Source organism: Misgurnus anguillicaudatus, chromosome 21, assembly GCF_027580225.2.
Source record: "Misgurnus anguillicaudatus chromosome 21, ASM2758022v2, whole genome shotgun sequence".
Classification (NCBI taxonomy): domain Eukaryota; kingdom Metazoa; phylum Chordata; class Actinopteri; order Cypriniformes; family Cobitidae; genus Misgurnus; species Misgurnus anguillicaudatus.
In genome coordinates, this window is record NC_073357.2 from 60,696,760 (window position 1) to 60,830,233 (window position 133,474).

General features: G+C 41.5%; 2 protein-coding genes across 5 annotated transcripts in view; both read left to right on the top strand.

Moving 5' to 3' along the window:
- The window catches only part of LOC129453335 (macrophage mannose receptor 1), a 53,651-nt gene extending 53,172 nt beyond the window's left edge, over nt 1-479 (top strand). The window contains exon 30 of the mRNA XM_073859582.1: nt 1-479. This exon is cut by the window's left edge and continues 310 nt beyond it. The gene's annotated coding sequence lies outside the window, so the exon portion shown is untranslated.
- A 25,793-nt stretch (nt 480-26,272) lies between these two features.
- On the top strand, nt 26,273-116,718 carry LOC141353110 (macrophage mannose receptor 1-like). Of its 4 annotated transcripts, XM_073859577.1 has the most exons (30): nt 26,277-26,427; nt 35,776-36,177; nt 43,913-44,086; nt 44,190-44,345; nt 44,428-44,541; nt 44,659-44,799; nt 51,470-51,652; nt 53,317-53,474; nt 56,109-56,222; nt 57,797-57,912; nt 57,990-58,138; nt 58,238-58,434; nt 58,569-58,687; nt 60,898-60,979; nt 61,075-61,216; nt 61,387-61,425; nt 70,930-71,090; nt 82,654-82,721; nt 82,860-82,960; nt 83,078-83,217; nt 83,419-83,521; nt 87,738-87,898; nt 91,117-91,222; nt 91,355-91,587; nt 102,615-102,780; nt 103,026-103,178; nt 105,217-105,333; nt 105,413-105,574; nt 105,658-105,690; nt 116,537-116,718. In XM_073859577.1, the coding sequence occupies exons 1-30, from the start codon at nt 26,361-26,363 to the stop codon at nt 116,575-116,577; spliced, it is 4,098 nt and encodes a 1,365-aa protein (XP_073715678.1). In that variant the 5' UTR covers nt 26,277-26,360; the 3' UTR covers nt 116,578-116,718. The 4 variants fall into 4 exon arrangements, 2 of the variants coding, with proteins under 2 accessions (XP_073715679.1, XP_073715678.1); XM_073859578.1 differs by lacking the exon at nt 51,470-51,652 and having other exon boundaries at nt 26,276-26,427; XR_012360139.1 differs by lacking the exons at nt 102,615-102,780; nt 103,026-103,178; nt 105,658-105,690; nt 116,537-116,718 and having other exon boundaries at nt 26,273-26,427; nt 105,413-105,550.
- Nucleotides 116,719-133,474: the final 16,756 nt, after the last annotated feature.

Sequence of the window (133,474 nt, forward strand, 5' to 3'; positions counted from 1 at the left end):
GATTTGTCTTTTATTGAAAGATCAAGTATACCAGCATGTCAGTATTTCAGTAAGTTGAGTGTCGTATATCTGGAAGGAGAATCAAAGGTTATGAGATCTTCTTATAAACTGGTTTGTGTCTGTGTTATAAGCCCTGTTTTGTATATAGCGTCATTTACCAATCTTTGAGTTTTACAGTTTCTCTGCAATTTTCTGAATTAAAAAAATTAATATTATGGGCAGTTTAGCTGGTAATTGACAGAATAATTTGTCTTGTAAAAATGTTAAGTCGCTAAGAATGTTTTTAGTGTGGTGGCGTTTTATTAAGCACTTTTTGGCATTATTTTAATATAAACATGAATTGGAATTGATTTATAAATGAATTATTTACATATGTTTAGTCATTTTATAAACAAAGAATATTGTTACATAAAGTAAAACTGAGAAAGTATTCTGAGAAAAATTGGTGGGAATTGTGATCATGTTAATGTGAATTAAACTGTGTTTGAGTAAATGCTCCCGAGTGTCTTGCATGAAGTCTTGTGTCTAGTTGATGTTTTGTTGAAAATTTATGTTTTACACATTGTATTAAAGTTTGATTCATTGATTCTACAGTAACTCATAACTGTGTGCTTTCCTCTATAGGATTGTGCTTTGTGGACAGCAGATCTCTGTGTGTTTGTGTGTATTTGTGAATTGTATGGTGCTTAGCCTGTCAACAAGTAAATAGCAAAAATCTGCATCCACTGTGAAAAATCTGTTGCCGTAACTTAAAATGAAGGTTGAATTAGCTTAAGTTATTTCAACGTTTTATTTTTAATATATAACATCTTATCATTAAGTTGAAATGGAGAGGCACAGTCATTGTGCTAAATATAATCTACAGACACTTGTCCAAGCCCGGATTACCACAATTTGGTGCCCTAGGGTAACTACATTTGAAGTGTCCCCCGACTAAATTTTTTTACTAGGAGCACTGTAGCCCCTGACTGAAATTTTAGGAGCACAAGCAGAAAATTTAGGGGCACACCTGAAATCGGCCTGCAATGCAATTATTCACATTTTCCCCAAATAAATGCTTTACTGACAAATACTTAGATAACAAATAGACTTAAATTGATAGTTCACCCAAAAAATGCAAATCCTGTCATCATTTGCTCACTCTCATGTAGTTACAAACCCTCATGTAGTTACAAACCTGTCAAAATTTATTTTTTCTGATGAACACAAAGATATTTTGAGAACATTTGGACACACACACCACATATCACCAGTGATGTTAAATGGTGTTATAAACTTGGTGATGATGGTGAACAAGCAACTCCAAATAAAAACACTACCGTCAGTCACAGAAATACAAAAGACACTTTCCTGATGTAAACAGTGGACGGTGATAATAAAAAGAGTTCATGGGAAGATGATGATAGAGAAAATCAGTTAGTTGCAACAGTACACTTTGATGAGATGTATTAACGAGACCGGACGGGGAATGAGTGAATGAGGAAGTCCTTTTATACTGTGAATGGTGATTGGAGATGACTTTGATTAAAAATCAGGGGCACGTTTAAGTTCAAAACGGTGCGCAACGTTTTTGCTACGGTTTCCGGATTGAACGACATGTGCCCTGATGTGCAACAGGGTTTGAGATATGTTTTCTTTTGTTTATGTGTCAGAATTGCAGTTGAATCAGCAGCAAAATGTAAATAAACCATGCAGTACTAAAGAGACAGCTCATATAATGTTTCAAGTTTCAAACACTTCATTCATCCCCAAGGGGCAATTCACAGAGCCACATAGAGTTACGCAAACAATACAAACTACATAAAAAATATCATACATTAATAAATAACACAATATACACAGAATACCTATGAATCAAAGTCCACTACGAGTAGATACCTAAAAAAACAATAATGGGTTTAAATTGGAATGTTGCCTTTCATTCTGGACAGCAAGGGCAGTGACTGTAACATTGAGAGTATTTTACAGTATTAACCATGTATTTATAATGATTTCATCAGGCTCTAAAACACATCAAAAACAAACACAAAGAGTGGCCTTCTCAGCTACCGTTGGAACTCTTGCATCATCAAAACAGGGTGTTCAACGCATCACCGTTTCTGTTTAAAAAACGTTGTGCAGCGATTTATCAGGGCTGAAGGCAGCCATGGTGAATCTGTAACACTGTGCACCCTTTAAAATATTTGGTGCATGATGCCCCTGAATATGATGATGTCTTGCTTTGCTGTAATTTGATGATTTTTTTAAGGTTGCAAATTATTGCACTTGAGTGACTGTTATTGTCATCTTAATGTAATGCAAGTACTGTTTATTGCAACATGATCTCACAGAGTTCCGTGGGATAGTCCGTGGCATTCTCACGGATCTCCGCATCTTTCCTTGGCCCTGCCACGGACTATCTTTATCCTTGGCATTCTCAAGGATTGGTTACTCAACTGCTTTTTCTATTTTCAAATCATTGTCGCTTCGGTTTAGGGTTAGATTTGGTGTTTGCATTAGTTTGTCACTTTAAGTATTGGTTTATACTATTTTTCTGCTTTATTCTTTTATATTTAACAAAGCATTCACATAAAATGTCAAGTAAATGTACCTATCCCGCAATAGTTAGTAAGTCCAGAACAAAGCATTGACATAACTCATCTGGGTAATATACTTATGCCGCAATAGGTAGCCTGTCTGGAACTGAGCGGATTTTAAACCACAATATTGTATGACACTAGCATTACATGCGAACTGCCTCTACGCTAATAGGATTCTGTTTCTCTCTCCCTGTCTTGTCTTCGACCCCGAGGACAATGAGACAAACAGACCGAGTTCCCGTTGCTGTGAAGGTCATCACAACTGATCTACTGGCCATCCTTCAACGTGATTCCCAGCTGATGCTTGACCAACAACCACTGGCTGAACCAGTTTAATCTGCTTACCCATTCACATACCCCAATAGTATTTATATATATAAATATATATGTATCTCACTCAGGGGTTTTTCTCCTCCTAGGAGTTTTCCCCATAGGGTTTTTCTCCTAGGGTTTTTTGTATCCCCTGGAGAGTAAGCCATCATTGACCTAACTTAGCACTTTCCTGTATACGTTACATTACTACGCTCGCTTGTACGGTTTATTCTTAGCTGCTGTATTCTGCTTCTTATGTTATCTATCGATTTTTCTGTGTTTTCCCCTACATCTATTCATGTAAAGCTGCTTTGAAACAATTAACAATTGTGAAAAGCGCTATATAAATAAAATTGAATTTAATTGAATATTTTCTAAACTTTAATCAGTTGTCGCCTGGCGTTGGGGTTAGAGTTGGGTTTGGGTAAGGATGTAATTTTATGTAAATCTAACCCTAAACCAAAGTGACAATGGTAAGAAAACAGGACAAAACAGTTGAGTAACAAATTTGTGACAATGCCACGGAAAAATGAGCAAAAAAATTGTGAGATCAGGGTGGTTTATTTACACCTAAGACCTATTTTCATTGGTTTGTTTGATTCACAGTTTTAAAAATGTTCTTCTCTCTTTGACAAAGTCAATAAAAACAGGATGTTAGAAAGTCTGTTAATTTCTTTCAAATATATTTTGTGTGTTAAGCAAACTCTCACGTGCTACATTTATAGTTTTTCCTTTTGTATGTGATTTTGTATGCGTGTCAGCGCTGTGAAGCTTGCACCTCTCATTTCCTTCTTGCTGAGATTCATCTTCTCCAGAACTGCTATTGTGTCTCCGATCCCACAGATCAGCAGTTTCTTCACAGTTAAAACTAAGATACGAGTAAAAATTTTTCTCTTCTTCTCTTTTAGACTCATCTTTTCCCTTCTCATCATCTATTCTCTTTTAAAAAAACTCATTAAAGTAGATGCAGAAGAAATGTTGGGAACTGTTAAAGCCTGGATAACAACACATGATCTGCGGCTGTACCAGACGCTAGATGGCCATTGTGAAATATCCATTATGATTTCTATGATTGTAGCTCCTAAACGTTGTTCTGAACAGTGAGAGAGATTCAAAGACGGTTGTTATCATGGTCTTGCCATCAAAGATAACGATAAGGTTACTCACATAACCCTGGTTCCCTGAAATAGCGGGAACGAGCATTGCATCAGTTGCTGATGCTATGGGGGAAACTCCTGTTTACTCCGTGATTGAAGCCTATTGGTTAACGTCTGTAAAAATTACAGACCTATGGTGTTCGAGCACGCGAAAGGGGCGGTACTACGCCCTATAATAGTCCGGGAAAGAGCGCCATGAACTCACTTGCATTCAACTGAAGTGCGTAGCCGGATGAAGCTCGCTGCGTAGGCGTTTGTAGCATGGCCAGCTACGCAATGCTCGTTCCCGTTATTTCAGGGAACCAGGGTTACGTGAGTAACCTTATCGTTCCCTTTCAATACGGTTCACTTCGCATGGGGGAACGTAATCCCATCACGCCGTGCATAGACAACGAACTAAGTGCCTTACCGGAGAGACACTGCATGTGGCCCTATATCCAGCATATTCACAGCTTTAAAAGCAAAAGTGTAAGCACCATAAAGAATGTTAATGCGCATACAGTGGGGTTTTAAATGCACCGGGAAGCACATAACATAGCACAAGAGGGCGAGATCACCGAGCGCGGTTAAGTTCAAAGTCACGTTGGTGATCTCACTGAGGCCCTAGCTTCCATCCACGTGTCTATCACTCGTTCTGAAAGGCATGGAGGTTGTCTCCAGATACCACGTGTGGAGGTTCCATAACTCCGGCTGCGGATGCCAAATCGTCCCTCTCGATTGAGAGAGGAGGTCTTTCCTCAGCGGTATCGGCCATGGAGCTGAAATCTTCAGCTGCCATAGGTCGGGGAGCCACGGTTGATTGTGCCAAAGCGGTGCGATCAGAATCACTGTGCGCTTTTCCTCTCTGATCCTCTGAAGGACTTGTGGTAACAACGCCACCAGAGGAAAGCGTACAGGAGACCATGTGAGAGACAGGGCATCGCGGTGTTTCGAGAAGAACGTCGGGCAGTGCGCGTTCTCGTCTGAGGCAAATAGATCGATTTTCACTCGGCCGAAGACGGTCCAAATTCTCTTGACCGTCTGAGGATGCGGCCTCCATTCTCCCGGTGGCGGGGTGTTGCGCGAGAGAATGTCTGCACCCGTGTTGGCTACACCCGGTACGTGAGTCACTTTTAACGAACGTACGTTCTCGTGAGCCCATAATAGGAGCTGTTTCGCTAGTTTGGATAACAAGCGAGACTTCAGCCCTCCCTGATGATTTATGAATGAAACCACTGTCATGTTGTCCGACCGTACTAGAACGTGATGATGTTGGAGTTTCGGTCGAAAGTGTCGTAGCGCTATGATTACTGCCCACATCTCGAGCTGGTTGATATGTAACTGAGACAGTTGATTGTTCCACGCGCCGAAGGCAAGTTCGCCGTCGCACTGCACGCCCCAACCCGTCACAGACGCATCCATCGTCACCACTTTCCTCCTGCTCACAGAGCCGAGTTCCGTGCCCGCGAGGAAAAGGTGAGAGGATGTCCATATTGATAGCGCTTCCACGCAGCTGTTTGTGACTTTGATCGTAAAGCGACCCGGCGTCCAGGCCCGGGACGGAACTCTCGCTTTCGACCAAAACTGAAGCGGTCTCATGTACAGCATTCCCAACGGTATGAGTGGGGATGCTGCTGCCATAAGACCCAGCATTTTCTGAAATCGTTTGAGGGGGATACATGTCCCCGCTTTGAACAATGACTCCGTGCATTTGACCATGAGCGTGCGTTCCAGTGTTAGCCACACTCTCGTCTGTATAGAGTTGAGTGTCATGCCTAAGAATGCAATCCGCTGTGTAGGGGTGAGCAAACTCTTTTGGAGTGTCTTCGCTCTATGTCATCAACCATTTAAAGTCCATTTTAATACTCAAGAACACATGTACAGAGAACACAGGGAAGAACACAGATGTGTTTTAATACCAAGGATGCAGCGAATGCAGACACATGCAATTACCGTCCTCGCGTCCTCCCGAGTTCGTTCTTCCAAGGATGCTTGGCAAGACCGATTTCCATGAGAACACAAATCTGTTCTTTGCATTCTTAGAATTGAAAAACGACCAATGAATTTTTGTTTCACTGTGTTTTCTGTCTGTTATGTGATCATGAGAAGTTATTGATGTTGTTTATTAAATGTTGTGTAAATACAAATATGTAAATTGTATTTAAGGGACATTTGTTGATATTTGGAATGTCTTTTCACAGGGTTGGTTTAGGTTTGGCTATTACTGTTTGATGCCAAACTGACGTGTAAGCAGACCGCAGCTAACCTGGTTGATGTTGCCAGCAGGTGAGTAGATGATATTTAGTAATACTTTACTAAATTACAGTGAAATGAATAATAAAATGTGGTATCTTTGCTATTAGATATGAGAGCGCGTTTCTTATCAGTCTGGTCGGTCTTCGACTTGAGAAATATTTCTGGATTGGTTTGTCTAATACTCATCAGAATGAGCGATTCCAGTGGATCAATGGTGATAAAGTCAAGTTTACACACTTTAATGTAGGCATGCCAGGTATGTTGATGAGTTTCATTGTGTTCGGTCTGTGTGACATCAATCAAAGTCAAATCTACAAGAGTTTATCTTCTCACGTCTTTGTATTTTCAAACTCAGATAAGCACCGAGGTTGTGTAGCAATGTTAACAGGAACTTCAGTAGGATTATACAATGTATTGGGCTGTAACACTAAACAGAAATACATCTGTAAGAAAATGGCAGGAGTCAGTACAACCCGAGAGCCTCCGACCACACAACCTCTCAGCTGCCCGGATAATTGGATTAAAAAAGATCCAGGAAGTTGTGTTCGGGTAAATGTGAAGACACACGATTCTCCTGAAACAGCTCGAACCAGAGGCATTATTATTGTCTTTATGTTGATGAGAGGGAAAATGTTAAATTCTGCTCACAGTTTTCATATGTATTTCTTAGGTATATGTCACAGGGTGACGTTTTGTTGGGGTGGAACCAAAAGTAGGGAAGTTGGGTTCCGCCCGACGATGGGTTCCGCCCGGAAGACTATCTGCAAACACCGAAACTTCCGGTGTTCCCCCGAAGGACAAATCAGGCCGCATTGAGTACAGGTGTGTGCAATAAACAAAGCGATTGCTTATAGGTCATTGAAGAGGAGGAGAAGAGTACAAAAGGAGCTCTGAAAACACAAACAGCGTGCTTTTCTCTGCTGTGAAGAACCGTGTGTGTTTGGTCGAAACCGATCCCTTGGGGAAGAAAGCGGAAGCTTGGCTGCGGTCCTAGTAGAAGAACAGAGGTTGAAGTCGACTGGGTGAAAGGAGTATCGATGATCTGCGTTACTGGGCTAAGTACGGGAGTAATACCAATATTGAATTACGGATGTGTTGACATGTGAGGATGTTCTGAGGATCACTCACCAGAGCTGGCATCTACGAAGATCGATGACGCCGGAGAAGCTGTAACAGGAAGGAAAGACCGGCAGAGTGTTAGCAGCAAAGTGTGAGTAACAGTTCGGTATATAATACGAAATATTAAGAAGAAAGAGTTACCTGACGTGTGTTGTGAGTTTATTGAACAGCTACGGCCCCACTGTGGAGGGAAGCGTGGGTGAGCCGGGGATTAACACTGGAGCACAAGCGGGAAAACCAACCCTGTAAAGCGTCCCCATCACATGTGAGTAGTTTGAATGCATCGTACTGAGCAATATTAAAGAGGGTCTATTTACCTAACCTATGTTGTGAGTCTAACACTCAGAGTTTTGGCCCCACTGGGGAGAGAAGCATGGGCGAGCTGAGAGCATAACTAGGAGTAAATGGGGGGTCTGATGGCCATACCTTAGTGCTTTTCCCTTTCTGCTGAGAACAACCCCCAACCAGCCACATGAGCAACCTGGGACGAGTTGGCCAAGTCCTTATTTCACATGAAGTGTGTGCGGAATGCTGTGGGTGAGTCTTGGTCTTTATTTTGTGTGTGTACACTAAAGCTTGCAGTGTGGTGCTGTGCTTGTGGTGACAGAAGCCGCTCCCAGTCCAGCGAAAACGTGAGGAGATAACAGCACGTTGAGGCCAGAAAAACACAAGGGAAGGCAACATAAATAGGATTTCCTGTGTGCCAGCGATAGCCCTTGCCGACCCTGAGAGAAGGCAGTGGTGAAACGTACCTGTGTATCAGTGTGAGTAAGCTATTGGTGTTTACCATTTGGACCAAGGGTCATTGTTATAAACATCTGCATATAATAATCATCTGTGTGCGGAGCCTCTTCAAGAGTTCGCCCCAGTTCAGTACCCCTGGAACCTTACAGGAGGGGGGAGCTAGGGAAGCGTCCGGCTTTGCGTGGCCAGACCCGATGTCCCCTCGATACCCAAGGGGCCCCAGGTAGACTGTGAATTACCTTTGTCTTCCAGAGGCCGGTTGAGTGAAGGTACACTGTGTACGGCTGTCGCCCTGAAAGTCAACTGCCCAGAGTAAGCGTTGGGTGAGATAACACTTGTGTATAACTTACCCCTGGTGAAATTAATTTGGGGCTGGGAGCAGTACTCGCCCAGCGACAGGATGGAGCCGAGAGGGTGATTGCGTATGCCAGTCGAAGCCTTCACCCCGCCGAACGAAAGGACGCCAACTACAGCTCGTTCAAATTGGAGTTATTGGCCTTGAAGTGGGCTTTGAGCGAGAAGTTTAAAGATTATTTGTGGGGTGCCAAGGTACAAGTGATAACGGATAATAACCCTCTTGTCCATTTACAGATGGTTAAACTGGGGGCTGTGGAACAACGGTGGGTGGCACAACTGGCCAACTATGATTACCAGCTACAGTATCGGCCAGGGAAAGAACATGTGAATGCTGACGTCCTGTCTCGACTGCCGGAAGGCCGGACCCCCGTGGAGGACCCCACTCAAGCAGCCCCAGTACCGGAGGATAAGTACTTGGTGGGCGTGGTGGAGGCACCAGGGAGCCGTAAGGAGGCGGTGCCGTCCAGGTGGGGATGGAACCCCGTCCGGTGGAAAGGCCGACAGCAGGAGGACGAGCTGATATGGGCCATAAGTGGCTGGTTGAAGCAGGGCCAAGAGCCGACGCCAGCAGAGAGAAGGGCCCAGGGCGAAAGGGGTTGTAAGTTGCTGGGACAGTGGGAATGACTGAAGCTGCGAGATGGGGTAGTGTGCAGAGTAATCTCCGAGCACGGGACCGGAGAAGAGGTCCACCAAGTGGTAGTACCCGCCCGGGAAGTACAGGCATTACTTACGGCCTACCATGACCAGCTGGGACATCAAGGGAAGGAGAAGACGAGGTCTTTGGTGCGTCGACACTTCTATTGGCCAGGATTAGAAGCCGCAGTGAGTACCTTTATTCAAGCATGTCCTCGTTGTACGTTGTTCAAAGCAAGGAGGGAGCCGAAGGCCCCGATGGTCCCCGTGAAAGCACGGGCCCCCTTACATATTGTGGCCATGGACTTTCTGACCCTAGAGCAGGGGTCTCAAACTCAAATTGGCTTGGGGCCATTTCTGAAATTGACATTTCATTGGAGGGCCGCAGAGCTATTTTAAGGTTAAAAAGTACAATATTTCTGTAAATGTACTGTTTAAATTCTATTATTTAATGTATAAAAATAGCAGTGGTTTTTATCTTTTAAAAATACATTTCATATAAGTAAATCATTTCTTAATGATTTAATACTTTAATACTAGGGCCTATTAAAACCTTGCACTAAACTAACAAATAAAATTTCTGTATACATTTATAAACTATTATAAAAAATTACCATCAGTAAGTGTTTGTGTTTTGATTTATTTTGGATTGTTTTCAGTCATAATATTGACTTTATTATGTTCCATCTTTGTTATTCCACAGTTTTAATGAATTTGCTATTATATGTGGAAAAATATGAATAAGTGAAAGTGATTCTAAAACTTTTAAATGGGTAGTCAATGTTACATAAGCTCGTTAAACAGAAAAAAAATATAATACTGCTCTGTGTAATTGCATGGTAAGCTACATAATAATATATTATACTTCATTATAGCAGTACATACTTTTATCCTCTGTATGTTTCTCCTCATCTTTCCTCTTTTCTTAACCTGGGCACTTTGATGGCTCTTTTTCTTATCTGTAGTTTATGTGTTGCAATACATCTACGGCTCTGCCTCATATATGCGGTGTCTCCAGAAGGTGACTTGTTGATGTAAACCCCACCGCGGCTCTTCTCTGAGTAACAGCTGATATCCACCCGGAAGTAATAAATACTCTCTGGACAAACACTGCAAAGTCCCGTCCAGATTAACTGATTGCATGATATGATTGACGCGAGGTTCACTTAAGATGAGGAATTAAAGTCCGATCACGCATTCCGCTATCCTCGCAGTCACGGAGCGCGCGCGCGGTTCATGGTTGCGTAGCAACGGGTGAGGCCACGCCACGGAGCGCAACTTCCGCTCCCGAGCACTTTAGAAAGTAAGAAACGCATTGACTCGTTTTAACACGCGTTGTTAGACGCGAGATGTGAACGAACCCTTAAACATTTAAATAAAAAATGAAACAAATATGAAACAAAGTGAATAAAAATCTTTCTGCGGGCCAGATTATGTTATAAGGATTGTACACCAACCGTGTGAGCAACTGAAATCGACGTCACGCTGAACAGGTCATGCATCGGAGCTCCGTCGAGTTCTTCATCTAAAAGCCTTTTTTACTATCTTATTCCTATTTATATATTAAGTTTTACCTAGGAATACTTTACCGTGAGGATTATTGGGCAGTACTACCACGTGAAACTATTTATCACTAATAAACACCCAGTGTTAGCATATAGCCCGCTAGCTTCAACAAACGCTGCCGACTGAAGCTAGCATTTTCCGATCTAATGGCGGATTCATCTGATATATGCTTTTCTGACCTGTCCTCGCCTGAGCGGGAAGCTGCGAAGGAGTTGATCGGTTTGAGCAGATCCAACGCGAGCTACAGCGCCCACTTCACCATGTCTCCGGACGTTCACAAGCGACCGAGGAATGCGACAAACGAGTGCTCCACGCGATGCAGCTTTACGGACCGTAAACGAGTGAACGGAGACGCCATTACCCAACATGAAAGCGATCGGGAAGCTGTGGAGGAGCCGCTGCCCGGCCTTCGCAGTCATGAGGCGTACCACAACCAAACCCCCAACGCGATGCAGCTCCGCGGAGCGCGTTCGGGTAAACAAAGACGCCATCGCCCAGCATGAAAGCGGTAAGACTCCGCTTGTTATTGTAACATGTACTACTTGCTACATGTATAGTTTAGCTTCTGCCGTTAGCATAGAGGGGTTTACATGCACTAAGTGTATTGAAGTATTAAGATTAACTGAGAAGGTTGCTGAACTAGAATCGCGCATCCGAACGCTAGTTGAGGATAGCAAAACCGCTAATGTTACTGTTGTAAATACTGTATCGAGGGAAAAGACTAATGGCTCGGTTCCGACATCAGATGCTAATGTAAACATTACAAACAATGTATCGAGCGCACATAGTGTTCCGACATCAGATGCTAATGTAAACATTACAAATACTGTATCGAGCGCGCATAGTGTTTATCATAATACACATGGCTCGGTTCCGACATCAGAGTCAAGTCGGCGGTCTAACTGGGTGACTGTCAGGCGGCATAGTCATATACAGCGTCCATCTAAGACCCATAACGTTACGGTACTTTCTAACAGATTCGATCCCCTAAGGAATACACTAGCTGAAACACCTGTTAAAAGTGCCCTGGTCATTGGAGATTCTATACTCAGGAACACTAACATTGAGGCACCAAACACCCTAGTCGACTGTATACCGGGAGCCAGAACGTCTGACATTAGATCCAAACTTAAAGTGCTGGCTAATGCTAAACGGAAGTTTTCTAAGATTGTTATTCACGCCGGAACAAATGACACCAGACTCCGACAGTCGGAAATCACCAAAGATAATATTAAGGAGATGTGTGAAATTGCAAAAACAATGTCAGACAATGTAATATGCTCTGGTCCCCTCCCCGCCTACCGGGGAGATGAAACACATAGTAGATTAGTGTCTCTCAATGGCTGGATGTCAAAGTGGTGCCCTCAGCATCATGTAGGGTTTATAGACAATTGGAAACATTTCTGGAGTAGACCATTTCTCCTAACCCGAGATGGCCTTCATCCGACATCAGAAGGAAGTGCTATACTCACCAGAAATCTGATTAATATTCTTAATTCTGATATAGTATGACTATCCAGGGCCCAGGTCAGGAAACAGACGGATCAGCTTAACTGTCCGTCTGTTAGCTGGCATGATAGGTCTAGAGCACATATATCCCAGCACTTCGAGTCGATCTTACCAGAATATCAACACATTTCAACTGTATCTGTTCCCCGAACAAGCAAATACAGAGCACCGCTTGCCACATCACGTACAAATTTGACCAACATAAAATTAGAAAACAATACATTACAAGATGAACCTCGAATGTAAAAATTCGGCCTTCTTAACATTAGATCGCTTACCAATAAAGAACCTATTGTTAAAGGAACACGCCCACATTTTGGGAATTTAGCTTATTCACCGTTTCCCCGAGAGTTAGATAAGTCCATACATACCTCTCTCATCTCCGTGCGTGCTGTAACTCTGTCTGACGCAGCCCCCGCTAGCTTAGCTTAGCACAAAGACTGGAAGTGGGTGGCTTTAGCTAGCATACTGCTCCCAATAAGTGACAAAATAACGCGATCATTTTCCTATTTATGTGTTGTGATTTGTATAGTCAAACCGTGTACAAATAACAAGGTGATATGAGACACAGCGATCTTTTAACAGTATACATACTGAGAACTATATTCTCTGAAGACGAAGGCGGAGTGATCTGCTCGCAGCACACGAGAAGCCCCTGGTGAGGAGCAGAGAGTTCGGTCAGAATTGTGCAAATCACTCCGCCCATGCGGCAGTGCTTCGTCTTCAGAGAATATAGTTCTCAGTATGTATACTGTTAAAAGATCGCTGTGTCTCATATCACCTTGTTATTTGTACACGGTTTGACTATACAAATCACAACACATAAATAGGAAAATGATTGCGTTATTTTGTCACTTATTGGGAGCAGTATGCTAGCTAAAGCCACCCACTTCCAGTCTTTGTGCTAAGCTAAGCTAGCGGGGGCTGCGTCAGACAGAGTTACAGCACGCACGGAGATGAGAGAGGTATGTATGGACTTATCTAACTCTGGGGGATACGGTGAATAAGCTAAATTCCCAAAATGTGGGCGTGTTCCTTTAATGAAATAATTAATGACCAAAACTTAGATGCACTCTGTTTAACAGAAACCTGGCTTAAAGCAGACGACTACATTAGTTTAAACGAATCCACCCCACAAGACTATTATTATAAACACGAACCTAGGTTAAAGGGGAGAGGGGGTGGTGTAGCTACAATATACAACAAAATTTTTAAAGTAAACCAAAAATCTGAACTAAAATGTAAATCATTTGAACTAATGTTGTTAAATATGGAAATAACTGATCGTAACCACAAACAGCTCTCTTTTGCCTTAGCTACAATCTATAGACCTCCGGGCCACCATACAGATTTCCTTAAAGAAATAGCAGATTTTCTGTCTGAGCTTGTAGTCACTGTAGATAAAGCTCTTATCGTTGGTGATTTTAATATTCATGTGGATAACCATAAAGATGCATTAGGACGTGCGTTTATGGATGTTCTAAATTCTCTCAATATTAGACAAAACGTGACAGGGCCAACGCATACTCGTAAGCACACATTAGACTTAATTCTGTCACTCGGGCTTAATATTAATGACATCAAAATATCACCTCAGAGTGATGCAGTTTCTGACCATTACCTTGTGTCATACACTGTACTTCTAGATAGGATCACTCAATCCACAACATGCTACAGATTAGCCAGAACAATAATTTCCACCACTAAAGATAGCTTTATTAGCACTCTTCCAGACCTGTCCCAAATTAAACATGCAGATAACTGTGATGATCTAGATCAGGGGTCGGCAAGTAACATTGGCCGCGGGCCAATATTTTTTTTAGCCAGTAGATGGCGGGCCAACTGTTGTTGGCACACTTACGTCTTATTTTGAATTAGCCTAGTATAGGCTATCTGATTTTTTGTCAAGAAACATTGTCTTTTTCCTATTTAAAAGACGAAAGACGGCATTAAAAATTGCTAAAAACATGGTAATGGGTCTGTGTATCATTCGTTCGATCGTTTTTTTTTTTCAAATTAAAAACAAAAATGAAAAAATCAACCACCACGGGTTTTCTGATTGTGTGCTCAGATAAAAAAATTAATTACTGGATTAGACATTTTTTTTATTGGTAACACTTTGCAATGGGGTTCATTAGTTAACATTAGTTAACTACATTGGTTAACATGATTTAATAATGAACTGCACTTATACAGCATTTCTTAATCTTTGTTCATGTTTATTTCAACAATTACTAATACTTTTTAAAAAATCTTGTTAACATTAGTTAATGCACCGTGAACTAACATAAACAATTAAAAGCTTTATTTCTATGAACTAACATTAACAACAATTAATAAATACTGTAACAAATGTATTGTTCATGGTTTGTTCATGTTGGTTAATACATTAACTAGTGTTAACTAATGAACCTTATTGTAAAGTGTTACCTTTTTATTTAACTCCTTTATAGGCATAATATATCAATGAAATCATTTTAAACAGATCAAGTACTATAGTGGTAATATTACAGGCATTTATGCTCTCATGAAATACTCTTACAGTCCGACTTTTGAACTATTCCTTTTTTTATTAATATTTATCCGGGACACATACACACCTAAGGTTTAAGGAGGTCTCCGCTGGACTGTTTTTTGTCCAGCTCCGACAAGGTTCTATTCATACATTCATACACTTTGTGTTCACCCGCTTTATTTCCCGACCTGACGGGTCCGCAAAACTTAACGTCACGTTTCGTTTCCAGAATCTCACATTCAAATGTCTCTAACGAAAAGAGACAGATAATTTTAAATGTTATACAAAAATTGTGTTCGTGCCAATAAAAATATTATTTTAACTTTGTATTCATTGTATTTATAATGAAATATAAATAATAAATTAAATAGGACAAAGCCTCTCACTCAAATTTCTCACCATCATAAACCGAGGTGGTTGCGGAGTTGCTGTTCAAATTGCTGAACATCCTCCTTTGCCAAATTTATAACGTTTTAAACGGAGGTAAAGATCAAAGAACTATGCGTTAGGAAAATTAATAATGGCTTTATTTTAATAGACATGTAAAACCATATTTTGGCGGATTACTTTCATTTTTTTAACAAATTTACCTGCCCATTTAGTCTTAATAATTAACGGTAAACGAACTTGACTAGCTGTTTTCGAAGGCAGGTCGAACCTTAGGTCGGGCTCGAGCCCCAAGTTCAAGTAGCAGAAAACAACAGTATTCCTTTCAAATCTACTTTAAAAGTGTATTAGTTAAAATATTATTGCAGTAAAAGAGTTTATTTTTATCATATTTTGTAGTGGTTTCTAAAAGCCAGCAATTACTTTTCAGTAATTTGCAATGTCACGGAGTTTAACGTCTTCATGCGTGATGAATTGACATAATTTACGAGGTAAATTTGCAAATGATTCATGAAGTCATACCTCTGCAATTATTTGATCGATTGTGTTTTAGAAGTATGCTCAAACTCTAATGACAGTTATGATCGCGGATGCGCTGGTAGAGAAAGAGAACGAGAAAAAGCGGCCCGTTAAGATAGCTATTATACGCATTTTTTTCAGGACATTCTTGCTATTTGTCAGTGTGTTATACCCGAATAAATAATAATGAAAAAAGTTCAAAAGTCGGACTGTAAGCGAATGAGACTTACAGGAAAGCATGCTATTCAAACCCTTATTAAAACCCTTATTAAAATGTAATCTGTTAGTACCTGATCTGTTTAAATTTATTTCATAGGTATATGTCTGCTAAGGTTATCAATTAAAATTTGTCCGAACCCGTTTTCATTCATTTTTTTATTTTTGATCTGAGCGCACATTCAGAAAACGAGTCGTTTGATTATAGTTCAGGAAATAAATAATAGAAAAACAAGTCGTTTTTCTTTATTTTCTTTTTGGTTTTGATTTGAAAAAACGAATGAAGGAATGATACACGGGGCCATTTTTGTAAACTGTTATTGTAAAATAAAAAAGTCTGATTAAAAAAAAAATAAAAAAAACGGACTTCAAATTAATCCGGCAGGCCAGAAAATATTGCTGGCGGGCCACTTTTGGCCCGCGGGCCGCCTGTTGCCGACCCCTGATCTAGATATTGTAACAGAAAACCTAAACAATGTCTGTTCTAACACATTGGATGCCGTTGCTCCCATTCGAAAAAAGATAATCAAAGAAAAACCGCCAGCTCCATGGTATGATCATCACACCGCAGCTCTTAAAAAGGCAACTAGGAAAATGGAAAGAAATTATAGAAGCACAAAATTAGAAGTTTGGCGTGCAGCATGGAAAGATAGTGTTAAACACTACAGACAGGCTATTAAAACCGCCAGATCTACCTACCTTAGCAAGCTTATAAATGAGAATCATAATAACCCTCGTTTCCTCTTTAGCACCGTTGCAAAACTGACTAGAAACAAAGAACAAACAGAAACCAATAGTAAACTCCAACACAATAGTAACGACTTCATGAACTTCTTTTCTAACAAAATTACGGCTATAAGGGAAAACATCGTAGCTACACAGGCAGCCACCACTCTACCCGTTAGTTCACTTAACACTAGACTACCACACGAACATCTTGATTCATTTAAACCTACTACAATAGAAGAGCTCTCTAAACTAGTAACGTCATCCAAATCATCGTCCTGTATATTAGACCCCGTTCCCACAAAACTACTTAAAGAGGTATTTCCTGTAGTGTCAACCCCGGTTCTAAATATCTTTAACTCATCGCTAGAAATAGGATACGTTCCAACATCTTTCAAACTAGCAGTTATTAAACCGCTGATTAAAAAACCACAGCTTGATCAGGGAGAGCTTAATAACTTTAGACCAATCTCAAATCTCCCTTTTCTTTCGAAAATATTAGAAAAGGTAGTGGCAAGCCAGTTACGCACATTTTTGACAAATAATAGTACATATGAAAAGTTCCAATCAGGATTCAGGCCCCACCATAGCACAGAGACAGCGTTGCTTAGAGTTACAAATGACCTCCTATTAACATCCGATCGTGGTGAAATCTCAATTCTTATATTATTAGACCTTAGTGCAGCCTTTGACACAATAGATCATACAATCTTACTCAATAGACTAGAAAACTATGTTGGTATCAGTGGTCAGGCGCTAGCATGGTTTAGGTCGTATCTAACCAATCGCTATCACTTTGTTTATGTAAACGAGGAAGAGTCATATCACTCCCTGGTTAAATACGGTGTACCGCAGGGATCGGTTTTAGGTCCTATCCTGTTCTCGTTATACATGTTACCTCTAGGAGACATTATCAGGAAACATAACATAAGTTTTCACTGCTATGCGGATGATACCCAGCTTTACATCTCCTCACATCCCAGCGAAACACACACGTTTTCTAAGCTAACAGACTGCCTTAGCGATGTTAGTGACTGGATGGCACATAACTTTCTTAAGCTGAACTCCAATAAGACAGAGATACTTATTATTGAACCGAATCGCTACAAACATAATATGTCAGATTACACGTTGCACATAGATGGCTGCACTGTGGTGCCATCTTCCACGGTAAGGAACTTAGGTGTGATGTTCGACAGCAACTTATCCTTCGATAGTCATATCGCCAACGTCTGCCGTACAGCTTTCTTCCACCTTAGAAATATCTCGAAAATACGCCATATACTGTCTACATCTGACGCAGAGAAGCTTATCCATGCTTTTATGACCTCTAGAATAGACTATTGTAACTCGCTACTCGGGGGATGCCATGCAAATCAAGTAAACAAGCTTCAGCTAGTTCAAAACGCTTCCGCAAGGGTACTTACTCGATCTAAAAAGTACGACCACATAAGCCCAATTCTGGCATCTTTACACTGGCTACCAGTTAAATATCGCATACAATTTAAAATATCACTACTCACCTACAAAGCTTTAAATGGCCTAGCACCCTCATATCTTAGAGAATTACTATCAGAATACAATCCATCACGCACACTACGGTCACAAAATTCTGGTCTCTTGATTATCCCTAGACTATCAAAAGTGTCTAAAAGTGGAAGGTCATTTTCCTACTTAGCCCCTAAGCTCTGGAATGATTTACCAACCGATGTCCGAGAATCAGACACATTCGATAATTTTAAATATAGACTTAAAACTTTTCTCTTCAACAAATCATTCGCATAATTTGTCTAGTAAAAGTACTTAACTCGAAATAGTTATTTGTACCGAACAAAGCACTCGCGGTCATAAAACAGACCTACCAAATAAATAAATAAAAACCTTATCTTAACGTATAGTCGGATTGCGATTTTGGAACTTTCGTGCTCTTGTGAATAGTATGCCATACAAACCCGTTTGCCACTGAACCTGCATTAACGACGACAGTGGGGCATCCGACCTTAGTCAAACGGGTTGGCACGTACGGTTGGGTTGGGCTTTTGGCGCTTTCTTTATATTGCGAATACTATGCCATACAGACCCGTTTGCCACTGAACCTGCATTAACGACGACAGTGGGGCTTCCAGCCTTAGTCAAACGGGTTGGCACGTATGGTCGGGTTGCGATTTTGGCGCTTTTTTGTGTCTTGTGAATAGTATGCCATACAGACCCGTTTGCCACTGAACCTGCATTAACGACGACAGTGGGGCCTCCAGCCTTAGTCAAACGGGTTGGCACGTATGGTCAGGTTGCGATGTTGGCGTTTTCTCGTGATCTTGTAAATAGCATGCAATATAGACCCGTTTGCCACTGAACCTGCATTAACGACGACAGTGGGGTTACAGGCCTTAGTCAAACGGGTCGACAGGTTTCATTTTCTCTTTCTCTTAAAAATCAGAAGGTGACCCTTAGTTACCATATATACCGTCGCAGTGGGCCCCCAATTTGCAAAATCCTCAACTGTGGATAATATAATTATGCCGCAATAGTTAGTCTGTCTGAAACTAAGCTGATTAAACCACATCACTGTGTGACACTTGCATTACATGTGAACAGCCCCTACGCTAATATGATTTTGTTTTCTCTCCCTGTCTTGTCCTCGACCCTGAGGACAATGGGACAAACAGACCCAGTTCCGGTAGATGTGAAAGTCGACTCACCTCTGATCTACTGGTCGTCCATCACTGTGATGCCCAGCTGATGCCTGACCAACGACCACCGGCAGAACCCGCTTAATCTCCGCTTAATCCCCGCTTAATCTCCTGATCCGTTTATATGTGTTTATATACATATATATCTCCCAAGGGTTTTTCCCTCCTAGGACTTTTTATTTTTTATTTCCTCGGCTAAACAACCCGGGGTTTTTGTTTTTTTTCTCCTAGGGGGTTTTTTACCCCGGGGAGGTAGCCTGCTTGGGCTTAATTTAGCTTCTTCTCCTAGACGTTACATTAGTAATACGCTCGTTCATAATGTCGAGTCATAGCCTCAGCAAATTTGACAGCTTATGCTATTGTGTATTATGTTGTGCTATCTGTCATTTTTCTGTGATTTTACTGCTTCTATTAATGGAAAGCTGCTTTGAAACAATTGAGTATTGTGAAAAGCGCTATATAAATAAAATTGAATTGAAATTGAATTGAATTGAAATTATATTGTTGAAAGGTGCCGCGGGCCGCAGAGAGGGGGAGGGCGGGCCGCAAATGGCCCGCGGGCCGGGAGTTTGAGACCACTGCCCTAGAGAGACCCGCAGACCGATATCAAAACATCTTGGTGGTGACCGACCTCTTTACCAAATATGCCTGGGCCATCCCCACGTTAGATCAGACGGCCCATACAACGACCACGGCCCTCTGGAGGACCGTTTTTCAACCATTCGGCTGCCCAGAGTTCCTGCACTCGGACCAGGGTCCGAATTTCGAGTCCCGGGTGGTGAAGGAGTTGTGTCAGCTTTACGGGTGCACTAAGACCCTTTCCACTTCCTACCACCCCCAAGGCAATGGGGGATGTGAGCGGTTCAACCAAACCCTTCTGGGCCTCCTGGGGATGTTGGACCGAGATCGTCAGGGAGACTGGGTGAGTGCTTTACCTGCATTAATACAGGCCTATAATAACAGCGTGAACAGCACTACGGGTTATGCCCCTGCCTTTTTGATGTTTGGCAGGCACGTGAGGCTACCGGTGGATCTGATGATGGGGGCGCCGGTGCTGGGAGGAGAAACAAGTGTAACCGAGTGGGTGGACCGCCACCATTGGAATCTGCGATTCGCTTATGAACAAGTCACGAAGCATATACAAGGAGCCGCGGAAAAGAGCAAAAGGCTGTACGATCGCACGGCCCGAGAGGCCCCCCTGTTGCCTGGAGAGAGGGTTCTAGTGCGAGACAATCCCCACCAGGGGAAGGGGAAGCCCTGCGACCGCTGGGAAGGTACCCCTTATGTTGTTATAGCCCAGCAGAGACCAGGGCAACCAGTGTACACCATCCGGGCAGAGGGAAAGGCCGGGCCAGAGCGCATTGTTCATCGGAACATGATCCGACCCTGCACAAATTTCCCTCGACCGAAGGAGGGCCCCCCAAAGCAGCCTGTATTGCCGACACCATGGGTGAGGGGATGGGCTGTGGTTCCTAGGAGACCAGCGCCCGCTCCTGTCTCCCCCAGTGAGATATGGGGAGTGGACCAACGGATGGTGTTCTAGGGACTAGAACTGATTGGTGGGGGAGGATGTCACGGAGTGACTTCGATGGGGCGAAACCAAAAGGAGGCGGAGAGGGGTTCCGCCCGGACCCATTCGTAGAAACACTGTCACTTCCGGGTTTCCCGGGGATCCCCGCAATCACGCAGAACAACATGCAGCTGCGCCGTTGGCGCGGCGAGCAGCGATTGGGTGAGTCACGCTGGGTAGAGAGTATATAAGTGAGAGTTAAAAGGGACCAGGGTGTGTTTGTTTTGCGTGGAAGAAGATCGCTGGGAGTAGTGACGGGCTGAGTCGTTGTGTGAGGAGACCACAGTAGGCGAGTTTTACAGACCTGTAAACAGGAAACCATCATTAGAGAGGATAACAGGGTGTATATTCCATCAGTTAAGCTGTCAATGAGCATTGGATTACCGCTACATGTGGACAACGTTGGGCAGACTGCATCCTTTGTGTTGACAACGGAGACTTCTCCGGTTGTTATATTAAAGGAGTGTGTGTTGCATCATCCTCTAGCGGCCCCACTGAGGAAGCAGGTGGCCGAGCCGGGACTTGCACGTAGCGATCTGAAACAACGAAAGTGTGAGTAACTCCAGCATTTGTATACGATAATTCGTAATGTATTAAGGAGTGTGTGTTGTATCATCCTTTAGCGGCCCCACTGAGTGAAGCAGGTGGGCGAGCCGGGAATTGCACGTAGCGATCTGAACCAACGAAAGTGTGAGTAACCCCAGCATTTGCATACGATAACTCGTAATGTTTTAAAGGAGTGTGTGTTGTATCATCCTTTAGCGGCCCCACTGAGGAAGCAGGTGGGCGAGCCGGGAATTGCATGTGGTGATCTGGAACAACAGGAGTGTGAGTAACCTCAGATTTGTGTGTACGATAATCCGAATATATTAAAGGGAGTGTGTGCCTTGTTATCTCGTTCGGCCCCACCCAGTGTGTAGTAGGTGCAACCTGATCTCACGAATTTCCGTGGCATAGTCACGGAATTTTTTGCTCATTTTTTCGTGACATTCTCACGGATCTCCGCATATTTCCGTGGCCCTGCCACGGACTTTCTTTTTTGTGGCATTCTCACGGATTGGTTACTCAACTGTTTTGTCCTATTTTCTTACCATTGTCGCTTCGGTTAAGGGTTAGATTTACATAAAATGACATCCCTACCCAAACCCAACTCTAACCCCAATGCCAGGTGACAATTGATTAAAGTTTAGAAAATATAAAAGAATACATCAGAAAAAATGGTATAAACCAATACTTACAGTGACAAAGTAACGCAAGCACCAAATCTAACCCTAAACCGAAGCGACAATGGTTTGAAAATAGGAAAAAGCAGTTGAGTAACCAATCCGTGAGAATGCCACGGAAAAGAAAGTCCGTGGCAGGGCCACGGAAATATGCGGAGATCCGTGAGAATGTCACGGAAAAATGAGCAAAAAATTCCGTGACTATCCCACGGAACTTTGTGAGATCATGTTGAGTAGGTGGGTGAGCCGGGGACCAAGTGTGTTCACAGGCGAAGGCCAGCGAAGTATCCGAGCTCGTTGGGGACCGCGTCGGCATCATTAGTAAGATCTTGGTGGTCTGCGCCCACGGAAGAATACAGACCCTATTCATTCACCGGAGTGTATGCTGTGTAGTGCCTGAGTGATCATCTGACGTGAGTACACTAAGTTTGAAGTGTGGTGTCGTGTCCTTGACGTCTGTAATCTTCTAGGAAAAGGGCCAGTGTCTGTAGACTCCATTGGGAGTTGTTACGCCGTCGTAGGCCCCAACCCAAACGTCCCATTTGTCGCTGGCCTTGCTTCATGCACCATCCTGACTGAGGTATTGGGGGGGGGGAGTAAGAGGTCATTCGGGCACCTGCTGGTGGGAGAACTGTAAGAAGGAAGCGAAGGGCCCGGCGCTGTGGGGGCATTGTGTGCGTTTTTGAATATATTCACGGCTGCTATTTCTGTCTAGATCTTCGCCTGCCCTAGGAGAACGGGAAGAGGACGTGTGGACCGTTAGGTGGATTCACTGATAGCAAGGTGTCATCGCGACCCCAGCGACTGGAGAGGCCCCGCCCCTGCGTTGCACTGCGTTGCATAGGAGTGGTGTCGGATGACCTCAGCCTTTACATCCCCTTGCCCCTCTTGTACCTAGTAACATTATCTGGGACACGATCCAAGCCATCACTTACCTAGCCCCACTCGTAAAGCCAGACACCCCGAAAAGTAGCATACCCATTGTGTTACGAGTTAAAACTTACCACTCCCCTAACCGACTCGAAGCCCTGACATCCTGTGAAATAAGATACTCACCAATGTACAAGTTAAACTTACCTCTTCTAACGCCAAGCCCTGACATCCTGTGAAATAAGATACTCACCAGTGTACAAGTTAAACTTACCTCTCCTAACGCCAAGCTGACGACCTGAAAAAGGAGATACTTACCGTTACGCACGTTGAACCCACTCTAGTGCAACCCCTAGCCCCGAGACCCGGTAAAGTAAGATACTCACAGTTGGATAAGTTGAAAAGGGAATATACTCACCGTTATGTCAGTCCAATCCATTGTCGAAGGGCAAGAAAGCCAATCTAGGAAGTGCAGAGTCGATTGGAAGTTTACGCATTACTTACGTCTGTTTGCTTTAACCTCAGGAGGAACCAAGGAGCCCCGGGAAGACTTCCCTTGCAGGAGGTGGGCCGAGGTTGAAGGAGCTCCGCCCGGCCCTTGCCCTGTCCCCCTTCCCGGATCCCCTGGAACCCGACTCCTCTCCCTCCAACGCCCCCTGGCCCGTAGTTCCCCCTAAGGGAGAGAGAGAAATTTTTAGATTCCCTTTCCCGTTCCCCTTTGCTATTTTAAATAAATTAAAACTTTAATAAAGATTATTTTTTCTATTTTACTTATCTCTTGTGTGCTTGGTCATTGGGGTGCTTTGGGGACCTCCTCGAGGTGGAACTGTTGTAGGAGCGTGACCCACATAGTCTGTGGTCCGCTCAGGCCGTGACAATTGCATGTGCTCGCTTAGTCTACGAGTCCATAGGGTGTCCCATCTGTTATTTTTACGCTTTGAAGTGCGCTCATCAGCGCCTCCTTTGCCCCCTTGATGCTGTCTTCAGCGAAGCTCGCACTGCAGCAGGCTTCATATACTTTACCAACGCTGAAGTCCTTGCGAAAGAGTAAGCAGACCAATCAGACGACAGAAGGGAGGAGTTCACACTGACAGGCAACTTCTCTACCTATTTCCGGTGTGACGCTCGAGTCTGTCCCAAAATACGACTCCGGTGCACCCACGTGGACTCGCATCAAGGGTCCCTAAAGTCTGGACTACATGATGTCATCAAAAGCACTATTCGGACAGGATTAGTTTTCCAAACAACGTTTGAGTTTCAACGTGTTCCCCAGGACGTCTGTGATTTTATGTACCGATTCGGACAGGATTAAAATGATGCAGGCTGTTCCAGAGATGGGAGTGTCTGTTTCATGCATTTGGGCGTTGCAGTAGCACATGCTCTGGATAAGCGTGTTTGTAATGTTTAATATTTTGCTTTAAATGTAAAATTATGACAGAACATGTAATTTATTAATTTAATTTTAACAAATCAAAATAAAATATACAAATTCTACTAAAGTAACGTTAGCCTAAGTGTTTTATATAACTGTCTGATTATAATAAAACCAAAGAAATGAAGAAATAATGATTAATAACAATTTATTATCTTTATTAATTAACATTACCATTCCGGAGTTGAACAACTTTGAACGGAGTTTCTTATAACGTTAATGATATTACAGTGGCCAGTCTTAACAGTGTTTGATATTCAGCTTGTCTTGATTTAATTATTTTATTTTGCCGAATGCGAAAAAACATTCAGGTCTGAATGAATGGGACTCAGGAAATACAATATACGCGCATTAGTAAGACCTTACGGCAGATCACGTTGGCCAAAACACGAAATGAACCGCGTTTTCAAAGGATATTGCGGGCAAACACAGACATTTGCATTCGGACGGGATTAAATTTCTCAGAGGACCTCTGAGTTCGGCGGAAAACAGTAGGTAAATTGCTCTGAAATTCTTACGGAGGTCGTCAGAGAAAAACACAGATATTGCCGATTCGGACGGGATTAAAAACACAGAGGACCACTGAGAAGCACGATTTTCTCAGAGGTCCCCCTGTAAAACTAATCCCGTCCGAATAGGGCTTGGACTCTGAGGAGGACCACAAGTCCGGAGTGTGCCATTTGGGACAGGGCCATTAACGCTGTTGATGTTTTTTGACTACTGTGTCCAAGATGCATTGCAAGCTACGTCGTGTCATTTATCGGGAAAAAAGAAACGCTATAATAAATATTAGTATCATTAATTAGTATTTTGCTGTTATTAACACAATTTAATGTAAAGTTATGTCTAAAACAAACTGCTTAAAAACAATGACAGCTAAAAGGACTTAAACTAAAACCCACTCACATACTTAAAAGATCTATTTAGTCATGAACCCTTTGCACCCTTTTTGATGAATGAAATTTACATTTGCTTTTATTTCATTATCCTTGTATACTTGAGGTTTAGTTGAAATGCTGTTACTGTGATGCTAGACGTGCTCCCATATTTTTGGAGTCTTATTTGAAAGATTCATGTTCTTGTTTTACTTAACATTTATATATTTCATTATTAAGAATTGTAGTTCTGAGTGCTGGACAGGACTTTTTTTGTATTGTTTGTCTTGAAATATTTTTTGTGTGAAACTTTGTGTGCTGCCATTTTTGCCAGGACTCCCTGGTAGAAGAGATTTTTTTATCTCAATGGGGTTATTCTTGTTAAAATAAAAGGATAAAAAACTGTAACTAACCCTGTGTACAACATTTTATTAAATTCCAGCTATCGGTCACTAGTTGTTGACATGTTTTAAAATGTTGCTGCATATTAGGTAACAAGTCAGTGATTAAGGATAAAATAAGGTTGGCTTTTAACACTCAACTCAGATATAAATAAAACAACATAGGATGAAGAAATTTACTTTTATGCCTGCAAAACACTTTTTGTTAATGTAAGACAAATCTCAATTAAAAATTTAGGCAACTATTTAGAGTTTTAAATTTACAGTGCTGTTAACTGACGAAAATCACACTTTCATGCAGTGCGTGGTTTGGTTAATCGTGCCCTGCATGGCCGACTTACAGATGTGGGCTGGAGCGCGGTTTACTTGGGCTCAGGCAGGTAGGGTTTAGGTTAGGAATAGTGTTTCAGAAGCAACAACAGATAAACACGTCTTCCTCAGCAAAATCACTGTGACTCTCACAGACCTCAAACAGGAAGTCAATCTCAGCAGAATTTGACATTTAACATAAGATTAATGACAGTTTCATCCTGTTCCCATGCTGATAAAATAGCATTGGGGTGTCATTAAGGTGACCGGACAACATTTATACCTTCAAAATATTCTTTCAACCAACTTCTGACCACATGACAGGATAGAAACTTTTAACATATATATACACATGTCTCACTCCTCGAACACACGCTGGATTTCTTCATGTGGGGATCACAAATGAAAGTCCAGATATGAAGATGCTTCAGCTGTTTGTTTTGATTTGTTTGTATGTTGCTGTACAGCCTTCCAGTCAAACAGGTATGTCATCGATTTAATATCTTTTTCAACATTTGTTTCATATGTTGTTATTAAAGCTAGAAGTGATGTTAATGAATATATATATATATATATATATATATATATATATATATATATATATATATATATATATATATATATATATATATATATATATATATATATATATATATATATATATTTTTTTTTTTTCTTCTTACTTTTCAACATTTTAATCACTTGACTCTACTGTTATGGGGTGCGTTCTCCGATAACGTTCTCTCTTAGCGCGCTACGAAGACTCAAAAGGTACACCTTAATTACAGGTATACCTTTCCTACGTGTGTTCTCAGAACTATACCTTAGGATGTTGCTTAAGGTAAACCTTCTTAAGTTCGACCTTAGCGGGTGCTGTCCATGGTGGAGGTGCTAAATAGGTTGATATCGATTGCTCGACAATCAATTATTCACTTTATGTAATAGGTTTCGCTGCGTTATGAGATAGCGGTGTTTTTTATTAAAGAAACATTTTAGAAATAGTTCAAGTTCAATTTATTAGGAATATCTGGTAAAAAATATTTCAAATTGCAAACAACTAAATTCAGCCTTCTGTATTTTATATCAAACCCGTGCAAAACCCGCAACTTTATTTCCAAACGTATCATGTTTAAACTGCTCCAATTCATCCGCTATGCCTTGAAAGGATCATTTATATTAGGGGTTCCCAATAAGTGCGTTGCACAGGGGAATAAGGTGGGTCGTGCAAGTCCTTGGCTGTACATTACATTTAAAATATATAAAATAAAACTGCTGTTGTTCATTATTTCACGCGTTTATTGTGCTTGGACACTGGATGCGCAAGCACCGTATTTACAATGCGGATAAAGCTTAATGGACGCATTTCTGGAGCCTGTCTGTCTGAATATAACATGTCAAATATTATATAACAGCCTATATAAATATATAGTATGATTGCTTTAGATTTTAGCTTTGATTAGTTTTAATGTGGAAATTTTGTTGACCTTAGACTATACAAGCAGTAATAAAGTGCGCAGTTTATTTTGAATGTTTATAAAGAATATGGCATGTAATTGCCTTAAAGTTATAAAACATTAAAAAACTTCGATGCAAAGTCAAATTAACATTAATAATAATAATTATTTTTTGTAATTTTACTCGATTTATTTATGCAGCTAAAATACTAGCCGGTAGACTAAGATTTAACGGATATGAAATGTACAAATGAAATAGTAGGATTCGCTGTATAGCTGCCAGTTTCACCAACTCCATCACCCAAAATATATTTTTAAATAGTTTCTTAATCATGTAGCATTTAATAGTTCGCAGTTGATTTCCCTTTGGAAAACATAATTAAAAATCTAACAACCATCAATGTAATGATGTCTAATTATGTGAATGTTTTATTCTTTAAATATAAAAATATTTGCCTAATTAAACACGGAGTGTTTTTTTTTTTTTTACAAATATTTAGTTATAGACTGCAGTGTAAGCTTTTATGAAAGTGATGGCCCCTAATGGAGATCATGTGGGATAAGGTATAGCTAAGAGCGCTCCAGACCAACCTTACGAACGAACAACTTACAGAAGTGATACGTAACTAAGAACGTTTCGGAAAACACGTATTAGCGATAAGGTACAGCTTAAGGTACAACTTAAGAACGACGTAGCGTTAAGGTAGTTTCGGAGAACGCAGCCCTGGTCTTAAAAATCATTTAATTTGAAGGAGTATGGTAAAATGATTGAAATTACTTTTGTAGACAAAAATATACCTGTGCCAAACAGATGAATTTATGTTATTGAAGGAAAGCAACCAATAAGAGCTCAGATTAAATATGAACTCCTTCGATATTTTTTAAATTCATCATAAGGTGAAACTTAAAAATAGCTTCTTGATAAAATGAGCACGGTTTTGTAATTTCTAGCAAAGGGTGACTGCACCTCAGACGAAAAAATATAACAGAGTTTTTATTAATTTAGGGTGTTTTTAGTCACCAACATTATTCCCACAATTACATTTGTGTTATACCATAGCTAGGACGAGTTTAGTATTATTATGTAATGTGGAAAAAATATAAATAATGAGAGAAAACTTTTTGACCAGTAGCGTGTGCGTATACACTCTAAAAAAACAAACGGTGCCATATAAAACCAAAACTGTTGCTTTGGATCGTAATCATAGAAGAACCGTTTTTAGTGCCATATAGCACCGGTGAAGCACCAGTGAAGCACCTGTGTAGAACCATATAGGGGCCATATAGAACCACTATAGCACCAAATATGGTTCTACATAGCACTATATGGTTCTACACAGGTGCTTCACTGGTGCTTCACAGGTGCTATATGGCACTAAAAACGGTTCTTCTATTATTATGAGCAAAGAACCACTTTTTGTTTTTAGAGTGATACTGTATATATTATACATAATAATTACATTACACACACACACACACACACACACACACACACACACACACACACACACACACACACACACACACACACACACACACACACACACACACCAGAAGCGGCCTTAGCTATGTTTCAACCGTTTCAATTGAAACGGCCTCGCCCTAAAGGAGGGCCCCAGCCTGGCGCAAGAATGTTTGAACGGGGGGCTATTAGTCCTGCACGGGAGAGCTCACAGTGTCAGTGCCAGTGGATGTTAAGCAATCGCAAATCTTTCATTTTAAATCAATTATTTTCTGCTCTTTATTTTCTCTCGGACGTTCATACGCGCTTTAGCCTATAGAAATCGGATTATTAATATGAAATGAATGTATTTTATAAAAAATTTAGAGCTGCATTAATATTTATTATATGTCATTTAAATTATTTTTAAAAGTCAATTCTTTCATTTTTATAAATCAATATAGAATCGTTTACAGCAGCATCACAGTACTTCATAAAAACTCTCAGAAAACGTGCACATGTGGATAATTCTAGAGGTTTAATTATTCTTTAGCATCGGGATCACTAGACGAGAGCTTAATAGCCTTATTTTTATGAAAACTGACATTTCTTAATTGTGTTACCTGTCGTAGTTAGCCCGTGCGCATTCATTCCGACAAATTTTTCTTCACAAATGGAGAGAATACCAATTGGAAGTACTCATCCCTATTCCCTATTTATTCCCTTCGAATATCAGAGCTGTGCATAGAGTTGCGTAATTGTGTTTCTCATCGGTGACTGTGACCGCTAAAAAAGCCTTTGGAGAATAGAGCAATGAAAACATTGTCATTTTAATTTGATCTGGAGTGAGTTTAAGTGGTGTTTCCTTCCCGAAGTGCCCTTCAAGGGCGCAAAAACGCAGTTTTGAATTCGACCATGCTCTCTCTCATCAGGCTTGGCTGTGCAAGTGCGATTCTATGTTTTTACAGTTCTTCTCGATTGCTAGACGACAGTGGGCGCAACTGGAGCTACGTGTGCAGAACTCTAACTACAGTCTGCAATACCAAAAGTCACGTAAGCTAAACTGTATATCACCTGCAAAACTCACTTCAAGCAACACAACTCTAAACACATGACTCAAAACAGCTCAGTGCAGCCAAACACTAAACACAACCCTCACTGAGATAACACACACTGTCACTCACAACACACTGAGAGTAAAAACACTAACATCAAACACCAATACACAAAATACTAACTTTTTATCTTTACAGATTGAACAATTTCAGTGACTTCATACAAAGTAATGTTTTCTTCAAATAATCATTTATTTATTGATTGATTTATCACATGATTTATTGAAATTTTTAGAACAGAACAATTCTTTAAGGTAGTCTGGAGTAATTTATGGAATTACAGTAATGAGAAAAAAAGGTAGAAACTAAAAGTACTTATTGTAATTCAAACAAATAAATGAGGGGCTAATTCTGCCTCTCTCTAGCATCAGGCCACTACCTGCCACCCTGCCCCCTCGCTCGAACTTATTTTGCCAAGTGGTTGATGTCCTCAGGGCAACGTTATGTTGACCCTGGAACAACATTTCAATCAACCAATCAGATTTCAGAAATAAGATTATAGTTTGTTTTACGTAAATTTAAGCTTACAACCAAGATTAGCTGTTTCTAGACCATTGTTTTTTAGTTATCATGTCCCTCTGATTTTAGGGTTTGGTTATGGTTAGGGTTGGGGTTTGGGGTAGGTTTAGGTTTTATGTAGAAAATGTTGTCCTTGGGTCAACACAATATGTTGCCCTGAGGACATCAACCACTTGGCAAAATCAGGAGAGCCCTTCTGCTTCCACAAACCCGTCATTTCCAAAATTTGTCTTTCTGAGCTATACCTATCATCATTTTTTATATATATATATATATATGAAATTGGAATTTATATTTATATGAAATTGCAATCAGCAGTGTTTGAAAGGCACAAGACTGAAATCAATTCTGTTTTGAATGTGTGGTTCACAGTTTTGACAGCAGTGTGTTAGCATTTGAACAAAGTGCTGTAAATCCACAGTGTTGTGCAGGTTGTGTTTAAAGTCATGAGATAGTGTGTAGAGTTTTGAAAACTGTGTTCAAGCAATGAAAAACGATCTAGAGTTTGGTCCACATGAACTGCTGCTGTGCAGACTGTAGTTAGAGTTTTGCACATGTGACTTCAGTTGTGCACACTGGCGTTTAGCAATCGAAAAAAACTGTAATAATAGTTTTTTTAGGGGCTGATTTCAATGGGTTTTTTTAATAATATGATTGGATTTTATACTAACCTTAATGCAGTATTTAATTGTATTAAAAAATATGTGTATAACATCTGTGTGCATTTACTGATTGCCTTTAATATATTTTGTGCATGACTGCATTTTCCTCTAACGCAACATCCACACAATGTTCCATTAAATGAACACAATGACCAACAACTTTAGATAAATGAGGGGTGATTTTTTTACTGTGGCTTGGAAATCATCTTTTTTTTGCAATTACAATAACAGTACACGAATAATACATTTTGGGCAATTTTTGTAACCAAAGTGTTTATGAGCACCATTGCCTTCTTGTCGGGATCACTTCACCAGCACTGTCCACCAGGGCCGGAAGGGGACTAATTTTCAGCCCTGGAGTTTTATCCCTTAGACCGGCCCACTGTAGTTCACGACTGACTATTAAAATAATATCATAAAATCCTCCGTAGTATATAAGTCTGAGGTAGTGCACTGTTCTCTGCAGCCTTGCAAATTCATTGTATTTTTCAAATATATCATTTTCAATTTAGTGCGAATACAGTAGCCTAAACAATTATGATTTTTGCCATATTTGTGCAGCCCTGCCATAAGACATTTTAATATTATTCAAGTAAACTTCTGAATTCTACTATTCAAAAACTACTGAAAGGGAACAAATGTGTTTGAGTGTTCCCCTATATTACTATTTCTAAAAAATGTGGGTCTTGAGATTACCTGTTGGGTTGATAAAGTTTGGAAACCCCTGATATCATATACAATAGCCTAAACAAGCAATATCAAGTATGCAGTGGAAACAAATGGAAAATATCTGTTTTATAAATTTTTAGTACTTAGATCATGTCTATTGCCAAATAATGTAGGCTAAGGTAGACATACATTGTGTCAAAAAAAGAAACCATCATATGGAACTTACTTTTAAAACTTAGCATTTTTCAAATAAACTAATGAGTTTTGCATCAAATAGATTTTTATTCCTCTTGCAATAAACAATGAATAATGACTATATAGAGTATTCATTGTTACATCTGTGACTTGGATAAAAATACGATTATTAGATCATTCTCCTTAGAGGCCGTTCGTATCAAGATGTGCTCAAGTTTATTTTAAATATAGACGCGCGGCAAGCGCACTCGAATGCAGACGCGTCTGAAACAAAACTCGCGTTCACAGGCGAGCACTTTGAAAAGCAGAAGAAGCGGCGCGTCCTGCGTTTTTCAAGTGTTTTAGATGTTATGAACCCTCCTGCATTAATTATTCCAATAAGTGGTCAGGACTCGGGACACAATCAACTTGGAAATAAAGCGGCGATGATATATCTCACCCGCAAATACGCGAATGGGGCTGCTGTGAGTGCTGGCAGCCTAGGGACAGCAACCTTCAACCCGGTGGCATGACAACAATGGCCCACGTGACCCACAAAAAACAGACCAGCCCACCGGGAATCCTCCCGGTTCTCCCTATGGCCAGTCCGGGTCTGCTGTCCACGTCCAGTGCTGGACTGTTAATCTGGCATACCGGGCAAATGCCCGGTGGGTCGACGTCCTTGGGGGCCGGTGAATATAATATGATTTTTTTATTGTCCAACGACCGGCCATAAAGCAGGGACAGCGGCCCATTGGTTCATTTTTCATACTGACACTGGGCTGGCCCAATCATCTCTTAACAAGCTCCACCCCTCTGTTTCTTGAGTCAGATGGACACAGCGATGATCTGACACAAGAAACAGAGTGCGAGTATCATACAGACTGTGACGGTTGTAATGAGGCAAATGCAGGCGGAGGATCCAAATGCAGTTTTAGTAAGAATTTAATGAATAATAAATGGTAACAAAACATAGCAGGTAAACACAGGAGAAAAACACAGGGTACATCCAACATTGACTGACAAACAGGAAATGAACTAACAGGGTATATATGTATGACAAGAACCAATCACAAGGCAGAGACAATGAATCACTAAGACAATAAACAAGAGGTAATGAGTGAAACAATGAATGTTCATGGTAACAAACAAGGGGGCGGAGCTACACTAATCAACACAGGGAGAATGGCATACATGAACACAACTGAAACACAGGTTGCACAAAGACATATGAATACACCAAAACACAAATGAACACAGGGACACAGGGGAACCACGTTACATAGCCCCCCCTCAAAGGGGCGGCTTCCAGACGCCCCCCAGAAAACCCCAAAGTCCAACAGTCTAGGTGGGCGGTGGCATGGAGGTGGACCCGGGGGAGGGATGGTGGGCCAGGGCCATGAAAGCCCAGGGGCAAGGGCCAAGGCGGAGCCGCGAGCGGAGGCAGGGACCAAGGCGGAGCCGCGGGCGAGGCTGGGACCAAGGCGGAGGCTGGGACCAAGGCGGAGCCGCGGGCGGAGGCTGGGACCAAGGTGGAGCCGCGGGCGGGATAGGTAGCCAGGGCGGAGCAAGTGGCCAGGGAGAAGCCGGCAGAACTGGCGGCCAGGGAGGAGCCGGCAGAGCAGGAGCCCAGGGAGGAGCCGGCAGAGCAGGAGCCGGCAGAGCAGGAGCCCAGGGAGGAGCCGGCAGAGCAGGAGCCAAGGGAGGAGCAGGAACCCAGGGCGGGGCCAGAGGCCAGAGAGGGACTGGATACCAGGGTGGTGCTGGTGGTATCAGGAACCTGGGTAAAAGAGAACAACAGAGAGAGGCCCTCTGGGCCAGGTTAGGCAGGGCAGAAAGTTCACATTTAGTCATCTTGGACCAGACAGTGAGGGCAAGGAGCTTGGGGACTGCCATCTTGGGACAGGCCGAGAGTTCAGTACTGGCCATAGTCTTAGTGACAATAACGAGTCTCTGGGGCATCGCGATGACCACACTAGCTGACCAATGTGGCTCAGATGACTCAGTGGGCTCAGATGACTTAGTCGGCACAGTGGGCTTAATTGGCACAGATGACTCAGTGGGCACAGGAGATTCACTCGGCTCAGGAGATTCACTCGGCTCAGGAGATTCACTCGGCTCAGGAGATTCACTCGGCTCAGGAGATTCACTCGGCTCAGGAGACTCAGGAGATTCACTCGGCTCAGGAGACTCAGGAGATTCACTCGGCTCAGGAGACTCAGGAGATTCACTCGGCTCAGGAGACTCAGGAGATTCACTCGGCTCAGGAGACTCAGGTAATTCACTCGACTCAGAAGACTCAGAAGATTCACTCGACTCAGAAGACTCAGAAGATTCACTCGACTCAGAAGACTCAGAAGATTCATTCGACTCAGAAGACTCAGAAGATTCATTCGACTCAGAAGACTCAGAAGATTCATTCGACTCAGAAGACTCAGAAGATTCATTCGACTCAGAAGATTCATTCGACTCAGAAGACTCAGAAGATTCATTCGACTCAGAAGATTCATTCGACTCAGAAGACTCAGAAGATTCATTCGACTCAGAAGACTCAGAGGAAAACACAGGGATGGGCTAGCTACATAAAACTTTTGATCACAGTTTTATCAAACATATTTTACTAATTCCAAACCAAATTAATCTTAATAACTACCATTCATTTTGTAAATAAGGCATTTATAAGTAATACATTATTGTTAATGATGTCTGGCTGGAGAAAAAACACCTTATATTCAAGTGTGCAGAATTATTAGGCACATTTTCTTTTACATTTAAAATGGGCCAAAAAAACGTTTAACACACACACTGGAAATTCATCATTTGATGTCTATAAGAAAGATGCCATGCATGGAAATTGCAAAATTGAGATATGACCATTATACAAGAAATCCTGATTCGGACAGCAAGGGCATTAAATAGGATGAAAGGAAAAAATATATAAAAAATGAATGTTGGTTATTAAAATTACTGTGTTTTGGAATTGGTAAAAGGTGTTCAGAAAAAAAGTGATCAAAATATTCTGCACACACTGTAATGGGACTCATTGTAACATTTATCAGGTCTTGGTGTTATCATAAGGTGTTCAAAATGGTAAGTTTAAACATTGTGCACTCACTGGCTAATACTATTATTTTTAAAACCTGCAAAGCCTTTTACAGCGCTTACATTTTTGTAATGTCAAGTGTCAGCTCTTATACTTTTCTACTTAATCATTATATGGAGTTGGTAGTCAAGTTTGCACAAAGATTTGTGATCCTATGTAGTGGGCCGGTCTGGGCCAAAATGCCAGGGACAATTTTATGTCCCAGTCCAGCCCTGTCCACGTCATTATTCACTCCTCCCTCTTGTTCACTCTACCCTGAATACTAATCCCCATCACCTGTGTCTCATCACTATACTCCTTTATAACCCTCACACTTCCTTTCACTCATTGTCTGGTATCATCGTAAATGGACACTCAGACTCACCTGTGCAACTCCCCTGAAACTTACCTGTTGTCGTCTTCTGTTCCATTCAAAGAATCTGCAAAGAGACATTATTAATAACCCAGCTAGGCTAAGTGTTTTGAAGAACTCTGTTACATCATATAGTCACCAGTTATTCATCTGTTTCAGTGTGTGCCTTAATAAAGTAATGTTACTCTTATCTTCAGTCTACTTCCTGGTTCTGAGCGTGACACTTCCATAGTGTTTGTTTTTTCTATACTATGGAAGTCACTCATGTTTTCTTTTTATGGCATCTGCTGTAGATGTAATATTAAATATCATTGACATTATCTGATATCTCTTTTTCTTTAGAGGACAGCTCTTTTCTCATCTACAATGAGGATCACAAGAGATGTGTGAATGTCATTAATGCCAATGTTATACAGACAGCACCATGTGATGTATCTTCTAACGCTCAGCGTTTCCGATGGATTTCCTCTTCAAGAGTTATCAGTGTCTCTCTTAAACTCTGTTTGGAAGCTCAAAACGTTAAAAACTGGCAGATAGTGATCCTTCTGCCCTGTAAAGAGCTCAGTCCTCTACAGACCTGGGAATGTAAGAATGAGACCTTGTTTGGCTTAAAGGGACAACCGTTACATCTGAACTACGGCAATCTAGGCGACCAAAATATGATGCTGTTTAAGGGAAATAGATCTTGGAGTCGCTGGCAGATTTATGGGACAAAAGATGATTTATGTTCTCTAGGATATCAAGGTACAAGTAAACATCTGCAATTTTGATAGATGCATAAACATTTTAGAAAGCTATAAAAAAAGAATCAAAATAATTTTGTGACGTCACATTACAAGTACAGTATGTGGACCCCTATTAATTAACTTCTTTTCTACAGTGATTTGCCATAAAATATGATCTGATCCTCATCTAGGTCACAACAATAGACAAGCACAATGTGTATAAGCTGACAAAACACAAATATTTCTAGTTTCTTGTGTCTTTTTTAAAACACTCATTAAACATTCACAGTGAGGAAGGAAAATGTAAGTGAACCCTTATATTTAATAGCTTGTTGAACCTCCTTTGGCAGCAGTTACTTCAAGCAAACGCTTTCAGTGGTTCTGAATTTATTTTCCCCTTGATGATGGCAAGTTGTCCAGGCCCTGAGGCAGCAAAGCATACCCAAATCATGATGTTCCCTCCACCATACTTCACAGTTGGGATGGTGTTTTGATGTTATTAAGCTGTGCCCTTTTTGTGCCATTGTATTCTTCCAGAACAATTTAACTTTTGTTTCATCAATCCATAAAATATTTTCCCAGTAGCCCTGGGGTTTGCCAAGGGGCTCTGTTGCAAACTTCAGGCTCACAGCAATGTTTTTCGGGAGAGCAGCGGCTTCCTCCGTGGTGTTCTGCCATAGACACCGTGTCTGGTCAAAGACTTACGTATGGTAGACTTATGAACAGAGATGTGTGCCAATTCCAATGATGTCTTCAAGCCTTTAGCTGTTACTCATGGGTTCTTCTTTATCTCAATGAGTATTCTGTGTTGTGCCTTAGAAGTCATCTTGGCTGTGTGCCCATTTCTAAGAAGGGTAGCTACAGTATTAAATAACAATAAAACAGACAGACAATGGACTTAAAATTTTAACAAATTGGTTCCCTTTTAGTCGGTCACTATGACGTCACGTCGTGACTGACGAATTGGGAACCGCTCCGCGGCAACCCATCTACTTCGAGAAACTAACAAAAAAACGCCAATGAACTTGGCATGCAGGTATTTGCATAATGCCGGCGCCGCCTCGCCAGGTGCGTATATAAGCCGCAGGTGCACAATACCAAAATTGCTTCGAAAGCCGGCAGATCATCTGCTCACGAGATGCTCTCTCCTGCTCGGAATTTCACTGCTTACCTGATGTTGGTTGGACAGACAGACAGCACTGCAGACAGCACTGCGGTTTTTCCACCTCTTTGATTTCTCAGTTTGAACTTGAGTTAAGTGTGTGCGTTGCCTGTCCCCTCTGTGCTTCATCAACTCAGCAGAGCGCAAAGAGTGATTTCCAGTAAAAGAGCAGCAGGGGTTGAATTTGTGTCTTTTTAAAGATGACTTGTTCTAGTTCTGAGTGTGACATGTCATGTCGGGTTGGCCGCGATCGTTGTGTCTCGTGCCTGTGTATTCAGCACGCTGATGCAGCGTTCGTGGAGGGCTCATGTTCCGCTTGCGTGAACACGACCCTCTTGGATTTGCAGAGACGGGTTTCGTACCTCCGGGAACGTCACCCCCCCTTTTCTGTTGCGGAGCCCCATTAAAGGTGCGGTGACAAAACTCAAGAAAATGTTTTCTCCGTATAAAGGTGCTGAATCGGTCTGCTGGTTTGTCCAGTGGCTCTCAGCACCCTGATCCATAGTCAGAGGTGCCGTTAGAGATGGGTGGCTCGTGTTCTACGACGCCTTCATTCTCTATCGGTTCTCACCAGGATTATGTGTCTGTCCCAGCATCGGAGGAGGGGCCGTTTATTTCGGACACCGACTCGGATCCGCTCCCTCCTGTGGGTAAGGTTGCGGAACCCGTGTTCAACCCATGCTCACTCGGGCGGCGGTGGCGCTTGGCTTGGGTGATCTGGAGTTGTAGAGGATCGCTCTTTAAGAGCTGGTGAAGGCTCCACTCCCCCCGGAGGAGGGCCGGGTGGGCAACCCTTGGTTTTCCTGTTCCACTGGCTTTCAGCCGGTACCCATGACCACGAACAGAGTGAATTCCTCCTTCATCCCCAGGTCTTCAGAAGATTTCCGGAGTTTTGAGTGGGCTCATAACCCTTCCTCGTCTTCCGGCTCTTCACAGGAGTGCTGGAGACGCACATGGGCTCATAACCCACCCTCCGTCTCCAGCTTTCCACGGGAGACGCGGAGCTATGAACGGGCTCATAACCCATCGTCCTCCCACTCCTCCATCGCCAGCGAGTGCTCAGATCAGCTTGAGACCTTCACAAAGTTTCACCTGTTTAGCCTCTCCTCAGCGGACTCGGGTGAGTGTTACATTACACAACAGTATTGTCGATGTGGCCGTAACGCGCGCACTGGCGATCACCTCCGCTCCGCTCGCCGCGGGTACACTGGTCGTGCCTTTAGTTCCTCTCACACGGTATCTTGGGGCATCGAAACAGCTTTCCAGCCCGTTGCATTGGCTTTTATGCACGATTCGTCTCGGCTATGCGATACAAATTCTGTACCCAAAAAAAGCGGTGGCTTGCGTCCGATCTTGGACCTGCGTATGCTGAACCGTGCACTTCACAGAATGCCGTTCAAGATGCTGACGCCCAAACGCATTTTCCATGCATTCGTCCAAATGATTGGTTCGCATCTATCGACCTGAAGGATGCGTACTTTCACATATATCGATTCTCCCCCGACACAGGCTGTTTCTCCGCTTTGCGTTCGAGGGGTAAGCATACCAGTACAAAGTCCTCCCATTCGGGCACTCTCTCTCTCCCCGTGTATTCACCAAAGTTGTGGAGGTTGCTTTAAAACCTCTGAGAGAGAGAGAGAGCTGTGCGCATTCTCGCGTATCTAGACGATTGACTTATAATAGCTCAATCACGTCGGATGCTGCACGCTCACAGAGATTTAACTCTCAAACACCTTGCTTGTTTGGGTCTTCGGGTCAACTGGGAAAGGAGCAAACTTTGCCCCGTGCAGAGGATCTCTTTTCTCGGTATGGAACTGGACTCGGTCGACTTGACAGCTCGTCTAACAGATGCGTGTGTACAGTCAATACTGATTTGCCTGAATACTTTCAAGAGCAAGAGCGTGGTCCGGCTAAAACAATTTCAGAAGCTTCTGGGGCATATGGCAGCGGCTGTGACACCGCTCGGGCTGCTCCATATGAGACCGCTTCAGCTTTGGCTTCACGACTGAAACCCGAGGAGAGCGTGGTTTCGCGGCGTTCACCGTGTTATCATTACACCTGCGTGTCATCACACGTTTACTCCGTAGCTAGACCCTTCGTTTCTTTGAGCCGGCATGCCTCTGAGACAGGTCTCCAGGCATGCAATAGTATGCACAGATGCCTCCAACACGGGGTGGGGGGCCACGTACGACAGGCTTGTGGCTTCGGGGGTCTAGACGACACCCCAGCTGCATTGGCACATAAACTGCCGAGAAATGTTGGCTTTATATCTTGCGCTCATCCGTTTCAGCAACGAGTTACATGGCAAAGATGTATTAGTTCGCACAGACAACACTGCGACTATGGCGTATATCAATCGCCAAGACGGTTTACGCTTTTGTCACCTCTCGCCTGTCATCTCCTTGTATGGAGTCAGAAGCATCTGAGGTCCCTTCGTGCCATTCACATTCCGGGCTCGCTCAACACAGCAGCAGACACGCTCTCTCGAGCTGCGCGCCCCAGCGAGTGGCGACTCCATCCCCTTTCGGTTCAGCTAATTTGGAAACGTTTGGCAGAGCACAGATAGATCTGTTTGCATCTCTAGAGACTTTCCATTGTCGCCTGTGTTATTCGTTAACCGAGGGAACACTCGGTGTGGATGCATTGGCACACAGCTGGCTGAGAGGTCTGCGCAAATACGCATTTCACCCAGGGAGCCTAATCGCAAAGATGCTGTGCAAAATCAGGAAGGACGAGGAGAGCGGACTTTTAGTTGCACCATACTGGACAACCAGGTCCTGGTTTCCAGAACTCTCTCTCCTCGCGACAGCCCCTCCTTGAAAAATTCCCCTGAGGAAGGACCTCCTTTCTCAACAAGGGGGCACATTATGGCACCCGCGCCCCGACCTCTGGAGCCTCCATGTGTGGTCTCTGGACGGAGCGCAGAGGTTCTGAGTGATTTACCGCAAGAGGTATCTAACACTATCGCTGCGGCACGAGCGCCGTCTATGAGACAGGCTTACGCGCTTAAATGGACGGTGGTTAACAGAAAGCGAAAGTTGTCACCAGGCAGAGGATGTCCCATTGGATTGTGGATACTATAGCCGTTGCATACCAAAAGCAAGATGTGCCTTGCCCATTTAATTTAAGTGCTCACTCTACACATAGTGTAGCATCATCTTGGGCACTGGCTCCCGGTTCCTCGCTAACAGACATTGTAGAGCTGCAGGCTGGGCGACACCTAATACGTTCACTAGATTCTATAGTGTTCATAACGAGCCGGTATCCACTTGGGTTCTCTCTTTTAACCAGTAAAGAACATCGAGGGTCGGCTCGTGTGTTGGCTTGGAGCCTCTATTTTGGTGTTGCACATTCGCACTATTATGTTAGGGCAAAAACGTCACAAAAACTGTTTTTGCCCTCCTCCACCGCTATGATGGTCGATGTTGTGGGCATCGGCTGTCAGCCTATCACTGATGTATTCTCTGTAAGCCTGTGTAGGCTAGGCGCCCACATTTTGTCCCCTACGTGGGGTTCATATGTTTAGGTTAAAATCGTCCAAGTTTTCCCTTAGCAGAGGCTGCTCTACATCTCTCTGCATACCATGTACTGTCCAGAGACTTCTATATGAGCAACCCGTCGGTTGTTTCATATTCTTATGTGATCCAGTCAACCTTCTTAGGGGATGGCTTCCGCAGTGCTCCTAGCTCCGCCCAGTTTAGGTCGCTTCCCAGTTCCCTGGTTCACTATCGTGGGTTAAGGAACAGGTAGTGACCGTCCTTCTGCACTTCGCCTCAGGTTCCGCCCCCTACGTGGAGGGCGGAGGGATTTTGCAGGCACTGGAAGGGTTCAGCTGCAGTGGCGTTTTGGTAGGGATTCCCAATTCGTCGGTTAGTGACCGACTGAAAGGGAACGTCTCGGTTACGTATGTAACCCTCGTTCCCTGAAGGAAGGGAATGGAGATGTCACGTCCTGTCGCCACAGTTTGCTGTTCCATTGCTGTTACTAGGCCAGGCACTGTTGCTCGGCTTTCTCAGCAAAGAATATAGCAATTCGGGTATGTTGCACCTGCGGCTTATATACGCACCTGGCGAGGCGGCACCGGCATTATGCAAATACCTGCAAGCCAAGTTCATTGCCGTTTTGTTAGTTTCTTGAATTCGTCAGTCATGATGTGACGTCTCCGTTCCCTTCCTTCAGGGAACGAGGGTTACCGTACGTAACCGAGACTTTTTATTAAGTAATTTAATAACACTCTAAAAGTCCTTCTCTCGGCCTCTCTCCTTCAGGCCAAACACGATGAATGGGAAGCAGGTAGCTTGCAGAAAGGGGCTTTCTTCTGCCGGCGGCAGCGGTGAGTATTCAGAAGGGACTTTCCTTTACGAGTAGCAGTGGTAAGTACTCCGAAGGGGCGTTCCTTTGAAAGTATGCAGCAGTATGTATTCCGAAAGGGCTTCCCTTCACCAGTATGCAGCGGTGAGTATTCAAAAGAGACTTTCCTTCACAAGTATGCAGCAGAGAGTATTCAGAAGGGGCCTTCCTTGGCAGGTATACAACAGTAAGTATCCAGAAAGAACTTTTCTCTATAGATGGGCGACAGTAGGTATGCAGAGAGGACTGACCTTTACAAGTCAGCGTATACAGGCTTTTTGCAGGCGGGCAACAGTAAAATATACAGAAAGGACTTTGCTTTGCAGGCGGGCAACAGCAAGTATACAGAAAGGACTTTTTTGCAAGAAGGTTGCAGTAAGTGTGCAGAATGGACTTTGTGTGCAGCCAGTGTGCAGCCAGCAACGAGTATACAGAAAGAGCTTTCCTGTGTAAGTGAACAGCAGTGAGTACACAGAAAAACTTTCCTTTACAGGTAGACAGCGATGAGTATACAGAAAGAGCTTTACAGGTAGACAGCAATGAGTATACAGGAAGAGCTTTCCTGTGTGAGTGGACAGCAATAAGTGTACAGAAGGGCTATCTTTTACAGGTAGGCAGCAAGGAGTATACAGAAGGGCTTTCCTTTACAGGTAGACAGCGATGAGTATACAGAAAGAGCTTTACAGGTAGACAGCAATGAGTATACAGGAAGAGCTTTCCTGTGTGAGCGGACAGCAATAAGTGTACAGAAGGGCTATCTTTTACAGGTAGGCAGCAAGGAGTATACAGAAGGGCTTTCCTTTACAGGTAGACAGCGATGAGTATACAGAAAGAGCTTTACAGGTAGACAGCAATGAGTATACAGAAAGAGCTTTCCTGTGTGAGTGGACAGCAATAAGTGCACAGAAGGGCTATCTTTTACAGGTAGACAGCAAGGAGTATACAGAAGGGCTTTCCTTTACAGGTAGACAGCGATGGGTATACAGGAAGAGCTTTCCTGTGTGAGCGGACAGCAATAAGTGTACAGAAGGGCTTTCCTTTACAGGTAGGCAGCAATGAGTATACAGAAGGGCTTTCCTTTGCAGGTAGACAGCGACGAGTATACAGAAAAACCGCAAAACCGCCGCTCTCTTCCTTCAACCGGAACAAGAGCAAAGACTGACCAACCCGCCTTCTTCCTCCGAGACCTCTTTTATAGTCCGTCCGTCCATGGTGGTCCCAATCACCGATCGCCACGCTCTGTCTGCACACCGGACGCTCATTTCCTCATCAAATCCCCATCAGAGCGGCCAGAACTGGCTAGGTGTTACATTGAAATTGGTCCGGCGGGTAAACTGCCTTCCTAAAAGTGGTTCCACTCTAGGTTTCGTTTTTTTGTCACCCCTTGACATTATGCTTCTTAAGGGCAGCAATCTTAAAATGTTTGAGTGTTTTTATCCATCAAAGTAGCACTAAACCACACCTTTAAACTTATTAATTAGACTCCAGTTTGACAGCTTCTGACACAAATAAGCTTTCATTAAAGTAATTAGTCTATGGGTTCACTTATACATTTTCCTCCAGCACTGTGAATGTTTAATGGGTGTTTTAAAAAAATACACAGGAAACTAGAATTATTTGTGTGTTGTCAGCTTATGCACATTTTGTTTGTCTATTGTTGTGACCTAAATGAGGATCAGATCACATGTTATGGCATATCACTGTAGAAAACCAGTTTATTCCCAGGGATTCAAATACTTTTTCTTGACACTGTATAGTACAGTGCTATGAGAAAACTTTAAAGTATAAAATCTGGATTAAAGAAGATTACAAGAGTTGTTATATTCTTTAAACTGACTGTCAAAATGTTAAATATACAACACCAGTAAAATATTTAGACACGCCACTGAATTTATATTTCTACTGATCTAAAAATGTCATGCTTAAATGCTTGAAATGAGTTTTGTTCAGAATTTGTTTTAGTTGTTTTTACACTAAACATCAGGTGAAATCATACATTGTCCAACAAAATATTTATTATAATACAACATAGGGAGCAAGGAAGTGTGTAAATTGTAAATTGTATTGATTTTGATCAATTCATTGACAGTTACATTGCATTATATATTTAATATTGTTTATTCCTCTGCTGTCCAAATCAGAAAATAAAACGTCTGAACCAGATTCACAACACATCAGTGGAGATTCATTCGTTCCCTACATCGATATTTCTCTCACATTCCTCTAATTTTGTGTCCTTTAGAGATTTATACTCTGGATGGAAATTCATTTGGAAAGCCGTGTCAGTTTCCCTTTAAGTTTAATGACAAGTGGTTCGCTGAGTGCACCATGGAGGGAAGATCAGACGGCAAACTGTGGTGTTCAACTGAGACAGATTATGATTCGGACAAGAAATGGGGCTTCTGTCCAACCAAACGTAAGACCATAAATAAAATGTAGCAAATATAACGATAAAATGCATGCAAAAGCACTTGAAGCTTTTAAAACTAATTATAATTTAAATTATTGATTGACTTAAGGCGTCTCAGGATGGGACAGTGATCCAGTAACTGGTGTATTATATCAGAGAAACACACAATCAGCACTGACCTGGCATCAAGCTCGAACCAGCTGCCAACAACAAGATGCAGATCTTCTCAGTATATCAGAACTACATGAACAGTCTTATATATCAGGTACACAGATCCCACTGTTATCCTTAACTAAAATGATTTCATCCACTAAACAATGCAGCATTTCATGAACTTTATATTTCAGGCTTGACGGACCTCTTTGGTTCAGCTTTATGGATCGGACTCAACAGTCTTGACTTTGAGAGTGGATGGCAATGGAGTAATGGAAACCCATTCAGATATCTCAACTGGGCTCCTGGTAACTAACATTCATGTGTATATACTGTATAAAGGAAACACTGTAAACTTTATAAAGCTCAATAGTTTAAATGTAAATGTTTTTATTGTTTGAATGTCAACTTTTATATTCCTGTAGGTAATCCCTCTCTGGAGCCAGGCCTTAACTGTGCTGCATTAAACGCTGGTAAAGCATCCAAGTGGGAAAGTTTGGCCTGCAGTAAGAAGTTAGGTTACATTTGCCAGAAGGGAAATTCAACAGATATCACACCTTCAACGGGTAGAACTTGCACGCACGCACACACACACACACACACACACACACACACACACACATACACACACACACATGTCACAGGTCGGAGCGGACCACAGATGTTGCGAGTCACGCCCCTTCCTAGTTTTCACCTCAAGCAGGGCCGTGCACAGGGGGGTGGCCCGGTGGCTAGAGCAACTGCCCTTCTGCCCTAATCGGCTGAGGTGCCCCTCTCGCCAACCCCAGTCAAAGTGTTCTGTTACCGCTCGTCTAAAGATCCACTGTTTCTGGTAATCCACTTCGTGATTTCCCGCCCACTCCGCAGCATCTCTCACATTCTGTGTCCACTCTTTGAAGGGCGAAGACGACAGTTTGTTGTATTAACAGGTATTCATTACACTACCTCAGTTGTTGAGCTGCTCAATTAGTAATTTGGTAGTTTGAAGTCGAGAGAGGTCGTGTTCTATATTTATTTTTGCTTGCTTGTGTTCTCGTGATCACTACTTAAATTTCTCGTTATCTCGAGAAAACAGCAGCTTGTTTTCTCGTGATCTCGACATAACAAAAGTTCAGTGCACTTTAGAGGTGGTCCCTAAATTCACGAACATCAAACTTTATTTATTTATTAAGTCTATCGACAATTAGCTACGCGTGGTAACACTCCATATGCATCAGCAGTCCACTTCAAAATAAATAAAATATTATGGACAGGAAATTACATTATTGCATTTGGATTATTATGTCTGGATAGCGAGAAAACAACTTTCGTTATCTCGAGATCATGAGAAAACAAGCAGCAAAAATAAAAATATGGATGGCCTCTCTCGGCTTTCCTATGTTTTTGTATTTCTGTGGATGATTTGCTCTCTGTCTTCTAAAGTGCTAACAACTTAGCAAACGTTTTTAGAATTACAGTGATTGTCTAATGAGTAATGTACCCGATGAGATCTAATATAAATAACACCAAATTTGCTGTTGTTGGCACACTTTGTCGACAAAAAAATAAAAAACAATGTTTTAAAAAAAGACAGAGTTGGAAGGGAGGCTGCAAAAGCTGTTCAAAATTGCAAACATGGATTCAAAGCTTCAGCAGGTAAATCATATAGAATATTAAGAAGTTTTGTCACACTCTAAATCTTGTTATAAAGTCTATGTTCCATTATAATCACTTCTATTATTTGATACTAATCTATAACACATCATATTGTTAAAACCATATAAATTGTGCCCCCCGTGCCCCCTTTTTGGTTTGGGCCACTGCCCCTCAAAATGTCTGTGCACGGCCCTGTCAAGGAGTTCCCAAAGGCACCCCAATGACCAGACACACAAAAGAAGGTATGTATAATTTAAAACAAGATTTATTAATTTACTTAAAAAATCAGGGAAGGGGGAAGGGGAAGCTAAAATCCAATGGATTGGAGGGCACAGTCTTGCATCTCTGTGACTCAGTCGCAGGTGAGTCTCAGGTGGGTCCTTTTCCTATGTCCTCTCCTTTCCTTGCAACGTTAATAATTCGTTCACTGGCCTTCTGCTGTGTCCTTTTCACAGGACGCCGATCCCGAGACTCTCGCCTTCTCCTGGGCGTAAAGAGAACAAGGGTGAGTAGTTTGAAGGATGGAGTTCGATACCTGGGCTTTCTGTACGCCTGGCTGCCAGCTTAGCTCCGCCCGTCGGATGGCAATGCAGCGGGACACTGAGGTAAGTATTTCACCGTTTCCCTAGATGGAGGCACAGGTAAGTACTGCAGAAGGGAGGGCACTCAAGCTGCGGTGGAAACACAGGTGAGTATCAACTGGATAGGTGTAGAAGACAAACACAGTGTGCTCTTCGGCCAGCTAAAAGGTGTGCAACACTGTATGGTAGCTCTTAGCTATCAACAGAAGGTAGGTACTTTCACAGGTGACTGGGGCTTTACTTTCACTTGGACAGCGGGCAACACAATTTGGTAGCTCTTAGCTATCGACAGGAGGTAAGTACTTTCACAGGTGACTGGGGCTTTACTTTCACTTGGACAGCATGCAACACAGCTTGGTAGCTCTTAGTTATCGACAGGAAGTAATTACTTTCACTGGTGACTGAGGTGTGACTTTCACTTTGGCAACGTGCAACACATTCTGGTGGCTCCTAACTATGGATGAAGGTAATTGCTCTACAGGTGTCGGGGGCTTTACTTTTACTTTGGCAGGTGGGGACTCACGTAGAACGATTTCATCCGGCCTGATAGACTTGTGGCAGGTGAGGCTACGGAATAGTGGATAAAAATTAAGTTTCAGACCTTCCTAGCGTTGGCCTGCCCTGAGGTTCCAATGGAAGACGGTAGAGCTGGAGACTGCCGCGGTGGGCCGAACGCTTCCCTTTCCTCTCTTCCAGCTGCCGGAATCAGAGATCTAGACAGTGGCGAACTTTAAAGGGCTCCACAACAGACGTGGTTACTCACACAGCTACTATCCAATTTCCACCGTCAACTTTCCTTCTTACAGATATTTTCCACTTTACTCACAGAAAATCTTACTTGCCTTGTTGGTTCTCCACCGCCTCTCTATGGCCAGAAGGTTTCCCGATATCAGCCTGTGACGGCAATACTGGACTTCGATGCAGATCGTCCTTACAGGATGTACATACAGGGGGTCAGAAAGATTTAGATGTTACTTCACAGATTTCAACGTCCACTTACTCTCCCAAGACTCACTTCAGCCTAGAGTCGGTCACTGACAACACAAGCACAGCATGGCACTGCAAACCTTTTTAAGTGTACACACTCACAACAAGGACATGGACTCACCCACTGCACTCCACACACTTTAGTGAAATAAGGTCACGACCAACGACTGACTGGGGTTCGTCCTGGGATTCACTGGCCACTGACTTCGATGACGATCGAGATACAGCCGTCGCCGTCTTGACACCCTTGTCTCTACCTCTACTCGCGACTTCCGGCTCGCTCACCTCTCTTCCACAATGGGGCCGTTCACTTGCGAGGACTAGAACTCACAATATTCACTGCGTGATTCACTCTCCCATAAGATGTAGCTTTCCAAAATTTTCAGAGGTACTCACAAGCAAACGCTAATACTCTCCTTTTTGTCTCTTTCTCCTTCCCGTGGTCAGCTGAATCCTCTTTCCTTCGGCTTTCCTGGTACCAGAAGTCCTCCTTGGATGACACTTTTGGTGAGTATTCCTGTTGCACACACTCAGAACATATCACTTGTTTGCACACGTTGTTTCACACATCATCATTGAAAGGTATAAATACTCAGCCCAATCTCTTGTGCCCCTATATCCTTCTTCACCCAGTCACTCGTTATTCCTCTGCCTTCACAATACTGCACTCGCTCAGACACTCCACTTCCTCTCACCAGATCGGCCAGAATAAACTGCGCCGTTTGCAACTTCTGAAGCCCTTTATATCCTCCTCCTCTTCTCTCCGTCATCCAATCCGCGATCGCCACATTCGCTTAGCACACCTGTGTCTGATCGAGCCAAATTTTCCCACCCGGAGATCCCGGAAGTGCCGGTGTTTGCGCTTTACGGTCTGGGCGGAACCAATCTCCAACATCTTAGTTCCGCCCTCAGAAAGTCACCCCGTGACATCCTCCCCCGCCAATCCGTTCTAGTCCCTAGAACGTTTTACCGCTGTCCACTCACCATAGCGTGCCGGGGGGCGCCCCCGGGTCTCTCGCTGGGACCGCCGCGGCGGCGAAGCCGAATCCACTCTGGCAGGCACATCCACTGGGCCCCTCTGGCAGGTATGTTCACAGGGCCTTGTGGGATCACAGCCCATCCCCCAATCCATGGGGCTATGGGCACTGGCTCCTTAGGAGCCTCTTCCACGGGGCTAGGGTAGTTTGGACAGGGCCCTTGGTCCAAGTGTAGGAACTCGGGGCATCCGAACGGCTGGAACACAGCCCTCCACAAGGTCGTAGCAGTGGTGTTGGCTCTTCCACGGGGCTAGGGTAGTTTGGACAGGGCCGGATCATGTTGCGATGCACCACTCGGCCCAGTCCAGCCTTCCCTTTGGGGCGGATCGTGCTGCTGGCCCTGAATAACATATGGGGTGGCCTCCCACCGAACGCTCAGCTTTCCTTTACCTTGGACCATCGGTGCCTTAGCCTCCTGCCTTGTTTTGAACAGAGTATATCTGGGACACGCCTGGATACAGGCACCCACCGATGCGTCTAATCTTGGCCAGTAGAAGTGTCTGCGTATGAGGGACACCGTTCTCTCCTGTCCTTGGTGCCCCAGCTGGTCGTGATACGCTGCTAGCAAAGCTTGTACCTGGTCTCCTGGCACCACGATCTGACAGATCTCTTCGTCTAGCCCCGGATCTCTGCTACTCCTACACAGTACCCCGTCTCTCAGTTTAAGCTTCGTCCATTGTCCCAGCAATTTCCGTCCCGTCTCATTTAGGTTTTGCCTTTCCGCCGGCGTCAGCCTTCGGCCCTGTTCTAGCCATTCGCACAGGGTCCTCACCTCTCTATCTCCCTGCTGCCTCTCCCTCCAACGTCGGGGGTCCCACCCCCAGCTTATGGTTACCACCTCTCGTTGGCTCCCAGGCCCTTCCACCACGCCCACCATGTACCTGTCCTCTTCTGGGTCTGTTGCCGTTCCCAATGGACCCCTTGAGTTACCCACATCCGGGAGTCGGGACAGGACATCGGCATTTGTGTGCTCTCGCCCAGGCCGATACTGGAGCTGGTAGTTGTAATTTGCCAATTGGGCCACCCACCGCTGTTCCACAGCCCCCAGCTTCGCTCTCTGTAGGTGCACAAGCGGGTTATTATCAGTGATTACTGTTACCTGTGTGCCCCAGAGATAGTCTTTGAATTTTTCACTGAGCGCCCACTTCAGCGCCAATAACTCCAGCTTGAAGGAACTATAATTTGCATCGTTCCTCTCAGCGGGGTGAAGGCTCCGGCTAGCGTACGCAATAACCCGCTCTACTCCCTCCTGCTGCTGGGCTAACATGGCCCCCAAGCCGAGGTTGCTGGCATCTGTGTAGAGAACAAAGGGTTTTGTGAAATCAGCATAGGCCAAAATCGGGGCTTGTAACAACTCCTGCTTCAACCGCAGAAAAACAGCCTCACACTCGGGACTCCACATAATGGCAGGGGACCCGCGACCTTGAGGGCGTCCCGTCCTGAACAGCAGCTGATTCAGAGGCTTTGCGATCTTAGAGAAACCTTTGATAAACCATCGATAGTATCCTACGAATCCTAAGAATGATCTCACTTGCCTCACTGTTTTTGGAGCACTCCACTCACGTACTGCCGCTACCTTTTCTGGGTCCACGGAGACACCCACAGCACTCACCCGGTGGCCTAGAAACTGGACCTCTCTCCGTAGCAGGTGGCACTTATCTGGTTGGAGCTTCAACCCATACCTTTCTTAGTCACTTGGTTCAACTTGCGGTAGTCAACACAGAACCTCCAGGCCCCTGTCTTTTTCTGCACCAACACAATAGGGGCTGCCCACGGGCTGCTACTTTCTCAAACAATCCCCCGGTCGAGCATACCTTGCAACAGAGTCCTAACTTCTGTATATAAGGTGGGTGGTATCGGGCGATATCTCTCCCGACTGGGTCCAGCTTCCCCCGTGGGGATCCGATGCTTCAAGATGTTTGTACACCCGTAATCTTCATCATGGGCCCAAAAGACATGTTGCCACTTCCTTAGAAGTTCCTGTAGCTTACGAGTCTGTGTCTGCTCCAATTCCTCTCCTCGTAGGGATTAGCCCAATCGATGGCCGGGCATCTCCTCCCCAGCGTTCTCAGAGGGTGATTCTACCTGAGTCAGGGGCACTTCGACCACGGTAGGGCATACCTGGCGGAAACTCACGTCCCTTTCCCATATTATGGCCTCACTGGCCACTGACTTCCATGAGGATGGAGATACAGCCGTCGCCGTCTTGACACCCCTGTCTCTGCCTCTACTCGCAACTTCCGGCTTGCCCACCTCTCTTCCACAGTGGGGCCGTTCACTTGCGAGGACTAGAACTCACAATTTTCACTGCGTGATTCACTCTCACATAAGATGTAGCTTTCAAAAATGTTCAGAGGTACTCACAAGCAAACGCTAATACTCTCCTTTTTGTCTCTTTCTCCTTCCCGTGGTCAGCTGAATCCTCTTTCCTTCGGCTTTCCTGATACCAGAAGTCCTCCTTGGAAGATGCTATTGTTGTGTATTCCTGTTGAACACACTCAGAACATATCACTTGTTTGCACACGTTGTTTCACACATCATCATTGAAAGGTATAAATACTCAGCTCAATCTCTTGTGCCCATATATCCTTCTTCACCCAGTCACTTGTTATTCCTCCGCCTTCACAATACTGCACTCGCTCAGACACTCCACTTCCTCTCACCAGATCGGCCAGAATAAACTGCTCCGTTTGCAACTTCTGAAGCCCTTTATATCCTCCTCCTCTTCTCTCTGTCGTCCAATCCGCGATCGCCACATTCGCTTAGCACACCTGTGTCTGATCGAGCCTAATTTTCCCTCCCGGAGATCCCGGAAGTGGCGGTGTTTGCGCTTTATGGTCCGGGCGGAACCAATCTCCAACATCTTAGTTCTGCCCTCAGAAAGTCACCCCGTGACACACACACACAAAGAGAGAGAGAGAGAGAGAGAGCACATATTCAGTCAGTCAATGTTATATTTTTCTCTCTCTCTCTCTCTCTCTCTCTCTCTCTATCAGGTAAAGATCACCCTAGCTTCTGTCCAGTGGCGTGGGTGCCATACGGTGGTAACTGTTATTATCTGCAGCGCACTAAGAAGACGTGGAGTGATGCGTTGGCTGATTGTCACAGAGAAGGATCAGATCTGGCCAGTATGCACAACATTGAAGAGCACAGTTTCATCATATCTCAGAATGGATACAGTATGTTTGTTTCAGTAATACACACACACCAAACAAACCAACAAACACATCTTTATTCTGTGAATTGCTGGACAGATGTCAAGCTTTAGAAGTAATAACAATAATAGTAGGTACTAATTTAAAGCGGCACATAATTCATAATCCCTTACACTTTTACCACAAAAAAACAGTTAATTTTCGTAAGAGATCCCACTTTTTTTGTGAACTTGACTGACACACATGCCCATTAGTATCCAACACGCCACCTTTCTGTAAACCAGTTACCTTTATCATCTTATTTCTTTTATAAATCTAGCGACGTTTTCTTTATGCCGCCCGTACTGTGCTCCTTGAGCGCAGTGCTAGGTCTTTTTATTTCAGCGCATGTGCAGTTTTGCGCACTGTTTATCAAATTAGGGGCGACTAGACTGGCGGCACCACAGAAATATAAGAAATAATTAGACTGCTCATTAGCTGCTTTGGCCAGCAATAATACAATAACACATTTCCATCCACTCTTATAGTCGGTCACAATAACTTTTACGATGGGTCAACGTGCCGCTATATTGGCAGTGCAAACAAATGAGAGTAAATAGGGGAGGTGCCACTTTTTGCACAAAGCAAGGTTCTTCTGTTTTTTTAATATTATGTGTAGGCTATATATCCCGAAGCATGTCATGGTGTCGTGTCGAAAATGAATCCTGTCAAATTATGACTCATCCATTTCCCAATACACACTACACCCACTGCCGGTGCGTGACGCAAATGTCCTGCTCGCGTGTGCAGTGAAGTAAAACTGATTCATAACTTTTCTATTATTTAATGTGATTTTGGTACATAAAAGCAATAATGTGGCTTATTTTTTTTTTCTTGCGGGATCTACAGGGAAAGTCTCAAAGCTCAGGTTGGCGATCACTGATTTAATTGGTTCTAATACAATTTTATTAAAAAAAACATGTAAACATTGTGAATTCTCAATAGTCTGCCTCCAGTTGTTATGAGATTAATAGATAGGTTGCCACTACAAATATAGTGGCGCCGTGACCCATAATCCAACAGCAAATGTGCGGTCTAGGTATTTCTTTAATGTCTATGGGCAGCACATTAGTGAAGTTGAGAATGCGATTGATTTAAGTGACTTTGTGAAGTCTTTGAATTTAGTTTGGTCACAATTTTATACTTTTATTTGTCGTCTGACAACAGAAAACATATAAGCCCAACAGCTGAGCACAGAAAGTGAATACGTCGCCAGGATACCATAAATATACGTCAATATACTTGAAAGGTACATCATCTAGCGACAATGAAAGCAGTAAAACGAGCAGAACCTCTGTCAGTTAGTTTATTCATAAGTAAAGTATACAGTACATACTTCACTACAATATGCATCATAAGCACTATATATGTGCACAGTTATCGAGCCCTTGAACTGCGGCTGAGGAAAACACAATGCCACTCAGTCGTGTGAGGACAATCCCACAATCCTTTGCGACCATGTCTGTGCCCACAATGCAAATGCTCAAAAGCAGTAAATGTTGATGTGTCGTTTCTTTTGCAGATTGTTTAACTGAGAAAGATACGAACGAGACAACATTTGACTGATTGATTATCAAAATAGTTGTTATTGTTGCACCTCTAATAATTTAATATCAGTTGATCTAAAATTTAGCGTTGTTGTTGTGTAGTGTCGACGGATGAGCTCTGGATTGGTCTTAATGATCAAAGGACTCAGAATCTGTTCGAGTGGTCAGATAGATCACACGTCACCTTCACTAAATGGTTTGTTGGAGAACCTTCACACATCACAAATCTAATGGAGGATTGTGTTCTTATCAAAGGAAAGGTGGGTAGTTTTTAATTTTTTTTTTACTCTTCATTCTCTTTATTTCCCTAAAAGACAACTGGCACTCATTAATCGATCATTAACCATAATCGATAAGATGTACAATTTACAATTCAATTAAAACAAAGTAGCGTCTGTGCCATTAAAACTACTTTAATGCCATTAAAATACCAACAAATGTTTTTTTTTTTGTATATAATAGGGGCTTATTTTTACATAATTTTTGCAAATAGCAGCATAAACAACAACAGGACATGAGGATTCACATAATCGTTGGGATGTAAAGAACCAATTAAACGTAATTTTACCATTTCCACTATTTTACATGCAAGGAGCGCATCGACACAATGTAGCTCTGCACACGACTTGTGCTCACAGTCGTTTATAGTGATGATGTTTCAAAGTTATTTCTTCTTATACTTTTATATAGTAGGGCTGTAACCACTAATGAAGTAGTTGAAAATAGTCAATAATATTCGATAATGAAAATAGTGTTCAACGAATGTCATTATCGATTAGTTTGGTCTGCGACGTCACTTGCTTAACACCCCACTGCAACAGTGCAAGCTGTGTGGCTATAAAGTCACTTTTTAATTTCTTTATTTAATATTTTATCATCAATCATGCTCTTCGTACAGACGCACCTCTGCAAAGCTCGCATTGTTTCAAAGGGATGGTGGGCAAGTGTAAGACGCCACCCAATTGGCCCAACGTCGAAGTCCAATGCGGTGGTAAAGGTATCACGTGTTCTTTCCTTCCGTAGCGCTTCTAGAAGAATAATTCCATTTATTTAATTTGTTTCTTTGACCTCTGCGGTTAAATTATAATCTGACTCCAATTTATAAGTTACCAATACTATTCTGATGCTGATCATAATTTATAAAATTATTATTATATTTATTTAGAATGAATTATATCCACATAGGGAATAAGGTGTGATTCTGAAGGTGCTAAGGCAGTTCCATACAGCTGGGCATAGAGGCATTCTCCTTCTAACTTAAATTAAAGTTAGAGGTTTCTCCAAACACATTGAAAATAAGAGGATCCATCTATGTTTTAGGTTGAGGTTACTCCATCTAACCTTAAAACGGGGAGGCAATTACTCCAGTAATATTTTCAATAGAGGCAATTCTCCTAATCTATGTCCCCTTCAATACATTTAACTTAAACCCTGAAAATGTAATAAAGATTTGACAAGTTTTAGAATGAATAAAGATTAACAATTTATTTTGCCAGGTAGGCTACATTTAAATCAATCAATTGGTTATTCAAATATCAAAACATTTACCAAAAGATCAGCATAAATCAATCAATTACAAATATATCACAATATTTACTAAAAGATCAGCATAGAAAAATAAACATTACATATAAAATAAAATCATACCTGGCAACTCAAGACACACAGCAGTGCGGGAAGATCTGACTACAGAATGCTTCCTTGAATCCCTTGCCAATGTACTTTAAATACTGACCAGAACAAAGACATCGTAAAACACTACAGTTTGACCTGCACCAAATGATCCTAAAGAACATCTGGTCAAAATAGCCAGAGGTGTCCTGGCAAAAACCCCACCTCTCAAAGAAATGCGTCTTCTATCTAAACCCTTGAACCATCTTATTTTAGATATATAGAAATGAGACCTTTTTACTCATCGCACCATGACCTTTAAAATAATATTTCACATGAATATGTATGTAAAACACAATCTTAGAACCACATAATATGTATACATTACATTTCAGCAGATACTCAGTGATGTGAGCATAAAGACTACCAGTTCAAAAACCTTTGTGATGAATAGATTAACACATCAAAGAGTTGTATATCTGAAGACCTCTTTCATCTACGGGTCAAATTTAAGTTAACAACACCCCCTGAGGTTTAATTGTTTTACAGTGTCTTTTCATAAATAAACTTAGTTTATCGGGTTAACAACATCACCTGAGGTTTAATTGTTTTACAGTGTCTCTTCATGAATAAACTTAAAGTTGATAAATTATAATCCAGTATTACACAAGTGATGTCACAGACCACAATAATAACTAATGCCATTCGTTCATTGAACCTTATTTTCATTATTGATTATTATTAACTATTTGAATTGTTGTTGCAACAGCCCTATTACAATAGCGCCAAACATGTTTGATTTAGGTCTCTTCCACTCTGCATCATGTGACGCATTAAAAAAAGACGTGGACCAGAGCCTGCATCCGAAATTGCATACTTTCTTTAGTATGTATTCATTTTGAATAAGTAAACACATAACAAGCTCAAAATAGTTTTTAATGTGTGTAATAGTATGAATGAAATCTGGACGTACTACATTTGCCACACTGTCATGTGACCACCCTACTGAAGACCAGCATAGAGATCAAAATTCTATCTATCAGTTAACAGTTAAGCAGCAGTTTATTGTGTTCATCGCTAGTCATAATTCTACATTAGTGATGCATTACAATTGTCACTGTGATTAGATTTTGGTACTATTGTTTTGTGTGTGTGTGTGTGTGTGTGTGTGTGTGTGTGTGTTTGTGTGTGTGTGTGTGTGTGTGTGTGTGTGTGTGTGTGTGTGTGTGTGTGTGTGTGTGTGTGTGTGTGTGTGTGTGTGTGTGTGTGTGTGTGTGTAATAGGAGGGAAAGTGGTCAGATCATCTGTGTGAGTCAGCTCATGGTTACATCTGTAAGAAGAAAGCTTCCACTAAACCTGAAGGATCTCCAGAGGTCATCAGTCCTGGATGTCCAGCTGTGAGTCTGCATCACCTCATACTCTTTATTATACTTCAATAAACAAACATAAAATAATGAAGAAAGTCAACTAATATGACAAAAAGTCACAAAATAAACATGCTGAAAAATAGTGGGTTAAAGCCAAATAATAGTAAATTAAAGTGCATCTGGCATGTTTTCTTGTAAATAAGCATTTCATAAGGCTTTTATTTTTAGGTTCAGCAATTTCTCAATAAAAAAACCTACATTTTTGAAAAGCGTGAGGCCGAATTTGAAGCTAAGGTATTTGGTGACCATGTCAGGATCCTGCCTAGGAGTGTTGTTTTGTATTTATATCTAGTCATGATGGCAGGGTTCTGGCAGTCCCATGCTCTATCTGGAGTTTCATGGCCTTGATTATTGGGTCATGTGCCTCCGGTGTCTTGTCTCTTGTCCCCGCCCTCTAGTTCTCCTGCTTATTGTTAATCAGTTCATTCCCATCACCTGTTCCCTCCTTGTTATCTTGTTTGGTTTCCTTATTAAATGTCATTGTTTCCTTTGTTCTGTGCAGGATCATTTTGTATCGTTGTGTGTTCTTGTCAAAAAGTTTAGTCCAGTTAATATGTCAAGCTGTTTGTCAAGTTTAGTGTTAGGTCTTTGTTTGTGTAGCCTATATATATATATATATATATATATATATATATATATATATATATATATATATATATATATATATATATATATATATATATATATATATATATATATAAATCCTGTTGATGTGTTTTGCCCCCCACGTGGGTTATTGTTTTGTCTTGTGTTTGTCATTAAAGTCTTTAATTTAACCCTTCATCGTCCGCGCTTGGGTTTTCATCTGAAATACCTGACAGACCATATAATACATGCGAGAGCATTGTTGGTTATCATCATTATCTCATTTTTCATGGAGATGGCGTTTAGTGGCTTTTGCATCTGAGCCCCTTTAATTGTAATGTATCTTCAATCTATTTGTCAAGATATTTTAACAGTTTGTGTTTTCTGTCTATGTGGTCATGAAAGTTGTGTATTAAAGGGACACTAAAGGACAAATATGCTCATTTTTCAGCTCCTCTAGAGTTTTCACCATTTTGGAATTCTTTCAGCTGATCTCAAGGTCTGGAGGTACCACTTTTAGCATAGCTTATCAAAATCCATTAAATCAGCTTAGACCATTAGCATTGCGCTAAAAAAATGATGAAAGAGTTTTGATATTTTTTCTTTTTAAAACTTGACCCTTCTGTAGTTACATTGTGTACTAAGATCGACGGAAAATTAAAAGTTTTCTAGGCAGATATAGCTAGGACTATACTCTCATTCTGGCATAATAGTCAAGGACTTTGCTGCTGTAACATGGTGGCAGCAGATGCAATGATACTATGGATTAATAGATTATGCTAAGCTATACTAAAAGTGGTACCGCCAGACCTGGAGATCAACTGAATGGATTCCAAAACTGTAAAAATCAAATGTTTAACTCTAGAAGAGCTGAAAAAAGAGCATATTTACAAAAAAGTCGAGTGTCCCTTTAAGGGTTGTTTAAAACATTTGGTGATAGTGAGAATGTCTTTTCACAGGGTTGGTTTAGGTTTGGCTATTACTGTTATAGCATTGCCATGGAAACCAAAACATTTGATGATGCCAAACTGACGTGTAAGCAGACTGCAGCTAACCTGGTTGATGTTGCCAGCAGGTGAGTAGATGATATTTAGTAATACTTCACTAAATTACAGTAAGATGAATAATACAATGCCATATCTTTGCTATTAGAAATGAGAGCGCATTTCTCATCAGTCTGGTTGGTCTTCGACCTGAGAAATATTTCTGGATTGGTTTGTCTAATACTCATCAGACTGAGCAATTCCAGTGGATCAATGGTGCTAAAGTCAAGTTTACACACTTTAATGTAGGCATGCCAGGTATGTTGATGAGTTTCATTGTGTTCGGTCTGTGTGACATCAATCAAAGTCAAATCTACAAGAGTTTAACTTCTCACGTCTTTATATTTTCACACTCAGATAAGCACAGAGGTTGTGTGGCAATGTTAACAGGAACTTTGGCAGGATTATGGGATGTATTGGCCTGTAACACTAAACAGAAATACATCTGTAAGAAAATGGCAGAAGGAGTCACTACAACCCGAGAACCTCTGACCACACAACCTCTTAGCTGCCCGGATAATTGGATAAAAAAAGATCCAGGCAATTGTATTCGGGTAAATGTGAAGACATACAATTCTCCTGAAACTCTGAGCATCTGTAACAGCTCGAACCAGAAGCATTATTAAGATCTTTATGTTGAGCTGTGCAGCTAAGTTTTGTTCAGGACATTTTTATATGGATTTCTTAGGTCTACAGAAAGACAGAGGATGAGAAGAAGACTTGGCTTGAGGCTCGTTACTTCTGTCAAGCTGTTGGTGGTGATTTAGTGAGCTTTCATTCAGCAAAAGAAATGAATGTGTTACCAATGTAAGTCCTCACAACTGCTTAAGTTTTCAAATTGAAATGACAGGGTAAAATATTCACAAAATTCAAATTTCAAAGTTCAATGTTTAACATAATTTAATATTTAACTTTGAACGCTTATGCTTCACATTTCTTGTCAAAACAATTAGGGCTGCATACCGATTAATCAGAATTAATCGATTGCAGAATAAAAGCTCTTGTTTACATCATATATGTGTATGTGTACTATGTATAATAATTATGTATAAATAAATACATGCCCGCACCTCCTTGGCCACCTGAACTGTCCGCACCTCCTTGGCCACTTGAATCAGCCGCACCTCCGTGGGCACCTCAACCACCTGCATCTCCGTGGGCACCTGAATCGCCCACACCTCTGTGGTCACTTGAACTGTCCGCACCTCCTTGGCCACCTGAACTGCCCACACCTCAGTGGCCAGCTGAACCCTGATATGTCCACACCTCCGTGGCCACCTGAACTTTCTGCACCACCGTGCCCACCTGAACCGCCTGCACCTCTGTGGCCACTTGAACTATCCGCACCTCCTTGGCCACCTGAACCGCCCGCACCTCCGTGGCCACCTGAACTGTCCGCACCTTCTTGGTCACCTGAACTGCCCGCACTTCAGTGGTCCCTCAACTGCCCGCACCTCCCTGGCCACTTGAACCGGCCGCATCTCCGTGGGCACCCGCATCTCTGTGGGCACCTGAACCACCCGCATCTCGGTGGGCACCTGAACCGCCCGCATCTCCGTGGGCACCTGAACCGCCCGCAACTCCATGGCCACCTGAACCGGCCGCAACTCCGTGGCCACCTGAACCGCCCGTACCTCCGTGGCCACCTGAACCGCCCGCACCTCCGCGGCCACCTGAACTGCCCACACCTCAGTGGCCAGCTGAACCCTGATATGTCCACACCTCCGTGGCCACCTGAACTTTCTGCACCACCGTGCCCACCTGAACCGCCTGCACCTCTGTGGCCACTTGAACCGTCCGCACCTCCTTGGCCACCTGACCGCCCGCACCTCTGTGGCCACCTGAACTGTCCGCACCTCCTTGGCCACCTGAACTGCCTGCACTTCAGTGGTCCCTCAACTGCCCACACCTCCGTGGCCACTTGAACCGGCCGCACCTACGTGGTCATCTGAACTGTCTGCACTTCAGTGGCCAGCTGAACCCTGATATGTCTGCACCTCCATGGCCACCTGAACTGGCCGCACCTCTGTGGCCACTTGAACTGTCCGCACCTCCTTGGCCACCTGAACTGCCTGCACGTCAATGGCCCATGGCCACTTGAACTGTCCACGGCCCCACCTCCGTGGCCACCTGAACCGCCCGCACCTCTGTGGCCACCTGAACTGTCCGCACCTCCTTGGCCACCTGAACTGCCTGCACTTCAGTGGTCCCTCAACTGCCCACACCTCCGTGGCCACTTGAACCGGCCGCACCTACGTGGTCATCTGAACTGTCTGCACTTCAGTGGCCAGCTGAACCCTGATATGTCTGCACCTCCATGGCCACCTGAACTGGCCGCACCTCTGTGGCCACTTGAACTGTCCGCACCTCCTTGGCCACCTGAACTGCGTGCACGTCAGTGGCCCATGGCCACTTGAACTGTCCACGGCCCCACGTCCGTGGCCACCAGAACCGCCCACACCTGCGTGGGCACCTGATCCGCCCCCACGTCCGTGGCCACCTGAACCACCCGCACCTCCGTGGCCACCTGAGCCGCCCTCACCTCCGTGGCCACCTGAACCACCCGCACCTCCGTGGCCACCTGAACTGTCCGTTTTGAGAACCCTCGCCATCTCCTTCTACTTCACCACACGTAACAATGTATATACACATGTAAATATTTCTTAAATGTATACATGCATGTATGTGTATTTATATATACATTATTCTTATACACAGTACACACACATAGGCTATATCAGGGTTCCCCAAATCTTATCCTGGAGGGCCAGAGCACTACAGAGTTTAGGTCCAACCCTAATCAAACTTCTAGTGATCATGAAGACCTTGATTAGCTTGCTCAGGTGTGTTTGATCAGAGTTGGAGCCAAACTCTGCAGTGCTCCAGCCCTCCAGGGTAAGTTTGGGGAACCCTGGCCTATATGATGAAAACAAAAATGTATATTCTGTAAACGATTAGTTGCGATTAATCGTTATGCAGCCCTATAAACAATAATCACTCTCATCTTTAACCTCAAGGGATTCAATTATAGAAAAGATGTGGATCGGCTTCACTTCATTGGACAGTAATTCTGGTTTTGTGTGGTCAGATCAAACTCCTGTGAGTGATTTCTCATCACCGTCTGTCTATTTGTGTTGATTCATCGAGGCTTTTCCTTCTAATTATTTTAGATTCTGTATCTTGTTTCTGTTTAGTCCGATTATGAGAACTGGGCCTCCGGTGAACCAAACAACCATAATAATGAGGAACACTGTGCAGAATGTGGCTCTCGAGGACGCAAGTGGACTGATCAAGATTGTGAGGATTATAATGACTGGATCTGTCAGATTCCTATAGGTACACAGATTTATGCACATATGTACAGTTTTCAGCACTTACTGTAACACAAATGTTGGGATGTTTGAATGTCTTTGCATTAGATGACAACAATGTCAATGATATTTTTAAACTGGTGTATGTTTGTTTTATTATTTTAATGCCTTAAAAAGACTTTGTTCTTATAACAGGTGTAACTCCAAAATCCCCTCTGGCATCATTCATTAAAGGTAAAGATTCAATCATGTATGTGTTATTCACAGTGCTGGGCAGTAGCTTCACTACAAGTAGCAAGTACATTTTTCAGTAGCTTGGTGGTAGCTTAGCTGCTTTCTAAATCAAATAGCCTTTCAGTAGCTAAGCTCTTTTTTTGACCAAGTAGTGAGGTAGCTTCCACACAAGCTACAATTTTCCAAACATTTCTGAAGTCGTCCTGAATTTGAGAATAAGCGCGTCATTTGGATCGACACAGGACGTCGTTTGTTCCGTATTTTCAAGTTGTGCAGCTTTCATTCATACAAAACATTACCACTTGCATTCTGTGAAGACTCGTGCTACCTCTGATTGGGTTATGTCATCAAGCCAAGCTAATATAAAAACATGTAATAAATATTACAATTGAAATTATTAATAGAATGTGCTTTGGCAGGCACCTCACAGACTCTGTGCAGGCTACCTGCTGCCTGCGGGCCCACGTTGGAGACCCTTGTGTTAAGATATGTCAGGGCCAGGTGTTTTTAAATAAAGGCAGCTCAAACATGCATTTTATTCTGGGAGTAGGATAAGTCCAGCAAACAGCCCCAAAATGTGAAGTACCTAGGCCTATATTATGCTTGTATTGCCTATAATTACCAAAATGATAAATTGAAACTGAATAAATAATTACATTATAAAACTGGTTAAAAATTAAAAAGTAGCTTGGATGTAGCAAGCTACTATTGATGTAGCTTAGCTTGCTACATTTCCCAGGGGGGTAGCTTCAGTGTAGTGAAGCTTCATTTAATGTGAAGTAACTGGTAGCTTAGCTCACTACATTTTCCAAGTAGCTTGCCCAGCACTGGTTATTCAACAGCATTTATCTGTTTCATCTCCGAATGGCTCTGGACATACATCTCGCAACTAAATAATTTTAATATGAGGGAGGATTCTTTGGAGAAGATGATTGTGATGCATTTCCGATGCATTCCAGCTTTATTTAGATTCATAACTGATGGTGCTCTCCCCACAAAGCCTGATCCATGAACTTGATAGTCTGCTAGACATGCAGGGAGTCTCATTTGTCATCTAGGTCAGACAACAGGATGATCTGGCTAGGAACCAGGCCCGGTACTAGGCTTGCTGGACTGGGGGGGCAGTCAGGATTTTTGGGTGGGCAGCCATTTCTCGACTAAAATGATTCATACACTAAAATTATGGATGTTTCAATCCAATATTAATTTGCATGTTTTATAATAAAAAGCATTTATATGTCATTTTGCACGTTTAAATTTTAAAAGTAGATGCAATTAGATAAATGATTTATAACGTTATAATGATTACACTAGTTTGACACATTTAGTCACAGTTAATGAAATCAGGCAAGTAGGTGATATAAATATAAAGCTGTACATATAGCTATATTTTATTAATGTTTACACTGCATTTAATCTATTATTTCACTTATAGATAAATTAAAGCCATTCTTACACCCAACCCAACATATGCCTTTATTCTAAATAAACACTTGTTAGGAACTTTATTTCCACTTCTCAAACATTTTCTTCATTTAAAATAATGTATTTTCAATGTGATATATGTGATAAGCTGTATTGTCATTAATTTCTGACCCTATCATACATGCTGCTGCAGCAACCTCAAATATCATAACAAAGCACAATGCTTTAAATAATATATTTTGAAACATCTTGTAAGCAATTTGACATGCATGACAAAATCGTCAAAGGTTATTCTGTTTGCCTATAACAGCACCAGACAAAAGCACAAGCCCTAAAATACTGTAAGTGTGATTTGCGACGAGACCAAAGATAAATCACACTGCTTTGTTCATAACACAGCAAATTAGATATTATAACAAAACGCAACATTATAAAATACAACGTTTTACCTTACGATGACGTTGCGGAGTGAAAGCTCTCTTGAACTTAAAAGTCTGTAGATTTTTGCGTGTGAAGTTTTTCTCAAACACGAGCTGAATGAGCTGATGAATGACGATGACAAAACCGCTAAAATTTTATTTTAAAACTGCCCGCGATGCTCAGCTGTTACAATACTGTATTTACCGTATAACCATCTTATATCATTTATATCTACTATATATAGTATGCCACAACCAAACTGCATATTCTAATTTTAATAAACAGAACTACGTCTAAAACAAACACATTAAATGCTGCTGGAGACTTGCCATTGGCTGTTGAATTTGAATGAATAAATAATGAGGTGAGTCTAAGAAAGGATAAGGGGCTATTTTGGGCATGTTTTACTATAAAAAAAAGTTTTAATTTAATATGTGTTATTACGTTTATGTAATACTAAATTGCATTGTTTTTGATATATATTTTAAAGATGCGTTTTTTTTAGTTACCGTCATAGAGAACAGTAGTACTTTTCCTATGACTTAAATACTGCTGAAAAGCCCTAAAGGCTTGAGTGGGCGTGAGCTGTAAATGTTAGCACTTGCTTAAAGAAGACGTTTTTTGTTTAAAGAGACTCCGTTATTTTAAGGTTGGCTGGACAATTTTGGGGGGGCAGAAAGAAAATCTGGGGGGGGGCAATGCCCCCCCAGCCCCCCTGTAGACCCAGCCCTGCTAGGAACGGGATGTCATCTCTTTATTGTGATTCATCATATCATTCTCGAAGGACCATATGAAATGGAGGGGTTCGTTGTAATGTTAAATCTGAGGGGTGTCAAACACAGTAGGCAGTCTGCCAGAGCTAAATGAGATGATGTCTTAATTGAAGAGAAGCACTCAACAGGTTTGGTTGATGTCTTATTTTCTGAAGACTGTTTGGGTATACATATGTGTGGTTTTGCATATGTACGCACACTGTAACTATAACTCTAATTCGTCTTTGAAGCAACACTTAACTAAATAAATACAGCTGCTGAATTCTTCTCACATGCACTGCGTCTCCCTTCCTGATCTGCGAGTTAACTCCTCCTCCCGTGGCGATATCACAGCTATGCCGAACACTCTGATTGATCAGAATCATTCACGACTCAAAGACAACTGAGGCTTTTGTACGCCCGTCTTTCATTTGATATATTGTATGTTTATAGATTTAAAGAAGAACATTTTCTGGAAGGCATTAAACTTTTGTGAAAATCATCAAAAATGCTGGCACTGGCTGGGTAACTTTTTTTTAAATGCTGGCGGGGACTTTTTCCATGTTTAAGTGCTATAATTGGGTCCCCAGTGCTTCTATCAACCTAGAAAAATAACACTTACCAAACAACCAAATGCCACCATAACCACAAAAATAAATAAATAAACCCACACAATCATCGTTTTCGTGATCGATCATCGATGTCACCAAGGCCGCCTTAATGCACGGGCTTACCTGGGCTGAAGCCCAGGGGCCTCCCAAGTTCAAGGGCCTCCCAAGTTTGCGTTCATGATGAGCTGAAAAGGTCCCAGCAAACATTGGTCCGACCGCAACGTCGTGTCCCTGGCCAAAAATAGTTGCGGTATGACGGCACAAATCGGTGAAAATATGTAACACAGAACATTTCATAAAAATGCATTCAGATACATTTGTACATGTCTATAGTTCTATGGGGTTGCATGTATAATTGTTACTTTGACTTTTACTACGCGTGCTTCAATATTTATACCCTGTTGTGAATCGGTTGTGAGAGGACGTCACTAGGTGACGTCTTTTACACGTGCATTTATAGTCCATCATGACCCTCTATAAAAAATCATAAACCTTCTATAAAGTCATTGTGAAATATGCAAATGCTGTGCCCACACCCCGGTCAACACCGCAACAACTAATCTAAGTGCAAAAAGTAGGTTTTTAAGAGGTTGTGAATAGACGTCCACTGACGTCTTTTACACGTCTAGACTAGACTAGTAGGAAAAAAACAGGATAATCTTTATGAAATACACGATTTGTATACAAAGTAAATATATTAACTTTATCTTGTTTAAACAAATTACAATCACAAAGTGCCCAGTGTGACTGCAAAGCCACACTGCATTTTAGTCATTATTCCAACCTGTTTTATTATTGAATGTATGCATATAAATGTAAAACAGATACATATCCGGTCACCATTTAGGTCTGAGTTGGATGTAATTTCAAAAACTGTGCTATTAATTTAAGAAATATAGTAATAAATCTGGGGATATTACAAAATCCCGCGATAGGACAGATTATCTCGCGAGATAGTGATCACGTCACGCGTTCTTCCGGAAGTTCACATTCAAACACGAGGAGCGGTTACGAGGGAGTTTTGTCTATATATCATTCAAAATGTACTGTTGGGTAAGTACATTGTGTATTATTTGATTAACGTGCTTAAGTTTTACTTGTTTGACACGAAGGCTCCGAAATAAACGTTGCCAGAATTGTCCACACTGAGTATTGCAATAATTAGCTAGAAGGCTAAAAGCTAACTTACTTTGAACTTATACATGGTATAAAGTATGTTTAAGGATACAGTCAAAGTAACTTATTAATGTAGCCTCTTGAAAGTCTCTTTCAGAAAGTAAATTATCTGAAAAATAAAAGTTATTTGGCATTAATGGAATTACAATGATTTGATTGCCTAAACATTGCACATGCAAAATATTAAATACTGTTTTGCATTAAAAGTTTATCAGAAGTGTTTGTTTGATTAACTTCCTTTGCTTTTGTTTTGTACAAAGGAAAAGCAGAACCTCATCCAAATAAAAATAAACAAGCTGTTAAAGGCACTGTGTCCTACACAGACCCTCCAAAATATAACCACCCAAAACCCAAGTCAGGTAAATATCTCAGTTTGAAAATACATTAACAAATTGGAGTTGTTATTGTGGAGTTAATATCAATAATTACAATTTCGTTTTATTTACAGTTGAAGGTCAACACAAACCAAATAAAGATGTGCATTCTACAAACAATAAAAAAAGGTATGGAAAACTGTAGATATGAATTTTTGTAGATATGACTTAAACAGTCTACACATTTGTCAATGTTCTAATGTTTCATATGTCCTTGTTTGTGCTAAAGATCAAGTTTTGTGTCCACCACACTTAGATGAGACGTGCCCGACCCCTGACTTTGTCTACCCTACATTAAGTTGTAAGTTTTTGACTGCTTTTGCTTAATACTACGAAAAAACATGATTCTTTCAAAAATGACTTTTATATATTTTGAGATGAAACTCAAAAATGTATATAAATTGTTTTGGTGTATTTTGTTTACACAGGCACACTTCATGACAGTAAACATCGGTATCACAATGGTGTGATTGATCTATACCCTAGAATAAGCTGTGACACTATGAGACGTACGTGCTACTGATGCTTTTTTTGGTGCATTCCCACACTATACAAACACATTGCTTGGCTCCTAAGTGCATACACTTTACCTTTATAATGTCATTCTCATTTTTAGGTAAAAATGTATTCCATGAGTCAGGGTTTTGCCTGAATGTCAACATAATATCCAAAAACTTTGATATAAAAAGTGATTTTTTTTTAAATATTTTACACTACTATGTATTTTTTAAAATACATTGTGCATGTGTATGTTTATTGTACTTAATGAAATTACATGCAAGGTGTCATGCAAGATTTTACATTAGTGACAACAAAGCTAAGAGTATAAACATATTTACATTTCTCTGAATCTGAGTTAATAGTTACAAATACAGAGCTTATAATATCTGTCATTGCTCAACCACAAAGACCTAAAAGTACAGCCAGCTGATTTCATAACTAATGCAGTATTACACTGTGAAGTGATTTACTGTTAATATTTTACACTACCATATAATTAACTCTATTTGTACAGGTGAGGTAACACAACGAAAAAATCACCGGATGGAGACCACCTGACTCTTCACCCACGGCCCCAGCCCCAACCGCAACATGCAAGAAATGCTATATGACTGTGTATTGTGCATTATGAATACATCAAATATGTTGATAACAAGGTGATCTGCGTAAGTTGTGACATAAAGAATATGTATATATATTTCCTTCCATCCCTCTACAACATCACTTCAATTGCCCTCACATCTAGGTCCAGCAACTGCCCGAGCCGGTGGACACTCCGCCAGAGACCGCGTGAACAACGCCATGAACAGGTATGTATTTCTCTTGATTTGTGTAATCCTGCATAATATTTAAGGAATATATATTGATTACCACCATAATTAACCCAGCTATTTATATTACTTCAATTCAGGATTTAATCCGTCACACATCACTTGTTGAGAAGTTTTAATGTTCGTAATGACTTAAACAGTCAGCCATACTGAAAACAAGAAATCAAAACATAATTTCAGTGTAAGCCATTACTTGTCACCCAAAGGTAGGGATGAGGATATAGTTCATAGCACTTGTTACATGGTAGATGAAACAAGTGAAGTTGTGAAGTGTTAACACATAGTGTATGTTTAAACATTGTATGCAATTGCTCATTACTGTTAATTGTGATTTATTGACCTTTTAGGTTATTTGTCTAAGGTGAAGTAATCTTACATTTCTTTCACAGAATGATGTCAAATTGTCTTATGGCAAAGTTCAATATGAGGGGTGGTGGACATCTGGAAAAGAAGTCTTTTAAAGGCACACCTTTGTATTATGTTATTCAAGGTAATTTGGGGAATGTTGATCTAAAAAAACTTGTTCTTGTATATTGATTGTAATTTTATTGTTATGCTTGATCTATTCAGGGGACATCACAGCTCACCTGTCTTTATCAGAAATATCCTGTTCATTTTTTGACACACCTAGTTAAGGGTCTTTCTCAAGGGCACCACAGTGGTATTGAAGAGGGAGGGGACAAATGCTGTATCCCCCACAACTGATCTAACACTTATTTAAAGCAGAGCATATTTTGTACAATAATATATATATAATATTAATATATCATTTAAGCTGTAGACCATAAAGATTTTGAAAGTAAGTGCATGTCATTTACCTCAAAATTTTAATTGTATTTATTTTAAAAAGAAACATATTCTTCTCTTCCTTCAGATGCTGTGAAGAGGTGGAGCCCAAATGCCACAGACTCGGAAATAGATGCAGCTATGGCAGACCACCTCAAGCACGCTCCAGGAAGAGCTGGGGGTGGTGGATACAAAAAAGCCAAACAGCTGTGATGTGTTAAAGAGAGAGTTCACCAAAAAAGGAAAATTGTTATAATTTTCTTATCCACATGTTTCAAACCTGTATACGTTTCTATTTTCTGCTGAACACAAAGACCGAAGAATGCCTGCAACTTCACAACCAAATTACTGTCAATATCTTCTCCACAACTGCAGCAATGGGTTGCGGGATCTGCCTTGTTAAAAACATTCCTTCACATATCCCTGTGCCCAGCAGAACATGGAGGGGTGTACAGGTTTGAGGCATGAGGGGGAATGGATGACTGAATGTACATTTTTGGGTGAGCTATCCCCCTATAGAAAGTGTTTTGAAGTTGTTACCATAGTTAAATGGTTAAAAAAAATAAAAAGTGCTAAATCAGAACATGCTTCCCTCTTTGCTATGGCCACAAATAATGTATTCTTTAATGTGTTTGTGAAGTACACGTGGTTAAAACGGTTTATGGACGTTCAGGTCTGACTGGACCAATTTTGAACTGATTTTGAACCTTTGTGAATATGTGTTAAACCTCAATACAATTGATTGCCTTTCACGATGTTACACAATGGGTGTATATTCATTTTATATGCATACATTTAAACTATGCAGCACCACATTTAAACATCCAGAAGACGGCACACTTAGACGTCCAGGGACGGGCAGAAAAGACGTGTAATTCACGGCCAGACGACGTCAAAGACGTCCGCTCAACTTTAATTTAGGGTATTTTTCAACCGCGATGGGACGTGACGACGGGTCGTCTTTTCAACGGTAATAAAACGTCCACATGTTTGCTATATGAGGGCTTAAAACATATATTTAAACTATGCAGGAACACATTTAAACATCCAAAATACGGCGCATTTAGACGTCCAGGGACGTGCAGAAAAGACGTGTAATTCACGGCCAGATGACGTCAAAGACGTCGGCTCAACTTTCATTTTGGATATATTTTTCAACGCGGACGGGACGTGACGAACGGACGTCTTTTCAACGGTCATCACACGTCCAAATGTTTGTTGGGGTCATATTGTTTTGTAACTTGTCAGGTTTTCTGTCAATCACTCTAATTGCACGTTTCATGGCTGCTGATTGGTCCGTTGTTACTTAACGTGAAATAAAATGTTAGACGTAACATATTTTTTATTCCGCGTAATGTAATTAAGTGCGCGTTGTCAACTTGACATTCCTGCACGTTAGACTGAGTGTGACAGAGAAACCGGAAATAATCCACCAACAAATGAAAGAGTAATTTCTCAGATTTCATAATAAGCAGTGAGGTGCAGGTCTCTCTCTCTTTCGTGCGCGCGCTCGCTCGTTCGCTCTCTCTGTGCTCCTGCAGCTGTCTGAGTCTCTGGCATGCAGAAGTCTCTCCAAACATGCGCAAAAAACTGTGCCGCTAAATTAAGAAAGGCGTTCCCGCACATAATGCTGTTAGTTGTTATAAAGTTTAAGTTTACTCGCGTTTATATCAGTGGCGCGTGCGCAGCTGGAGCGATGTAGTTTGACGCGACGTTAGCTCACAGTACACACATCTGTTGGTTTAGAAAAACGAGAAAGAGACGTAACGGTAAAGGTGCAAGTCTAAGAAAGTAAAGAGCGACAAGACCATCTCAAATGATCATCCCCTGATAGCACCATTATAATCTCATTATCTAAAGATCTTATACAGGTATGTTCCCTGTCTGTCTTGTGCATATTCATACTTGGTCGTTTCACATGCTTATGTATGCATAAATACTAAATACAATGCATACTATATCTTCAATAGCCTACAAAATAAATAAATGATTAAAAAACAAGATTCTGTGTATAAAGACTTATCTTTTGTTATCATTAATGCATTTTCACTTTAAAACTAACTTTAACTTCTTATATTTTTAAAATTGTGGTGAGCATTTAGTTAGTGAGTGGCATTTTTCTGCAAATTTGTATATTCCAAAAACTATATAAACATAAAGCTTATAAACATATATACTTTCACACATTTTGGTTTTATTATCACCAAATGTTGCTGTGTGTGGTTGTTAAATAAAGTGTCTTGTGTTTATGCTCAAGTGGGCTCAATGATATGTTAATAACAATATTATGGTGTTTTCTGGCTCAAAGAGGGAAACCTCACTGTTGTATGTCTCGAAAGAAACTAATGCATGTTGATATGTAGATTACCTAGATATTACACTTAAAAAAAATAGACCATAAATCGAGGGGAAGGGGGGCCTACAAAACCTCTTAGCCCCGGGGCCTCAATTTAGGTTAAGGCGGCCCTGGATGTCACGTCCGAGTTCGCAATACTCGTGCCCATCTCTAATAAGCGTTCCATAAATTACAATTTCACATGATGTATGTCAAACAGAAGATGTTTCAGAAATGTTTTTCAGCTATAGATCACATAAATTAAGATGTTTGTCTTTTTTCCTTTCACTGTAGCATACAAGACATCTGATGGCTGGATTCATTACAATGGAAGGCAGTATTTCATTAATTTTAAGTGGCACCCTATGGAAGATGCTCGTGCCTTCTGTAAGAAGAATCATGCTGATCTTGTTGTCATTACTGGTGAAGCTGAGAGGAAGATGTTATTTGAATGGGTAAAATAAAATACTGACAATGCTTTTCAGTTGTACACTTTACATGAATCTAAATTTTCTTTATATGGTTGTAACACTCGTGTTTTAAGGTTTTGAGGTTTTAAGGTTTGGCCTGCCCCAACCCGCCCCCCACCACTGTGTAATGATCTTATTTATATAACTGAATAAGACATCATGAATCCAACTTGTGCTAGTTTCATCTAGCTGTGTTTATTAACAAAGTCACATGAACTCTTACTCCCTCGTGCTATCATACAGTCACTCCAGTACATACAAATGTTAGGGCTCCCCCTATTGGTATCTCCTTTGTTAACACTTATCATTACATCCCCCATCCAAACAGGTATGATTTTACATATAACTTCTAACTGACTGTCAGTCTAAGTAACATTCAATATGTCAAAATTAGAGCAACACACTACATTCATTTACTCTTAGCAGCAAACTAAATTCCTTAGCTTTTAGCTTTTTTTTTTTTAACTTGAACACATTATAACTCAAACAGTGGAAAATACATTATAACAGCATATTTGGCACAAGTATTAACAATTAATATTAGGTTTCTCTTTTTTTTACTGTGGCATTTTTAACAACTTTCTGTCACAGCTTCTTAGTCGAATTAATTTCACTCTTGCTCTATGAGCCTCTTAGGAGGTTTCCGTGGTCTGGTAGACCTTCTCAGTGTCTCAGTTAGTGATGAGCGAGTCACTCGAAACTCGGATCATTTAACCCGATCCCTAAAATGACTCGAGAACCATGAGTCCTTAGTGACCATTAACCCGAGTCAGTTGAGTCCTCTCAGATTTTGCTTTAAAAATGAGAAATTGGATCAAACACAAAGCTCTTCAAATGTTTACAACAGAATTACAACACATAACTCTACATAAGCTGCCATATATTCTATAACTTGCAACAACGAGTTAATTTACATCACCAAATGTCAACTGGGAGCCAAAAGCACACTCGTAATTTTCTGCAGCTCCGAGTCCGAGTACAAAAGCGCGCGCGACAATGAGTTGGTCGGCGGCTCGGGGATTCACACAGAGAGTGACTCAACTCATAGAGCTTGAATCCGACGAGCCTTGCTCGTGTTATTAACCCACTGACTCATGTAGGCTAATCTGTTGCAATATTTGACTGGCACAATGTTTTGGGTAGAAGCTGCAAATGTTTAAAAATGTTAAATACGAGGACTGTTGCAGCAGTGCTGCTGTAAAGATCCGCCACTGACGGACGTACACGGCTCCTCTTGTTGACTGAGTCACTCAGAGTGACGTGAGTGGTTCACTCACAGGACCCGTGCAGGAGCGGGCGAGCGGCTCTGTCTGGGACTCACTCACAAGATCATGTTCTTGCGCGGATAAGTGACTGTGTGGCTGCATTAACCGAAGCCTATCGTGGATCTTGTAAGTCAATCTGAAACAGGACACGTTCCTCTCACGTCCCAATTCAACAAAGCCTCACATCTTTTAAACGTGGTGTTGATATATTTGTCGTTATGAAATGAAACTAAACACACACACCGAACTTTTACAATTATGTTATTGATAATGTTACCATGGACATGCATGTTTTTTTACAAGTTCCTCAGGTCACATGAGCCCTTTTTTGCGAGCAGAGGAGTCGTAGACTCGTAGCTGCATGCGTGATCTGAGTTGCATTAGTATTAGCGATTGGAACTGGGAGATTGGAAGTGATTCAAGTGACTCAAGTGACTCGCACAACCCGGATCATATTAGTGAGTGACTCAGAATAACCCGAATCCTTAAAAAGACCCGGGTTGACCATCACTAGTCTCAGTCATTGTGATATGTGAAGGAGGCTCACTGTGGTCAACATCTTGTGTAACACTTTCTTGTTGTTCCGATCCAGTCACCTCAGCTTGATGTTCAATGCCTTGAGCCTTTAACAGACTCCTTCGGTTTATCCTGAACAATTGTCCATTCTTTGTCTGAACAACAAATGACCTGGGACCTACTTCACTGAGAACTGTTGCTTTCCTGTCCCAGCTGTCAGGACCCTCAATTTTCACAACATCTCTTTCCTGAAGAGGTTCCAGACACCTTGCTGTTTTGTCATAGTTCATTTTCTGTCTGAGTTTGAGTCTCATCCTTTTGTCATTCAGCTTATAGTTGTGTTTGTTATCATTGTTTTGTGGAATGTGTGGAAGTGTGGTACGCAGCTTGCGACGCATTAGTAGCTCAGCAGGAGATGCTCCGCACTCTAAAGGCCGGGGTATACCTTTTTTCCGTGTCCGGCTCGCGTGCGCACGCGTCCGCGCAGCTTTTCGAGTATACTCTCCGCAGCTACACGCGGATGGCCGCGTTCGACACTATACGCAATACAAATGATTTCTTATTCAAATTATTAGTCTAACAGGCTGTCAGGACAGCACTGATTTGGCGACATTTACAGTACATTAAAACATTAGGATAGGTGAAGAAAAGTAACTGATCCACCATTGCAAACACAGTTTAGAACAAACAACAAGACAACAAAGAACAGGAATCAAACAAACATGCTCCAGGGCTTTCTGTTCTTGGAAGAAGTAAAAGTTAAAGAAGAAAAACGATAGTGTGTGTGCAAATGCTGTCTATTTCCTTTGTATAATTGTTTATAGTGGAGTGCCCTGTCGAAATATTTTCACGCGCATGCGCTGTTGTACGTGGACTGTACGCGCACTGTCCGCGCGGTCTCAAATTTTGGGCTGGACGCGGACGGTCCGCGCGGCCGGCCGCGGACTCTCTTGATGACGAAAATGACGTCATGCGGACGGCGCGCATACGCGGACGTCCCTAGTATACTTTCGGCTTAAAGTTGCAGCTCTGTAGCTTAGTAAGGCCAGATACGGATCAGTCTTACTGTCTCTAGCTTTTTTCAACAGTCTCTTTATGATTTGCACCCCTTTTTCAGCCTGTCCATTGGCTTGTGGATACAAGGGACTAGAGGTGATATGTTGAAATCCATATTGCATTGCAAAGTCTCTAAATTCACCACAATCATACTGTGGACCATTATAGCTGATGACACATTGTGGAATCCCATGTCTGGCGAAAAAACCTTTCATGTGTGTGATGACAGATTGAGCTGATGTGCTGGACAGCTGTAGAGCCCTGCAAGCCCGTCGGGGCCCGACAGGCTAAGCCCATTTGGGCCGGGCTCGGGCCGTTCTTTTTTTTTACAGACCGGGCTCGGGTCGGGCTTATTTTAACGTCTCTCCTCATTGTGTGTGTGTTTGCGTGTGTAGCAGAGACAGCGCGCATCTGAGGCTTACATTAATGGGTTTATCCTTTAAACGTTACTTTTGCTACGTTTACTCCTTTCATTTACACACCACCGTTTTCGACCCTCATAAACGGATTCGTTCGCAAAAGCTGCAGACCCTGTTTTAGTTTGAGAACTCGAGACGTTGCGCTGCAGTGTAAATGAACGTAGATGGAGTCTTATGTAAACGAACAGCTCATGTTAATGTGACAGGCGCTGTCAGTGACAGCGCATCATTTTCAAAGTAAAAATTATTTTTATTCAGGTAAATGGAGGTTTGTAACGGAGGTTTTGCCAAAAATAGTAAACATCTATACCAACCAGCTATTATAAACGCTATATCAGATTGTTTTAACATGTATCCTTATAGAAAATGTCTGTTTTATATTTATGTTTGAGTATTGTTAGGTTTGAATATTGTTGTAATGTTGTTGTTGTTGTTTTGTTTAAATTTATTTAGCTTATTACGAAAGATAGACCGTAATTTTAAACGCCATACGCGTTGTAAAGATTAATTTGAAGGGAGAGTTGTAATGGGTGAGACATTATTTTCGAGTTTAATTTAAGTTTTTCTTGCTACTTTAAAATGAATTTCGTTTCATATTATTTGTCTCTTAATTTTAATCGATGTTTTGTTGAAAAGTTTTGTGAATATAAATGAATAAACACAAAAAATCAACGTCATATTAATATTTAATGCTTGTTTAGCCGATTGCGCTTTTTGCTATAGCGGAGGACGTGCACGGACCTTGCACACTTTTAAAAATTAACGTCATACTAATTTTTATTTATTAATTGCACACTGAACAGCGACAGTTAAGGGAAGATAAGTTATTTAGTGTTTTTCTGAAGAATACAGTCAGTTCGTACAAAAATGTTCAAATGGACTATAAGATCATAAAGATGAACTGTGAACAATGAACTATTAACTCCCTACATTAAAGCAATAAGCATTTCTAATCTGTAGGCTAAAGCTATACTTCACCTCTTATTACGCATCCGAGAGAGAGAGCGCACATCAAAGAGCACACGCGTCAGAGAGAGCTTAAAAGTGATTGATATTGGTCTCGGGTCAGGTCGGGTTCGGGCTGAAAAAATTGCAGGCCTTGTCGGGCTAGGGTCGGGTAGGGCTTGAACACTTCGGGCCAGGGCCGGGTTAGGGCTGGAATTTTTGGCCCGTGCAGGGCTCTAGACAGCTGTGCAACCTCCGGATAGTTAGAATAGTAGTCAATCACTAGAAGGTAGTCTTTGCCATGCAAATGAAATAAATCCGTGCCTACTTTTTGCCATGGTGCACTGGGTAGGTCTGTTATCAGCATTGGCTCCTTTGTTTGTTTGTAGTGATGTTTGAGACATGTTTCACATTTCTGTATCATCTCCTTAATGTCCTTGTTTATGCCAGGCCAGTAAACTGTCTCTCTTGCTCTCCTCTTACATTTTTCCACGCCTAGATGTCCCTCATGGATATGGTGAAGCATATCCTGGCGCAAGGATTGCGGGATGACAATTCTGTTTTGTCTCAGCACCAGCCCATTAGCCATACATAAATCTGCACGCACCGAGTAGTAGCTTGGACAAACTCCTTTTGGCCAGTCATTTTGGATGTGGTGGGACACTTTCTGCAGCAAAGGGTCTTTCGCTGTCTCTTGTACGATTCTTTGCAACATGACATCTGATGTTGGGAGTGAAGCAGTCACCATATTTATGTGTTTTTCAGATTCCTTAGTTGTAGGGCTGACCAACATGTCACTTCTTGGTGCTGGTGCTCGTGACAAAGCATCTGCCAGCACGATGTATTTTCCTGGCGTGTAAATCAGCTCAAAGTCATAGCGTTGTAACGCCATCATCATTCGCTGGATCCTGGGTGACATGTCGTTAAGATTCTTTTTTCTGATTGAAATGAGCGGTTTGTGATCTGTCTCTGTCGTGAAGGTTGGTAGTCCATACACATAACTGTGAAACTTTCCACAGCCAAACACAAGACCCAAAGTCTCTTTTTCTATCTGAGCATAGCGTTGCTCGGTCTCCGTCATCGATCTAGACGCGTATGCTACAGGTTGCCATTTGTCTCCGTTCAATTGGAGCAGTACCGCTCCTAAGCCATCTTTTGAGGCATCTGTGGAGATTTTTGTTGGTTTTGATGGGTCGAAGAATGTGAGGACTGGTTCTGTAGTTACAGTGTCCTTTAATTGTCTCCATTCTTTCTCATGTCGAGCAGTCCACTTAAACACTGTGTTATGTTGTAGCAATTCTCTGAGACATGCTGTTTTGGAGGAAAGGTTAGGAATGAATTTTCCCAGGAAATTAATCATTCCCATGGCTCTCAAGACACCTTTTTTGTCAGAGGGGGCAGGCATGTCCAATATGGCTTGCACTTTTGACTGATCAGGTTCCACCCCTTCACTTGTGATTTTGTCTCCCAAGAATGTCATTTCTGTTACACCAACAAGGCACTTGTCTCTATTAAGTTTTAGTCCATTCTTTTTGACTCTATGTAAGAGTTTCTCCAGTCTTTCATCGTGTTGTTGTTTTGTCTTTCCCCAGACCACCAGGTCATCTATATACACTCTGGTGCCTTCCAGACCTTCTATTATGGACTCCATAGCTCTGTGAAAGATCTCTGGCGCTGATTTAATGCCGAACGGGAGCCGTAAGAAGCAGTAACGACCAAAAGGTGTGTTGAAGGTTGTGTATTTGCTGCTTTCTGGGTCCAACCTCAGCTGCCAAAACCCATGTGAAGCATCCAGTTTGCTAAAAAACTTGGCACCAGCCATTTCACTCAAAATCTCTTCTCTTTTGGGAATCTGATAATGTGCTCTTTTGATATTTTCATTTAGATCTTTAGGATCAAGGCAGACTCTGAGAGCACCTGTGTTCTTTTTCTTGACACATGTAATGGAGTTGACCCAGTCTGTGGGCTCTTCCACACGCTCTATGACACCCATTTGAGTCATTCTTTCAAGCTCTTTTTTTAAAGCTGTCCTGAGTGGTGCAGGCACTCTCCTTGGGGCATGCACTACAGACACGGCATCATCCTTGAGCTGTATTTTGTACGTGTAAGGTAATGTCCCATGTCCTGTGAAAATTGAAGGGAATTTATTGACAATGTCTGAACTTCCCTCACACTGGTGATGTTCCTTTTGTTTGCCTTGTGTGACCATTTTCATGTTGTCAGTGTTTATCTGATAGATCCTCTTTACCAGTCCAAGGTCCTCAGATGCTTTGTCTCCTAAGAGTGACTCATGTCCATCAGGGACAATGACGAACAACATGTTATGCTGTTTACCTTTTGACGTCACTTTAAGTCTGCATGCACCTTTTGTTTGAATTGGCTGATTATTATAAGCCTTCAGAGGTGTGACTTTTTCTGTGTATCTTTTGGGCTCTTCCGTCAATTTTTTGAAATCTTTCTCACTAATCAAGTTAGCTTTGGCCCCTGTGTCAATTTTAAATGTTATAATTGTCCCATTGACTAACAACGGAGCAATCCATTTATCTTCTGTGACTGTACTTACAGTTTGACCTGTGTTGATTTTTTCTGCAGACTGACAAGTGATGTCTTTATCCTGTGATACCATTTTAATGAAAAATGTATCACTCATATTATCACTGTCATCTGTGTCTTCCTGCACTGTGTGTACACCCTGTCTTTTCTTCTTAGAAAGACACATTCTTGCATAATGATTTTGTCCTTTGCATTTTGCACAAGTTTTTCCATACGCAGGACATTGTCTTGGTCTGTGCTTTTCACCACATCTTTTGCAAGTGAACATTTCTTTTTCACTGTTTTTAACTCTGTTGTCCTTGTCTTTAAATTTGCTCCGTGGTTTTCCTTTCATTGCCACCGCGTTTACTGCAACGTCATCTTCACGCGCTGCTCCATGTGCAGACTCTCTGAAATTTAGTACATGTTGTCGTGCTAGCTCATTGGCTTGACATATTTTTATAGCACTGTCCAACGTGAGCTCTGTTTCTCTAAATAATTTCTCCCGGAGCTTCTTTTCATTTGTTCCAAACACTATTTGGTCTCTGATCATGGAGTCTCTGAGAGCACCAAAATTACATGTCTGTGCTTTAATCTTTAGGTCGGTCAGAAAAGTATCAAAAGACTCACCCTGGTTCTGTAGGCGTGAGCGAAAGACGTATCTCTCGTACGTTTCATTTTGTTTTGTAAGACAGTGTTCATCAAATTACTTTACGACTTCATCAAATTTGTCTTTGTCCTCTGGTTGAGCATACACAAAATGTGTTGAAGACCTCTATTGCTTCTGTGCCGGCGATGGTGAGGAGCATAGCAATTTTTTTTTCATCTGCCCGTCGATCCACTCCGACAGCCACAATATACAACAGAAACTGCTGTTTGAACGACCTCCAGCTTGCATCTACGTTTCCAGTCAGCTTTAGCGGACCTGGCGGTTTCATTGCATCCATCATGTTGTGTAGCTTTTTGTTCTTGACCCGACTCCTGGTACCATGTAATGATCTTATTTATATAACTGAATAAGACATCATGAATCCAACTTGTGCTAGTTTCATCTAGCTGTGTTTATTAACAAAGTCACATGAACTCTTACTCCCTCGTGCTATCATACAGTCAGGGTGCGATTTGTGAAAAAAACAGAGGGGGGGATGTTTTCATAGGCGTCGATTTCGGCGACGGTGGGTACCCACCATATTTCGTCATGAGTCATTTTGTACCCACCACTAGTTTTAACTTTTTTGATTGTTTTCAGTGGTTATGAAGAGCAATATGAGAGAGAAATTTGGTAATTATTGTCCGACCTAAACAAAAATCCATTATAATATTATTATTTTTAAAAATATTTTTCTAATTTAAATATTTCTAATATTCAGAAATGCGCTCTCCGCTCACGAGCTCTGATCGGAACAAACCCGAACCTCACTGTCTGCTGAACTTGCGCAGAAACATAAAAATATAACCAGCTTTTCAAAATAGTTTTAAAACTAAAGATTTATACTATTTTAGCACAAATTATGAGCTTATTGACGATTTTTTATAATTCTTGACATATAATGCGTCTGTCCACAGCACATTTTAAAACATTTTAATTCATACAAATAAATCATGAGAACATGAACTCATCACTGCATTTGCAGGAATTGTAAAATCTTTTTTCTTATTAACTCATGAAGCAGCCTAACGCAATATTTTTACTGTAATAGCTTTTTTTTTCCCACACATATGAACTGTGATCATGCACAACGAAAAAACACGCAATAATTAAATCTTGAATGGCAAAACTATATGGCACAATGTAGTGTCAACTTAAACATAAATATGAACAATGTATTGATTGCAAAGTTAAACCATTACAGTAGAAACCGTTTTAATGCTGCTTTTAAAGTAATAACATTAACTTTACACCGCGATGCTTTACAGTGATTTACAGTGAAATTATAGAAAAGTCAGATGCATTATGTGTTAGTCACTTAGCCTCATTTGCGCAAACTGGACGCGCCCGCGCCTCGCTAAACGCCTCATCGGCATTTATCATGTGTGTAACTTCTGCCATTCTCAATGGTGTGACTGGGACACTAACTCTGCTTGTCATCATAAACAGATAATCAGATTGTGATCTTTATTCCCGCTTTATTAATATGCGGCTGAATATGCTGCATTTCATCTTTTCGACACACAGCTCCATAACCATCTCGCAAGTGTTGATAGGCTATTACTCGTGAGATGTAACCTGGTCTGTAACCAATCAGATAGCGCCGTGGGCGGGACATTGATCAAGTCTGCAGAGTGGTGAATACAGAGATGCTGCGCGGCAGCTATACAGAGCCAGCCAAAGTAGCGCATTTTAAAACAAAATTGACTTTAATCAAACCACGGATCCGTGATACGTTTTGTGATCCGTCTCGCCACTAGTGTAGTAGCGCTGATCACTTTGAGAGGGGGATAAATTTATCCCCACCGGGGATAAAAATAATTAAGCAGAGGCAGGGATACATTGACCAGAAAGGGGGAAATCCCACGCATCCCCCCCGGCAAATCGCACCCTGCATACAGTCACTCCAGTACATACAAATGTTAGGGCTCCCCCTATTGGTATCTCCTTTGTTAACACTTATCATTACACACTGTATCTATCTTTACAACCCGCACCGCCCCGCACCCGCAACCATTAAAATAGACACACTAGGCATTTGTAATGTAAATAAAAAGGGCTTTATTTCAGCCTAAAAGTGCTTGGAAACAGCCATTAGATTACATCGCCAACTGGTAACAACATATGCAAATGAATCATAGAAACCAGCATGGTCAGAGGCGTCATGCCCATTCAAACTAAGGGGGCACGTGCCCCCTTGGTTTTTTTGAGCCAATGGATTTTGCATCCAACCTCAAAATCAAATAAGCGTCCATTAATCTGTTATTTGACTTTTAATCTATTTAATATGCACACTATTATACATTCTGTGCTGCATCCTTGTCACTTTTCGGAGATTTTCGCCGTTTTGATAGTGTTTTGATCATGTAACATTACTTTTATTCTGGCGGCAGCAGGCTGCAGTCAGTGCAGCCGCAGACGTCATCAGCTTCTGGGCGCGCTCACGAGCTCTCTCCTGTTGCTGGCTAGCTGCTGGATTTTGCTATCTGAGGAATTAAAACGTGTTAGAAACGCTCACAACATTTCCAAACCCCAGTACGGTAATGTGCAGTTAACCTCCTCTGTCTAGGAAATGTATGGTTTTAAATGTGACCGTCTCAACGTTATATTAGTAGAGATTCGTAGAGATTCATCTTCTTGGCACAACGCCAAAGTTCGCCAGAGTTCACGCGGGCGCGGAATGTCACATATGAGGTAAAATGTAATGCAAAAATCCGTTCCTCTAATAATTTTATCTAAACATACTTTTTAAAATCATTATTGAACGTTAAAATCAATCACGTGGCTATAGCTTATGTCATTTTCGTTGTACTTTATGGATTTAAAATTACATTAATTTTATATGATAATGCAGTTGTTGTGCAAAATGCATTAATGACACAATTAATCAAGCTATTAGGACTTAAATAAATAAAACATGCCGTTTCAGATGTAAATATGATGCAAATGTGTCATTATTCCGATTAAAGTTAGTCACTTTTATTTTGGAGGTTTTTGCATGAAAGCAGGGGTTTTCAGATTGTTAAAAATGTAAGTGCCATGGAAAAGACTGAAAGCTCTATAATATTTCGTTTGATGTCTGTGTAGCCTATGCACAAATTTCTGTGAGCTGTTGACACTGTGCCCCCTTAAAAAAAATTGGTGCATGACGCCCCTGAGCATGGTCATATTAATATAGAGATAGGATAATGATAAACATTTTCAACATCTACAAAGCAGCGTTTGTATTATCTATTCACAAATCTCTACCTTACTTTCTCCCACAGATCGTCTTTCATCTTTGATTTCTCTGTTTGTTTTGTTGTTGTGGCTGGCAGCGTGAGCAACTTGGTGCTTCCGTGATGCCAAAGTTTTGGGGATATCAAGTTACGTTGCGCAAGTTATGTTGCGGAAGTTACATTGCGGAAGTTACATTGCCACTTAGGCCTACGTAATTTAACCTTATCAAAGAACTTAATAAAATATAAATATATTCCCAAATATTTAATAAATATTCCTGTTTCAATATTTTACTCTGTTCTAACCTCAACTTGGACAAATTAACACATGTGTATCTTTTTCAATGCGAACGCACAGAGCGGATTTGAACATTTGCGATACACAATATGGACAGTGAGTCTGTCAAATTGGATATGCACACAAATCAGATTTGGACTGACAGTGTGAACAAGGTCGTAGTCTTGATAAAGAGGCTGCAAATTGCAGGGAACGTGTCACACTTCATGTGTTGTCGTTTTCAAAGAAGCTAAAAAACCTTAAGATGAACTGTTGGCTAATTCCTTAGTGTGGTCCAAAGGCTGCAGAATAAATAACATTTAAATTAAACTGGCAATCAGCGCAATTAAATTGGTTTGGTAAGAACAAGGGAAAATAAAATGAAGTGATTTCTGAAAAAGAAGTACTTTTTGACGGTAAATAAAATTATAAGGAGTAAAAAGTACTTTTTTCTCTTAATGTAGTTATTCAACTGTACTCAAGTTAATTAAAAATCCCCAGAAAAATAATACTTAAGTACAGTAATCAAGTAAAATTAAGTAAGTACTTTACACCTCTGTGCATCTTCATGTCTTTGAAGCAGCTGCAGAGATTGAAACAGTATCTGAAGATGTGATTATAAAGTGTTTTCCACATAGACATCTGAGATGTATTATCTGATTTTTTTTCAGATAAAGGATAAGAGATTAGAAAATGACTACTATATTGGGATGACTGTAGATTTGGACAAATCATTTAAGTGAGTATGAAGGACCAGGACACAGGATGATAAACTAGGACCGAATAAGCGAACAATACACTGTAGCAACCTTTCATTGAGTATGATGGTAATAAGTTCAATAAAACTACATTGGTGCTGTATTTTGTAAATCTGTAGTTGGGTGGACGGTTCACCTGTTGTATACACTGCATGGAATCCAAATGAACCAAATTTCGCCAACAATGATGAGAACTGTGTGACCATTGACAAGAACATGGGTAAGAACTTCTCATCAGCAACAAATAAACTTAATCTTGTTTATTTTTATTTAATGTTAACTATGAAATAGTTTATGTACACATTATGTGATAGATAACATGTATATGTTTCTGTAGGACTCTGGAATGATATTAATTGTGGTGTAGCGTTACCATCGATCTGTAAAAGAAGTGCTGATTTTGTCAACACCACCATGTCTCCAACCACTGTAGCACCGGGCGGCTGCCCTCCTGAATGGACTCTGTTCAAAGGAAAAGTAAGAACCATTACTGTCCAAAAACACCAAAACAGAGAATCTGGACCAATAAAACTGTGAAAAACACACTCACTGAGTTATTCAGTATTTTCTTCTTCCAACAACAATGAAATCCTTCATCTCATAATTTGCCGAACACATCAAATTTCTCTGCCATTTCTTTTCCTTGCTTTAATTCTGATTGTTTGTGTTTCCAAATAGTGTTACAATTTTTTTGATAAGAAGATGAAGTGGCATAAAGCACGAGATCACTGCATTTCACATGGAGGCAATCTGGTGTCCATTCGGAGTCACACAGAGCAATGTGAGTACTAATGCTGTTAGGGATGAGCACGAGTACTCGAACGTGGCATCGATGATCGATCACGAAAATTATGATCATGTGGGTTTATTTATTTATCGTGGTTATGGTGGCATATGGATTTCTGGTTAGCATTACAAGGCCTGTGGTAGTAAAGACTGGGTCTGAAGATGCGTGTTTGACGTCGTGTTGAGCTACGCAGACCGGCGTATGACATAACATTACCATGCATGATTCAAAAACAAACAGATAATTCTGCGCACCCACCACGCAGCAACCCGACGATCTCGTCGATCCTGTGAAGCCGGCCACACCTCACATCACTGAGGCACTATGGTTTAAAAGGATGCCGTGATTTTCGGAAATACAGACAGCCAGGTGCAAAATGTACAGCGCCGTCAAAAGTTCAATAGGTTATCATCTCTCATTTAAACATCAAATGTCAAGAGATACCAGAGAGCCATACAAGCATTACACCTTGACTGAGAACTGGTAAGAGGACAACACAACACAGCTAATCGCTAAAATGATAGCAAAAGACTTTAAGCTGCTTAATGTTATGAAGCTTGTGCTTTGACTGGACGTGTTTAAAAGCGCACTGTTTATGATGCACATCCACAAAGGGAGTTAAACTTTCTGTACATAACTTAGTTGAAAACTTAGTTGAAGTCTTGCATTTTGTGCAGATAGAAGAACGTTGTACATTTATGTTGTATAAAGGCTTAATATTGTCACAGGTCGGAGAAGCGGACCGCCCCTGTCGCGGGTCACGCTCCTCCTTTTTCAACCCCGAGGAGGTCCCAAAACACCCCAATGACCAGACAGACAAAGAATTAAAATTTAACAACTTTTATTTGAAGATTGAAATTGTAAATAGGGGGAGTTAAATACTAAAAAAACACATCTCAGTCCTCAGGCCTTCATAGCAAGGGGGGGGGGGGGGGGCGTTTAGGAGGCTCTGGGCCCTTGGCTGTGGGCGAAGGCAAGTATTACACAGGTGACTGGGACTTTTCCTTCTCGCTCCTTAGGTTCTTTGCTGTAGACAGAGGTAAGTATTACACAGGTGACTGGGACTTTTACTTCTCACTCCTCAGGTTCTTGGCTGTAAACAGAGGCAAGTATTGTTGTGGTTTTCCCTTTTTGGGTTCTTTAAGAATAAAATACTCAAGCAGTAGGTTTCATTTTCAAAAGATAGACTTTTATTAACCAGAGTAACAAAAGCCGAGCAGTCCTGCAAAATCTCCAAGACTCACTGAAAAACTTTCCCCTGTGCTAGAGCATTTAAAGTCTTGCTCGCACGCTATCCTATTCCCAAGGGTTTAACATATGGTTCATATCATATAGAGAACATATGGCATCACTTTTGGTCCACTGTGGGTCCTTTGTTCTTACCCTCTGGTAATTTTCTACACACACACACACTGGTAAACTATGGTTATATTCATATAGCAAAAACATAAAAACATAATGGTAAAGTATTTGATACCCATATTCTCATATAGAAAAACATAAAAACATAATGGTAAAGTATTTGATACCCATATTCGGATTAAAACAAACCACTTCAGTATTAGACAGGTGACTGGGACTTTCCCTTCTCGCTCCTCAGGTTCTTGGCTGTAAACAGAGGCAAGTATTACACAGGTGACTGGGACTGTTTCTTCTCGCTCCTCAGGTTCTTTACTATAAACAGCGGTAAGTATTACACAGGTAACTGGGACTTTTCCTTCTCGCTCAATACAATGTTTATCTCCCACAACTTTCACTCTGGGGCAGTGGACTTACAGGGTGATGTTCGAACACAGTGTGTAGTTGACTACAGGCCTCCAGAAGGGCATGGGTAGCACACAGCCTACCTGAGGCTCCCTGTGCTTCGAGAGGACGTTGGGTATGGTCGTGCAGAGCGAACGCTTCCCTTGCTCCTCCTCCAATTACGGTTCCAGAGATACTGAGCAGCGGCGAACCGTTGAAGAGGCTCCGCAACAGAATGGTTATTGCACACTGACGTTATAGCAGTAACCTTTCGTCCAAAGACAATAACTACAGAATGATTTACTCACACTGGTTTGCAGGTATACTTCACCACTGCCCTTTCAGAGCCAGAAAGGATCCGCCAATTTATACAGGAAGTCCTATTTACATCTGCCGTTGAACAACACTCCTCTAGCCTCAATGTGCTGTACTCTCCCCACGACTCCTCTGACCTCGAAGTGGCTTCTGTCGACACAAGCACAGCAATACACTGTAAGCTTTCAAGTGTACACACTCACAATGAAGACAAGGTCTCACCCACGGCACTCCACACACTTTAAGTGAACTAAGGATGGAGCCAAAAATCGACCCGGGTTCGTCGTGTGGTTTGTTGGGTGTTGTTCTCAGTGGAGGGGAAAAGCACCTAAATGATGGACGCCGGACCTCCTGCGTTTACTTCTAAGTATACTCCTCGGCTCACCCACGCTTCCCTCCGCTGTGTGGCCACAGATGTGCGACGGCAATACTTCACAAAGCTGGCTTCCTATATTAACTTCCAGTATTCCTCCCCGGCTCGCCCACGCTTCTCTCCACAGTGGGGCCGAAAACTGTTTGTTACACTCACAATACATGTCAGGTAACACACTCTTCTCAATACTTCACGGTAAAATGTAAACTGTTACTCACATGCCACTGATACACTTTGCTGTTCTTGTTCCCTTTACAGCTTGTCTGCCGCTGTCGATCGTCCTTGACGATAGCTCCGGTGAGTAATCTGCAATGTTACTGCTCCAATGACATCCAATCATGAAAACAGAACTGCATCATGTCAGTAAACACTCTTCATATACTCAGCCCAGTGACTCATATCCTTGATACTTTCTTCACCCAGTGGATGACAACCTCTGTTTCCTCCTGTAAGGACTTCGCCCAGGTCTCCTTTCTTCCCACATCGGATCGGTTTGTGCAACCACACACAGCACAACAATGACAGAGAAAATGCTGCTTTTTCCGTGGTGCTCCTTTAACAGACTGCCTCAACTCCTTCCTTTCGCCTCCTTCGGCCACCGCTCTCTTTCCATTCGCTTTAAGTGATCCCCGGATCAACGGCGCCTTCAGACTCTTCACAAGGAGCGGGTGTTTGGTCCCCCCTTGGCGGAGCGGAGCTCGCCCCAAAATCAAACGCCTCCTCTTGTGTTTCTACAGATCTATTTATGAATCTCAGCTTCATCGCATCCTCCAATCACAACTTTCCACATTACTCTCCACACCTGTTGCTCATAACGCCCAGTTTGCCTCCCGGAGTTTCCCGGAAGTTCCGGTGTTTGTGGTTTACGGCCCGGGCAGAAACCATCTTCGGGCGGAACCAATCTTCACCAATTTTGGTTCCGCCATATAAAGTCACTCTGTGACAATATTATGCAATATGAGTGCGTCATATAGAAAGCGCTTCAGTTTGTGTTTATTAATCCTTTAGTTTCACTTCATTACACAGCTTTTCCTGTTAGAGGTTTCTGTTAAAAAAATTATTAATTAATAATCTAGTATGTGTTCATTGTTCTGTTCTGTCACAAAATTAAGTTTTATTTGAGTGTTTTTAACTCTTTCACCGCCAGCATTTTTAAAAAAAGTTGCCAGCCAGCGCCAGCGTTTTTCATGATTTTCACCAAAGTTTAATGCCTTCCAGAAAATGTTCTTCTTCAGATATATAAACATCCAATATACCAAATGAAAGAACCGACCCTCTGCTTTCAAACAAAAAAAACCGTTTCATCCTACCTTGAGTAGTTCTTTTGTAATCAGCTTTTGAATATGGGTAGGTTTCTGCAAAAACACCACATTTTGAGCAAAAAGCAGAGATAATTCAATTTTTGTGACCGACTTTTCATAGAGTTCCCATTCAGAGCGATCTTTAAAACAGACACGGACATGCAGCAGCTTGTCAGAGGGCAATACTTCCGGGTTGTATAAGTTGCGGAAGTGCGCCACTTGGTGGATAAAAGCGGTATTGCGGAAAGACGGAAAATCTCGTCATTGGCGGGGAAGCGTTTTCTCTTAATTGACGAGATATCTCGTCAATGGCGGGGAAAGAGTTAATAAAAAAAATTTAATTTTTACCGTGTATGCTCTGCCCCTTTGATTGCCCCGCCCCCAGTTAATCGAGTACTCGTTCTTATGGATTAATCAAAATGAAAAAAATAGATAAATGTAAGCATTAGAAATTCCCTTTTTTTCTGTGTGTTTTCAGCATTTCTTACAATGCTGATGCTCAGATCTACTGATGATGTGTGGATCGGTTTAAATGACATCAACAAGGAGATGCGCTTTGTGTGGACTGATGGTAAAGGTGTCAAATACACTAATTGGCTCAAAGGTTATCCTTGGTTCGGATTCTACAAAGAAAGAGAGGCAAGTGTGCATGATGTTACTACCAAGTGCAGAGAATAATCTAGCACATCAAAGCTTCTTTATTCAGCTTCTCTGAATGCAAAAAGTGCTCATTTAATTATTGTTATTAAAATGATCAAGGTTCTCATTTTATCAACTTGTTGAATCCTAAAGTCTTTTTGTCTTGTTTGCTGGCATCTTCAGAATGTGCTGTGGCCTTAAAACCTATTAAGCTATGACACGGCCACATAGTTTGCAGCAACTATTTCTGATACTCAATGGTCTTAAACAGTCTAATAGGTCTATTTTTTGAATTTGAACTTGATAGCACAAAAATTAGTTTTCTGTAAGGTTTTCTCCTTATGACACATTACATCCTATGGACGTACATTTCCGCCACATAAGAAAAAAATATGAAATTATTAAAAGGCATAATTATAAGATTAAAATCAAAAATGTTTAGTCATAATTTAGAATTTTTTATTATCATTATGCTTTACCGGAGCGTGATTTTTTTTTCTTATGTGTGGGAAATTGGCGTCCATACATAACATCAGTGTTCTGAGGACCTGAAAATGTAAATGTTTGAAACAGGGTTTAAACGATACTGTTATGGTCGATGTGTAAACAATACAATGAAAATGGTGACTTCATGGGTACTTGTTCAAACATCACGTGACATCGCTAACTACTGGCCTGGAATAATATAGCATTTATAGTCACAGATCTGAGAAAATTGAGATTGTTTTTGACAGTACTGTTTTCTGTATGTGAAAAAACAAATGTTGTTGTGCAGGGCCGTGCAGAGACAATTGGAGGGGCAGGTGCTCAAAGAATAAAAAGGGCACTTTGCTCGCTGATACGCAAGCACACAACTGAAACAAATAATAAAGTAATACAGAATAGAAAGATGATTTTAAGTCTAACGTTTTTCTTTATTTTCCTTGCAAATAGAGTGAGACAGAAAAATATATAGACTGAGTTTTATATCTATATATTTATGCATTTGGCAGCCACTTTTATCCAAAACGACTTACAGTGCATTTCATTTTGTGTTTGTGTGTGTCAACAGTATGCAGTATTAAAATTATATGATATTATTGCATTGTGACATTAAGATATTATTACGTTTACAGGCTTGTGTTTTTTTTGTCATATTTAAAATATAATTCTATTCTAATCCTGTTCGAAATTTGTATACAAAGAGAGTAGTCTACATATTTTAGTTTTGAATCGTGTTTGTGTTGTGTTTATGCACACTTTGATGCCTTGATGACAGGGCAATAAAATAATGACATTCATCTCTCCTTTCATTCATTTCATGAAGCCTCTACTACTTTATTTATTTTCAGGTAAACTAAAACTGGTTGCAAAGCTGGAGTGTTTTTGACTGAGTTAATAATTTAGCACGAGTATGGCTATATTACCCAACATTAGCTCACATTGTCTTTTATCAAAGGCGAGTCCAGGAATCGTAAATTCAATATGATACAAAAATTAAACAAGTTTTTTACCATATTCGTCGGATCTTGCTCTTCCAACAACCTCCGCGTGACAGGTGGATGACAGCTCGAGAGCAATTTGAAATCAAACTCCTCCGTATGATCTCCCGAATATTTCTCGCGGTACTTTGATGTCATGTGCGTTTCGGTTCTTGCATTGCTGCGTGAAGTTGAGCACACCTAAAAACTCGAGACAGCTACCTGTATGAACTCCCGGCAGAGAACGTCCCTGCCTTTGCTTCATCCATTGTTTTTATATGGGAAGAATGTTTTATTTTCAGCGTGAGAAATGCAAGGTGTGGCGAGTAAACTGGCTGAAATGCATGTGTCTCCCGCCGAATGCGTGAGACTTGAGAGCCCTGTTTGCATCTAAAGGTCTAGAGATGTTAATACACACAGACAGCAATAAACAAAAGCTGTGCATGCTCTCCTCACGTTGTTCTTGTAAAATAATAACAATATAACAAGCATCGCTTCGGTTCAATGCCAGCTCGAGGTGGATCCTCCCTCTACTGCGCACCGTGTCGTGCACGTGTGGGCGCTGTTAACGCTGTGAGCTAGCTAGTGATCGTCCCTAAAGAGATTGTCCAATGAAAGGTCAATACGTCATCATGTGACTAATTTTATTTGCATCTAAATAATTTTTTATTAATTTTACTAATAGTTAGATTGGGCAGGCCTTCACAAAAGGGCATTTAATTACAAAAAAAATGCCTTGACAAAAAGGGCACTTTGATCATCCAGGGGTCAAGGGGCAGGTGCTTGGGCACCCACCGCCCCCCCCCCTCTGCACGTGCCTGTTGTGTAAATGTACCCTTAGTACGGTCTGTATTTCACAAATCATTACTGTCATTGGGCCTCATTTATAAAACACGAGCGGAACGATTTAAAGTGTAAATCTTTCATAAAGTCGTTCTGATGTAGATTTTAATGGGATTCGATTTTCGGATTCATGAACATTTCAAAATGTTAGTTGGTACGAAAGAAATTTACACCTGCTCCCCACTATGTGTAAATAGTGGGTAAAACATTCAAACATTCTTTATTCTTTTAGACAAACTGATGACACTGCACTCTGATGCATTATGTATCATGATGATACTTTACAAATTCTTTTGATATGCCTTTTTTCATTTTTTTACTCTTTATTTGGGAAAAACGTCCTTCTTTACACAGCCATTCAATCACATTAGAAGAGAGGTGGCACAAACACTACATTGACCAACCACACTTGTACAACTGAACAATGGAGAAGTTAATATTTATGGGTACTGCATTTTTATAACTGGTAGGCATTTAGCCTATTAGTCTCTTATGCATTTATGCAATATAGTGTCAAACCAAGAATGGAGCACAGGGGATTACATCGTTCTTAGATATGAAATTTGCGTAAATGTAGTGCATAGGTGGGGATTATGCTAATTGTGAATGAGCGTACATGTTTACAAATGATTGGTATTCATTAACATACACCCATTTTACTATCAAATCTGATGTTTATGAAGAATTTTTGAATTCAGAGGGAAGGTTTTGGGAAAGTTCATTTTAGGCAAAAATTACTCTGAATTGACTCATATATTTCATAAATGACACCCAGTGTGTTTCTATACATAACATTACATCCCACCTTGTAGCTGCAGCAATCTAAAACAGATATAGTATAGATTATTAAAGAAATTATATAAAATAATACTGTAAGTTAATTTCAACTGTTTATCTGAACTCTTTTCCATGTAGGGCACTGACTGTGGTGTGATGGTTAAACACCCAGAGAAGTCCACTGGTACGTGGAAAGTTAGAGACTGTAAAGATGAGAGAGGTTTTGTCTGTAAGAGGAACACAGGTTAGATGAAGACAAGACATCACTGCATAAACTGATACTCAATACAATCACATTGATTGAAGAAAACACATGAGTTTATTGGAGACTTGTTGATCTCTTACAGTAGATAAAAGTATTTTGTTTGTGTTTTAGACTCTCAGCTGTCCACTCCCATGACCACAGCAGTACCACAGAAATACTTCAGTCTGGGCAATGATTCATATATGGTCCAGCTGGAGAAGATGAGCTGGGATGAAGCGAGAAGACAGTGTAAAGCTGATGATGCTGATCTTGCGAGTGTACTGGACACCATCAGTCAGGCGTACACCAGCCTACAAGTCGACAATCTCAAAGAACCTTTGTGGATCGGACTCAACAGTAAACTGGTAATAAAATCTCTGTAACAAATGGCTGGATAGATGCACGACACATACACAGCTCAGTCATCGAACATCCATTTTTTTCTTATTCACTTACTTTCGATACGTCACACTCTATGGTTCTTACTGAACTGGTGTGCCCTCTAGTGTCATGGAGGTTCCACTACATCCCCTCCTTTTAGTCTAAACACCTCTTTTTATTAACTTCTTACACCCTGAAGCTATTTTGGGGATTTTCGCCTGGATTTGGCCTACCCAATTTCAAAAGCTTCCCATACCCACATGCAGAGGTTTACATACAAACGTTTGGTATCATTTTACAGGAAACCCTTTGAAATTACATAAAACACTGTTGAAAGTGCTAAACATGGTTGTATGTGATGTCAGTCCTCTAATAAACACAAAAATAATAGGTGCTTTTTGATGTTTTTTTTTTCTAAAGTTTTTATTTGAAAGTGTATAACTCTGGCCCTGGGTGCCTCAGCTACCTGCAGTCAGTTTTGTTTGATTCCCGCAATTGTCAGCTTACATCATAATCTATGCAAAGTTATTTTACTCCAACTGAAGGGAAGAATAATACCCTTTTTCTATACAATTTCTGCCTAAAAACATTTGAAGTGTCCCCATAACCACATACAGTAGAATAAATGCAATATCTTTATATCATTTTAAAGAAAACCCTTTGAAGTTACACAAAAAGCTGCTGTTTGTGACAAATATTGTTATTTATGTAGTTTTTCATATGATGAAACACCAAATTTTCTTTATGTTGTAAACACTGTCTTTGAAAGTGAATAACTGCAGACAGTTCTGGTTGTTAGCAGCAGCAGACAGTAAACACCCCAAAAAAGAATGAACTCTTAAGCATGTCGCATTCAAAAGTTATTCTTATTTTACTGAAGGGTGTGAAAATACATTTTATTTAATACATTTCATATAAATATAATTTTTTTTGTTTTGCACATATAATAAATAGTAAGGGATTATTCATGCACACAACCAAAGAAAATGCTGTGAATGGACTCATTTTTTAGAGTAGGACCTAAGATAAAAGATGGTGTAGCGCATTTGTGGCTATCTGTACTATCTGAGGCAGCTCACGCTCAAGTTTCACATAAATTTACAAAAGACCATTTTTTACCTTATTATTTTTTCAACGATTCTTGGATATGTGTTGATAATAGAACAAAAATAACACTGTAGCCTTATTCCTGAGAATGCGAGCTTTCATTTGATATAAGACTTGCCCATGTTTGTCATATTTGAAAAATATGAAATATGTGAATATTAAATGATATAAAAAAATATGGGGGGGTGATAGTGTAAATTAAGTGTGAATAACTTTCTTACGGTAAAATATATGTCAAAGTGATGCATATCTGCAGAAAGTAGAGACTCTAAGCTTTCAAACAGTATCTTATATGTGGTACTGGGGTTGATGACAGACCATTAAAGATTAAAAGAATATTTTATATTAAGTCAAAATATGAAATTCTGGACCCGGGACAGGGTCCTCAGGGTTTAAGAGGTTCTACATACTGGAAAAACCAAAAATGGAAAGGAGAGGTTCCGCCCGGACCGAATTTCTAAAACCCATGTTTACTTCCTGGCTTTCCATGGCAACGAAATTAGGCCATATTCGTTACAGGTGCGCAAAATGAGGCAGCGATTATCGACTGGGCGGTCCTTATGAGTACTAGGAGGATAAAAGATGGACTGAAGCTGCAGGAGAGGGCAGTCGATTTTCGGGCGAGTCAACTTCCGCCTTGGGCAGCACAACGAAGACCAGCCTCCGAAGAGTCCGCAGGCTCTGCTGATCCGGCGACCGCTAGGTAGCGGGCGGAAAGAGTGCGGGGCTGGTCCAGGCGAAAGGACGGCGTGGTTGTGTATAGGAAGTTACTCGTCAGAGAGAGTTTTGATTGCGGTGGATGTACTCTGCGGATGCCGGCTGGGTTGCGAGTCGTTCGGGTGCTGAAATACGTAGTTCTGCTACGCCTGGGGAGCTGTGGAGAGAGAAGAAACACTGTTCAAAAAGTCAAGTAAGAACCTCTTGAAACGGAAACGTACTATTTGGCACCTTTGGTGTATTGTTGTCCTCACAAAGGATCGGGAGCTCTGCGCCCACGGCGTTGTTTACTTTAGAGACGCCCTGAGGGAAGAGGGAGAGATTGATTGGAAGCCCATCAACTGTGAGTAACAGAAAGTCTGCAACTAATCTCGAATGTTTGCATGTTAAAGGAGAGTGCAACCCATTTCTAAGCAGCCCCACTAGATGTGTGCAGCAGGTGGGCGAGCCGAGAGGTGTGTGTATCAAGAAAGAGATCAACTGGAGACCGCCAACTGTGAGTAACAGAAAATCAGCAACTAGTGTTAAATGCTTGTATGTTAAAGGAGAGTGTAACCCAGTTCTAAGCGGCCCCACTAGACGTGTGCAGTAGGTGGGCGAGCCGAGGGGTGTGCGATAAATTAACTCTGGACTGTGAGAATTTGCCATCAGGCGCTGTGCTGCGTGGCCCGTACCATTCAACCCAGCTACCCAGGCCAAGGTCCACCGGGAGAGGAGTACGGACCCTGACTTATTCACTGGAGTGTGTGCTGTGCAACGAGTGAGTGATTGAATCTGACGTGAGTACACAAAGTTTTTTTGAAGTGTTGTGCTGTGTCCTTGTCGTCCTTACCCGCCTTAGGAGGGTCTTGAACCTTTGTGGATGCCATCAGGGGCCGTCGCGACGGTGTGTGCCCATCCCATCCAGGAGTCACGTAGAAACCCTGAGTGAGGTATGGTGAGGAATCGGATCTAAATTCTGATGCTGCCTTTACATTAGCTAAAGCTAACTTACCCAGGAATGCCTCGCAGCCCTAGAGAACCTGCAGAATGAAGAAGATACTTACCTTTACATGAGCTAAAGCTAACCTACCCAGTCACGCCTCGCAGCCCTAGAGAAACTGCAAAGCAAAGACGATACTTACCTAGCATGGACCTAGGCATCCAGGGAGAAGGCATAGAGGGGACCTTCCAACGGAGAACTTATTTGTGTTTTATTCTGCCCTCAGGAGGACCGAGGCGCGCCACAGGAAGTCCTCACATGCAGGAGGTGGGGCCGTGGACGAAGGAGCTCCGCCCGGCCCTTGCCCTGTTGTTTCTTGGCCCCGCAGAAAAGGCTTCTCCCCTCCAACGTCCCTGGTCCCGTAATACTGCCCCTGAGGGCGAGAAGCGAGACCTTTTAGATTCCCTTTCCTATTTCCACTGTAGTTTTAAATAATTTAAATAACATTTTTATTTTTATATTCTATTTATCTCTGGTTTGTCTGGTCATTGGGGTGCTTTGGGACCTCCTTGAGGTGGAACTAGGAGGAGCGTGATCCGCGACAGGGACGGTCCGCTTCTCCGACCTGTGACATATACATATAGTTGCATTGTTTTTGTTTCTCTTTAGCTAGAACAACAATTTCACACATATAACATTGAACTTTCTTTTCCTAAGCTGGAAGCCAGGGTAGACTGACTGCACATTTCTGACACTGCTAAGGGGATTATTCTGCCCTTTTCTTGACACCAGGTCTTTCCTATGCTAATTTTTAATCATAAGTCCAGTCTTTCTGGTGGACAGGAAATCCTACCCAACCTTGTAACTGTTTCTTGGACATCTTGACGAGTTGGTCCTGGAAGAACTATAAGATGAGCTCTGTTTCTTCTTAAAGTTCCCATCTCAGCTTCTCCCTGAACTGTTCCAGTTGTCTTTGAAGTCCTGATCCAGACTTTCTGTCCAGGTATGATGACTGGTACCTCTCTGGGGATTGCCACCGTGTCGTGGTAGCGAGGCTTGTGTGGTCCCATGATCCCAAGAGCAATGCCGTCTGGAGCTATGCTCCTGGTAGGGTCACCCATGGCGGTAAGGTCAAGGGGGAGGCCCCTGACAAAGAGCAATCCAACCAAGACCTCAACGGTGGAGCAGGCGGTGGATGACAGCTGGCCTTATGGGAGCGTCACAACGGCTAGGAAGGCGGATGAAGGCTGCAGCAGAACATCAACTCTAATGGAGTTATGCTTCTCAGCATGTGTGCGAAGCATGGTCTTATCATCACTTATTCTCTCTTTCGCCAGAAAAACAAATTTTGACTATGTTATTGTACGAATCAGGGACAGCCATGACGTGAATATCACAAGGGCCATGGTCAACACTAATAAATGCTGGACAGACCATCGCCTTATCCGCTCTAACCTGACAAAGGCTTTTGATATGGTAGACCACCACGCCCTGTGGAGTATACTATCAAGGTATGGTTGTCATGACAAGTACATCAGAATACTGAGACTCCTACATGATGGCACATCAATCACAGTGCTCAGCAATGATGGGTCTGAGTCTGAGCCTTTCACAGTGGAAACAGGAGTTAAACAAGGATGTGTTATTGCACCCACCCTGTTTGCCATCTTTATTGCAGCCATACTCCACCTCATTGGTGAGGAGCTGCCACAGGGTATTCCAATCGTGTATAGAACTGACGGCAGACTCTTTAACCCTAATAGGTTCAAGGCCAAGAGTAAAATCATCCACACCACCATTACAGAGCTTCAGTATGCGGATGATAACGTCATTGCTGCACACTCCGCAGAAGACCTTCAGGGAATTCTGAATGCTTTTGCCAAAAGCTGTTGTCCTCCCTACCCTGATGTATGGGGCAGAGTCGTGGACCACATACAGCAGGCACCTGAGAGCCATGGAACAATAGCATCAACGATCCTTGCGAAAGATTCTGAGGATCAGTTGGGAGGACAGACGCACCAACATCAGCGTCCTGGAGGAAGCAAAAATGACCAGCATCACCACCACAATAATGCAGTACCAATTACAATGGACAGGCCATGTCATTCGCATGCCCAATACACGTCTTCCTAAACAAATTTTGTATTCTCAGCTAAAGGAAGGTAGTCGGGCAACAGGGGTGCTGAATAAATGTTTTAAGGACAACATCAAGGCCATTCTGAAGAAATTCAACATTACATCAAGCAACTATTATTAAATGTTATTTATTTTGAACCTTGCGTTTGCGTCCTGTCTCTCCAACTCTGTCGTGACAGAGTTGGAGAGACAGGACGCAAACGCAAGGTTCAAAATAAATAACATTTAATAATAAAAACACGCAGGCAGACATGGTGAAGGCAGGAACACAGAGACACTAACACAGGAACAGACAGGGTATCAATGACAATGATCCAGCAGTGAGCAAACAGAAGACAGAGGTATATATACACACAGACTAAATGACAAACAGGTGTGATGAGGCAGGTAATTAATCATTGAATGTCCAGGTGATAACAATCGGAACAGAGACAAGACATGACACGGATTAACCGTGACAAATGCATTGAGAGAGCACAGCGATCTTTATGGTGGCCTGGTGTAATAAAAGACGTAAGGGAGTTGGTGGAGAGATGTGACATCTGCTGTCAGCATTTGCAGCAGAAAACAGAACAGTTGATGCAGACAGAGTTGGAGAGACAGGACGCAAACGCAAGGTTCAAAATAAATAACATTTAATAATAAAAACACGAAGGCAGACATGGTGAAGGCAGGAACACAGAGACACTAACACAGGAACAGACAGGGTATCAATGACAATGATCCAGCAGTGAGCAAACAGAAGACAGAGGTATATATACACACAGACTAAATGACAAACAGGTGTGATGAGGCAGGTAATTAATCAATGAATGTCCAGGTGATAACAATCGGAACAGAGACAAGACATGACACGGATTAACCGTGACAAATGCATTGAGAGAGCACAGCGATCTTTATGGTGGCCTGGTGTAATAAAAGACGTAAGGGAGTTGGTGGAGAGATGTGACATCTGCTGTCAGCATTTGCAGCAGAAAACAGAACAGTTGATGCAGACAACGCTACCAGCAAGAGCCTGGCAACGAGTGGCTGCAGATATCTTTCAATGGGAAGGAGGCCATTATCTGGTCGTGATTGATTACCTCTCGGGATACATTGAGGTTGCATACTTACCAAAACTCGTAACAGCAACAACAGTCGAAAGGCTGAAAGTCATTTTTGCCCGGTTTGGAATTCCCGAGACACTGGTGACGGATAATGGTCAACAGTTTGCAACATGTGAGTTTGAAGAGTTTTCTCAAGACTACGATTTTGAACATGTCACAAGTAGTCCACGTTACCCTCAAAGTAATGGTGAGCCAGAGAGGGAGGTGCGAACTGTGAAACAGCTGTTGAAAAAGAGCCAAAACCCTCAGTGAGCTCTGTCGTGACAGAGTTGGAGAGACAGGACGCAAATGCAAAGTTCAAAATAAATAACATTTAATAATAAAAACACGAAGGCAGACATGGTGAAGGCAGGAACACAGAAACACTAACACAGGAACAGACAGGGTATCAATGACAATAATCCAGCAGTGAGCAAACAGAAGACAGAGGTATATATACACACAGACTAAATGACAAACAGGTGTGATGAGGCAGGTAATTAATCAATGAATGTCCAGGTGATAACAATCGGAACAGAGACAAGACATGACACGGATTAACCGTGACAGCATTTTGTCATTCCTTGGTGACTGTGATGAATTCTCTCTAGCATCTCAGCCCGCATGGGTTTCGGAATCACAAGCCGTTCACCTTTTAATAAAATCCCATCGGCGACATGGATATCCGCTCTATGAGACCAATATGGCATGAGATGTCCGACACTGACTTCTGATGTGCTGGCCAGCCTTTTAATGTATACCGTCTCAACTGTTGGCATATTAGATCCTCGTCCTGCTTTTCCTGAATCTGTTTCAGTTTTGTTTTTGTCGTAGGGATTTGTTGAACTATGAGATCCACAAAAACCTTGCACTCATCCTCCAGTGTGTTGTTTTCTGTTGATTTTTCAGGGCCAGCTGGTGCTCGTGACAACGTGTCTGCAGCAACCAGTTGTTTTCCAGGGACATGCATGATGTTGTACCTGGATTTGAGCAGCCTCAGTCTAAACCGCAGAATTCTTGGTGGTAAGTAATCAATTGGTCTGCTACCTAACAGAGATATTAGAGGTTTGTGGTCAGTCTCTATCATAAATTCCAATCCCAGCAGGTTTGCACTGAGCTGCTCACATGCCCATTTTACCACCAGAGCCTCTTTTTCAATTTGTGCATATCGTGTCTCTGTGGTTGTCAGACTTCTTGAGATATACACAACAGGCCTCCACTCACCGCTTTTCTGTTTCTGCATGAGCACCCCACCAAGACCATACGATGAAGCATCGGCTGAAACAACAGTCTCGTTGTTCGAACTATACTGTGCCAGTATAGCTGGTGAGCTGAGTTCTGTCTTTACCTTCGCAAATGCTTCTTTCTGCTGTGCATCCCATATCCAGGTGCTTTCATTCTTTAACAGGCTCTCAGTGGTTTTGTGAGAGTCGGCAGATGAGGTGAAAACTTCCCGACGTAATTAACCATCCCAGTGAAACGTCTCACTCCTTCCACATTCTGGGGCTCAGGCATGTTAACAATGGCTTTAATCTTGTCCTGGTCCGCTCCAATCCCTTGGGCGCTTACAGTATGTCCTAGGAACTTTATCAACTGTGAACACACACTTGTTGTTCAGCGTCAGTCCTGCTTTTTTGAACTTTCTCAGCACCTCACACAGTCTCTTATTGTGTTGGTTCTCATCTTTTCCAAACACTAGGATATCGCCTGCATGGCAAAGAGTTCCAGTCGTCCCTGCGACAATCTGTGCGATCCTGAGCTGGAAGTGCTCCGGGGCCGAAGATATCCCGAAAGGAAGACGTCGGAAACAATATCTTTCTAAGGGTGTAATAAATGTTGTTAACGGCTCTGAGTCTTGCCAGAACCCAGATGTGGCATCTAATTTTGAAAACACAGCTGCGCTAAAGTCTCATCCACAGCTGGGAGTATGTGTCTTTCTCTGCACACGTTTTTGTTTAGCCTTGTGAAATGTGTTGTGGCTTTTTTTAGTGATTATGAAAATAATTTTCAGCAGAGGGTTCCATTGCTAAAAGATGACTTTATTGCTTACAACAATAAGGTCGAGTTGGTGGCCAATCAACTAAAGAGTCTTTTTCAGAATTCAACCTAATATACAGTTCTCTAAAAGTTGAAACTCCTCCCATGTAGTTGTTTTTAGCATGTTTTTATGTTTGACAGGTGTTGTACTTCATTCCTTGTAAATGTCAGCCTATGCATTATTAGCTCCAGTATGCTCTCAGTTACCCATATTTTAAACCCTGCATACATTGCAGTCTTTAAGACTGCTAGTCTTCAGCTAACAAACATGAGACATACATACTTGCAAAACACATTTGAATCTGAATAACATGTTCACCAAAGATATAGTTCTGAATAAAAAATCTTCTTCAAATCCACGCAAATCCTGATATTGCCGTTCGGTTTTGGTATGACTACCATTCCTGCGCACCATGGGGTAGGCTCTTCGATTCGTCAAATGACTCCCATCTCTTCCATTCTGTGGAGTTCCATTTTCACTCGCTCCATAAGCAGCAGTGGTACTCGTCTTGGGGAACAGCTCCATCTGACAGTTTGATCTTGTAGCTGCCCTCCAACTTCCCGAGACCTGAGAAGACTTTAGGGAACATTGCTTTGTACTGCTCTCCAGGTTCGTGCATGTTGGCTACCTGCTGCAGTAACTGTAAACCTTGGATTTTGCAGACATGCGCTGAATTTACCCATCACCTTCAAAGGAGTATTGTTAGGGCCTAAGATAATCTTTTTAGAATCTTTGAGTTTCCCTTGCTTTTCAGCTGAATACATAGACGCTGGTATCACTGTGACTGCAGCGCCGGTATCGATTTTGAAGGTGATTTGTTCTTTATTCACCAGGATTTCCTGTTGCCACATAGTTTCTTGTTTTTGGGTCTGAATTGCTCCTAAAAAAGCAGACTCAAAAGAACTGTCAACTATCGTTTCAAGTCTTGGAGCTGACCGGCAAACTGCAGCAAAATGTCCTTTTTCCCTAAATTTTCTGCATTCTGCTTCTCTGACTGGACACATTTTCCATGAGTGCTGTGGACTTTTCCCTTATCTTTTGCAGGCATCCATCTGTTTAATTTTCTGAGCTGCATCATATGTACTTTGCGTTCTTTGTGCTGTCCCCTCTGCTCTCATTGTTTTCATTCTTGTTTTAGATGTTCTCATTGTTATGACTGCTTCAACGTTTACTTCTTTTTAGAGCCCTGCAAGCCCGGCCGGGCTCGGGACGTTTTTTTTTACAGACCGGGCTCGGGTCGGGCTCTGGCTTATTTATTGAATGTAGATGGAGTCTTATGTAAACGAACAGCTCATGTTAATGTTAATTTTCAAAGTAAAAATTATTTTTATTCAGGTAAATGGAGGTTTGTAACGGAGGTTTTACCAAAAATAGTAAACATCTATACCAACCAGCTATTATAAACGCTATATCAGATTGTTTTAACATGTATCCTTATAGAAAATGTCTGTTTTATATTTATGTTTGAGTATTGTTAGGTTTGAATATTGTTGTAATGTTGTTGTTGTTGTTTTGTTTAAATTTATTTAGCTTATTACGAAAGATAGACCGTAATTTTAAACGCCATACGCGTTGTAAAAATTAATTTGAAGGGAGAATTGTAATGGGTCAGACATTATTTTTGAGTTTAATTTAAGTTTTTCTTGCTACTTTAAAATTAATTTCGTTTCATATAATTTGTCTCTTAATTTTAATCGATGTTTTGTTGATAAGTTTTGTGAATATAAGTGAATAAAAACAAAAAAATCAACATCATATTAATATTTAATGCTCGTTTAGCCGATTGCGCTTTTTGCTATAGCGGAAGACGTGCACGGACCTCGCACACTTTTAAAAATTAACGTCATACTAATTTTTATTTATTAATTGCACACTGAACAGCGACAGGTAAGGGAAGATAAGTTATTTAGTGTTTATACAGTCAGTTCGTACAAAAATGTTCAAATGGACTATAAGATCATAAATATGAACTGTGAACAATGAACTATTATAACTCCCTACATTAAAAGTGATTGATATTGGTCTCGGGTCAGGTCGGGTTCGGGCTGAAAAAATTGCAGGCATTGTCGGTCTGGGGTCGGGTAGGGCTTGAACACTTCGGGCCGGGTTAGGGCTGGAATTTTTGGCCCGTGCAGGGCTCTACTTCTTTCACATCAGACTTTTCTCGTCTTATTACTGGCGTTTTATTTCTTCATTTTGTCTGACTTGGGTTATCGTTTTGTCCAATGTCAAATTTGGATCAAGTTGCAGTTTTTCTGAGAGCTTTGTGTCTCTTATGCCCATTACAATACGGACTCTGATCGTTTCCTCATGTAAATCACCGTATTTGCAGTGTTCCGCAAGTTTATACACGTCCGTGATAAAACTCTTTACTGCTTCGCCAGGCTGTTGAAATCTGCTATTGAATTTCGCTCTCTCGTAAATTACGTTACGTCTGCCAACAAAGTGCTCACTTAAAGCCTTCTTGACTTCTTCATAACTCTTTTTTTCTTCCTCGCTTAGGGGCAACATATTCAAAATATCATCACTCTTCTTCCCCCTAATGTAAAGAAGCGAGTTTACCTGGTACGCAGAGGGTTTATCTGCGAGAATCACTCAGTTTATCTGCTATGCGGAATCACTCAAAACGGCCCACTGTGGCCATGCACTGGGCTCGTCAAAATTGAAGCTTCCCGGAGGCGTCAGCAAAAATATCTGATCCATATTTTTACTGTTGACTCACTCCTAATCCCAGGGGCTTGCTTCTTGTTCCGTCTTTTCAGGATTTGAAAAACACTTCTGACACCATGTAACAGATGGGTGGATAGATGCACGACACATACACAGCTCAGTCACTGAACATCAATTTATTTCTTATTCACTTTCGATACATCACACTCTGTGGTTCTTACTGGTTCCACTACAATCTCTTCACAATAAACACATTCATGTAATATCATATACTGTATACACATACTGCAGAAATGATTTTACTAACATATGAGTGTGGTAATGTGCTTTCTTCAGCCAGATAGACGCTATCGCTGGGTGGATAACTGGCTTCTAAGCTACAGTAAATGGGCTACAGGAGAACCCAAAAACTATTTAGCTTGTGTTTATATTGACACGAATGGATACTGGAAAACTGCAGCGTGCAACAACACATATTATTCCCTCTGTAAAAGATCTGCAGGTATTTCATTATTATTATTATTATTATTATTATATCTGATCATTTACGTCTCTGATTGGTGGGTGTGATGATGATCGGTCTTTTAAGGATTGTGAGTTGTGTGGTTATTCATCTGCAGTTCAGATGTTAAACAAGTATATGTGTACAATACCTTTAACTGGCTTTTACAAGCAAAGTGCTGTATTTTAGGAGTTGAAAAATTTAATTCTAACAGATATGTACAAATCCTTCACACCGCTCCACAGTTTTTGTGCCTCCAGATCCTCCTCAGCTGCCGGGTAACTGCCCCAAATCAATGAAACTTGGAAGTTGGATCCCATTTAGAGGACACTGCTATATGTTCATGCCCTACGAGAGAGAACACTGGGCTCATGCCACAATAGAATGTAAAAGAATGGGTGAGACGTTGTCTGGTACTTTACTTTCAGTTACAATTACATAACATCACTGACTCTCATTTTACTGAATATCTTTCTTTCCTATGTCAGTGTGTATAATAATGGCTGACTAAGATTAAATGGTTTAAAGGGGTTTTAAAAAAATTGAAACTAAATCTGCATTTTAGTTGTCATGTACATGCGTCGAACCCTTTGAGGTACAATGCAATCTTCATGTTTATAATAGGCTGTTATATTACATTTCAGCCTGCATTAATCAAGCTCACACTACATACGTAATACATGCTGCTGCTAACCCTAGCTAACCAGCAGTGTTGGGGAAAGTTACTTTTAAAAGTAATGCATTACAGTTTTAAGTTACTCCCTAAAAAAGTTACTAATTGCATTACTTAGTTACTTGTAATTCGTTACCCCACCACTGCTAACCAGTACCTTTTACCATTATTTCTTCTAGCCAAAAATTACACGCAACAAAATTACTATGAAATTGACACCTACAGTATCTGTCATTAATTATCCTTACAGAAACCAATCATTATCTCACCATTACTTACTGCTGTCTCTTGCTTCTTCTTTCATTTCTGCCTGCCAGACGGATAATCCTCTTTATGTTTTAAATTATGTATTTTCTACAGTATTGCGATTTTAAGGGCCATGCCTATTCCAGTTTGAAACTGGCGTCAAAAGTGCCAAGAGCATAACGAGATGGGGCTTACTAAGGGGGCTACAGACATGCAGTTATGTTACATATTATTATATAACAATTCCTGATTGTTTGAAAGATCAGCCTTCGTGGGCCCCCTTCTGCCATATTGCTATGCTTCTGATAATAATATTCTATTCTTTGATAAGACAGCAGCACACATGGTAAGTGCACGGGGGGAGTAAAATATTTGTTTATTTATTAATTAACAGAGAACTTTTCTCACAGCAAATATTACATTTAAATATTCAGTTTATTTTGATAGTCCACTTTAGACATTCTACTAACTATAAATAACTTTGCAACTACATGTCAACTAACTTTCAACAATTTGCATCTATACGTCAACTTACTGTCAGAGTATTAGTAGACTGTAAGGGTTAGGGTTAGGGAAGAGGTTTGAGTTAGTGGAATAAGTTAACATGCACCTTCAAAGATATTTTTAGACAGTTGAATGTCTGTTGAGGGATCATCACAATAAAGTGTTAGTAGATATTAAGCAGAAAGTCTACTAATTCTCTAAAGATGGGTAGTTGATAAGTAGTTGCAAATTTACTTATAGTAAGTAAAATGTCTAAAGTGGACTATCAAAATAAAGTGTTACCAAATATTCAATGTAATGTACATCGGGGCCTGTCAAAGGGGCAGGGCCCCCACGCACTGCGGGGGCTATAGGGGTGTCCCCTACGCCAGTGTCTATTGTGTTCATCAGAACAAAGAAATGTATACAGACTTGTAACAACATGAGAGTGAGAAAATGATGAGGGAATTTTTATTTTTATTTAAAGGACAAGTTCGGTATTTTACACTTAAAGTCCTGTTTTCAGTTTGTTTATGATGCAATAGAACGGTTTTGACTGAAATTTCGACATATCCGGCTGCCCTGAGAATTTTCGGGTGTTTGTTGTTTCACCTCCCACCTCTACAATGGTTTATAGGTGCACTGGAACAATCCTTTCTAAAATGCATTAAACTTTCGTTTACAAAGATGTGAAACACACCGAGTGGTCAGGGGTGTTCACTGATATGCTTACACAAAAATCGCTGCAAAAGACGCATTCTGGAATTATTTTTCATAGGAATTGTTAGGGGTGCCAATAATTGTGGATCTCATGATTTCAAGTTTTTTTCTCAATGTGTAAATTCTTTACCATCAAAGTAATGTACTTAAATCAAAGGTTGGATTTTTGTCTTTTTTTTGCATTTGGGTTCTATGTTGTTTGAATGGAGATGAGGGTTTTTGGAGGTCCACGGCCACATGTTGAACGGGGGTGCCGATAATTGTGGAGGGCACTGTATATAAGTTTAAAAGCAGTGATTTGTCGGTCATTTCAGGTGCATCTTTAGTGAGTATTGAGGATCCAATAGAATCAAAGTTTATCCGACAAAACCTGGAGATCCTGCAGGATGATGTCGAGTCCGTCTGGATTGGACTTCACCGCAGTCATAAGGGTCAGAACAAGCCTTCGTCTCAACCAATACAACACATTTGAAATCACAGAGATATTGAACTGATGTTTGTATGTGACAGGTGATTGGATGTGGATTGATGATAAGGTTGTGGATTACACGAACTGGGATCCGCAAATGCAGTTGAAAAATGAAATTTGTGTTGAAGTTCAGTCAAACACTGGGATGTGGAGCACCCGCAACTGTCATCCTCGGATAGGTTATATCTGCAAGACTGCTAAAGGTCTGACAAATAAAATCTGCATCAATATCACATCACCTTACTGTATGTTAATATCCACATCCATATCTTTTTTTTTTTTACAGTTTTACCACCAACAGAGAAGCCGCCAGTCTCAGGTATGATGAATATATGTTGAATATAATCTGTGAAAAGTGTTTGAGGGGTGGTTTCCTGGACAGGGATTATTTTAAGCCAGGACTAGGCCTTAGTTTAATTAGGTAATATAACTAGTTTTAACAAACATGCCTTACTAAAAACATTACTGTTATCCATTTTGAGGCAAAACAAGGGGCACTGATGTATTTTAAAATTATGTCAGTGCAAATTTGTTTTCAGTTTGGACAGTTCATATATTTATTTTAGTCTAGGACTAGTCTAATCCCTGCCCGGTAAACTGCCCCTTAGTGTTCATTTCTGTATTTTATTTCTGGTTTGTTGGCAGCTGTAGATAAATATCAACAAATACTGACAAACCAGACTACTTGTGTAAATCATTTATTATTCTCCAGAGATTTATCTGTTACACACTTTATAATGTTGGGTTAACAGTGCAAGATGTTTTTAAATAAAGGCAGCTTAAACATGCATTTAAGTGCAGGATGAACCTTGTCCAGGAAACCGCAGGTTTTATTATCTCTAATTTCTATGTCAATGGTGCACAATTGAGTACTAGGGGCCTCATTTATAAAACTGTGCGTAGGATCCTTACTAAAAGTCTACGTACGCACAAAAGCTAAAAATGGGGTACGCAAACAAATCAAGCAAAAAAAAAAAAACCCAGCAAGCAATGTTCCTTTTATAAATCACAGATCACCTGAAAGTTTTCTGAAAAATTGTACTTTCACCTCCACTCTTCCCTAGATAAAAAATTCTAATTACTTGAATGCCCCCAATATTAAATCTGTTAAATTAATGAATTAGACGATAAAGAGAAACCACTAATTTTCTGGCAGCATGTGATGATGTGAGGTGCTTTATTAGATCAGAATTACAGACGTGGAGAGACTCTTTCTTACTCGGCATAATTTGCACGTTACAGAAACATTCTTGCCTTTCACTAGGGATGTGCATTATGTCTTTTTTTCATTCCAGTTATTCCATAGGTCTAAAAAAACGAGTATTCGAATGAACTGGGGGAGGGGCAATCAAAGGGGCGGGGTGTATACATCATGGTGAAAACACTCAAATAAAACTTAATTTTGAAGAAACTATAAAAGAAAATGAACACATATTAGATTATTGATGAATTAAATGTTTTTAACAGAAACCTCTAACAGGAATAGCTGCATGATAAAGTGAAACTAAAGGGTTAATAAACACAAACGGTAACACTTTATTTTACGACCCGCAAAGTAGCCTACCGCATAATTAAACCGAATTTACAGCGTACCTATTTGTAACAACAGGGTACCTCTACAGTACGTACTTGTAGGTATAAGGGAATAATATTTTAAGTTTGGGGTAATAAGGGGATAAGAATATGAAGAATTATAAATTATTTATACTCTAAGTATTTTATAACTACAGGGTACCTATTGTAATATTACCTGGTATGTATGACTTAGTCAAGTCTATGGGGAAATTATGTTTTTTTTTATGATTTTATTGTGAATTTTTCATATTGACTACTGAATGTTGTATACAGTCGATGTCTACGAGCCACATCGGCAAATAAATATTACAGCACATCACTTTTATTTTAGTAGCCTATATTACTTGCTTTTAATAACAGAAGTCCAGCTGATTTAATGTGGTTATCTTTTTTAAGGTAAGTACAATAAAAATAGCAACTTATTCCCTATTTACCAGGAATGTAACGACTCGTAAGAGAGGAGGAAGCAAGTGCAGGCAATCAGAAATGATTTATTAAAGAAGATGGTAAATACAATGAAAGAAATAATAACAGAGTCCAGAATGTTGGCAATGGTGATCGAAGGTCTACAGTGGCGTGAGAAGTGCTGGATGGTGAATGTGATGACGGTCAATAGATGAAACCAGGAACAGACCGGAACAGACCGGAACACTCACACGAAGACGACAACACGAAACAATAATCCAAACACGAACACGGGAGACTGTAATCCAACTGTGAGTCTGCAAACATGAAATGAGGATCTGACAACAGGGAGAGAGATGAGTGAGCATTTGTAGCTGAGTGGAGATGAGTATCAGCTGGAGCGAGACAATCAACACACAGGTGACAACAATCAACCAAACGAGCACATGGACACTACGTGAGTACAAACACAAACACAAAACATGACACGGAGGAAACAGTGGATTTCCTACCGTGACAGTACCCCCTCCCCTAGGACGTCACCTGACGTTCCCAGCCTGCTTTACCTGTAGATTGTAATCATCAATAAGGCGGTGATCCAGTTTGTCCCGAGCAGGAACACACCTTCTCAACTCCGGACTGTAACCTTCCCAATCCACCAAGTACTGAAATCCGCGTCCCCTCCGTCTAGAGTCTAGAATACGGTTAACCAAATATGTGGTTTCCCCATTAACGATACGAGGCGGGGGGGGGGGGTAACCGGGGCAGGCGGATTAAGACGGGAAAAAATCACCGGTTTAATTTTGGACACATGGAACACGGGATGAACCCTCCTGTACGCCGGTGGAAGGCTAAGACGCACTGTTACCGGATTATTGATTTTGGTAACAGAAAACGGGCCAACAAATTTGGGAGCAAGCTTATTCGAAACGGAACGCATCGGAATATTCTGGGTTGAAAGCCACACTCTTTGACCGACGACGTAACGGGGAGGCTTTGACCGGTGGCGATCGGCCTTAGCCTTGGTGCGAGACCTTGCCTGGAGCAGAGCTCTATGAGCTCTGGTCCAGGTGTGGTGACACCTCTGGACTAGTGCGTTTGCGGAGGGAACCGACACCTTGGATTCAGTACTGACAAAATTAGGTGGTTGGTACCCTAAGCTACACTTAAATGGAGACATGCCCGTAGATGACACTGGCAGGGAATTGTGTGCGTACTCCACAATTGAGAGATGTTGACACCAAGACGAAGGATTGTTGGAAGCCAAGCATCGCAACACCCTTTCGACATCCTGATTGGCGCGCTCGGTTTGACCATTGCTCTGGGGATGGAACCCGGACGAAAGACTAACAGTCGCTCCTAACAGTTTACAAAATTCTCGCCAAAATTTGGACACAAATTGGGGACCCCTGTCAGAAACCACGTCTGTCAGAAGGCCATGTATACGGAAGACGTGGTCAATGACAGCTACCGCTGTTTCCTTGGCTGATGGCAATTTGGGCAAGGGAATGAAATGAGTCGCCTTCGAGAACCGGTCCACTATGGTTAAAATCACTGTATTACCCTTAGAGGGTGGGAGGGCGGTAATGAAATCTAGCAAAAAGTGGGACCAGGGTCTCGAAGGGACAGACAGCGGTAAGAGTAACCCATCTGGAGGTCGATTGGAAGTCTTACCAATAGCACAAACCGAGCAAACCAAGACGAAGTCGTGGACATCACAAGCCATACCAGGCCACCAAAATCGTTGCTTGACTAGAAACCTAGTTCTACTAACCCCTGGGTGACAAGCAACAATGGAACAATGACCCCACTGGAGAATGTCTGACCGTAACCCCTCCGGCACAAACAAACGGTTCGGTGGCAACGAGCCGGGGGCGTTACCCCTTCTAAGGCAGTCCAAACCTTCGATTCGACCTCCCATCTGAGCACGGAGATAATGATGGTCTCCGGTAAAATGGGCTCGGGAGTAGCAGTACGATCGGAACGCTCAAAAAGACGGGATAAAGCATCGGGTTTGATGTTTTTGGAACCCGGCCGGTAAGAAAGTGTAAAATCGAAACGACAGAAAAACAATGCCCACCGAGCCTGCCTGGAGTTAAGTCTTTTGGCGGTTCTAATGTATTCGAGATTCTTATGGTCCGTCCATACAATGAAAGGTACACCCGACCCTTCAAGCCAGTGATGCCATTCCTCCAGTGCCAGTTTGACTGCCAACAACTCTCGATTGCCAATGTCATAATTAACTTCCGCAGGAGATAAACGATGAGAATAATACACGCAAGGATGCACCTTTCCGTCTGAGGATGCGCGCTGGGATAACACTGCTCCTACCCCCACCTCTGACGCGTCGACCTCCACTATGAATTGACGTGAGCGATCAGGGGTGACAAGAATGGGAGCTGAAAAAAAGCAGCTTTTCAGTTTGGCAAACGCAGCCTCAGCTGCGTCTGACCACCTGAACCTCAAACTAGGAGAGGTCAAAGCGGTCAGAGGCGCGGCTAGTTGGCTGAAATTGCGAATGAAACGCCGGTAAAAATTGGCGAACCCCAGAAATCTCTGCAGGGCCTTGCAAGACTCTGGGGATGGCCAATCTACCACAGCCTTAACCTTCTCAGGATCCATGCGAACACCCTCAGTCGAAATGATGTGTCCTAGAAAAGAAACGCATTTCTCCGCCTTGACAAACAATCCATTCTCTAGCAACCGCAGAAGCACTCGTCGTACGTGTTGCACATGTTCCTGGAGAGACAAAGAAAAAATCAATATGTCATCCAGGTAAACATATATGAACTGATCGACCATGTCTCGCAACACGTCATTAACGAGTGCTTGGAAGACTGCCGGCGAGTTGTATAGCCCGAAAGGCATCACGCAGTACTCAAAATGGCCTCTAGGGGTGTTAAATGCAGTCTTCCATTCGTCCCCCTCCCTAATACGGACCAAATGATAAGCATTACGTAAGTCCAATTTACTGAAAACGGACGCTCCCTGCAACCTCTCAAAAGCTGAAGACATAAGCGGCAAAGGATAGGTATTCTTTACCGTTATGTTGTTCAACCCTCGGTAGTCAATACAAGGTTGCAGGGATCCGTCCTTCTTTCCCACAAAAAAGAACCCCGCCCCCACTGGAGAAGAGGAAGGGCAGATGAACCCCGTTGCTAGAGAACTGGATATATATTTCTCCATGGCCGCTGTCTCTGGAATAGACAAGGAATATAACTTGCCCTTAGGCGGAGAGGTACCTGGCAATAACTCTATCGCACAGTCATAGGGACGATGAGGAGGAAGAGAATCAGCCCGAGACTTACTGAACACCTCCTTCAGGTCGTGGTTCTCCGCGGGCACGTTAGCCAAATCCACTGCTTCCCCCTGAAACACAGACTCAGAAACATTAACACCAGCAGACAAAAGACAAGACAAATGACACTCCTCGCTCCAGCTAACCACAGATCCGAGACGCCAATCGATCCTGGGGTTGTGTTTCTGGAGCCAAGTGTGACCGAGAACAATGGCAGTCTGAGGTGAGTCCGTGATGAAAAATGAAATCTTCTCCATATGATTACCAGATGTGACGAGGGAAACAGGAATGGTGGTCTGAGTGATGACTGCCAATCTGTGTCCATCAAGTGCAAAAGGTGCAATGGGGTGTTTGAGGGGTTTGAGAGGAATGTTGAGCCTACTTGCAAAGTTGACGTCCATGAAACTACCCTCGGCCCCAGAATCCACCAAAGCGTGATGATCTAGTGTGTGGGTGGACCACCGTAGTCTCACCAGAAGGAGTGTCGATGTAGATGAGGTCTTCCTGGCAGAGATCCCACCCGATAGTAGCCTCAGACTTACTATCGGGCTTGATCTTTTACTGGACAGCGCTGGATGTGATGTTCTCGGCTGCCACAGTATAAACACAGTCCAAGGGATCTCCGCCTGATCCTCTCCTCCCAGGAGAGCCGAGCTCGCCCCACCTGCATGGGTTCAAGATCTCCAGGTGGGCTGACCGCAACCTCTGACTGCATATGCTGAACCTCTGATCTGGTCGTGAGAGTGGCTCTCCCCCTCCGTCTGGCAGCTTGGTCGAGTCGGTTGTCTATTCTGATGGTTAAGTCGATCAAACCATTGAGAGAAGTGGGGAGTTCAACGGCGCGGATCTCCTGTTGGATGCGGTCAGCCAACCCATGCAGGAAGTGATCCCACTGCGCCTCTTCGTTCCACTTACACTCCGTCGCCAGGGTGCGGAACTCGATCGAATAATCCGACACTGACCTATCTTCCTGATGTAGGTCCGCGAGAAGTCTAGGCGCCTCTCTCCCGGCGACGGAGCAGTCGAAGACCCGTTTCATCTCATCTATCGCCTTGTCCTGACGATCCATACGACCTACGGCTCTCTGTAAAAACTCCTCCAGATGAGATGGGGAGCGATTGCCTGCTGCTTCCGTGATGGTCAGATCCTTCTGTAACGACTCGTAAGAGAGGAGGAAGCAAGTGCAGGCAATCAGAAATTATTTATTAAAGAAGATGGTAAATACAATGAAAGAAATAATAACAGAGTCCAGGATGTTGGCGATGGTGATCGAAGATCTACGGTGGCGTGAGAAGTGCTGGATGGTGAAGTCGGTGGTGAAAGTGATGACGGTCAATGGATGAAACCAGGAACGGACCGGAACACTCACACGAAGACGACAACACGAAACAATAATCCAAACACGAACACGGGAGACTGTAATCCAACTGTGAGTCTGCAAACATGAAATGAGGATCTGACAACGGGGAGAGAGATGAGTGAGTATTTGTAGCTGAGTGGAGATGAGGATCAGCTGGAGCGAGACAATCAACACACAGGTGACAACAATCAACCAAACGAGCACATGGACACTACGTGAGTACAAACACAAAACATGACACGGAAGAAACAGTGGATTTCCTACCGTGACAAGGAAACTCTTATATTTGCGGACATATTTGAAGTGGTGCTTGGCAATTTTGACTCTGAAACTCTTATTTCAAATAACACAATAATGACAACAAAGCAGCACGCTATTTGTTTATTTTTAATAGGTGTTGTCATTGGTAGAATAAAACTTTGCAACATGTGTAAACACAAGTATTTTGGCCAAATATAATTTATGCAATGGCAAACCAGAATGAAACAACGGCAGATATCAGCTCCCGCTAAAGCAAAAGACAACTACATGCGTAGGCTACTGCGCAGGTGTAGAGAGCGCGCGGCCGTCTGCAGGAGGTTTGCTGGAACGCGATCCTGAGGTGAAATTTAAGAGGTTTTAAAAACGTTCTACACTGTGGAGTACGGCTGCGAGTGATGTGAGCAGAATCCGCATGCTGGATAAGGTGACTGGTTTTGTAAAAACATGACTCACGCATTTTAAACAATGTTTTTTCAAGACAGTTTAACAGTAGCAGCAGGTTAGCTAGCACATAAATTAGCCAAAAGTTAATAACTGGCTCAGAAAACTCAGTTTTTTGTCAAGGCACAGTGAAGAAACATTTACTGAAGGCTTTCATTTATGTTTTTTATATGTAATGCAGAACAGCATTTGTGAGACGACATCAACTTAACATCCGAGTGGACAAGAACACCAACAGAGGAAGCCAGAAGCAAAAACAACGAAAAATTGTCATGACTTTTTATTTGAAATAAACCTTTTGTGTTAATAAAAATGAAGTGTTGGCTTAATTATAGTGTTTTAAAGATGTTTTAAAATAAGTTGTTTTAAAATAAAAATAACAATATTCTGTATGTTTATGGTATTTACCCTATAACATTTATAACAAGAGGTGAACAAAGCACCACTTTAGTTTACAGCCCGCAAATATGAGAGTTACCTGGTAAATACACAGAACAAGGCTGCAACAAGCGCCACATTAATTTACAGCCCGCAAAGGTAAGAGTTACCTGGTACATACACAGAACAAGCGGGATACACAGGGAATACACAGGGATTAAGCCCCACTTTAAAGGTGCAGTGTGTAAAATTTAGCAACATCTAGTGGAGAGATTGCAAATTGCAACCAACGGCTCAGCCCACTGCTCATCCCTTGCTTTTGAAACGCATAGAGAAGCTACAGTAGCCGCCAACAGAAAAACGTGTCATTGTCGGAGACAAAAATTTTTGTCCGTTTAGGGGCTTCTGTGGAAACATGGTGCACAAAATGGCGACCTCCACATAAGGGGACCCTCGTGCATGTAGATAAAAACGTCTTATTCTAAGGTTATAAAAACATAACGATTTATTATGAAAAGGTCTTTATACACCCATGATAATGTAGTTTTGTATATTATATTGCATTTCTGTCCAGACATCCTTCTAAAAATTACACACTGCACCTTTAATTTACAGCCCGCAAATATAAGAGTTACCTGGTAACTCCTGTATACATATACAGATCAAAGAGGTACAAGTTGCTATTATTTTTATTGTGCTGTTATATTTTATTTGCCAACGTGGCTTGTAGACATCAAATGTAGGCTATACAATACACTTCATCAGGTAAGTAGCAAATATGAAGAAAAAAAACATATTACACATAGACCATATTACCCATAGACGTAAGTCATACATGCCACGTAATATTAAAATAGGTACCCTGTAGTTATGAAATACTTAGAGAATAATTTTCCATACATTCTTACCCCCTTATTACCCCTCCCCATAACTACAAGTACGTACTGTAGAGGTACTCTGTTGTTACAAATAGGTACGCTGTAAATTCGGTTTAATTACGCGGTACTTTGCGGGTCGTAAAATAAAGTGTTACCTACCACATGCATCTATCCACACAAAATGCAAAACTTAAACTAAGTTAAGTACTGGACAGAAAGTTTAACTCCCGTTGTGTATGTGCACAATAACAGCGCACTTTGAAACACGTCCAGCCAAAGCACAAGCTTCATAACATTAAGCAGATTTTGCTATCATTTTAGCGATTAGCTATGTCGTGTGGTCCCCTCACCGGTTCTCAGTCAAGATATAAAGAGCTCTTTTCCAAAACGCTAAAAATCCATTTCAATAGTTTTCAGAAAAAAACATTTTTTACCTAGACCCACACATTTTGTGAATATTCAATACATTCTGTTAAAATTGTTTTTTATCAGTCTGAACATGTTAAATAATGATTATTAAATCAAACAACAATATTGTTGATTATAAATTCAAAGTTTTTTTTTTATTTCAAAACGCTATAAATCCATCATTTTTTTTCCATAAATTGATGTTTTTTTCTTAAAAAAAAAAAAAAATAAGAGAACATGCAACATATACTCAGGGACTCTTCATACTATAAATTAATAAGTAAATTATTCAGATTGTGATATACATTGGAACCAGTATGAAAAAAACAGAATTACACATAACTAACTTGCTATTACTCCCTCCACCATTTCAGTTTTCTCCTTAGCAGGGCTTTAGGAACCTCTTTTGCTTAACATATTTCACATCTCTCTCTCTCTCTCCCTGTCTCTTTCTCTCTCTCTCTCTGTGTGTTTACTAGCCACATATTTTACTGTTTTCACTACACACAATCTACCGTAGCACCTTATCATGGTCAGTGTATCAAACGCCAGTCTGTCTATCAGCAGGCTATCCAACTATTCAGTACTTTTCATTTTATATTAGCAGGCTTCGTCACAGGACAAAAACTTTATTGTGAAGAAGAAACCTACAAAACTGTATTAAACGAGCCAGTTCTGAAACGAAAGTTGTACTTACCAAACACTTTGATGAAGATCTCCTTGCAAAAGGGTACCTTCTCCGGATGATGTATTAACATGGCATTAATCCGGATGTATTAACGTGCCACCCGAGTGACAAACCTTCTTTTTTGTTATTTTCTTTGTCCAGTCGGTGTTTTCTACCTTAGGTCTCGCTGGCTTATCAATGCCATCAAACCTGTTTACACAGTTTAAAGCGCTCGTTTTGAGGAATGAATGAACATAAACAAACATCAGTTCAGAGCGCCGCCATTGAATTGCATAGAACGCTCATCGAATTGGTCGAGAGGATAAATCGCGTTTAGGCTAAAAATAAGCTCTGGTGCTTATCACGTTTTGGAAAAGAACAGCATTTTGTACCTACATTTTAACAAGGAAATGTAGTGATTTAGCCTGAAACGTTCATGGAGCAGTGAATAGGGTTCAGTACACAGCCAAATGACATGACAAACTCATTAAAAAAAAGGCGTTTATCGCGTTTTGGAAAAGAGCTCCTCATATGCTCCTATCACTCTCTGGTAAATCTGGACATTTGATGTTTAAATATAAGATGATATAAGGGGACTTGTGAAGGCGTGGTACATTTTAAATCTGAATGACTGTATCTTCGTCCTACCGAAGTGAATCCCAAAATCACGGCATCCTTTTAAACCATAGTGCCTCAGTTTGAGGTGTGTTCGGCTCCACAGCATTGCGCGGTCGGCTGGTTGCTGCAGCGTGGGTCTGCGTAGCTCAACCCAACATCAAACACGAACCCAGTCTTTACTACCAAAGGTGCTTGTAATGCTAACCAGACATCCAAATCCCGCCATAACCACAAAAAAACCCCCACATGATCATCGTTTTCGTGATTGATCATCGATGCCACGTTCGAGTACTCAAGCAATCAAGTACTTGTGCCCATTCCTACCTTTCACCTCAATGATGAAAAGTAGTGCTTATTATACTTTTTGTTTGCAACCGCTACCTTTAAGCTTGTTGTAATTGCCATGGCTCTGGTTGTTAAGAAGAGATAACGATACAACACGATTTTTCTGTATAAAAACTGATTTTCGTATTTAATGGAAATACGGAAAGTTTTTGCTGTAACAAGCACACGTTCAGACCACTGGACCACTGGTGGCAACAAGCCCATCCTATAAAAAACTGAGGAAAAAACTTGAAACGTATCTGAAAACGAAGTTCAATGCAAACACTAACAACTGAGGACAGATTTCAGTGACGGCAGGCAGATTCACATGTATACACAACGTGTTTGATGCGACACTAGTCTAGTGAGGTGTTTAGCGACTATTTATAATATATATATATATAAGGGCGGTCAAAATTAACGCGTTAATGCATAATGTAAATTTATTTTAACAACACTAAATGTATTAACGTGCGATCATTCATTGGGTTGAAAAAATAACCCAAAGTTACCTAGTATTATCAGTAATATGTGTATAATGTTGTATTGCAGTTCCTCAGAGATGTCTCATGGATCGGCTGGCATCGCTGTAGTGGTCGTGTTGGTCATCATCGCTGTCGCCGGTCTTACCAGGTTTCTGTTCTTTAAGAGAATTCTCAGGCCTGTGATTGGACAGCATACATTTGACAACAAACTATATACCAACTCTGATCTCTCACGGCCACCTACAACTATTGATAGTAAAGGACTTGTTGGCAACATTGAATAAAATGAGCACGCTTAACACAAATCACCATCACTCTCAATGTAATGTACACACAAGATATTTTGAAACATCTTCCTGGTGCAGATTTGTCTTTTATTGAAAGATCAAGTATTGCAGCATGTCAGTAGTTCAGTAAGTTGAGTGTCATATATCTGGAAGGAGAATCAAATGTTATGAGATCTTCTTATAAACTGGTTTGTGTCTGTGTTATAAGTTTTGTATACAGCGTCATTTACATCATGATTCATCTCTTCACCAATAATTGAGTTTTACTGTTTCTCTGCATTGTTCTGAATTAAGAAAATGAATATTATGGGCAGTTTAGCTGGTTATTGACAGAATTATTTGTCAGAAGACAGAAGAATGTTTTTAGTGTGGTGGCGTTTTATTAGCACTTTTTGGCATTATTTTAATATAAACATGAATTTTGAATTGATTTATAAATGAATTATTTACATATGTTTAGTCATTTTATAAACAAAGAAAATTGTTACATAATGTAAACTGAGAAAGTTTTCTTGGTGGGAATTGTGATCATGTTAACGTGAATTAAACTGTGTTTAAGTAAATGTGTCTGCGTGTTTGCATAAAGCCATGTGTCTAGTTGATGTTTTGTTAAAAATGTATGTTTTGCACATTGTATTTAAGTTTGATTTATTGATTCTAAAGTAACTGTGTGCTTTCCTCTATAGGATTGTGCTTTGTGGACAGCAGATCTCTGTGTGTTTATGTGTATTTGTGATTTTTTTATGTTGCATATAGCCTGTCAACAAGTAAATAGCAAAAATCTGCTTCCACTGTGAGAAAAAAATCCTTGTTGCACTTAAGTTTGTAAGTTGAAATAACTTGAAGTCATTTCAACTTACTTTTCTTCTTATCAGATGCCGTTACTTAAAATTAAGGTTGAATTAGCTTAAGTTATTTCAACATTCTATTTTTAATATATAACATCTTATCACTAAGTTGAAACATTATGTAATGGAGAGGCACAGTCATTGTGCTAAATATAATCTAGAGACACGTCTCCAGGCCCAGATTACCACAATTTGGTGCCCTAGGGTAACCACATTTGAAGTGTCCCCGACTAACTTTTTTACTAGGAGCACTGCAGCCCCTGACTGAACAATTAGGAGCACAAGCAGAAAATTTAGGGGCAAACCTTAATGGAACAGTATGTAAGAAATTTATATCAATTAATCATAAAATGGCCCTGATATGTCACTAGACCAGGGGTATTCAAATCTTACCCTGGAGGGCCGGGGCACTGCATAGTTTAGCTCCAACCCTGATCAAACACACCTAAGCAAGCTAATCAAGGTCTTCATGATCACTAGATAATCACATGTGATTAAGTTTGATTAGGGTTGGAACTAAACCATGCAGCGCTCCGGCCCTCCAGGGTAAGATTTGAATAGCCCTGCACTAGACATTAAGAAATCATTTTCATTTCAAATACTTACTTCACTGACAAAAGTGGTCCGGCCAGGATATTGTCATTTAAAAAGTGGAGTTGCAGCCCTCAACTGATGTTTATGTTGTCATGTTGTGTATTGGCCACCAGTTGTGTGATTGCAATACCAGTTTTAGCCACAAGTTTTGTGATTGCAGTACCAGTTTTGGCCACAATCTTACATACTGTTCCTTTAAATCAGCCTGCAATGCAAGTATTCACATTTCCCCCAAATAACTGCATTAGGCTACTGACAAATACTTGGATACTTAACAAATAGACTTAAAGGGATAGTTCACCCAAAAATTAGAATCCTGTCATCATTTGCTCACTCTCATGTAGTTACAAACCTGTCAAAATTGATTTTTTCTGATGAACACAAAGGAAGATACATTTGGACACACACCACCAGTGTTGTAATGTAACGAAGTAAAAATACTTCGTTACTGTACTTAAGTAGAAATTTCACATATCTGTACTTTACTTCGCTATTTAAATTTATGTCTACTTTTCACTTTTACTCCACTACATTTTCTAGATAAAATGTATACTTTTACTCCGATATATTTTCACTAAGCATATTCGTTACTCGTTACTACAAAATAAAATCAGAAGAAATGTGTGCGACCTCAATAAAGGAGGTTTTAGCGAATCAGTGCTTCTAGATTGATTTACGCATGCTCCGCACACTCAATAAGGGAGGTTTTGGCAAATCAGTGCTTCTAGATTGATGTACGCATGCTCCGCACACTCTATTTCACGCACACTCTTTTTTAGCGTAGTGTTGCCAAAGGATGAGGAAGCACAACTGTAACTGCAATGAATGCACCTACTGGAGGACCTCCCGCTATCGTAATCGACCACCCCGACGATGAACAGGGTGAGAAAGCTAACGTTATACACCCGTGGCCGTATTTGTAAGAAATGTTTTTGTACATTGAAATTAAAGATTCCCGATTACCGAATAAAGTGCCTCTTATGCCTAGCGAAAATCACTTACATTTTGTCATTTAAAAACTCCCCGTCCAACCTGAAGAATCACATCAAGGTACGTTAAAATAGTAGTTATTAAGTAAAGCCACAATGTCAATGTGATTCAACATTAGTTATCATAAGCCGTATTAGATAATTATCTGTCTAATGTGATGGCCACAGGCGCACGTTTAATAAACGTTAACGTTACACCGCTGATTTTCCCATGGATTTATTTAATTCACAGAGAACTCTCAACTGAAACATGCTTAACTGTTTATGGTAACATTATAGCATAACTGCCGCCCGAATATTCCCTCCGGTAGGCTAATGTCAGATTTTTTAAAAACTGCTAGTTAATCAGTGGCAGGTTATAAAGAAAGTGTTAAGGACTGTATTCACGTCTTCAAAAGCATCATACGTTTTGTCAAACTTGAGATTTCCTTTTATGTTAATTAACTCTAAACTCAGTGGCTATAGGATAATGTTGTGCTAATGATATACATTGTGAATGTACGCTTGCATTGTTGATCAAAGTCACAGTGCTTTTATTGCCACACAACGAGTTGGCGTTTTTTTAAAGCAGCTAACTTAAAGGGATACTCCACTTTTTTCAAAAATATGCTCATGTTTTGATAGAAATAAGTTATTATTTATTTTTAATTTTTACCTGAAGTTGATACAAAAGTGAAATTTCTGCTTTTTTATTTGATGTCAGCTCTAAAAATATGCTGTTTGCTCTTTGAACTTAAGAGAATTGTGCCTGAAAAAAAGTCCTGGAAAAGACAGATTTTTATTTGATGATTGAGATTAAGAAGATAATGGGAACCCTGAATATGCTTTACTATAAGAAAGCCACAATAAAGTTCACAATCAAAGTTCTAACCGCTTGCTTTAAAAAAAAAACTTTTTACTTTTACTTCAAATACTTAAGTACATTAAATATCAGAAAATTACTTTTGATACTTAAGTACAGTATATATCAGATACTTTAAGACTTTTACTTGAGTAATATTTTAAAAGACAACTTTCACTTCTACCAAAGTCTTTTTCTAGTACAATACTTGTACTTTTACTCAAGTATTGCTTTCTAGTACTTTATACAACACTGCACACCACATATCACCAGTGATGTTAAATGGTGTTATAAACTTGGTTATGATGATGGTGAACAAGCAACTCACAGAAATACAAAAGACACTTTCCTGACGTAAACAGTGGACGATGATAATGAAAAGAGATCATGGGAAGATGATGATAGAGAAAATCAGTTAGTTGCAAACAGTACACTTTGATGAGATGTATTAACGAGACCGGACGGGGAATGAGTGAATGAGGAAGTCCTTCTATACTGCGATCGGTGATTGGAGATGACTTTGATTAAAAATCAGGGGCACGCAGGGGCGGATCTACCGGGGGTGGCAGTTGCCACCCTAAATAAAAGCATTGCCACCCCATATGCCACCCCAGCGCGGGTATCCTAATATAAATAATATATACCTGAGTAGGCTCTTTTAGCCAGAAAGGCAATGTAGTTTGTCTCTGTGTGTGTTTAGGGGTGGGAGACACATATCTGACGATGATTGGTCTGTGTGTCTTAGAGGGGGTGGGACAACCACATAGTTGATTATGATTGGCTTAATTTACATCGTTAGCCAACCAGAGGCAGCAGAGTTCATACACAAGCATGAACAGTCAGTCCGAGCAGAAAGTCTTTAACAGTGTAAAAAAGTCAGTGCAATCTTGCCAACTTGGTGACTTGGTCGCTAGATTAAGACACTTTTTAGACCCCTTTAGCGACTTTATTAAACAAGCGACTAGGACGAATCTAGCGATCTTTTATGGCATGGTTGAAGACTTTTGGAAACTGCGGTGAAGGCATGCATCGCCCCATCCAAGGCACTCACATGCAGCCCGGTTCTCGCGCTGCAGTCCATCCCTTATCTGAGTCGCACAGACCCGCAACAGAGCGATGGCAAGTACAACGAGCTCAAAACAAAGGTAGCGGACGCAAGCACAACGTATAAAAAGCACAAACGCTACTTTTCCATCGTTGAGGTGAAAGGCAAGAATGTTTATGTAACATGCAACTTATGCCCATGAAGAAAGAGTCTCTTCACGTCTGTAGCAAGTAATTCTGATCTAATAAAGCACTTCACATCATCACATGCCGGCAAAAAAATAGTGATTTCTTTTTAGTGTCTTTAAGTGATTAAGTTGAGCATCACATCAGCAAATTAGAGTACTGAATACGGTCATATTTTACAGATAAATGTTGCATCAGGATAAAAATACAAAAATTAAACTGTTGATTGGTTAATATTCTATGAGGTAGTTGCTTGGTAGTTAAAACAACTGAACTGCAGGTTTCTTAGCCCGTTATGTCTGCAGCAATCAAAATATTCCATACGTGCATATATGAAATCACTCGTTATGATATAGTCTTAAGGCAGTGGTCTCAAACTCCCGGCCCGCGGGCCATTTGCGGCCCGCCCTCCCCCTCTCTGCGGCCCGCGCCACCTTTCAAAAATATAACATAATCTGGCCCGCAGAAAAATTTTCATTCACTTTGTTTTATATTCGTTTGCTTTTTGATTTAAACGTTGTAGTGTTCGTTCACATGTCGCGTCTAACAACGCGTTAAAACGAGTCAAAGCATTTACTTTCCAAAGTGCTCGGGAGCGGAAGTTGCGCTCCGTGGCGTGGGTCGCGTCACCCGTTGCTACGCAGCCATGAACCGCGCGCGCTCCGTGATGTCGAGGATAACGGAATGCGTGATCGGATTTTAATTCTTCAACTGAACCTCGTGTCATTCATATCATTGTCACCATGCGATCAGTTAATCTGGTCGGGACTTTGTAGTGTTTGTCCAGAGAAGATTTGTTACTCCCGGGTGGATACTCAGCTGTTACTTAGAGAAGATCGAGCTGCGGTGGGGTTAGTTCACATCAACAAGTCACAGCATCTAATGGAGACACCGCATAGAGAGGCAGAGCAGTAGATGTAATGCAACACATTTTAAACTACAGATAAGAAAAGAGCCATCAAAGTGCCCAGGTTAAGAAAAGAGAAAAGATGTGGAGAAATGTACAGAAGATAAAAGTATGTATACTGCTATATATAATGAAGTATAATATATTATCATGTAGCTTACAACTCAATTACACATAGAGCAGTATTATTATTTTTTTCTGTCCAACTAGCTTATATAACATGGACTACCCATTCAAAAGTTATGGGATCACTTTCAATTATTAATATTTTCCCACATATAATAGAAAATTCATTAAAACTGAAATAACAAAGAACATAATGAAGTCAATACTATGACTGAAAACAATCCAAAATAAATCAAAACAGAAACACTTACTGGTGGTAATTTTTTATAATAGTTTATAAATGTATACAGAAATTTTATTTGTTAGTTTAGTGCAAGATTATAATAAGGTCTTAGTTAAGATAAGGTCAAGAAAAGATTTACTTACTTTTATAAAGTAATGTATATTAAAAAGATAAAACCACTGCTTAAATATTTTCAAGTATTATTATACATTAAATAATAGAAATTAAACATGACATTTACAGAAATATTGTACTTTGAACATTAAAATAGCACTGCGGCCCCCCGATGAAATTTCTGTCTTAGAAATGGCCCCAAGCCAGATTGAGTTTGAGACCCCTGTCTTAAGGAGACAAAACTATTCAGTGTTGTGTATGTTTAGAAAGCTTGAAAGACAACTTAATGCTGCTTTTTTCAGGATATTATGAAAAGAAAGGCTGATATCCATTTTATTAACCAAAAAGAATAGAAAAATCAAATACTATGGGAGTGGAAGGTACAAATAAAACAGAAAAATATGTTGTGGAAGGGAGAGGAGTAGATGAAGTCATGAAAGAAATAAACATATGGATGGCAAAGAGCTAAAAAGAAGTGAAAAGACAGAAATCCATCATGAAGTGAGTGAAAGGATTAAAGAAGAGGGTTATGATAGAAAGGGATGTGTGCCTTTCAAATATGTTTTACATTAATATAAACTAGGCAAACCTATTTTATTTATATAACAGTCTTTGTACCATTATGTTCAACCAGTCAGTGTTTTTAGATATTGAAAAGCTGTATGTATTAACTTAGTATTAAGACAAAAGGTGCTACAGTAGAGATGCTAAAGGTAGCTGCTTAGGTACTTACTTATTGGAACATTTGTTGTTGCGTTATTTAATGTTATAAAAATTTGAGGTCCAGTGTACACCGAATATAGTATATACAGTATATCATTTATTGAATCCACGACAACCATGCTTCATTGCCACCCCTCGTAGTTCTCATGCCACCCCCTTGCCACCCCATAAATAATTTTCTAGATCCGCCCCTGGGGGCACGTTTAAGTTCAAAACGGTGCGCAACGTTTTTGCTATGGTTTCCGGGTTGAACGAAATGTGCGCTGATGTGCAACAGGGTTTGAGACATGTTTTCTTTTGTTTATGTGTCAGAACTGCAGTTGAATCAGCAGCAAAATGTAAATAGACCATGCGGTACTAAAGAGACAGCTCATATAATGTTTCAAGTTTCAAACACTTCATTTATCCCCAAGGGGCAATTCACAGAGCCACATAGAGTTACGCAAACAATACAAACTACATAAAAAAATCATACATTAATAAATAACACAATATACACGGAATAACTATGAATCAAAGTCCACTACGAGTGGATACCTAAAAAACACAAAACAATAATGGGTTTAAATTGGAATATTGCCTTTCATTCTGGACAGCAAGGGCAGTGACTGTAACATTGAGAGTATTTTACAGTATTAACCATGTATTTATAATGATTTCATCAGGCTCTAAAACACATCAAAAACAAACACAAAGAGTGGCCTTCTCAGCTACCGTTGCAACTCTTGCATCATCAAAACAGGGTGTTCAACGCACCACCGTTTCTGTTTAAAAAACGTTGTGCAGCGATTTATCAGGGCTGAAGGCAGCCATGGTGAATCTGTAACACTGTGCACCCTTAAAAATATTTGGTGCAAGATGCCCCTGAATATGATGATGTCTTTCTTTGCTGGAATTTGATGATTTTTTTAAGGTTACATATTATTGCACTTGAGTGACTGTTATTGTCATCCGAATGTAATGCAAGTACTGTTTATTGCAACATGATCTCACAGAGTTCCGTGGGATAGTCTGTGGCATTCTCACGGATCTCCGCATCTTTCCTTGGCCCTGCCATGGACTATCTTTTTCCTTGGCATTCTCAAGAATTGGTTACTCAACTGCTTTTTCTATTTTCAAACCATTGTCGCTTCGGTTTAGGGTTAGATTTGGTGTTTGCGTTAGTATGTCACTTTAAGTATTGGTTTATACTATTTTTTTGCTTTATTCTTTTATACTTAACAAAGCATTCACATAAAATGTCAAGTAAATGTACCTATCCCGCAATAGTTAGTAAGTCCAGAACAAAGCATTGACATAACTCATCTGGGTAATAAACTTATGCCGCAATAGGTAGCCTGTCTGGAACTGAGCGGATTTTAAACCACAATATTGTATGACACTAGCATTACATGCGAACGGCCTCTATGCTAATAGGATTCTGTTTCTCTCTCCCTGTCTTGTCCTCGACCCCGAGGACAATGAGACAAACAGACCGAGTTCCTGTTGCTGTGAAGGTCATCACAACTGATCTACTGGCCATCCTTCAACGTGATTCCCAGCCGATGCTTGACCAACAACCACTGGCTGAACCAGTTTAATCTGCTTACCCGTTCACATACCCCGATAGTATTTATATATATAAATATATATGTATCTCTCCCAGGTGTTTTTCTCCTCCTAGGAGTTTTCCCCATAGGGTTTTTCTCCTAGGGTTTTTTGTATCCCCTGGAGAGTCAGCCATCATTGACCTAACTTAGCACTTTCCTGTATACGTTACATTACTACGCTCGCTTGTACGGTTTATTCTTAGCTGCTGTATTCTGCTTCTTATGTTATCTATCGATTTTTCTGTGTTTTCCCCTACATCTATTCATGTAAAGCTGCTTTGAAACAATTAACAATTGTGAAAAGCGCTATATAAATAAAATTGAATTTAATTGAATATTTTCTAAACTTTAATCAGTTGTCGCCTGGCGTTGGGGTTAGAGTTGGGTTTGGGTAAGGATGTAATTTTATGTAAATCTAACCCTAAACCAAAGTGACAATGGTAAGAAAACAGGACAAAACAGTTGAGTAACAAATTTGTGACAACGAAGGATTTCCATATGACAGCATGTCAGCGCTGTGAAGCTTGCACCTCTCATTTCCTTCTTGCTGAGATTCATCTTCTCCAGAACCCTGGTTCCCTGAAATAGCGGGAACGAGCATTGCGTCAGTTGCTGACGCTATGGGGGAAACTCCTGTTTACTCCACGATTGAAGCCTATTGGTTAACGTCTGTTAAAATTACAGACCTATGGCGTTCGAGCCCGCGAAAGGGGCGGTACTACGCCCTATAATAGTCCGGGAAAGAGCGCCATGAACTCACTTGCATTCCACTGAAGTGCGTAGCCGGATGAAGCTCGCTGCTTAGGCATTTGTAGCATGGCCAGCTACGCAATGCTCGTTCCCGTTATTTCAGGGAACCAGGGTTACGTGAGTAACCTTATCGTTCCCTTTCAATACGGTTCACTTTGCATGGGGGAACGTAATCCCATCACGCCGTGCATAGACAACGGACTAAGTGTCTTACCGGAGAGACACTGCATGTGGCCCTATATCCAGCATATTCAGAGCTTTAAAAACAAAAGTGTAAGCACCATAAAGAATGTTAATGCGCATACGGTGGGGTTTTAAATGCACCGGGAAGCACATAACATAGCACAAGATGGCGAGATCACAGAGCGCGGTTAAGTTCAAAGTCACATTGGTGAGCTTACTGAGCGCACTGCAATGTACACATAAACCGCATGAGCATGCATGATTAAGCTGAGAGAACCTGCGCTTGTAGGGCAGGGACGTCTAAGCTGTAAAATCTGTCAAATGTAGACGGCGAAAACCAGCTGGCCGCGTTGCAAATATCAAGAATAAATACCCCTGTAGACCAAGCCCATGATGAAGCCATACCTTGCGTAGAGTGGGCTCTAACACCAACAGGACATTGCTCATTGAGGGAGGCGTAAGCCAGTGCGATGGCTTCGACAATCCATTTAGATAGCCGCTGTTTAGTGACCGGCACACCAAATGAATGATTTGTGAAGCTCACAAACAGCTGATCTGACTTGCGGTATGTGGCGGAGCGGGTTGTATAAATTCGCAACGCTCTGACGGGGCAGAGCACGTTTGGGGGTTGTTCGCCGTCTGCCGATGGGAGAGCGAGTAAAGAAACCACCTGAACTCTGAACGGCGTGGATAAAACCTTAGGAAAGTATCCCGCTCTCGGGCTAAGGATTGCTTTACTATCATTAGGACCGAACTCGAGACACGACGCGTCGACACAAAACGCGTGTAGATCGCCTACCCGCTTAACCGATGCCAGTGCGAGGAGAAAAGCGGTTTTAAACGAGAGAGCTTGCAAGTCTGTCTGTTCGAGCGTCTCGAAGGGCGGACCGGGCAGCGCTTTCAGGACCGTGGACAGATCCCAGGACGGGACCGTGCGCGTTTGCGGCGGGTTCAGTCTGCATGCGCCTCTGAGGAATTTAATGACAAGATCATGTTTTCCAACAGAGAGACCGGCTATAGGAGCGTGTTTTGCTGCAATCGCCGCCACGTAAACTTTAAGCCTCGAGGGTGCTCGACCGCCGTCCAACATCTCCTGTAGGAAGGAGAGAATATATTTCATGCTACAAATCTCTGGGTTTAAGCTTTTCACTGAGCACCAGTCAAAGAAAATAGACAATTTTTGAGCGTAAAGGCTCCATAACTCCGGCTGCGGATGCCAAATCGTCCCTCTCGATTGAGAGAGGAGGTCTTTCCTCAGCGGTATCGGCCATGGAGCTGAAATCTTCAGCTGCCATAGGTCGGGGAGCCACGGTTGATTGTGCCAAAGCGGTGCGATCAGAATCACTGTGCGCTTTTCCTCTCTGATCCTCTGAAGGACTTGTGGTAATAACGCCACCGGAGGAAAAGCGTACAGGAGACCATGTGAGAGACAGGGCATCGCGGTGTTTTGAGAAGAACGTCGGGCAGTGCGCGTTCTCGTCTGAGGCAAATAGATCGATTTTCACTCGGCCAAAGACGGTCCATATTCTCTCGACCGTCTGAGGATGCAGCCTCCATTCTCCCGGCGGCGGGCCGTTGCGCGAGAGAATGTCTGCACCCGTGTTGGGTACACCCGGTAGGTGAGTCGCTTTTATCGAACGTAAGTTCTCGTGAGCCCATAATAGGAGCTGTTTCGCTAGTTTGTATAACAAGCAAGACTTCAGCCCTTCCTGATGGTTTATGAATGAAACCACCGTCATGTTGTCCGACCGTACTAGAACGTGATGATGTTGGAGTTTCGGTCGAAAGTGTTGTAGCGCTATGATTACCGCCCACATCTTGAGCTGGTTGATATGTAACTGAGACAGTCGATTGTTCCACACGCCGAAGGTGGGTTCGCCGTCGCACTGGGTGCCCCAACCGTCACAGACGCATCCATCGTCACCACTTTCCTCCTGCTCACAAAGCCGAGTTCTGTGCCCGAGAGGAAAAGGTGAGAGGATGTCCATATCGATAGCGCTTCCACGCAGCTGTTCGTGACTTTGATCGTAAAGCGACCCGGCGTCCAGGCCCGGGACAGAACTCTCGCTTTCAACCAAAACTGAAGCGGTCTCATGTACAGCATTCTCAGCGGTATGAGTGGGGATGCTGCTGCCATAAGACCCAGCATTTTCTGAAATCGTTTGAGGGGGATACATGTGCCCGCTTTGAACAATGACGCGGTGCGTTTGACCATGAGCGCGCGTTCCAGTGTTAGCCACACTCGCGTCTGTATAGATTTGAGTGTCATGCCTAAGAATGCAATCCGCTGTGTAGGGGTGAGCAAACTCTTTTGGAGTTTCTTCGCTCTATGTCATCAACCATTTAAAGTCCATTTTTAATACTCAAGAACACATGTACAGAGAACACAGGGAAGAACACAGATGTGTTTTAATACCAAGGATGCAGCGAATGTAGACACATGCACGTACCGTCCTCGCGTCCTCCCGAGTTCGTTCTTCCAAGGATGCTTGGCAAGACCGATTTCCATAAGAACACAAATCTGTTCTTTGCGTTCTTAGAATTGAAAAACGACCAATGAATTTTTGTTTCACTGTGTTTTCTGTCTGTTATGTGATCATGAGAAGTTATTGATGTTGTTTATTTTAACAATGTTGTGTAAATACAAATATGTAAATTGTATTTAAGGGACATTTGGTGATATTTGTAATGTCTTTTCACAGGGTTGGTTTAGGTTTGGCTATTACTGTTATTCAATTCAATTCAATTCAATTTTATTTGTATAGCACTTTTCACAAAAGTCAATTGTTTCAAAGCAGCTTTACATTAATAGAAGCAGTGAAAAGCACAGAAAAACGACAGATAGCAAAACAAAATACATGATAGCATAAGCAGTTAAATTTTCTGCGGCTATGACTCAATATTATAAGTGAACGTATTACTAAAGTAATGTCTAGAAGAGGAAGCTAAGTAAAGCCCAAAAAGGCTGCCTCCCCGGGGTAAAAAACCCCTAGGAAAAAAAACCCAGGCTTTTTAGCCGAGGAAGTAAAAAAAAGTCCTAGGAGGGAAAAACCCTTGGGAGAACTGATAAGGAGATTTAGCGGAGATTAGGCGGGTTCTGCCGGTGATTGTTGGTCAGGCATCAGCTGGGCATCATGGCGAAGGACGGCTAGTGGATCAGAGGTGTGCCGACTTTCACATTTACCGGAACTGGGTCTGTTTGTCTCATTGTCCTCGGGGTCGAGGACGAGACAGGGAGAGAAAAACAAAATCATATTAGCTTAGGGGCCGTTCACATGTAATGAAGTGTCACACAGTGAAGTGGTTTAAATCAGTTTAGTTCCAGACAGACTAACTATTGCGGCATAATTATACTATCCACAGTTGAGGATTTTGCAAATTGGGGGCCCAATGCGAAGGTATATATGGTGAATAAGGGTCACCTTCACGATCTTTAAGAGAAAATGAAACCTGACGACCCGTTTGACTAAGGCCTGAAGCCCCACTGTCGTCGTTAATGCAGGTTCAGTGGCAAACGGGTCTATTTTGCATACCATTTACAAGACCACGAGAAAACGCCAAACATCGCAACCTGACCATACGTGTCAACCCGTTTGATTAAGGCTGGAGGCCCCACTGTCGTCGTTAATGCAGGTTCAGTGGCAAACGGGTCTGTATGGCATACTATTCACAAGACACATGAAAGCGCCAAAATCGCAACCCGACCATACGTGCCAACCCGTTTGACTAAGGCTGGAGGCCCCACTGTCGTTGTTAATGCAGGTTCAGTGGCAAACGGCTCTGTTTGGCATACTATTCACAAGACATACGAAAGCGCCAAAATCGCAACCTAACCATACGTGTCAACCAGTTTGACTAAGGCTGGAGGCCCCACTGTCGTCGTTAATGCAGGTTCAGTGGCAAACGGGTCTGTATGGCATACTATTCACAAGACTCACGAAAGTGCCAAAATCACAACCCAACCATACGTGCCAACCCGTTTGACTAAGGCCGGAAGCCTCACTGTCGTCGTTAATGCAGGTTCAGTGGCAAACGGGTCTGTATGGCATACTATTTCACAAGACACACAAAAGCGCCAAAATCGCAACCCGACCATACATGCCAACCCGTTTGTCTAAGGCTGGAGGCCCCACTGTCATCGTTAATGCAGGTTCAGTGGCAAACGGGTCTGTATGGCATATTATTCACAAGACACACGAAAGCGCCAAAATCGCAACCCGACCATACGTGCCAACCCGTTTGACTAAGGCTGGAGGCCCCACTGTCGTTGTTAATGCAGGTTCAGTGGCAAACGGCTCTGTTTGGCATACTATTCACAAGACATACGAAAGCGCCAAAATCGCAACCTAACCATACGTGTCAACCAGTTTGACTAAGGCTGGAGGCCCCACTGTCGTCGTTAATGCAGGTTCAGTGGCAAACGGTTCTGTATGGCATACTATTCACAAGACTCACGAAAGTGCCAAAATCACAACCCAACCATACGTGCCAAACCGTTTGACTAAGGCCAGAAGCCCCACTGTCGTCGTTAATGCAGGTTCATTGACAAACGGTGGCAAACTATTTAATGCAATTCATTTTTAAGTGTTCATGCAGATAAGGTTTTTATTTATTTATTTGGTTGGTCTGTGTTATGACCGCGAGTGCTTTGTTCCGTACAAATAACTATTTCATGTTAAGTACCTTTACTAGACAAATTATGCGAATGCTTTGTTGAAGAGAAAAGTTTTAAGTCTAGATTTAAAATGATCGACTATGTATGATTCTCGGACATCGATTGGAAAATCATTCCAGAGCTTAGGGGCTAAGTAGGGAAACGATCTTCCACTTTTAGACACTTTTGATAGTCTAGGGATAATCAATAGACCAGAATTTTGCGACCGTAGTGTGCGTGATGGATTGTATTCTGATAGTAATTCTCTAAGATATGAGGGTGCTAAGCCATTTAAAGCTTTGTATGTGATTAGTGATATTTTAAATTGTATGCGATATTTAACTGGTAGCCAGTGTAAAGATGCCAGAATTGGGCTTATGTGGTCATACTTCTTAGATCGAGTAAGCACCCTTGCAGAAGTGTTTTGAACTAGCTGAAGCTTGTTGACCTGAATGGCATCCCCCGAGTAGCGAGTTACAGTAGTCTATTCTAGAGGTCATAAAAGCATGGATAAGCTTCTCTGCGTCAGATGTAGACAGTATATGGCGTATTTTTGAGATATTTCTAAGATGGAAGAATGCTGTGCGGCAGACGTTGGCGATATGACTATCGAAGGATAAGTTGCTGTCGAAAATCACACCTAAGTTCCTAACCGTGGAAGATGGCACCACAGTACAGCCATCTATGTGCAATTTGTAATCTGACATATTATGTTTGGAGCGAGTTGGTTCAATAATAAGTATCTCTGTCTTATTGGAGTTGAGCTTAAGAAAGTTATGTGCATCCAGTCACTAACATCGCTAATGCAGTCTTTTAGCTTAGAAAACGTGTGAGTTTCGCTGGGATGTGTGGAGATGTAAAGCTGGGTATCATCCGCATAGCAGTGAAAACTTATGTTATGTTTCCTGATAATGTCTCCTAGGGGTAACATATATAACAAGAACAGGATAGGACCTAAAACTGATCCCTGCGGTACACCGTATTTAACCAGGGAGTGATATGACTCTTCCTCGTTTACATAAACAAAGTGATTGTTATCTTACTTAATAATACAGATTTTACCTCTAATGTTTATCATTTATTAATCCAAGTTTTTACAGACCAATAAAATAATCAGATGTTTTTAAAAGTAAAACACCAAAATTGGATGAAAATAGATAGTAGAAATATCCATATTTAAAAACTTCCTAAACAAAAATAACTAGCTTCTGGTAACGCCACCATCTTAGTCGCATCCACATTAAGGAGAGAATATCAGCATAGTGTACGTACTTTTTCAGTGACGAATGACAAAAGCGGATGGCGAAGGCACAGAGCAGCAACAAAAACCCCTCCTGGTTATAGGCTAGTTATTTTCGTTTATACCCTCAGAAGGCCTTTGTTTATTCCCCTTGAGTCGTTTGGATTACTTTTGTGAAGGATGCATGCACATTTTTCGGGCTTCAAGGAGGTGGACCACATAACTTTACATTTTAACAACTAAAAGATTTTGGACATTTTCGTGGTTTACATTTAAGAAACAAAGTAGGAAAAATAAATGGATCATATTTACATAAATCACGGTTTTAATATAATTTTTGCTGAACATAATTTTAATATATTTTTTTGTATTCTGTACAAACATACAGGTCAAATATAGCCTTTTAATATGAAGTTTTAATACATAATGGGGAGGTTTCCCGGACAGGGATTAGCTTAACCCAGGACTGGGTTATAAAAGCATAATTTATAAATAAACATTATACTATATACTAACAACTGCAGGTCATCCTGGGAGAACTGCCACTTAGTAAAGTTTTCAGATGATACGGCACTCTTGTCCCTTTTACAGGGCAATCAATGTGATCAAAGAAGTGCCCTTGAAGAGTTTGTTAGATGGTGTGATGACAGCTTCCTTGATTTAAATGTGTCAAAGACTAAAGAACTGATTATAGATTTTAGTCCAGTGAAGAACCAACACAGAGTATAATACATAATGAAAGTGTTCAAGTCGTACAAACATACAAGTATTTGGGCACAGTGTTCGACTCAGAACTGAAATTCAAAGAGAACACTGATAGTATTATTAAGCCAGCAAACCAAAGAATATACCTACTGAGGAAGTTGAATTCTTTTGGGGTATGTAAAAGAATCCTATGCACATTCTATCAGGTATTTATTGAGAGTCTATTAACTTTTTCTTTTGTTTGTTGGTTTAATGGTCTGGGTGTGAAGGAAAAAAAGAGTCTGAATGACATTGTTAAAGTATGTTCAAAAATTACTGGTACTCAATTATATGATCTCGGTTCTATATGGGCGAAGAGAGTGGTCCAAAAAGCAGATAACATACTGTGTCAACCAGCTCATGTACTCAGGAATGGATTTGTTATTATGCAGTCCGGCAGGAGGTATCATGTGCCAATACGAAAAACGAACCGCTATGCAAACTCATTCATTCCCTCTGCTATAAGACCGTTAAATGAGAAACAATAATTACAATTGGATGTTGTTTCACACTGCTCTGTTCTGTCACCGGCATGTGAATGTGTGTTGTGTTGTGTTGTGTTGTATGTGTGTATGATGGTTTTTTTTTGTATACTTTTTAACTTACAAATTTTTATATTTATTGTGTGCTAATTGACCTATTGGATGGGTTGGCTGTAAAACTGAATTGCCCCTTGGGGACTTATAAAGATATTTGAATCTTGAATTACTGGTGTGCATCTTGAGACATGACGTTTGCACTGATATATTTTAAGATATGTCAGTGCAAGTTGTTTTCGATCAAGACAACACTAACATTTAAGTTAGTCTGGGACTAGGCTTTATAAAAAATATTAGCGAAAGAAAACAGCATTTGGGAGAAACATGTTGATCAAATGTTTATTTAATAGGGACAGATACAAAGAAAAAACATAGATAAACTGTAAACAGTCATCCAATGTATGCATCATAGTGTTTTTAGCTA

Excerpts from the sequence above, each read along its gene's own strand:
- LOC141353110 (XM_073859577.1), top strand. The coding sequence starts at position 26,361 with ATGAAGATGCTTCAGCTGTTTGTTTTGATTTGTTTGTATGTTGCTGTA. Across the intron at positions 61,426-70,929 it reads TCTGGCATCATTCATTAAAG|CATACAAGACATCTGATGGC; the intron begins GTAAAGATTCAA and ends CTTTCACTGTAG. Across the intron at positions 87,899-91,116 it reads GATTCTACAAAGAAAGAGAG|GGCACTGACTGTGGTGTGAT; the intron begins GCAAGTGTGCAT and ends TTTTCCATGTAG.